We start from the raw sequence: 109,939 nt of genomic DNA on the forward strand, positions 1-109,939 counted from the left end.
TTTATGATTGATTTTTTATTTACGGATATTTTCATTTGTTACAAGATTTCCATATTTAAATTATCTCTACTCACTACTAAAACTAAATGAAGGGGTTAAATGCAAAGCCTCCCCCGTGCATAATTACTGTTTCAGCAGCAAAAATACTATTCCTTTTAAGTTTTATGTGGAACTTGTGTGTGGTATAACAGATAGCGAAAAAACTATTTATTTTAAGTTGATTATGCACGTTGAACTTGAAAAAAATAGTCATTTGGCTACTGGTTTTGTTGATCTTCCCATAAATAGTAATTACGTACCGTGGCAATTTGCATTTAACCCTCTAAAATATGCTGTATAATATAAAAATTCATATATGCTGCCCACCTCAGAACAGGTGTTTACTATAATTTTGTGTGGATATACAGTATCTTATATGTTTGCTTATAATTTGATTTAATTTGACATAATTGTGCAACATCAAATTTTACTTAATTGTTCCCTTTTTCACGATTTTCCAAACAGAACATATTGTATTATTTACTACAATAAAGCCCGGTTTTCGGCACTGACGTGAACTGAATAGTTGAAAATGGGGAGAAGGGAAGAGTATAAATTTACTAGGAACATCGTATAATGGCCTATTTATTTATATAAAATCATTTATTCTAAATTCGATTCTTGAGATTTCCTGGATTTAATCAATATTAACATACCAACACGTAGAACTAGACAATATACTTTTATTTTATTGTCACCCTTCTCAAACCAAGTATCTTTGTCATTCACCTGTACCGCGTATACATGGACCAGAAATCAATGTACCTCTCATATCGACATTTTTGACTCGAGTCTCTGTGAATTCAAATAATCTATTTATAAATATTTTATGATATTCTAAAGTAACGATCATCGATTATTTTTCAAAAGCTAATTATGCTAATGATTTGCTGTAAACTCATTTTATATTTATAATATACCGACTTTTTTATATCTTTTGTATGCTGACATACATTTATGTACCGCGAAACCGTCGAATTTTGCCCGCTTTTTGGCAATCATGTTGATTTTTTCCAAAAAAATGTATATTGTGCTTTACTTTTTAATTACGAAGAATGACCTTGGTAATCATTGAATTGGGTTACACTTGTAAATTCAGTCATATTTACATGCAATTTCAAGCAATTAAAAATTTTGATGGCGGGCAAAATTACCTGCATGTTCCTCCATGTTTGCCCGCAACCATTATTTGTTGAATATTTTCAATTGCTAACTAATAAAATATTCGTCTAAAAACAATTGGGCAAATTTACCCGCCAAACTTTATTTGTTTTCATCCAAGCAATTTATAAGCCCTAGGGTTGTCAAAATCTGGTTTATAACTTGAGAAAAAATTATAAATCTTGTTTATTTTAAGAAAAGTTTTATTTAAGTAGGTACACATGCCAATAATCTTGGTCTTAATTACCTAATTGATACTTTTTAATATTAGGTAGGTTCACACATTTTTCTAAATGGCAAATATTTAAACCTATATTGTGAGAAAAAATAAATGTTTCAGGAATATAGTTAACGAACAACTATAGTCCTTAAAATGTAAAATGATTAGAATGACAGTTGTCAGAAAAAGTGACGACATAACTTTGTAGTAACGTAAAAGGAATTATTTATATTGACACAAAAATAATTATTTGTATCTGGCGTGTTATTTTATTTTTTAATACAATGCTTGAAACATAAATCAACATTAATGTATAAAATGAGCTTAAAAACTAAAATAAACCTAATTAATAACGACGTTCTTACAAGGTTACATCATTTCGCAAAAAAGTTAGAGATGAGACAAATTGATCGAATAAAAAAATAATTAATTTGATGTGAATATTTGAAAAAATGCTTTAGAATTTATTAAAAAGCAATAAAAGGAATTAAGAAAGGCAAAGAAGAGTTAAATTAATTTATCCTTAATAATGATAATATTTATGGAATTCTAAAATACCTAATGTGTGCAAAACCTTCATAATAATTTAAATTTAATTTAAACTGATTATTAAAATCAGAAAGTGTCAACCCTAACACATTTTTTCGTTTGGGCAAAATTGACAACCCAGAGGCTCAACTTATGCCTTTTAATTTGCCCATCGTCATGATTCACGATTTAAGCTACTGAGAGCACATAATATAAACAGAAAATGACCTAAAAATCTTTGTCTATATTATACAACAAGAAAAAATTACCTGTGTCTTTGCTATCGAGCAGTATATTTAAAAACACAGTCGTAATTGGCCCGCAATAAATTACACGCGCACATTGACAGGTTCTGACAAGCCACCGAGTAAAGTTAGTGACTAAAGTTTCTGAGGGAAGTTAGTGACATAAATCTACTTTCGTCCTTAATGTACCAAATTTACCGAAATCAAATGGAAATATATTTTTTCAAAGGTTGAACATAGATTAGACTTTTTGGGCAAAATATCCATCCGGGGCAAAATTGGACGGTTTCGCGGTATATAAAATGTACCGATGGCCAGAGAAGGGACGTCCAAATGAAAAATATAATATTGGGGGGTATCCAAATCACCCCCATTCACACAAATCTCCGTTTCGCGATTTTGCGTAGTTTTCGAGTTATGATTTTTTAACGGGTTTTCGAAAACTTTCAACCGGATCGGTTTTTTATTTAATTCTGGAAAGTAATTTCAGGATTTTTTTTTAAATTGTACTTTCACGCATAAAATAATCAGCTTCGTAACATTTGGAAACTACAAAAGTTTTGACCTATGCAAAATTTAAGCTCGAGTGAGTCAGACTTGAAATTTCAACCTAAAATTCTAAACCTAAAAAGGCAATTCCTTTTTTATATTTCTTTTATTTAAATGTATATATTTTTTTCATTACATCATTTTCTTTATATACTTTTATTTTCTATATTTATATTCTTTTTACTATACGTATTTTACTATGTTTTTTGCTATGCACACATATTTTATTTACTATGTCTATTACTGTGTTTCTTACTTTGTATTTTGTTTTTACTACGTATTTCATTGGGTTTCTTTATATATTATTTTAACTAAATTTTTTCACTATGTTTTTTACTATGTATTTTACAATGATTTTCACTGTACTTTCACTATGTCTTCTACCATTATTTATTTTATCTGGGTATTGATAAGTGTTTTTTTGTATATTTTTTGACTGGCTTAGAACGTGCGGTAAATAACCTTAGTAATATGGTTAAAGCAACTTTGTATAAATGTATAATTTAATGTTTATAATATGATAATAAATCAAAATAATAAAGATAAGAAAAAATAAAACTATCAAATTTTATAAATTCTAAACACAGGTCTTCATTGTCAGATAAGTCACTTATGCACGCACTATCCCTGACAACAACTGATATTAATGTTGATATTGAGAGAATTGTAAAAAAATATTAATGAATAACTAATAAAATTAATTATATTTGAAAAATGACATCCTAGAATTATTATTTTTTCTTGAAAAAATTGTTCTTCAACCCGTTCAAGTTATTTGGATTGGCCCGGGATCGTATCTGGTTTGGATAGCCCTGATCTAGATCTAGATCCGGGATGCCTAGGCAGACATGGCATGTGAGTCATCTCAAGACAGGAGTGGTAACACCGCTTGCTTCTTGAATGCTTGGCTTTGCTGTAGGAACACATCGACAATACTGTTTAGTGATGATGATTTGTTGTGAAGCATTAAACCTAAAAGGTTCGATAAAAGTAGACAGGCGCCGCGCCGTGGCGCAGTTGGTTAGACGGACAACTATGAAACAGGCGACGCAGGTTCGACTCCCGCCAGTTGCGCGAAAAAAATTCAAGAAAGATTTTTTCTCAATTGGTCTGAGTGATATGGTGTATATTTCATTGCCTCCTTCCATATCCCCTTTTTCCTACCTGCTTACAAGCCTCTAAATAAAGGCTTAGCGGGTTATCCCTTTTTAATTATTATTTAAAAAATGGGTAGGTAAGATTCTGCCCAGTATATTGTATTTAAATCCAGGCTAGAAAAAACGATACAAACAAATTTGTAAAAAATCGTGATTTATATAAATACATAGGTAAATTCAAAAAGGCCTGCAAAGGCATGTTCCTACTGATAAAAGTACCTTTTATATCCATTACGCCTTGTACAATTATCATTACGTGTTTTGCGCATCACTGAGTTTTCCAGTTCGTGGCTTTCAATACGAACATTTTTTGCCAAATAAAAAGAATGCAAAAAGTTGACAAACATTCGAATCTGAGTAATCCGCTTATTTTTCTTTAACAAGGAACTAGAAACTAAACACTAAAACGTGGTTAAAATATCAAAAAAAATCTAAACAAAATGACGACAAAATACGATTAGAAAATAAGATTTTGGGTATCAGGTACGTGTAAATTTAAATTCGGAATAGTCAATATTTTCCAGAGACTTTTTCGTTGAGCGAAATTTAGTAACATGAAGATTTTTTGAGTTACGCGTGTTATGGTTATGAATGTCATGATTAAATGTGTATTTTAAATTTGTGTGAGCAGAAACGTTTATGATATTTAAAATAGTTTTGGTAATGTCATGCAGTGGCATCACCTTGAAAGGAAGTATTTTTGTCTGTCGGTAAATTTCCTCAACATTGGAATCTCATTTCAGTCCAAGAATGTTTATCAGGGCTCTGTTCTGAAGAACTTGTATCTCCGAGATCTGATTTTTGCTGGGGAAACCCCATATACATGATAGATAGGATAAGTGGGAATGATCTTTTTTCTTCCATATGTTAATTTTAGCGAAGTAAAAGAGCAGAAACATTTATTGTGAAGATATTTATCTGACTAAATTATATTACATTTTAAGTCAACGCAACGCCTGAATACAATTTTCCATTTTTTATACCCCTTCTTAGAACAGTTGGTTTAAGTTTTAAAGTGGCCACTTAAACCAGTCTATGGCAGGTTGTAAGCCCTGTAAATGCCTAGACTGCCACATTCCTTCTTCAACATGATATCTATCTTTGTTGTCATTTGACAGACTGCAGATATGATGTACTTGGATAACATAATTCACAATATTGTTGATTCAGTGTTTTGTGTTGAAAATGTGTCATTGTACGTTCCCCGTAGGCGTCTGAGATCATCTGATTAATTTTACCTTCCAATTTTTACAAACAATATGGCACGTTTTAACCCTCTTGCAAGAATGTTAAGACTATAACAAAATAATAAAAAAGTTAATATCGGTATTTATTATGATATAGTAAATGATACTACACATTTTTATCGATTATTGCGCGGTATGGTCAATAATCCTGAGATTATGATGAGCATCGGTTTGTATGTCAGCATAGATTGTTTCATATTCCGATCTGCAGAACCAACCTGCCGATGGTTATGCCTGTTGAAAGGGCTTCCGCTATGCGGAACAACATCGCTCTTGATATTGATCTGTTCCATGTATCCAAAGGGGTTTTCCGGAGCAGGATTCTCCTACTACTTAGACATGAGTCTCGTTCATGTATTTTTTTCTTTTTTGTAATATGTTCGTATTGAATGTATGTTTGTAATGTATGAGCACCGAAAAAAAATCTGCTCAACAAGATATTGTGTTTGCTTTTACGTTACATATACAATTTTATTTTATTAAAAGCCTTCAGAATAGAACGACAAGCATTTTCGACATTTTATTCTGTTTACTTTTAATCGAGGGATTTAAGCAGTCAAAGATGCTCGCGATATTTGCGCAGTGTACAGTGAATATGCTATGAACATTATAATTAACATAGACGCGCCCTACAGAGTAAAATACTTTTTTCAAATAGTGACACGAAAAAGTAACGTTTTTTTCAGTTTTGATCGTCTTTTGACTTAGGATTTTTCACCAGTGACCAGGTTTCGTCCTAACTGACATCGTCAGACTATTTGATAATATTATCGACAATGTATAATTAAAATGCAGTTTTACCAAGAAAAGTCATAAAAAACTTATGAATGGTAAATACTACACGGTGTGTAAAGCTATCACAAACCAGGTCACTTTCCCTCGTATGTGAGATGCATTATTTTAAACGTAGACGTGTTATCAATAAAGTCGTTATAAAATAATAATTACTAGCAAATGCATTACGAATTAACAAATAATTATAATTATTGCGATTCACAAGGTTTTTTGTTAATCATCAACTTGGCCTGCAAAATATTTTAATAAAAATGATAAATTGGCACTGATTTGTAAATAAAAACGATGTTTTTTTTTTAAACAATTACCTTGGAGTATACAATATTTTCCAACGAGATAAAGCTGTTGAAAATATGGAAGTCTATGCAATTTATAGAGTAAAGATCTTTCATTGCTTAGATAAAGTGATCACTTCACACCTTGTGTAACGTTCTGCATTTACCATTCTGCCTATTAGTAGTTTACTTACATATTCGCGTACGGCATTTTTTGATTTAATATTTTTTACAATGTTTGCACTTTTGTTTGTTTTTATGTAAAAGACACGTATCTCTTTGTTTTGACCCTATTTCTTTTATTTTAATTTATACGAATAAGATAGTTTCAATCACTTATACAACAACAACCACGAACACGAACCATCACGCCATTTCCCCGTTGGGGTGAGCAGGAGGATAGAACGCCATATCACTCTATCTTTGCATACATACCTCGCTTCCACTACATTCATACATCTTTTCATGCACGCACGGCGATTATTCCTACTCGTGACATGTCCATCTACAAGTATTTGATGGACTTGATCTTGCCATATCTTTCTCGGTCTTCCTCGTTTTCTGCATCCATCAACATTCGCATCGTAGATCATTTTAGCCGTTCTTTCGCTGTCCATTCCCACTACATGTCCAAACCAACGCAGCACCTCTTACTTGATTCTGTCGATAATGCATGTCTCAGCCTTACACAGTTCACGGATCTCGACATTTGTGCACCTATCATACATAGTTTTACCACACATTCGCCCGAGGAATCGCATTTTGACTTTTTCACTTTTATTTTTTTATATTGTTTAAATCGTCATTTTTTAATAGTCTCTATGTATAAACATTTAACCCGGGCATCGGTTTGTATTTTAAATAATTAAATAAAAATAAAAATATTGAATAAATATATATATATATATTATCTTACCGTGGTGGTACTTATGAGAATCTGTTATTGGCCTTTTAAAATTTGTTTTTTTTTTTAATACATAATAATTGTTGCTTTTGGTTATCCGCATAAACTTTTTTTTTTCAAATTAAAAAAGATAATCATCGATGGCCTCCCAGTGGTGGTATTAGTGATCTTCTCAACCCCCTAGAGAGTGATTAATTTAAATATTTTTTAATGCGATGCACTTCGCATCATGATTAAAAGTCAAATGGCGTATAAAACTGTTTCAAAAACGGAAATAAAACTAATACGTTTCGGTCAATTTAACCTAATTAAGTATTTTGGGTAATGCTTAAGGTCGCAATAATGTTCTAAATTAAAATCATCAATGTTTGATTATGTCCAAACATGGGCAGAATGGTGAATGTTACACAGTGTGTAAAGTGGCCACTTAAACCAGCCAATGACAGGTCATAAGCCCTGTAAATGCCTAGACTTCCATATTCCCTTCTCAAAAAATTTTTCCTTCTCTGTTGAAATAAATTTGAAAATTATCATGTTTGATTTCACGTATTCATATATTTCGACGTTTAACCAAAAGAAAACATCAGTTTGGCCATATTATATGAAGCAAAAATTAGTCACATGGAAAAAATAAATATCCCCAAATTAACTACTCTCTAGGGAATAGAGAAGATTCATATTTGCACCCCTGGGATACGATTACAATGGGAAGTTAACATTTATCTTTAATTTTATCTTCAAAGTAAAATTAAGTTTTCTGTATGAAAAGCAGAATATGCATACAATTTTTTCCTCTAAACATGTTTAATTATAGGTTACTGACGAAGATACTTTAAAGCGTTTATGCAAATATACTTATTTTTGTACACAAATACCGGGTTTTCTCCATAGATCGTCTTAGATAACTATGTTAACTACCCATTTTAACCGGGGCCCTTAACATATTATTTATGAAAGCACTCCCTCTAATAATCAAAACCCATTTTAAAAACATTTAAAAATATTTTTTTCATTAAAAAAATCGAGTTACTTTTAAAAATACTAATTTCATAACCCAATATTTTAATTGAATTCAACTTTACTGTTTTTATTGCCCCTTTCACTGTTAGTTCAGCAAATTTGTATGGTAGGCTTAAGTCAGATATTGTAATTCTGACCATATTGCAAAATGACAATTTTGCAATGCCGAACGTAGCAAAAATACGAATTATATTAGATATTATATAGTACAAGATGTTATACTTACGTAGTTCAATTGTATTTTTGTTGCTTCTTTTTTGTCTCTACCTCACTAAGCTATCTTTCTTTGCCACCTTGTACAATATAAAGCATGGTTGCAGGCTCTACCAATATTGTTTAAAGAATTAAAATTGACCAAACCGAAACTGATTTAAATGTTTGTTTTCCAAAAGCATTCACGCTCATACGAAAAATAAAAGAATTAAATAGAGCACAAAAAATGTGATTTAGTCTAAGAAACCAAATCTCCACTACGTACAATTATTGAACGTAGTTATGCAGTAAGTAGCCAGCTATAGAAAAGTGAAACTGAGATAATAGCACTTTTAAAAATATACACAACAATTGTTCCGAGAAGCTAAACTTTTGGAAATAAGACAACTATATTGATTTCAATGTTTAAAACAACATTTATGAACCAAAAATTATTTTCAAGTAATTCAAATACTCGTAGATCAAGTCTAAAAAGGAATCGTGTGCTATAAATCCCACATTGTAAAACGAGGCTAGCACAGAGACATGCATATTTTATTGGCCCAAAATTTTTTAATATTTTTTTACTGATAACATTTCTTTAATCCTAAGCTTTCAAGATTTTCCTTCTTTTAAAAAACACGCTCTATCTTGAATTAAAACTAAAGATTTTTAATCTTTTTTTCTATGATATACTTTGTTACCGTTTAATAATAAGGAATATTTTTATGTTTTTTTATATATTTTATTTCCTTTTTTCATTACTATAAAATAAAAATTACCTAATATTTTTTTACAGAATATTTTCTTCTCTATTTCTTATATTATACAAAAAATATTTTACTTGTCTATTTATTATAGGAGTAAAAAATTCACAAACATTTCTTGAATACCCACGAACAGGCCATGCCTTTGTGGGATTTTTCTTTACTATTTTTACTGTTAATATGTATTTCAGTTATATCTATTTCATTGCTATTTAATTATTTTTTGTTTTTTAAATACTCTTTTTTACCTCCTATGTTTATTGTTGAAAAAAACAATAAATATGTAATAATAATTCAAATAATAAAATGGAATGTATTTTACTTAGACAAATGATGAATAATTTAAAATTGTTTAAAATACAAAAAAGAATTTAATACTGTATTTGACCAGTTTTAATGATTTTTCTAGTCTTGCTGATCACACAACCTAAGATGTGAATTTTGCAGAAAATAGCCAGCTCTATTAAAACTCTGATGTATGTTGTGTTATTATGTATTGAACATTATCATTTTATATTTATATTAGTCTACTTATAAAAAACACTTAACTCATTTGTTATAATAATTTAATTATTTTATAAAGGAATGTCTGACTGACCACACAACCTAAAATATGTATTTTGCAGAAAACGCTCATATCTAATATTAAATGATACATCATTACTTCGAACGTATGAGGTGGCAAAAACTGGATAAATCCAGAAGTACATAATATGCATAACGCACTTCATTGGCTTAAGAAAAGAGGGAAGTGAATTTTTCACTGACTAGGATGAAATTAATTGGACATGATCAATTCGTCGAAATGATTACATAATAAATTCTTGAAATTATTTGTTTAAGCCACCAGATCTGTACATCCAACAGGACCTAAAACAAGGCCTCGAATAGTAGCGAGAAGCTTCATTCGATAATCACAGAGAGGGAGAAAGGGACATGACCACAGGATGTGTTTAAAAGATTGATTAGGATATCCGCAGCAGCACAAAAGGGAATCGACAATATTAAAAACAAATAATTAGTCTTTAAATTTACGACCTGATAAAAACTGCGTACTCCGGTGATCGGGGATAACCCAAGAAGATTTTAAGCGCTGACGGATTGAAGGAAATAAAGAAAGGTAACCCTTCCTGAAGGGGAAGATTCCCATCGCGATTGCCAAGCATCAAGAAGCGCATTTAAATCCTTTTTTTTATCCGATTGCGACATTCTTTCAGTTGGGAAAAGACGGACGCCACCAAAAGCAGAGGAACGTTTTCTTTTTAAGCGGAAATTCGCGAATCTTCGCTGGACATCCAGATCCAAAGGATACAAGCCCGTTAGAACCTGGAGTGCATTCGTAAGTGTGGGTGGCTATGAAAAATAAAATTATCATTTTTTGCAATGAAATGCCACTTTCTTCGCGCTAACAAAGTGTCAATTTAATTATAATTAAGCCATTGCAAATGAAAAGGAAATTCTAAATTGAAAATATTAAAACACCTCTGGATTCCGCATTGACAAAAAATAACTCATTTTACATCAATAAGTTTGAATGTATTTTGACCTTCACGTTGTAGACAGTTTCCTTATAAATGGAAAACCATTTCGATATAAAACAGAAAATATAAATCACTTCTCTCATTCACTAATCGCCTGCGTAAAACAATTGCCAGGAAAAAATAATTAATTACATCATTTGAAAAATGGCCGATTTGAAATTTGAATATGTGACGGATGAATTGGGGAGTATTTTAAATTCGGAATTCATTACGCAATTTCGTTCGGGGTACTTATCGGTTGATGGCACCATAGTGCCGGAATATTTTAAAGAATTCGGTAGTGATATTAAAAGCATGAAAGTTCGCGAAGACGATGTCTGGATTTGTAGTTTTCCTAAATGTGGTAAGTTTGAATTGGTTTTCAACGCAATTTATGTAGCCATCAGAAGGGTGCGGTGAGATTTTAAATTATTGAAGCAGTCACTTGGCACTAGGTTAGTAGGCAAAATACGTACCAACTACTAACACTGTAATTTGAGTTATGTTTGAAATAAGCTATAAAGCAATTGTTTACCATAATTTGACCATAAAAGAGCTATATTTTATTGTTTAATTTTATGATACCAACGGGTCGAGCGATTGAAATGATAAATTTGTTGTTTTAAAACCGTCACAATACATATGAAAAATAAACATGGATTGGTTTGTTAGAACTGCTTCCGCAGAACTTGTAAGATATATTTGCTGTAGTTAATAAAAATAATAGTTAACTTGTAGCTGATTTTATTATACATAAAAAATGTACTGATTGTTTAGAAATCAAATTTTCAGTGAAGCATTGGTTCCTTCCAATCTATGGATGGACCGCGTGCATGGTAACCATGTAGTGCCAGACACACCATAATAATTGCTCCATGGAAAATATGATAAGACATGGTTTTTTAAATGCATATAATATGACAATTATTGTGTGACAAATCACTCTTCAAAAGAGATATTAAAGAATGGATTTTCTATTATTCTTAAAGTTTTAAAATAATTTTACACTATTTTTTTACCTTGACACAAATTTCATCTTCGGGACTGGTCACTGGTTATTACAAATTTGTGAATTTATTTTTTTATTTTTTTTATTTCTGCAGTAAATTACAATGAACATCCCACAATAATTTTCACAAAATATATATTTTTTAAATATGAAATAAGAACTGGTTTGTGTGAGTTCCATATACTCGTATATGACGCAGGACTGCCATTTCTGGGGACCACATATTTAAATATTTCATTTGCGTGAATTTTACATGAAAAGGCTGTGTAAATTTATTAATTTACGTCAAGTATTTATAACGTAATCGTGCCCAAGAAAACATTTTTTAAACACAACTAAAATTTTCTTCTAGTTTATTATTTTTAATTTGAAAATAGTTGGCACATTGACATATTCTTATAATGTGCTCTAATAATAACATACACACAAGTAAAAAAAAAATTTTTCTATTTCAAATATTTTTTTGTAGCCATACATATAAAATTTAATTTTGTGCCGTCGCCTTCTTTCTAAATGAGAGTCTGATATTTTTTTTTTGGTTTTTTCTATTTCAAATTTTCTTATTTTTTTTCCAAAATAATGTGTTTTTTTTCGACAAATAATTTTATAAATAAATATACATGTTATTGTAAAATCATGACGTCGATTTCTGCTCCAAAATCTTCAATTTCTTCCTTTGTTTTTCATACATAGCTTCAATCACAACACGAAGAGTTCCGGATTCGATTTCCACTGATATCACAATAATTTATATTAATTTTTACGTTGGCACTTTTTATCTCGGAGCCGTGTAAACACGTGATAATATAACCACGCGTTGTGCCCCGGTCCCGTGTTTTCCGGACAGCTGGTAAACCACGTTTTTCGAAACGTGGTCTACCAGCTGTTCAAAAAAATGCATTTTATTGACATCTAGTGACCTTTATTAGTACTTTTTCACTGCCGGTAAATTACATGAAAACACAGGACCGGGACACAGTTATTATAATCACGTGTTTATACGACTCCGGGATACAAAGGATAAAAAAGGAGTGAGATCCTGTAGATATATGTGCGAACATTGCAATATGGCTCTCCATAAAGGCCAATGTTGGCAAAACTATCATACAAAAATGACTTATTAATTTTTTTCAAATAAATATGAGAGGTTACGAGAGATTTAACCGAGTATTTTCATAATTATGACACGTTTAAGAAACCCTTCACAAAGCATGAAATTTCACAAAGATGGGCCGGGCACGGTGCTTAAATTTTAAGCCTGATGATGAAATAATAACTACTATTCGTTAAAATAGGGTAATAAATTTGATCAGAAAATACATTCGTTAAAAACGTTTTTTTTATTATAGTGATCTGGTGAGATTCCAATAATTAAAATAGAAACGAAGAAATTATTAAGAGAAATGACATAATTTTAATTCATTGACTTGGAAAATAACCGGCAATCACTATTTACCAATACTAAACAATCAACGTATATATTATGTACAACCGAGGGATAAGCAGTATTCACAATTTTATTTTATTACAATAATCAGGCGTAATATACATATAACATAATATGTGGCCTCCGTGGTATAGTGGTTGAAAACGCTTGACTATGCACGGAAGGTTCCGGGTTCGATTCCCAGTGAGAATATAAAAAATCTGAATGTGATCAAGCTTGGGTAACCATTGTAATTGGGCCTCCTGTAGCTCAATCACAAATAACTATCGATGTGCTTAAAACATGCCAAGCATTTGAGCGATCACAATGAATAAAAATGAACCGCAGTAATCTCTTAGTCAACGCTCGTGTCGATTTGTTTTTTGTTTTCCTCGAAAACAAATACAGTTTATTAGCAAAAAATCGGCGTTTACTATAAACAATAATACAACATATTACATTTGCGAAATAGTAAGGAGTATCTAATACAAAAAAGGGAAAATTAAATTACAATTACTATGGCGACTGCTTTTCTTGACATTTGCCTTGCCAACCGTCGGCTGAATGCAATAAATCGGTAGTCAAATGGCAGAAGGGACCATCTGTAATTTTTAAAAATGTTCAGGAGAGCTGAAATACGGCTCAATTTCAAGACTTAAATCCCCAAACTAAAATATTTTAGTGTTGCTTTTCAATGATGAATTACCATTCTCAATTATTGGGTTTTTTTTCTTTTTTTCTATGTGTATTTACTGAAATATTTCGAAATCTCAAACTGAAATAATTCGAATCGGGATTCGTAGTTTGTGATATTTCTCTATTACCGACAAGTGCGGTCATTGTAATCGAGCTGCAGCGCGAGATCTAATGCATTGTTTGGCGCACCCAGAAGGCGTACGAACGCAAGTCAGATTTCGCCAATTAATATGTCAGTTTGCTGACTTCTACACATAATATGGCCACAGTTTTCTGTACATATCAGCAGCTAAGCAGCTATTTGCTTTGTATTCATAACTTGACATTCGTAATGTTATTTTTTCTGATATTCACAGTCTACATTACGTATTGGGTTAAACAACGCGTAACGTTAGTTCGTTTTTATCCAACAGACCAAAACACAAATCTGCAGAAATAGAGCTTTAAAGTTTTTTTTTTTTACGAAAAAGGCATAAATACTTTCCACAAGTAAGACAAAATTTCTTAAAAAACCTCTTAAATATTTTTGAAAAAATATATTTTTCATTTGAATGTAAATAAAGGCTTTTTCAGAATTCCTGTACACTTAAATCTGATGTGAATCTTTTTTATTTTATTTTATTTAGTTCTATGATTAACATAGTCTAATATATATTTACAACACAATATTTACATATATACTTATTCTAACATTATTTATTTGTATTTTATTTTTATTTTTATTTTATTAGGGAAATCAACAGTTCTACATACATATTTTTAGTAAACAAACAGATATAGTGTATAAACTCAGAACTAATAACAAATTTCCACATAGTATACAAAGTTAGTAAAGAATATATATATTACATATCAAATAAATACATACAATTTATACATATAAAAATGTTATTTTCAAGTACTCAATAATCAAAGATTTTTTAAATATTAATTTTAAGAACATTAAGTTACTGTAAATTGGGCGGGATAAGGACAAAAATGCTTGAAGAGAGGATAAGGAGGGGGGGGGGAGATGTACATATTTATTATTATAATGTCTACTAAGTTACATAATACATTTTTAGTGTAAATTTTAAATCTGACAGAGTGATGTTTGTATAATCTATATTTTTAAATTTTGTATTGTACATTGAAAAAGTCCTACGAAAAAAAGCATTTTTAACATACGATGTTTTACTTATTGGTACATGAAACAGGTGGTACCACTATTATACATTTAATATCCTAATTTATAATATTCACTGTTTCATATGTACATTTTCATTAATTATATTCACTATTTACACTATATATTACCTAATATTTTTCACATGTATACTTTTTACATTTAATTTTAAATATATTTACATTTATTTCATTTTTTATGCTTTCTGGCATTTCCTCAAATAATTGTATTCCCTTGTACATAAGGCAGTTGTGGGACATTGCTTTTGATTTCTTTTCTAGTCTTATATTTTTAAATCCTCTTGTTGCATAGTTATGAAAGAACTCATTATTTTTAGTTTATTTTGAAAATATCTCGGAACTATTCCTTTAAAATTTTTGTTTATTTCATTAGCAACATTGAATTTGATTCTTTGATCAATTGTCATGATATCTAGAAGTTGAATAATTTTCTTAACTTTTGTTCGTCTCCCACATCTTAAATATTATCCTCTTCGCTTTGTTTTGTTTTATTTGGAGTCTCTTTAGATCTCCTTCATTACTTAAATATAAAATACTGGAGCAATGATCAATGTGGGGAACGATAATACTTTTAAATATCAGCAGAGAGGTTTTAATGTCTAATGTATTCCTTATCCTTCCTAACAGGGACACATTCTTTGCGATTTTCTTACTCGTATAGTCTGCATTTTCTGAAAAAGATAATTTAGAGTCAATCCAAACTCCTAGATATTTTATGCTTTCAACATTCTCAAGAACCTCTCCATCTAACTCAACACTGTGATCACTGTTAAAATAGCGTTTCTTACCCATTTTCATACATTTTGTTTTTCCTACATTTAGTTTTAACTTATTTACTTTAAGCCATTTGGAGACTGTTTTCAATTCTGCATTTATTTTCCTTATTACTGAATCATATTCGTAATCAGCTACATAAATTAAAGTATCATCTGCAAAAAGTCGAACTTGGCAATCAGACAATGTTAAAGTCATATCATTTCTGTACAAAATAAACAATAGTGGTCCCAGAACAGATCCTTGTGGAACTCCCAAATCATTTTTTTGTTGTTCCGACGTTTCATTATTAACCTTTGTCATTTGCATGCGATTGTTGAGGTAATTTTCAAACCATTTTATTTCCGTGTTTTGAATACCAATATTTTTTTTATTTTTTAATTATTATATTTCAGTCAATGGTTTTGAACGCTCTTTTGAAATCTAAAAACACTGCAACTACATATTTATTTTTATCGATGTTCTCTTTCCAGTCATCTATAACAATATTAAGGGCCATTTCACATGATTATAAGTTTAAAAAATTGAAACTAATTGAAGCGGGGTGCATCGGACCTTCAAATATAAAAAAAAACGTAAAAATATTAAATTAAAGAAATATAAAAAAATTGTGAATTTAAATACCGATTAGATTCGAAATATATTATATCCAAAATTAAAACTCCGCTAAAAATAAATATCGCATGGTGTCCAATACAATCATCCTTCCCTTTTCACACCTAACGCAAATCGCAGAGTATCTTAATATTTTTTGTTACATGAAGGTAAGACGACCAGTCTCACGCTTCAGACTATGAAATATTTTTCGTGGGAACCTTCTTAAATAAATATTTCATGTCAACCATGTCGGGAATCGAACCCAAAACTTCTTGCATGGTAGGCAAATGCGCTGACCTCTACACCACGAGGCCGACATACAAAGGAAGAATAAAATACTTATGCTGTTAATTTTTATTGTAGGTACAACATGGGCCCAGGAAATGATTTGGTTGATAGCAAATGATTTGGACTTTGAAGGGGCGCAAATTGACCTGCCCCAACGATTTCCCTTTTTAGAGTAAGAATATGTTTGATTATTACATGTTTCAAAAGTTTTTGTAATAATGTTGAATAAATTTTATCCAAGCCAGAGAAAAATTGACACCACTTTTTTTCAACCCAATGATGGCACCAAAAAGAAGTTGACCGAAAATTATGTACATGATTAACTTATTTCTTCTAAATATCATGACAATTGATCAAAGAATCAAGTTCAATGTTGCTAATGATATAAACAAAATTATTAAAGGAATAGTTCCGAGGTAATTTTCAAAATAAACAAAAAAATAATGAGTTCTTTCATAACTATGCAACAAGAGGATCTAAAAATATAAGACTGGAAAAGAAATGTCCCAGAACTGCCTTATGTTCAAGGGAATACAATTATTTGAGGAAATGCCAGAAAGCATAAAAAATGAAATAAATGTAAATATATATAAAATTAAATGTAAAAAGTATATATGTGAAAAATATTAGGTAATATATAGTGTAAATAGTGAATATAATTAATGAAAATGTACATATGAAACAGTGAATATTATAAATTAGGATATTAAGTGTATAATAGTGATAAACAATGTTAGAATAAGTATAGATGTAAATATTGTGTTGTAAATATATATTAGACTTTGTTAATCATAGAACTAAATAAAAAATAAATAAAATAAATAATTTCTGATGTAAAGGCTACCAGATTGCGAAGAGCTTCTTCACGCAGATTTTTTTTTATTTAGCAAAGAGATCAGGGATGCAATTATGAATCTTTTAATCCTCTAGGGAGTAGTTAATTTAGAGATATTTATTTTTTCCATGCGGATAATTTTAGCTTTATATAATGACCACCCTGATGTTTAAACGACAAATGGTGTATAAAACTGCTTCAAAAACGGTAATAAACTAATACGGTTTGGTCAGTTCAACTTAATTATGTGTTTTGGGTAATGCTTAGGGTCGTAATAATGTTTGAAATGAAAATCATCATGTTTTATTTCGCATATTCATAGTTTTAGACGTTTTATCATCAGTGTGGCCACATAAGAAGAAATAATTAGTTGCATGGAAAAAATAAATATCCCCAGATTAACCACTCTCTACGGGATAGATATGATTCATAATTGCACCCTAGATGCGGAGTACGGTTTGTGGTGGACAAGCATCAATTTCTTCTTTCTTTTTCAGGCATACGCCGCTTTTCGACTACAGGGAAATTTCAGCAAGAATACCTGAATTTCAAGTTCCCAAGTTTGTTACTGACTCGGTTGGATTTATTGATAATATGGAATGTCCAAGGTTTATCAAGACTCATTTACCGTATTCGCTTCTTCCTGAACAAATATGGAACAATTCAAAGCACCCTAAGGTAGGGACAAATTCGCTTTAAAATAAACGCGCCGTGAAAAGAAAAAATAAAAAAATTATATAAGAATTAACGCTGTGGTCAAAAAAATCACTAAATTTTATTTAATTTTGTTTATTAAGAAAAACAACAGCAATACAAAAAAATATACACAACATTATAAAAAAAACACAAAATAAAGCCAAATCAGTTTTCCACATAAATACAATTATAAAAATCCAGTTCAGTTATATATAATTCATAGAAGTGCATGTGTGCGAGTTTTTTTTTGTGTGAGGATGCGTGTGTAAAAAAGTGGAGTGTGGTTTAGGTAGGTATGTGAATATGTGTGTGATTGTATATGGGTGTGAGGGTAGGTTTAGGGACAGGGTCAGTGTGTATTTGATATGAGTGAATAGAAACAATTTAAATTTATAATGTAAAAATATTAATTTTTTTTAAAACGAAACATATTTTTTTTCAAATAATAGTTTTTTAATTTTGGTTTTGGTTTTGTGTTATTAAAATTTTGTATCTCTTACCGACTTTTCTATGTCTACCGGTTTCGAGACGTACTCGTCTCTTTGTCAGGACACCAATTAAACCAATATGCAAAACCCACGATACACTTTCATTGTAGTACAAAAATATATAATCAGCACGAAATGCATTTTAATAAGCAACACTTACATGCACTGATTAGGTTTAGTAAATATATTTTATGTTGTGGGAGTATTAGTTGAAAATGGAGAGAGGGAATGAAGGGAGGGGCGTGAATTTAATTGGTATAGGCCCTATACTATAGGGTGATCATTACACTGGAACATCGTGTAATGGGCTATATTGAAAGGTTGGTTGATTGAATTGATCAAAAGAACATTTTTTTTTAAAGCTTTCCGAATGTGAAATATTTCCATATTATTTACTTTTAACCCTTTATGATTTGTATGTAAGATTTTATCTCCTGTATTGTTATTAAAGTAATGTCTAAAATTAATATATATTATTCAGCAAATAATTTTGTACAAAATGCAAAATATGAAGGTTATATAGGGGGTTTTGCGTGTTGGTTTGATTGGTTTCCTGACAAAGAGACGGGTACGTCTTGAAACTGGTAGGCATAGAAAAGTCTGTATGTGGTTTTATTCAAATACTTATTGCCATTTAGTAAAATATTTATAATTTGATTTACATTTAGATTATTTACGTAAGCAGAGATGCTAAGGATTGCCTGATATCATATTTCCACCACTGTAAACTGATGGAGGGGTATAAAGGAAGTTTTGACGATTTCTTCAAGCTGTTTATAGGTGGAAGAGGTAGGTATCTTTTTATTTAATGGAAAATAAATTACTTATGTTTTTTACAGTTTGCTCTGCTTTTTAACCGTGGAAATGACAAATTCAAACATTTTGAATATTTTCACTACGCTTTTATCAATATGTATCTTTTTTGGATAATCCCGTGTACGTTGGATTCGTTCCGACGTTTCAGCTACCATTGCAGGAGCTATCTTAAGGGTAGACTGTGGGTTTTGTAGAAAAAAATGTGTGTTTCTGTATAAGTAATTTGTATTTTATTTTAGAAATAATAGACGAGTGATACTTTGATTGTTGTTGGCCTCGTGGTGTAATGGTCAGCTCGTTTGCCTACCATGCAAGAGGTCTCGGGTTCAATTCCCTGCTTGGTTGATATGAAATATTTATGTAAAAGGGTGTTTTCACACTAAAATATTTCATAGTCCCTGCAATGGTACCTGGAGCGTAAGACTATTTTACCTTTATGTAACAAAATGGATCGAGATATGCTGTGATTGGTGTACCAATCTAGTGCTCTATGCACCATTAGGTGCGGAAAGGGAATTATAATGATGATGATACTTTGATCCACAAATTTGGAATATATCCAGTAACCTGTTTCATTGCTTTCGCGACATCTTCGAGACTGGTCCGGTCCTATTACTGTCGCAGTCAGCAGTAGGCAAATTCCGTGTCATTTTTGTAGCGCGTTTACCCTGAATTTGGCTCCTGCAATGGTTACCAAAACGTCGGAACGAATCAAACTTACACAGGATTACCAAAAAAGATACATATTGATTTTATAATGTTTTTGTGACGGAAAAATACTGTCAATAGGGATAAGTTTTGCCTGAGGATATTATGCCGAATCAAAAGTGGAATGGTTTTTCTATTCATTTTAGGCGAAAGGCGTTTTTAAAATAAATATTTTATGTCAACCATACCAGGAATTGAACTGGAGACCTCTTGCATGGTAGGCAAATGCCCTGACCAATACACCATGAGGCCGACTTCAGGCTTTGCCTATAGTCCTTGAAATGTAACATGATTAGAATGACAGTTGTCAGAAAAAGTGACGACATAACTTTGTAGTAACGTCAAAGGAGTTATTTATATTGACACACGAAAAATCATTTGTATCTGGCGTGTTATTTTATTTTTTTAATACAATGCTTGAAACATAAATCAACATAAATATATAAAATCAGCTTTAAAACTAAAAGAAAACTAAAATAAACCTAATTATTAACGACGTTCTTACAAGGTTACATCATTTTGCAAAAACGTTAGAGATGGGACAAATTGATCGAATAAAAAAAATATTCGTTTGATGTTGTTCATGGGAAAAGTATAAATGTCTCATTGTTAACAATTATGTTAAACACACAATAATAGGCTTGTTTTTTATATCAATTTTCGGAAACAGAGTTTCATGATTGCATGAAATAACTGGCAAAATCGATTTGATCAGTGATCAGTAATTTCCCATCACTGATGAATCTCACCCGTAGCAATAAAAGTTTCAGCTTTTTAACTTCACAAATATCATTGGATTGAAAAATGGAAGAAGTATGTGTAGTGACCACATAATGTGTACTGAAACCAGCCAATGACAGATCAAAAGCACTGTAAATGCTTAGACTTCCATTTTCCCTTCTCCAAAATGTCCTCCATTTTTATTGCAATGTTATTTATTACTAGTATGGGATGATGAAGCTTTTGTTTACTTTTGATATTTTAATATATAAAATATTTTCATTTGTACAGTTTGCTTTGCACCATTTTGGCCGCACATCCTCGGATTCTGGGAAAGAAGAAATCAACCCAACATGCTCTTCTTGAAATATGAAGACATGAAAGCGGATCTTCCGTCAGTCATCAGGACTGTATCCAAGTTCTTGGGGAAGGACTATAAAGACGATCAGATAAAGAAACTGACCGACCACCTCAGCTTCGAAAGCATGAAGAAGAACCCAGCTGTCAATTACGAACCAGTGATTGAGATGAATAAGAAATATGGGCTTATTAATGCTGATGGAAGCTTCATGAGGTCTGGTAAAGTTGGCGATTCGAAAGCCCACATGACAGAAGACCAGTTAAAAGAAACACATCTATGGAGTAAAGAGTTTGTTAAAGGAACAGGGTTCAAAATTTAAAAGTAGTTGTACTAGAGTAGAAATACATCATCATCATTCCATTTCCGCTCCCTAGTTGGAACATATTGTATCCACAAAGAGCCTCTGTGCATTTCTATCGGCTGCCAACTCCTTTGCATCCTCCCAAATCATCTTCTCGTCCCAAAGTTCTGATATAAACTGCCGACAAACAGTCAGCAGTGGACGTCACGGACGTCGATAATCAAATGCTTTGTAAAGTTGGCAAGCGTGGTTAAGGCTCTCAAAAGGCATCCGCAGTATATGGCCTAGCCAACCGTATCACCTCCGCTTGATGACAGTCACCGGAGTTTGCTGCGTCTGTTCTCTTATTACTTCATTCCGCACAAAGTCAAACCACCGTACACCCAAGATTCTTCTGAGACACTTATTCTCAAAACTCAATATTTTGCTATTTTGGGCCAGTAACGTTCCACGATTCGCATCCGTGGAGGAGAATAGGTATTATGCAGGCGTTATACGGCGTCACGTAAATGCTTTGAGATGTTCTTAAAACTAGAATCTTGAATTGCACGATATTTTTGAGAAAATAACATGGTATAATTTATTTTTAATTTATCATACCCAAATAGATTTTTATAAATGGTAGTTTTCTTGATAGTATTCGACCACTATATGATATGGCTAAATCTAATATTAGTACTTGCGCCGAAGTTCTGATGTCGTTTCATCCCAAGTGGTCCCCGTGAGTTTGCGTAATAAATTGTTTCTCGCACATATCTTTTGCTTAGTTTGCACGCAGCGCTCCTTTTACGTTATCGTTCTATCAAGGATAACTCCAAGGTATTTCAGTGTTTTGCAGTGTTCTATTTTATTTTCTATTAATTCTAAGTTCAGCGCAAAATCCTCGGGTGAAATGCAGAAAGTTGTGTTTTTCTCGGGTTTGGCTTCAAATTATTTTCCAAAAAGTAGAACGAATTCTCCTCAACCATCCGAAATGTGTCCTCCTGGGCAGCCACGGCTGTGTCGTCTGCATGAATTAATTGTTCGGTTTTTAAACCAGTGGAAACTTGGTCGTTTGTATAAATATTGTAGAGAATCGATGCAAGAACTCTTCCCTGAGGTAGTCAATTTTTTTTAGTTCAATAAATAGTAAAAATTTAAAAAAATCTCGAATTGATCCATCCAGCATTACTATAATTTAAGTGTACTATTTTAATGTGTAAAAAGAGGTTCCTGTGTTATTGAATCAAATCTTTCACACGATTCTACACATTTTCTGCCCCATGTAATACGAACTTAACTCCTTTAGGGAAGATTTATTATTTGGCATGAAGCTCCCTATAATGTAGATCTTTTTTGCATTGAAACATAATGTTATATCGTTCGTGTGATTAAGCATAGGATGTTATATTATTTAAGATATTTTAAAATATTACATTTTAATCAAGAAGATAACGTACATAATTAAAAAGGTATAATTCGCAGTCATCTGTAATATAAACTTTAAACGTTAGTTAATATTTATGTTTCATCATCATTCCCTTTATGCCACCAATGGTGCATAGGGCACTGTATTAGTACACTAATTGCAGCGTGTCTTAATCGTTTTTGTTACATGAAGGTAAGATGATCAGTATTACACTTCAAGTGCTAGTCCTGGGTCCCGTTTACAATGAGAAGTAAACGAAGTTATATTCAATTATCTAAATAAGGAAATATGTACATTTGTATGAGTAGTTTAAAAAAATCTCCCTCAGTAACCTGTAATTACACACTTTTTTTATACTAGGGTGTTAATAATAATTTTAAAATAAATATCTCATGTAAATCATGCCGGAAATTGAACCCGAGAAATCTTACGTGGTAGACAACCGCGCTGATATTTTACAACGAGGCGAACGGTTTTTAATTTTATTTGTTGGACCTTTATTTATGATTGCATTCTGTTTTTTTTATTTTGTCAGAAATGTCTAAATAAAAAAATCGTTATAACGGTAACAGTGTGATACAACGTAAATATGCAGTTACACGTTTAAAAGGAAAGGCGGTCTGACTTTTCTTCATACAAACGTATTCCCGTATTTTTTCCCTGGATTATGGGACCAGAGCAATGATAAATAATGGCACCATAGACATTTACCATAAGCGTGTATGAATTGTTCTGCTTTTTTAATAAATGATTTCTTTTGGGAGCTAGAACCATCCAAAAATCCAAAAAAGCGTGAAAAAGTTTTATCTGCCATCTTCGGGCGTATGTACACAAATATGATGATCAATTTCTGTAAAACATTTTTTAACTCAGTATTTTTGTCTCTCAGTAAATACATTTATGTTATTTTCTTAAGTAAACCTTTCCTTTTATTTCTTTCTTATTTTATTTTCATTTTTTAATAGGAACATTTAATTTTTTTATTATTTTAGTTTTTTCTGCAGATATTAATTGAAATTTTCGATTTACTTTGTTTTATTTTTATCTTGTTTTGATTACATTTATAAGCACATACTATTTATATATGTATATATATTTTTCCTTTGTTTTAAATATACTCAAGTAAATGGCTATTCTTTCATTTTAATTGTACAATTTTTCTCTATTTTCTTACTTTAAAAAAATACTTTTTTAACCATTTTACCTTTTCTTCGTAGTTTTTTCTTTTCTATCTTTTTAACAACATTTTTCAAAGCATCAAAAACAAAATAATATACGTTCATTATTTTATATGTATACAGTATTATGTCTGTACTCTTTTATTTGATTATTAATTAAAACTAATGTCTGAGCACCCGATGACAAACAATTATTCAAAAGTTTATCAGAACAAAATATGTGTTGATACTTTGTTTTCTTTTTATAATGTATTAAAAAATGTGTGTATTTTATTGAATGAACACTCTAAGAAAAAAAAAACGGAATAGTTAATAATACAAAAAAATATTCTGGTACTTTTTCTTGAAAAAAATATCCAAATCGCTTCAGTTTTGGGGTGCGGAAAACGGGACTGGAAAACATCAATTTTGTCGATTTTAGTTATGCAAATTTAGTCTGACGTGAAGCTCTATTTTTCGCACTGTGTCGGAGAAGCATTAGCGAGAAAGTGTCAGAAAAATAATGATCAAATTAATATTCATCAAAATTGTTTGGCATCGCGTATTCTCTTAAAAGCAAATATTGTATAAGTAATCGTATAGTTGTTTGGCCGGATACCAGATATCCGGTGTTCGAATTTCTCTCATAGTTTAAAACAAGATTTTAAATGGGCATAAAATATTTTTAATGATCACGTATCTATCAATGAGTTTCATATCCATATGGTGTTTAAGTTTATTTATTAAATAATTTAAAATGTTTCGGGTAGTTTCACCCCTTGCCCTTTACTTTTTCACGAAAACATATTTTTAATTAAAAAACTTTTTTGTCAAATAATTTTTCTTGAGTGTATACTGAAAACTGATTATATAGGTATGTCAATAAGCCAATTTTTCAAATAATGAGGATTACTTTCCTTTTTTACAAACATGGTCGATATCAATAAACCAATTTATTTAGTAAGTGGTGTTGATTTTATGAATTTTTCGCAGTTTAATGTATATTAGGTATCCGCGAGCTACTGTTCGGATATTGTATACGGTATCCGTCTGGATAGTAAAATAAGGCCGGATACCGGATCGTTACCAGATATACGGTTCGTTTCTAATTTGTATGTTTTCAGCTTAATCATAGATTGTGAATATTTATATTTGATAGATATTTTTAAAGTGAAAACCTTTCCTAAAAGGTAATAAGTTTAATTTTATATTTTTAAAATGTGTTTTAGTACTACTTATTAATAAGGTGATTTAATATATTATATGATTTTATATAGTTTGTAAATATAACCTGTTTGCAAAACTTTTTTAATATTTGAAATGTACTTAATTGTGAGTTTATGTTTTGATTATGTGATGCAAAAAATAAATAAAATTGAAAATTGTTAAGTGAATATTCATTTACGATACAAGTACCTATACAATCTAGACATCCTTTTTTACTTATCCAAATATAATTATAATCATCATCAAACCATAATTCACACCTATGCATAGGGCTCTGCACCAGTAGAGTACATGGGGTGCAACTCGATCGGAAGGTAAGGTGATCAGTCTTATGATTCAGATGCCAGTCTAGAGACAGTGAAATATTACAACCATTTGATAAATAAATCATCATCATCATCTTTCCCTATCTTCACCTAATGGTGCATAGGGCACTGCACTGTTACACCAATCGCAGCGTATCTTGATCATTTTTGATACATGAAGGTAAGATGATCAGTCTTACGCTTTAGGTACCAATCCAGGGACTATGAAATATTTTAGTGTTAAAACATCCTATTAAGTAAATATTTTATATTAACCCTTTCGGGAATCGAACCCGAGACCTCTTGCATGGTAGGCAAATGCGCTGACCATTACACTACGAGGCCGACAAGTATAAATAATATAATTATAAATAAATACTTCATCCTAACCCTTCTAGGAATCGAACCTAGGACCTGAAGTAAGGTAAGCAAACACGCTACCACTCCACTATGTAGTGGAAGTTTTACCACTCGATTATCTTTTTCAGGATTTTTACTTGAGAGTAGCCATCGAGTCGAAAACACTTGTCAAGGCTTCTGGTTTTATTTCACATACAAAACTGTATTCTACGAGAATGAGAGAATACGTGGTCTGACTTTTCTTCATCCAAACATATTCCTGTATTTTCTCCGTATTTCTGTGGATTACGTGTCTCTATCGTTTTGCTTTTTTGATAAATAATTGTTTCTTGTGGTAGCTAAAACAATGCAAAAACCCTTTAAAAAGCCTAGTTTTATCTGCCATTTCCAGACGTACGGTATACTAATCTGATAAATCATTTTTTAAATAAAGGAAAAGGTATTGAGACCAAAATTTAATTTTGATACTCTTTTCAAAAAAAAAAACCAATAGGCTCAGTATTTGGGGTGCGGAAAACCTGTCAACGAAACCTCGATTTTAATTTGGGGACAATCAGTCCGGCGAATCTGTTAGAGAGTGTCAGAAAAACTATTTTCAAACAACTATTCGTCAAACTTGTCCGCCATTTAAAAAATGATGTAATCATGAATAAGTGATACATCTCCCGGCTTATTACTGCAGTCATGTAAGTGTAGGAACTAACTTGTCTATTGGAAAGTTGTCTAAGTTGAAACGGAAAGTGGAGAGCATAAAAACAGGAAATGCACTCCAGCGAATGCAGTCGCTTGCATGCACTTTCTGTGCCATAATATAATAAATTATTTCTAAGTCATTTGTAATTTGAAGCCAGCGAGGTGAGGTACTCCGTAAAAAAATTAAGTACCTACCCGACTACAAATTTCAAAAATCCGCCCTCAACAGCCATAAATATTTTATCTTTGCACTTATTCGTTTTTCAAAATGAGGCCGCAAACTGTGCTCACGTATTCTGATGTCGTAGGAGAGACGGGGGAAAGATTGGACAGATTGTTTCAAAAGAAAAACTGCCTTATTGAAATAAATCCTGGAAAAGTTTTGCTCCCGCAGCCATTTCAGAAAATTGGCCAAGACATTTTGGACCTCACGGTCTTCGAAAGTGATGTATGGCTCTGTTCGTATCCGAGAACTGGTAAGTAAAATATTAATTTATAAATGTATAAATTATTTTTTAATAATGGGTGCATAGAATAGTTCAAAGGGGGCGTAGAATCATATTTGAGTACATCGGACTGTGTCAAAAATCCCCCCACTCCGCCCCACTTTCACCACGCATATATTTAAAGTCATTGCGTAATGTTGCCAGATAGCGAAAAATATAACCATAACACAAATGTGAGATAATATAATATATTATTTTATATTTAAAAAAAAGCAATTTGTTAATTTTTACAAAATTGTATTGTACACACGGAAACATTGATTGACACAACAGAGTAGATAAGTAAAGGGTCATCTAATTAATGAACTTTGAACTTAAAAAAATAAAGCTAATTTTATTTTACATAAAACGGATATTTTTATGTCATGTTAAATAATATTTGATGTTTTAAAGATAATGTCGGTCAAATGTTCACCGAGGCGTCTAATTAATCCAAGAGATCCAATTTTTTATTAGTTCTCTCATTAGATGAGCAAAGTAGCGTAAAAAATTCGACTACCCTGGTAACACTAACAAAACGTCCATTTTGTTTTCTTTGACAATCTGACAGATGGAGAAATAATTCAATTTTTAAGTAATGCATTTGCTACTTACACATGAAATGTAAACCTATCCTGTTTCTTTAACATCTCAGCAGTATTTCTAAACTTTAAACTCCTTTAAGAGTAGTTTAGTCGCCTTCTGTTTGATGCGCGTATGCGGTTTCTGGACTATTCTTGTTCTATGATTGGATGTTAACATAAATAGTACTGTCCGTTTATTTCCAAATTAAAAAATGAGCACAAAAAGTCATAAACAAAAGTAAAGGTTATACGGCGTTCGAAAGAAAATTCTCTGTTCTACATGATGTTGTTGTTTTTGCGTTGTATGCATAATTTTATTTTATTACAAGCCATCAAAATGCAATGCTACGTTGACAAAAGTGTGAATTTTATTGTAATATAATGGTAATGTAATTATTTAGATAGTTGTACAAATAAAATTTGAACACCTAGTTATACCTTAACTAATAAACGGTATATATACAAAAATAGTTTCAAAAACAAAACATTGTTTTAAAATCCAGACGCTTTGACTAATAATTAGTTAATAATAATTACAATACGTATATGCTTTTATTTATAATTTTTATCAGTGACCGGGTTCTGTCGTGACCGACATCGTCAGACTTGCGGTATTTCCTTCTCAAAGGGGTTATCCTCTCTGTTGCGACAAGTTTAAATTTAAGTTTTGTTTGAATTTACATAATAAAAACAGATGTAAAATACATAGTTTTATAAAGTTTTATAATAAAAATGTATTTGAATTACATGTATTTAAATTTTATGAAAACTATAACAGGAGCTGCTGGTTGGTAGTTCCTTTGAAAGCCATGTCCCCGGGCCCAGGGGTAATTAAGTGATTCTCTGAAAGCAAAATTTCTGGCAGTCAATTCTTATCAAATAGTGTTATTTTACAAACAATCAAATTTACAAAAAAGTTATAACAAGAATAGAAATCTTAATGGGTACAATAATGTGGAATAAACTTGTGTTATAACGGGTATTTACGAGTACAATACCTGGGTTGGTATTTCAAACGCTCTCGCGGCTGTATTATCTCGTGTATTTTCATACAAAACACACGAGAAAAACTGTTTTTTCGTGCCGTGAGAGTGGATCCGCACTCACTCCTGTAGTTCAATCACAAATAACTATCGACGTGCTTAAAAACATGCTAAACATTTGAGCGATCACAATAAACAATAATGAACATGCTTAAGTTATCGCAGTCATAAGTCAACGCGTGTGTAATCTCTAAGGTTTGTTTTCGGTTTTCCTCGTAAATAAATACACTTTGTTGGCGAAAAATCAGCGTTTACTATAAAAAAAATATACAATATATTGCATTTGCAAAATAGTAAGGAGTATCTAATACAAAAAACGAAAATTAAGTTACAATTACTATGGCGACTGCTTTTCTTGACATTTGGCTTGCCAACCGCCGCTCGCCGGCTAAATGCAATAAATAGTATGATAAATAATAAATAACCAAATGAAAATAGCAGTTTTTGAACATTTTACATATTTACACCGGTGAAATTCAAATATGTGATTGCGCAGCAGGATTATACGTCGTGAAACGCAAATATTTTGACATTTAATATTAGGTGTTCACGAGTGTTGTATTATAATCGCGAAAACGATAAACAACCGTGGTGAAAAATTGTTATCACGTCACTAATTAGCACGTCGATAGTTATTTGTGATTGAGCTACTGGGGTGGTATTCAGAACGCAAAAGCGCGCGTAGAAAACGCATTTTAACGCGTATTAACGTACTAAATACACGCTTGCAGAGCGATCTCTTCGCGCGCAATTCTGTTCAGAATACCAGCCGTGATCGTTTAATATTATTTTATCGGGGCAATTCATTAAGCGCTTTATTTCTGAAATTTCACGTTTATTTCATTTTTGACCATTGCTGTGAGTGTGAAGGAATTTAACACATAAATTTGTTGTCTCCAACCATTCTGACGATGCCGGTCACGGCGAAACCCGGTCACTGGTAATAATTATAAATAAAAATTGGAATAAAATTATAAACGTATTTTTATTATTATTATTATTAACTTGCAGTTCTACTAAGAAATGTCGGTAGCAAAACTAAACCGCTATTTTTTTAAAAAGTTTTATTTATTTTAACAAATAAATAATATATATATATATATATATACACACATGTATATATATCTTTTCTCTTGTTACTCTCAACTGGTGGTGATTTTTACAAATTTGTTTATTTGTTTGTTATTTAGGATCGACATGGGCTCAAGAAATGGTTTGGCTTATTGGTCATGACTTAGACTACGAAGGTGCGAAAAGCTTACAACAGGTAATTCACTGTCAGGCTACATAAACAGTCAACAGTTATGATTTTGGTCTGCCCTCCGGGCCTATTTTGGTTTGCCCGTCGGGCTAAAGGCCAACACACAAACTTTTTTTATTTGTTAGGGAAAACAAAGGCATTACAATATTTAAAACATTAACCCTTTTATCCAGTGTATTTTTTAATCATTTATACAACTAAGTACATTTATTTTTTTGCGAATGTTGGTTTATTAAATTACACATAAAAGTTCGTTTTATTTGACAGCAGGCTTCTGGCTGATTAGTCTGTTTTGTAGCTAATTCCTGTTGATCTTTTAGGCCATAAGCCCTTACTGAGAATCGTATTCGTTAAATAATAATTTAAGGGCCTTACAAATGATGTTTTCTTTCTGGTACATAAGATCCGTTGTCCCTTACTGGAACTGACCGGAGTCATGATTGATCACCACGAACAGTGGCACAACGAGTCCATCAAGGGAACTTCCGTGGACCTAGTTCGGTACAACATCCCCCACCCTCGCTATATACGGACTCACCTTCCCTGGGAACTCACCCCTATGGACATCGCCAGGGATGATGACAGCGTGAAAGCTAAGGTAAAAAATACTTCTCTAACTCTCCTAATGTGTATGTACAGGTAACCCCCGTACAATGTGGTAAATAGGTTTTAAGAAAATACCATGTTGTGTGAAACTGTGTTAGGCTCCAAACAAAATCAAATAGTTTTTTGTTAAACTTTATTTATTTATTTGTCCCTATTACTTGGTAACTTGTTTAAAAAAAAAAATTAAACATATACATATTTTCATAAAATATTCCCAAGGAGTTTTTGAGAAAAAAAACTCATTTAGGGACATGCAGATAACAATATTTATTTACAGTCGTATTTATATTTTCAACTATAATATAATTTACAAAACTAGAATAAAAATTATGATATATTATAAATCAACAACTTATCGAAAAATATAATAATTATTGAAAATTTATCTTCTTTATTCAAAGCTATTATGAGTATAAAAAAGTACATATTGTTTATAATATAAAGCAAAAAGCATGAGGTATTAAGTAAAACAATGTTCTTCAATACATATTTTTCTGGAATAGTCGCAAAACATTTTCGAATTTTTCAAACCACCCTTTGCGTGTCACAAAATCTGGACAGACAGAAGATTTTAAATTTTCTTTAAGGTATTATTCAGAGGTTTTCGTTAATTTCCTGTCCAATAGCGTCTTTTATTGACAGCAATCATCAATCCAAATACTGAGTGCCTTTTCCACTTTTTCAGTTATCGGAGTGCGCTCCGAGATACAAAGTTTGTTGATATAGAAGATTCTACACTCACAGAACCTCTAATTTTATATTCATTTTTCTTGACGGTTTGAATCAATTAGAGTTTTTGAAATGTATGACACTTTTTCACCTTTCACAACGCGATCTAAAATGTGTATTTTCACATCAAAAGAAACAATTTTTTTCTTCAACTTTGTTTCAACTATGTTGTGAGAAGTGGTGTTGTAGGAAGGTTTTTGCTATTTTTAAATAGTGTTAAAACAAAACCGAGTTAATCAAGACCGGGTTACAAAAGGGTTACCTGTATTATGCTTTTAAGGTAGGGTGACAAATTAATATGTTTTAGTGTAGACTATGCAAATAAAATATCACATGAAAAATTACAACTGTACCTACCAAATGCGTGCGGTGAGGTTTTCGATTAGGGAAGAAAATATTTGGTACTAGGTACATACATATGTAAAATTTGTGCCTTCTAATATCACAGAAATTCAAATTAAGTGCTTTGAAATAAACTAAAAAGCAATTTTATGACAAAATTTCAGCATTAAAGAGTTATATTTAATAGTTTAATATTTTAATTCCATCGTTTCAACCGATTTATCTGCTAAATTTGCTTTAAAACCGTTACTATACATGGAAGATAAACCTGGATAGGATTTTCCAAATTGGTTCCACACATACTAAAGATCTCTATTTGCGCATGCGCGGACTTGTGAAATTATGTACTGAACTAAAACACTTAAGCAGTTCCATATTCCAGAATCAGACAGAGCGCAGTGTATTTTATACCAGTCCGCGCATAACTGCGCAGTCGAAAGGTTGTGTGTGGGGTTGTTGCAATTATTAATGAATGAACATCGATCCTATCTCAGATCACTACGATTAAAACAATAAACGAATTCAAAATATTTCTTGCAGTTATTTAAAAGATTAGAAGCTGATTTTATTAAATAAAAAAATACATATACTGATTATTTAGAAATCATTTTTTTTGGGAAGCATCGCTTCCATTGAATATATGAACGGCTCGCGCATGGTACCTTCTGCACATCAGCAGGGAAGTTAGTACAAGAATCAAAGAGCCCGTTCATATTTATTTTTATTTTTTTATGCTTTATTAAGTTAGTTCATAACATCTCAATTTTACTTTTTACAACATTATAAAAACACATTTTCAAATATTTATTTATTATATTTTTTATTTGCATTTTAGAATAGACATAACTTATAAATACAAAAAAAAAAATACATTAACACAAAAAAAATCCCCATAGGCATGGCCTGTTTGTGGGTATATATTTTATTTTAAATTGAAATAAAGTCTACTGGAAGAATACGATAGATATCAAAAGGTTGAAAAAAAATCAATGCTAATATTAGAACACAATTTTTTTGTCGCTAAAAATAAGAAAATTATAATAAAAGTATACGCTATTAATTTTAAAAAGTAGCTATTTAAATCTGCTTTTTTATCCAAAATTTCAACAAAAATTTAAATCGAAACAAATTCATATGATCATATTGTCCTTATGAAATGCATTAAACAGTTTTGGAGTCATAAAAAATGAGTGACTTTGCCCGAGACTTAATTTATAGTAACGGATTTCACGTGAACTATTTAATCTTTGTCTAGATCTATTAATTTTTTAGGAAATAAATTTTGGTGCATAAAAACCTGTTTTAGAATAAAAAACTGTCATGTCAACCTGGTCGGGAATGGATCCTGGGACCTTTTGCATAAGAGGCAAATGCGCTGATCATTAGACCATAAGTCGTTCTGCTTCACTTACTTTTTTTACCCGTGGAAATTGTAAAACCTTTGCCTTAATTCGTTTTTTTTCTACGGAAATCACAAATTCCTTTCCTTTCTATATACCAATATTGAATATTATACGAATGGTTGGGCTGGCTACACTTCTTGGATTTTTCAGATCAACGCTACATATTTTTTTTCTTACCTTGATATAGGAAATAAAGAACATTTAGGTACATATTATTGGGTAATCGAGACAATGAAACAAATATGGAGTTTGTTTATTTATTCGGTTTTCAAAGAATGAAGAAATAATTTGTAATATACTGAAATATTGAAAATAAAAAAGAAACGTATTTTTCATCAATAACATGCAAACACTAATAAAATACGTATTTAAATAAAATGAACAACGTTAATGATTGAAATTTAAATAAAATTAACAATGTAAATAAAATTATTGTAAAAAATAACTCATTAATTTAAAATGCATCCTATATATAGAAGTAAACACCAATAAAATACACAAATAAACATTTAAATAAAACTTACAATATAAATTATTAAAATTAATATAAACAATTCATTCATTAATTTAAAACTAATATATAAAATAAATAAAATACTTTGTATTGTTTTCATGATAAATCAAGGATTCCTAAAAAAAAAAAATATAAATAATTTTGACAAACAAAAAACCTACAGACACAGAATATTTTATTCGGATATTCTATTAAAGAGGCTGATATTTTTTGTGACAATGTATGTAAATTTAGGTAAAAAATTATGGAAATTTTAACATATTTTTTCATTTCGTTTCTATTACATTTATTATATTGAACATAATTTAAATTATTGTATTAAGTGTAAACAATTTTTTTGGTGTGTGCGTGAGTTTCTTACACTAATATACAAAGAAATTGGCAATATATGTGTACATACTGTTTGTTTACCTAATAAAATAAATAAAATTTAAAAAATGAACAAAATCGGTTTAGTTCTGAGGTGCGGAAAACGGGACAACGAAATCACGATTTTGTCAATTTTAGTTACGCATAATCAGTCCGCCATACTTCTTTCGCGCAGTGTCAGGGAGGTATTTGCGAGAGGGTGTCAAAAAAAATGTTTAAAAAAAAGAAGTTATATTAATCACAATGCATACTCTCTTAAAGATCAATCGTGTTAATTCAAGCTTTATCATAATTACGTTAACATTAAAAATTTATAATTATTTTTTTTAATTGATATTGTGTGTCAACGGATAAAAATCGGACTGTGTGATAATAAATAATTAAATGGTGTTATTGTCAAAATATTTATTTTTCCAGATTATTTATACGGCAAGGAATCCAAAGGACATGTGTGTATCCTTTTATCATTATTGTACCCTCGTACACAATTTAAAAGGATCATTTGATGAATTTTGCGAACTGTTTTTGGAAGGAAATGTCCCCGTTGGTCCTGTGTGGAATCATATTCTAGGTAATTAATAAATTAACTTTATCTATAGTCTATTTATCAACTCTTTAAAGACTGTGAAAATAAGAAAACTAAATCTTTTGCGCGCGGTGATGTAACATTGTGTTACCACAGAAAAAGGAATATTCTAAAGTTCAGACATTTGAAAAAAAAAACATGGAGACATACAGTTTAATAATTCCTCTTCCATAATTTATTAAAATAAAAGGATAATTTAGCCCTATTATAGCAAAATTAATTTAAAATCATAAATACGCAGGTCATATTATTACCGGTATATTACTGCCGATAACCGACTGAATCCCTTTCACACAAACACCGGCCACAGAACAGCGTCTCTTCCTTTCTTGTTAGGAATTCTATCTGCGTGCTCTCCCTTATACATATTTATAGCTATATTGGCGGACATTCATTCTTCGCACAGCAAGGATTAAATTATTATTTTTTGATTCAGCTAGTTCAACAAATTTTATTTTTCAAATCCGGTGTGAAAATTACAATTTGAAGATTACAAACAATACGTCTTCATCGTTTAAAAAAGTAAGAGAGATATATCAAGTCTTGTATCGTACGTAGACTCATGTGACATCACAGCCACACAAGAGTTAAAAACGTTATACTTACATTAGTTAACTACAGAGACACAGTTTATAGTGACAAAAGCAGGAACGACCCATGTTTATTCCCATGGGCGAATCGTTCAAATAAGCGATTATGTACAGCTTACCATTATATTTGACTATCGATAATATTTTTCATAGTAACTATGTTTATGGGAAAATAAATTAAATAATTGTTATTTATTATAAATTACCACCACCACCACCATTTTTTAGAACTTGTGACGTAGTTCATTTTTATTTGAACCATTTTTTTCATATATTTTCGAGAAACTTCGCGATACAACTAAATGCTCTAATTTTTCCCGCGTGTAAGAAAACATTTTTTATATGTAACTTCCCGTAACGCTAAACCTCATTCAAAGAAAAACAGGGTCCTAAAATTTACTGTACAAAAATATATAATTTTGTACGATGGGTTACCCAAAGAAATGAAAATAATATTAAAATATTTAATGTCAATTTTGAAAAATATGTTCTTGATCAATTATCATTGATGAAAATAAAATCTTTATGTTATTTGTCCTTAATATCTTATGAACTAACGAAATAAAGCATTTTATAAAAATATTTTGTGGAAGGTGTATTTTCGCCCTCTTCCGGACATCTTTTTACTGATAGTTGATACTAATTCATGATGTTTTTAGGATACTGGGCCAGGAGAAACGATCCAAATATGCTATTTCTCAAATTCGAAGAAATGAAGAAAGATCTTCCCGGGGTGGTTCGCAAAACCGCCAATTTCCTTGGAAAAACGATGACGGACGGTCAAGTCGAGACGCTGTGCGACCATCTCTCATTCAAAAACATGAAAAACAACAGGGCCGTCAATCTGGAACCGATTATAGAAAGATCCAACGGAAAAGCATATCTGGAAAATACTAAACTGAGATTTATCAGAAAAGGGGAGATAGGCGATTGGAAAAATTACATGTCAGATGAGGTGGCGCAGAGGTTTGACGAATGGGCTGAAGAAAACTTGAAAGGAACAGGATTATCTTTTGAGTGATTTAAATTGACGTTTTGAAATTACGACTAAGGTGGGAATAATCGAATTAAAATAATCGACATTTTCGATCATTAAAAAGATCGAGACATCTCGAAATGCTTACAATTAATCGAGTTCACTCGTACTAATCAGAAAAATAATCGAGATATGTCGAGTGGATTCATTCGAAATGGTTTTCCGAGACAATCGAGATATGAATTCGGACTTGACGTTTCAAGACAATCGAAATATGATTTCGGACTTGACATTTCGAGACAATCGAAATATGATTTCGGACTTGACATTTCGAGACAATCGAAATATGATTTCGGACTTGACATTTCGGGACAATCGAAACATTAATTCGGAATGAATTTCGAGATAATTGAGATATGAATTCGGACATGACGTTTCAAAAGCAATGATCATTAATTTTAATGATTTTTCGGAAGTGAAAATATCATTCGTGTTCAATAAAATTTAAGTATGTTATGGTAAAAAAAATGTTGCTATGGGTTCATATTTATAATATAAAGGGACTTACCTGAGCTGATTAAGATGTGGGTAAACATTCACCACTTTTAACATTTTTGTGTGTCGTATTATTAGCGCTATGATTTAAATTTTATTTTGAAATTACTATAAGTGTGACATATTAAGTTCACGTCTGTTTGTTTGTTTCCTTGAAATAGAATAACTATCACAACGTTAAATATTATTGGTTGATTTCGGTGAACTAGTGACGTCATTCAAATAAGTTCGTTTTTATCAAAACAATTTATTTCATACGTTTTCAAGAAATTTACAATTTATTGCTCCAATTTTTACTGTGCGTAATAAAATACGTTTTATACCCAATTTCCCGTAGGCCTGAATTTCCTAATTATTATTTTGAGGTACTTTTTTATTACACATGTATATGTTTACCCCCCCCCCCCCCACTCCCTTCAAATGTCAGAATTTTTTTTATGGCCGTTTTATGACATTTCACGGTAAAAAATCGATTAATTCGATGTTTGAATCCGATTATTTGCATGTCTCGAATGCTTGTTTTTCGATTATTTCCACCATTAATTACGACTGTCTTCTTCTTTCTGATACTGTGCCTGGGCTGTTGGTGCCGGCTTTTGGTGAGAGGGAAATAATATGATAGTCTTGATATGTTTTTTGTGGAATCTACAAACATTTGGTCTACAAACATTTGAACATACTCAAAATATTGTTGATTTAACCAAGGGTTATGAGAAGTATAAAAACTGAAAAGTATTTTCAGGCATCGACGAGCAGGTGAAATATTTTTTCCAGATTAATCTTAATCAGACCAAAAAAAGTTTAGCTCTTTAACTTAAAAAGTCGGCACATTGATGGAGAGTTGAGGAAATGTAAATTATAAAACTTTAGCAGAGCTGTAAATGTTACACATCATGAAAAATGGTCAGTTAAACCAGCTAATAACAAGCCATAAGCCTAGACTTTCATATTTCATTCTCAAAATATTTTCCCTCTCTGATGCAAGAAATGTCGACATTTTTAAAAGGATTATATAACTAATATATTTAGTAATGATAATTATAGTAACAGTTAAATAGGTAACACTATTTAGGCAGTACAAAGTAAAATAAAAAACGTTGTTTACCTTATTCAAACCTGAATATTGAAATAAATTAAGTTATTCATTTATTAGTCGTAGGTACCTATCCGATATAATATTATTTATAACCATAATTTGAACATTCCTAAAGTAAGAAATGAATATAATATGTGCCTACCTACCTAAATTAACGAAGTAACCATTATTAAATTAAGAATCTACAATATTATAAAAATAATAAATAAACAAAATAAAATTATTTTGCAAAAATACATGTGTTAGTAGTTATTTCCGTAGGGTAATCCTTTGATTATTGTTAAATTAATTACATCTTCTACCATAGCAACGTCAACAGAATACGAAGAAAATGGACCACGCATATATATATATATATATATAAATTAAATAATGGTATGATTGACATTAATTAAATGTTAAGATTAAGGAACTCGAATCACTGGAAGTGGCACGGTGGGATAAACCTGTTAGAAGTCTGTACCTATAAAATGCCTTTACAAAAAATGGAAAGGTAACTCCTAAAGAAAACCCCTGGAAAAGGCGATGGGAAACCACTCCAGGATATCAACATGATGAGAAAAACAGTTGCCACAGTAATCGCCAACGTCGGAAGGACCTGACACGGCAGACAAATAAAGAAAATGACGAGAAAATGAAACTATTATGTTGGTACATGACGGCGAAAATAACCTATGTGAGTACCACAATCTTAGAGTATATACATCAAGACCACAATAAATACACATAATGATTATCGTTGAATTCGTAATGTTTACGAAAATGTTGAACTCAACAAAAATAATAATTAGTAGGTACCTACATAAAAAAGATACTATACTAATAGAAATAATTTTCAAAACGGCTCGTAAAATATTTGCAATGAATTGTAAAATAATTCAATAATATTGATAAAAAAAAATTTACATCTAAGCGTCATAAAAGGAACTATTCTAAATTGTTTTATTTTTTTTATAAAATTTACAATGCTGGCATAACCCGTAGTCTAAATAAGTTAAAAAATACTATGCATATATTCAATCATATTAGAATGACAATGAAAAATACCAAAAAAACTCAATAGTAAGGCAATACAAAAAAAAAAAAACACAAATGCATTTGGGGTTCTAATAACAAAAAGGAAAATATAATTACATATATTATTCCCAATAAAAAATATTGAACATATCGAACAAAACAATTAAAATATAATGTACTAATATTAAACTTAAACGTGAAAGATTTACTGGAGAAGCATTAAAAAACAGAGTACAGTAATTATGCTGCTCATTAAACTATCGGTCTTTATGATTTTAAAAATAAATTATTCCAATTAATTTATTATTTAAGATAAATTCAAGGTTTAATTTCATTAAAAGCATCCATTATCGGACAAATAAAAAAAAACAAGATTAATAAAAAGAATCATTGTGTGACTATTTTGAATTACGCGCTTTTTCGATGTTCTGTGTGTTACGTCATAAAAAACATGCCGGTAGACGTCGCTAATGTACGACATGCGTACGAGCAGACCATTCATTATTTGACCACAGCACAGCTTACGTATGGCTTCGGTTTTGAATATTGGCTATGGAACGTAGATAATATCCTGGTATTTATCTAAGCTTTCTTTTCTCGTTCGTAAATAATTTGACGAGAAGTCAAGTGAAGTGTCAAACGGGGGTCCGGACAATTTGGTTTGTTTATTGTGTTATTCGTCAATCAGTCGGAGTGGTGTGATCGTCAAAAATGTGGTCCGCAGATGGGACGTTTCATGTTAATATGAAAGAATCTGCGCCTACTGATTCCAGCAAGCTTAAAGATTCAATTTTCTACGAGTTATTACTCGAATGCAAGCACAGCGCTCCTGGAGCTCGACTTAGTGCCAAGCTCCGCACGTCCCTTGAAAGGTAATTATTTTTTCCTATTGCTTTTGTATGAAACATATCTCAAACAAATTTGTTTTCATTTCGAAAGCATTTTGATGCTTAAAAAACATGCATTTAAGGACTTCAAGGCTATTTTAAATTACGTAAAATTAATTTTCCTTCACACTTGACAGAACATGATATTTCATATTTTCGCTTTTAAACGTGTTTTCGTTACATTTAAGGCATTATTTATCACCAATCCTCTCAACATGGCGATATTGCAGGCGTGTTTTCTCGCAATGTTGAAAACTTTCTCGAGTTTTCTCCGAGCGAACTCGTAAAACGAGTGGCAATTTCTCGGAACTGCTTAGGAATAATTTTTTAGGGAATGTTTTCCGAGCTGATAATTATTTTGCAAATAATTTTCAATACGGTAACTTTCACATCACACAAATATGAATTGCCTAAGATGTTAAATAATGACGTTATGGTAGTGATTACTGAGTTGAGTAAAAGTGAAATTCGCATATAATTTACAAACTTAAAACGCATTGTTAGACTGAATTTTGTTGCAACAGAGAGGGAAAACATTTTTGAAAAAAAAATGTAAGTCTGGGCATTTACGGGGGGTTATGACCTGAAACTCAAAATATTTTTTTTCCTATGTTTTTTTTATTTAATAAACGCCCATAGGGCCCTTACAGGGTACAGTCAAAAGTACATAAAGCATTAAAGAAAATAACATAAAATAAAATCATAACTGTATTTATTTATATATACGCCCAATGGGCATTTTTAAGGACATATTTATGCATAGAAAATTATTATAAAGGAAAGTAGAAAAACATAATGGTATACAATAAACTTGGTGGGAGTGGAAGCGGGAGAGAGGTGTTTATAATTGAATTTGATTCAGTGATCGTTTGAAAGAAGACAACTTGTTATCAAAGAAATCAAGACTGGTATGTTTGTTGGCAGACCTAAGAATTCTGGGCATAGGGGAATGAAAACCATAGTTAGTTCTTTAGTTATCGGTATGAAAGAGTAAGTTTTGTCTGAGGTTTTTAGTTTGGATATTTAATTTTATTGCGCTCAGTAGTTCAGGCGCATCAAAGAGTGAGTTGAGAATTTTAAATAGGACTAGAAGGTCGGATTTATTTCGACAGTCTTGAAGAGACGATATATTTAAGCTAGTTTCCAACTTATTATACGTATATTGGTCTCTGGATAAGCTCAACCTCCAGCCTATCTTTCTTAAAAATCGATATTGAACTGATTCAATATCACACTTAACACTACTATTACACTAAAAATGCAATTAATTATATTAAAAAGAAAGAAAGAAGAAAGAAAAAGGAAATAAAGTGAAGATGAGTAGAGAAACACATTAAAAAGAGAAGAATTGAGGGGATGATCATTCGATGGATAGGATATCTGATTTGGTTGCAGCAGGAGTGGTGTGGAGCAAGTCCAACAGCTCAGCATAATTCTTAGTAGTTCTGTGGATGCTCACCAGGGGAGGGGAGAATGGTGGGTGAAGTTTGTCCTATTGTACTCGCACTGGAACATGTGTCGGAGTCTGGTGGTCCTCGTGGGTACACGAAAGTTTATCAGGGACAGTAATTTTGGGCAATCTATTAGGGTGCATATCATTTTGTGCATTAGAGTGAGGTCAGAAATTGTCCTGGTTGAGAGCAATGGTTACCTCAACTCATCAAAGCTGCCAACCAGAAATGGAGCTGGGCTGGTCATATAGCCAGAATCACAGACTCTAGATGGACCAAAAAAGTCCTGGAATGGCGACCCAGAACGGGTAGAAGAAGTGTCGGCAGGCCTCAGACAAGGTGGTCTGATGACATAAGACGAGTTGCAGGAAGTGGTTGGATGCGGTTGGCTTAGGATAGGGAAATATGGAGACTAAAAGGGGGAGGCCTATGTTCAACATTGGACAAGAGACGGCCAATTTAATTTATTTTTTTTTGAAATAGAGAATACGCAAATCTTCTACCACGGTCCGTTGGCTTTGAGGAAACCTTAACGTCCATTAGTTGCCCTTTCGCGATGTGAAATAAACACACCTTTGCATTATAATATTAGTATGGATAGATATGTAAAATGTATTTGTAAGATAATTTTTACATTTATACGATAATGCCTGCATGCTATCGCTGATTCTTTTTTTATTTATTTATTTTAACGCCTTGTAGACTTTTACATATAAAGAACAGACATATATTCTACACTAAAGTAGCAAAAAATTTAAATGCAGTAATAAAAATAAGAAAATAAAAAAATATAAAAACTAATCTTACATATAGTACATACATACATATATTCCAGTAGAGAGAACAGAAGTTCATGAATTGATTATTATTATTATGTGCAATGACTAAGACATTTGACTCATGCATGAAAGGTTCCGGGTTCGATTCCCAGTGAGAACCCAAATGTATTGTGATTTTTCGCAAGCCCGGGTATTCTGTGCTGTAATTCACCACTGTAATTAGGCCTTCTGGCCTGTTGTCGTGCAAATAAAATACAAAAAAATGGTACTCTCGTTGGCTCCAATAAGTTAATTGAAAATCATATTTATGCATGAATTTTTTGTATTGACGTCAGCACTGTAAAATAATTTGGTGTGACAAGTCTGACATGCTTAAAGGGCACAAGGAAATTAGTTAAATTATGTAAATTAGTCTAGTCAGTAATGCCATTTTATACGTTCACTGCCTAATTTGTTTTGGACTATTTCTACTTTATATTTGCGACTTTTATAGTATGGGGATTATGATAAAATTGTGTGTTCAAGCCGGCTTCTTACAAATATGAAATACAAAACGTTTAGTCTATTTATATCATTGAATGATTTAGTGACTAGTGATGAGACCTAACATTTTGTATACATCCTCTGTAATATGCCTGACATGTTCGATGTAAACGAGTTTACTATTTGACAGAACATGGAGGTCCCGAATAATTTGAACATTCTTAATAAATTTAGTACATACCAAGGTTATATATGATGATGAACAATATTGATGTTTTAAGTAAATGTGAGATGAAAGCATTCGGATATGTTGAGATTTAATTTATTGCGAGTACAATATAACGAAAGGTGGTCTAGATTTTTTTTCCTTTATCGATTACCTTGGTAGAAGGCCTTGATTGAATGTCTTGACATGATAATATTGGCCTAAAACAAGTTACATGTTTAGAAATTACAATGTGATAACATAGAAACAACAAAACTAAAGAAGACAATAAAAAACAATATTTATGCAAACATTAAAATAACATTTATTATAAAAAAAAATGTGTCTTTCTGTTGGGAAGCTAACGAAAAATAATTAATAAAATCAAAAATAAATATTAAAAATGCTCCCTCAGAATATGAAAAAAAGCATCAGTATTAATTAAGTTTAGTCTCTTCACAAAGACAATAATTATTTATCATTTAGTAAATTTTCGCAGTATACTAAATAAATTAGGTAATGTCACCTTATTGTATTTTAATTTTTATGAAATTAATTAACCTCACATGTATTTTGTTCTTTAATTTATGTTATGCTAATTTCTTTATTAGACATTTTACAACAGATTAATTTGTCAAATCCGTTGACTTAATGCAAAAATTATTAAGGAGCGTTTATTTAACCGAATAGATTCAAAGTATCGTAAAATATCATAATGATTTTGAAAAAAAAAAGTAAAATTACCGTTTTTATTTTATCATTCTTGTGAATAACCTAATTTATTCAATTTTGTTGTTGTGTTACATATTTTCAGCAAGCTTATCATAATTAGGTTCATAACTGCTTATAGTTATTCGTAATAATGCTGCCAAATGGTCATCTGTCAAATGGGAGCGATGTAGTTTGAATTAATTGTAGATTCACAGGAAAGTAGATCCAAAAAAAGTTGTCAAATACACTGCTCATCTATACAAAAAGGAAAAGCGAAATAAGATGAGTGCAGTTTGCATCGTAGTGTAGTGGTTCACCTACCGTGCTTGAGATCCTAGGCAGAGGCGGTATCTTTATATGTGCATAATTGCAGTGCATGGCCTAGCAAAAATATGTTTAAATTAATAATCGTTCTTACAACTACCGACTTATTTTATTATAATATTATTTAAATAATTATTGTATATATTATTGTAATATATTATCATAATATTATTAAAATTTTATTATAATATTATGTAAGTTGACAAAATGTACAGAAATGCACTGCCAGTGTTTTCGGTCAGGAGCCGCCTGTGGGTCCTAGTTTCGATTCCTGTAATTTTTTAGCAAAAAATATTTTCAATTTATTCTTCGAAACGATTGTTAAAACTAGACTTCTTATCTTTCTTGAAAAAAATGGTTTGTTGTCGGAGAACCAATATGGCTTCCGGGAGGGCAGAGGCACTGCCGACGCTATAGCTGCTGTCACTCTTAAAATCACTCAAAGTCTTGATAGTGGTAAAAGTCATTGCAATATTTTTAGATCTCGCCAAGGCTTTTGATACCATGTCTTATTTATTACTTGTAAAAAAACTCAGACACACTGGTATCAGAGAAAAGGTGCTTATGTGGCTAGACGATTTTGTTACTTATAGGTCACAATCAACAATACTCCAAACACCACAAGGAAGTGTCTTGGGACCTGTTCTCTTCCTTCTATATATTAACTCTTTGTGTGATTTGAGTAATGGCGGAAAAACTATAGCGTTTGCTGATGACACAGTTGTTTTGTTTGAGGCTAGTGACTGGAACTCTGTGTTTCAAAAAGCAAATTGTGGTATGAGAAGTGTCAAAAACTGGCTGGATGACAATCTGCTAACGCTGAATGTGGATAAAACAAAATATCTTACATTTAGTATAAGAGATGGGTCACCACCTGAAGCAAGTTTAAAGCTTCATATAAACTCTAGAAATTCGTGCCAATTATTAAAATCAGTTGATAATATAAAATATCTAGGCATTGTAATTGACAAAAATTTGCGATGGGAGACACAGGTTCAGTCCCTGGTATCTAGATTAAGAAAACTGTGTCATGTCTTTAGCTCACTCGGAAACATCCTGGACGTTAGCACTCTTAAAAATGTCTACTTTGCGCTTTTCCAATCGGTGGCTGCTTATGGCATAATTGGCTGGGGAGGTTGCTCGACTATTGTCATGAACCCCCTAATCAAGACGCAAAAACTTATTCTTAGAGTTATGTTTCGGTGCCCTCGGACCTACCCATCCGAACCATTATTTCAATTGTTAAAAGTTCTTGATATTCGTCAAATCTATATCAAGAATGTATTGACAATTTTCTGGTCAGGCGACTACGGAAGGAGGTCCCAACAGAATGCCCGTACGAGGTTTTCGCGTAACCTAAACTTCTTAATACCGAGAACGCGTACGATGTTTGCCCGGAGACACTTTTCATATATAGCTCCAAGAGTGTTCAACGTCTTGGATGAACATATCAAGTTCTCCAAAACAACGTCTATATTTAAGATGAAGATCCATAATTGGATTATATCAAGGGGTAGAGACCACTGTATGAGATAGCTTAGGGAATAAATGCATAACATCGCTGCTGCTTTCATTATTATCCATATACGTATATCGTATATGTGTATGTCATCACTGTCATACGTATTATCATATAACTTTTGATTCCATTTTCGACATGTCTTATAAATTTTTATTATTTTTATTTTTCTATTATTATTTTGTATATTTTTCTATTATTATTTTGCACATTGTTTTGATTACCTGTAGATTGTTGTAAATAAATATTTTTGATTTATATATCGAAGAGTCCCGACTTAACACAGAATTTTCTAACAAGTCAGAACATAAAAAAAATACATAAATGAAAAATACATATAATTGTGTCTATGTAAAATTGTGTATTTTGTGAATTAAATTAAAAAAAAAAAAAAAAAATTTAATTGTGTACAATTTTTTTTTATAGATAAACATACATAAATACTGATAAAGAGTACATATGTACATTGTATCTGTATATTAAAAAAATAAATATATATGATCATTGCCTGTCTAATTAGGGTCAGTACCCCGCGCTAACACCAGGGAGTGATTTTTTTGTATTCGATTTTTTTTGTACTAGCAGACTGTTACATGCTAGGAAATTCGGCCATTCGGGCCTCGCTTTATCGGCCCTGCGGGCCTTAGTTGATCGGCCCTTCGGGCCTCATTTGAATTATTCGAATCTCAGGCACTGTGAAATTTCACCCTTTTGAGCTTCACATTTTTTTTTTGCTGTTAGGAGCAATCCTTATTTTTTTATTATTTTTAGTCGCTGCTATGTTTTATTATAATACTAATTATTTATTTAGTTTTTTTTTCTTTAAGAGACAGTCATTAAATTAAAATTTTTCCTTTTTTATTATTTTAGTCTGCCAGCGCCACCTATTTTTTATTTAAATTCTTTTTTTTATAAACATAGATGGTGCTCATGCGAGACAGTCGTTATATTAAAACTAAAAGAATTTATGCAATAGTTTTGCTGTTAGGAACAATTCTTTTATTTTTAGTCTGCCAGCGCCTCCCACGTTTTATTGTAATACTAATTATTTATTTAGTTTTTTTATGCAGCACTGGCTTAGACATAAACAGATATATTTTTTGCCACAATTTTCGTCTTCCTTCAACAGTCATTAGTTCCTCTGTTTCCTCTCGACTAATGGCATCAAGAGACGAGGCCAGCACCCTCTTGAACTTGTCAACACCACCACATATAGGTAATGTTAATTGTTTTTTCAGACTTCCTTTGGCAATTAAGAAGGAAGTATGTTGCCGGGTGCGAGATGGTTGCGCTCCTCTCTTCATATCCTGCAAGCGCGGTAACCTGGAGATTGTGGAGTACCTAATCGGAGTATGCGGAGTGGACATCGAACAGAGAGGGCTGTACGAAGTTCCTGATGACAGGTCAATTAAAAAAATATATTTAACTATTTAAATCAACAATGACATTGTCACCTTAACTTGTAAAACTCGTAAGTCCACAAATGGTCAAAAATTCTATTTCGGTATTTTCTTTTATGACTAATAATATAATCTTTATGTCTGTAAAATTAGTATATTCGTACAGTGAATGAAAACAAGAAAAATTCGCTACCGTTCGTTGCTGAAGAATATTTGTATACGTTATATCTTTGATCTTCACAAATTTGAGCACATAACCGAGTATCGCACGCAACTGCACTGGCTCAGTATCAGGCATAGAAGAAACATTCACATTCTATCACTTCTTCACAATATCTTAAATAATCCCACTTTGCCTGTTTATCTGAGAGAGCTCTTCCAACCTCTTTCACAACACGGACTATCTCTTCGTTCTAGTAACGAGGGAACCCTTTTAATACCCTTTCATCGCTCTAATTTTCTTGCCTCTTCTTTCACAGTAGTAGCCGCTTGATTGTGGAAAAATCTACCCACTAATGTTACCACCCTTCTTTATTTACATTTAAGTCAAGATTGAAATGTCACTATCTAAATATTTCAATTGTTCCTTTATCCTTCTTCTTTCCTTCCCATCTTCTCTCCACTTTTCATAGTATAGTGTTAATTTTTTAATATATTTTTATTTTGTTAATCTTTGTTTTTAATTTTTGTATACAATTGAAAGATTCAATATGTCCATGTATTTGTAATTTTCTCAAACTGAACGGTTTGGGTAGGAAGGAAGAAATTTCCTTAGGGCAATATGCTCGCCCTTATATGTATATATATTGTATATGTATATAAAGTGTTAAATAAATTAAATAAATAAGTAGAGTAAATAAAATAAATAAAAATAATAAAAAAAAAAAAAAAAAAAAACAAAATAAATAAAATAAATAAAGTAAATAAAGTAAATAAAATAAATAAAATAAATGAAATAAATGAAATAAATAAAATAAATAAAATAAATAAAATAAATAAAATAAATAAAATAAATAAAGTAAATAAAATAAATAAAATAAATAAAGTAAATAAAATAAATAAAATAAATAAAATAAATAAAATAAATAAAATAAATAAAATAAATAAAATAAATAAAATAAATAAAATAAATAAAATAAATAAAATAAATAAAATAAATAAAATAAATAAAATAAATAAAATAAATAAAATAAAATAAATAAAATAAATAAAATAAATAAAATAAATAAAATAAATAAAATAAATAAAATAAATAAATAAAATCTTTTTTTACTCTTCCCTGAAGAAAGGTAACCGAAGCCAATTGATGCCTGAAATGTCGATGAAATGAGGCCGAAAGTGCCGAATTTTCAGCAAGTTTCAATGAAAATTTATGTTAATGAATATTTGAATTCAACCGACTTTTTATGTCTACCGGTTTCGAGACGTACCCGTCTCCCTCGGTAAGTGGTTATATACAAATATTTACTAACATCAATCAAATTTTTGACCACAAGGCAAATGCTTTGATCATAAATATTATTCAATGAAAATGTTTAATTTCACGATTTACCAGGTGTTTGAATTTTGGAACCATTTTCTGTTAGTGTAAATAGCCGTGTTAAAAGAAGGTAATCCAGATGTGGTCAAGCATTGTTTGAACCTTAGACTTCTTTATCTCTAGTTTAATCCTGAATGAATCAATGCAATGATTGAAAACATTTACCATAAAATTTAACATTATATGCTGATTATTTACATTTACAGTCATTAGTATTGCTTACAATGATCTTTGACTTTTGTGATTGAGAAACCAATTGAATATCTAATTTATACAAAACATTTACGTTATTATTCTTTGTTTTCTTTTTAAAAAAAAACACAGCGAAACATTTCATCAATGGCGGATCTGTTACATTCAATTTTATAACTTTTAATAAACCAAAAAGAAATATGTATTTTAATGTATTCTAATGTATTCCCTTAGATAACATAAATTACACGTATTTATTAGACACTTTAAATTTAATTTTATTAGAAGATCGTAGAAAAATTAATGACCTCCTTTTTTTATTTAAAATTTTAAATTCGGAGCTCGATTGTTGTGAACTCCTGAATCTCATTAACTTCAAAATACCTAATCGAGTCACTAGAAGTACGGAGTTGTTTGCAACTACGAGTACATACGTGGGTACTAACTATGCACGACACTCTCCGATTCCGCGTTTACATTCTAAGGCTAAGGCCAACAAATTTACTTGTGAAATAGACATTTTTAATACGACAATTATCAATTTTAAAACGTTCTTAAATGCACTGTTTGAAACAAATTATTAATGTCGTAATAAAACTTTCTTTTTCATACAATTCTTTCTCTGTTTTTGATGTGTATTATTATTATCTTATCTCTTTCTGATATTAATTTATCAAATATTTTTGTGTACCGTATATTATATTATTTTCACATATATTCTTACTGTTAACTAATTTTCATTATTTGTTTTTAACAATAATTTGTTGATACCATTTTTTTTTTTTTTATACTTATAAGTATATGAAAATGTATTAATTTTTTTGTTTGAATTCTTTACAAGTTATTTACAATTTGCTTTTTAATTCAATTACTTTTATTATATCCATATAAAATTATTTTTTTCTTTTTTACTATGTAAAGTTTCACTTTTTATTTTGCATGGCAGTATGCTTCTTATTGTTTCTAAATGTATACAAAAAAGCATTGTTTATCTTAATTTTTACGCACTATGTTTGTACTTAACTGTATATTTTTTGTAAATGCCCCTTGGGCGTATTGTAAAATTAAATAAATAAATAAAAAAATAAATAAATGTAGAAAGAATGCACAAAGAATTTGTCTTGCTCACAGTAAAGCAGCAAATAAATATAATGTAGCAATTTTTATGCATAAAGGGATGAATATAGTAAAATTTAACCAACATTGTTATACATATGAAACAAGGGATAAAAAAAGATAAGATTACCAATGAGGAGAAAAACAGAATCTCAAAACTCATTGTTCAAGGGATTGAAGCTGTACAATGAGTTACCTGAAGAGATAAAAGAAATAGAAGGAATTGAATTATTTAAAATTAATTTGAAAAAATAAGCAGAGAAATTTTGAAAAAAATAGTAATGGTAATAATAGCTTATATTTTTTTATAATCATTGATCAATAAGTTCACTTATATTCACTACACACTATCGCATACACACAATACCCATACACGTATACACACACCCTCACACACCCTAAATATATATACTCACCCTAACTAACATGTACAATAATAAAATGGATACACTAAATAAGAGTCCGCATTGTTTTTTATTTATTTTATTTTATTGTGACTATTACTAAAATTATTGAAATACATTTAAAAACTTATTACTACCACAAGACTTTATTAATAATCTAGTAAAATTATAATAGATTGTATTAATTGCATCTGTCTTAAATTAAATTTTATTAAAATTAATCTCATATAAATTCTAATAAACTGCTTTAATAGCATATAAAAAAAACTAAATTTTGGTCTATATACAATTTTTAATTTTTCTTTTGTGACTATTGGTGTTCACATATAATTGGTGAAAGATGTTTGGTGTTATTATTTTTTATTTTATAAATTGTATTTATATTGTGATATCTTTTACTGTTTGTGAACTGAAAATAAATAAATATTAGTTCTCAAGATGTATGAACTTACTTAATATAGCATAAATAAATCTTATAACTTTTTCACTTTTAATAAATGATCTTATAACCACTTCGCCTGTTTATCTGAGAGAGGTCTTCCTGCTTCTATCACAGCATGGGTTATCTCTTCGTTTTATAACGAAAGAACCCTTTCAATACCCATTTACCGCTCTAATTATTATCACAGGTCTTCTCTTACTAGGCGTCTCAAAATAATGTAAACCTATATAATTTTTAAAAAATATAATAAAGTAAAATGAAATTTAATTTAGAAAGTCATGTTCGAAAAACTATTTTTTCACAGATGATCTTCAAATAATATATGTAATCTGCATGCTTACTTGAGGAGGAAATGGGAAACTGGGTTTCAAGAACTTAAATACAGCATACATTTTTTCATGAAGAAATAAGCTGAAGTAATCTGATAGTTTATTCGTTCACTGGGAACTGGTTGGGGGCGCTTTATTGATTTTTATATCTATTTTTGGAGGAAGATGTTAACTACTATAAAGCATTATTATCGATGGTCAAATATAATGGTAAGCTGAGAAACAGCTTGATGCTTTGTTTGTTTATATTGACAGAAGTATACATTTTAAAAAGTGAAAGATTTTCTAAAGTTCCATTTAGCAATTAAGTCCCGTACATGAATATAAAACCAAATAAATAATTAAAATGTTAAAAGGATAATAAAAGTTAATTGAATCAAATACACAATACAATGATTTATTGTACAAGTCTTAATATATATGTCATCATTTATATGAGGTAGGAAATGTTTTAATCGTAACAAGATATTTCAAATCTTTTGTCCAAAAGTGCAACTCAAATTACCACTGTTAAACGAAAAGGTTATCTTTGTAAACATTGTTTCATTTCACAGGCTATCCATAGTTATGCCATTGTGAAAATGTAACAATTGGTGTCAAGTTTGAGTTGTTTTAATTAATTAATACCATACATTTTACTGATATGAACACAAGGGTTTATGAATAATAATTAATCATGTAATGTTGATATTTATTGAATAAGGTTAGTTTGTCAGATAACAAGTGAATTGTAAAATTAATGATGAAATATTTAAATTATTAACAACAGGTCTCCGACAAATGTTATCTTTATACAGTGGTGCCTCGCATAACGAACGCCTCGCACAGCGAACGCTGCACACAACGAACTTCCTTTTCGTTCATTTCACGATTCATACAACGAACTTCGCTTCACACAACGAACTTCGCTTCACACAACGAAGTCGCCCACTTCACACGATCACTGCCGATTTATTGCATCCTTCTGCGCAGGCAGTCGTTAGTCACTGAGCAGTACGCTTAACTTACGCAAGTGTCGCAGCAATCGTTGAAGAGGATGTAGAGGAGCTTATTGAGGAACACAAAGAAGAGCTGACAACTGAAGAGCTCCAAACACTTCTGGCCCAACAACAGGACAATGCTCAAAGGGAAGCGTCATCTGATAACGAGGAGCAACAATCAAACAATCAACCAATTCCAACTGCTGACATCAAGAACATCCTGGTCAAATGGAAAGCAGTTCAGGAGTTTACCAATGCCCACTATCCGGATTCCGCTAAAGCAAACAGGATCAACGACCTGTACTCCGATACTCTTGTCCGTTATTTCCGGCAGATGTTGAAGAAAAGAGAGAAACAAACGACTTTGGACAGGTTTTTCACTGCACCATCGGCCAAAAAGCGGAAAATGGATGAAGATGTGCAAGATTCGATTATTTCTTAAAATTAAAAAATGTGTGTTTTTTTCATTATGTTTTTAGATGTATCTAAATAAAAATAATAACAAAAAATTTATCTTTTTTTTATGTCATCTTACCATATTTTATGCTACAGAACGAATTTTTTTTTTTAACATGTATTGTTATGGGAAAACGCGTTTCACATAACGAACTTTTCGCATAACGAACTTGCTCCTGGAACGAATTAAGTTCGTTGTGTGAGGCACCACTGTATATGTAAATACTAATATCAGACATGAAGGAATAAAAATTCATAATATATTTTTAAGGAAAGTCATTTTTTCTTTAGGTTTTCGGCAATCCGCTGTACAATATTGGTATTATTTACATCTTTACTGTAGGAATCATAAAGTCTTAATCTTCGAAACTATTTTCTACATTTAAAAATTATGTCATTCAGAACAGTAAATTTTGAAAAATGTTTGAGGTTCATAGTCCACGATCGATTACATACTCACATGCTAAATCATTTCACCCGAAATATAGTGCGACGACTGATGAAGCAAGTCATAATTTTATATAGAATATTTGCACATAATAAAGAGATCAACATTCTACAGTACGTTAACATTGTTCCTACTAGGGAGACACGTAGAATAAAGGAACATGGTCTGTAAAGATACCACAGGGCGTGGAATGTCCAATCAGTCAGTCACTCAGCCCAGCCAGCCCGAAGACTCAGCTCAACGTAGTCACTCAGTTCCAGTATGTAGTCCGAGTGCAGTTACTTCAACACCTCATCGCCGTAACACTCTCGCAACATAATTCAATTCATTATTTATTCAGCAACCTCGTGTCTTCTGTTAATCTCTAACTGGTGTAGGAGTTCCAACCCCCAGCAATCTAATCCTACAATTACTGCATTTTATTGTTGATTTTTAATACTGGTATTTTTCCTCATAATTACCATTTCTTTTCACAGGTCGGTGCATTATGTGACTCCTCTATGGTGCGCGTCTGTTTCTGGCAAATTGGAAGTGATCAGATGTCTCATACGGAATGGAGCTGACATTAATGCTGGTTCTGATAGTGGCTCCACTCCTGTGAGGAGTGCCTGCTTCATGACACACTTGGATATCGGTAGTTTAATTATTTGTTTTATAAAATAGAACCCTAGATGAACTTTTTCCACTTAATGGCTACTCTCGGGTAAAAATCCTGAAAAGGGGAATTGAGTGGAGATAAGGAAGTGCAGTGGTTGGTGTCTCCACCAACCATGCTTGAGGTCCTGGGCTCGATTCCTTGGTGGGTCAGCGTCAAATATTTATCATGAGGAAGTTCGGTGCTATGGGAAATTGGATATAAAAAATTTAAAAATTAAACCATTTAATAATTGAACTGCGAAGTTTCTCAAAAATGTATGAAAAAATTAACCATTATGACACCTCCTTTATCGCACCGAGAGTGTTTAATATTTTGGAAGAGCATATAAAGCTCTCAAGGACAAAATCTATTTTCAAAAAAGAGTTTTACTTCAATTATAAATGTTGATAAATCGAAAGTGATGGTTTTTGAAAGGGATGAAAATATAACTAAATGTGAGGTCAGTTTGAACGGAGATATTCTGAATCAGGTAGAAGAATTTGTGTATCTGGGAAGTATGTTTACTAGGGATGGATAGACTGAGAAAGATATTGAAAGGAGGGTGAGTACCGGGAACAGGGTGAATGGTGCACTGAAATCTACTTTGGCAAACAAATGTTTATCGCAGGAGGCTAAACTAGCAGTTCGCAATGGAGCTCTAGTGCCAACTTTAATATATGGGAGCGAAGTACGGAATAAGAAAAATGATGATGAAAGTAGGTTGAATGCTGTCGAAATGCGATCAGGCGAATGTGTGGTAAAACAATGTATGATAGGTGCACAGATGTCGAGTGTCTTGTGTTTCTGATCCTGTGTAATATTTGTGATAATATACTCGTCCCAACTTAATACAGGACTTTTAGTCCCATAGAGTTGGGACTTGTCTTAAATAATGTGTTATAAACTACCTATGAGTAAATAAATAAATGCGTACCTTTATTGTACTATAATAGTTCGATGAATTGTTTCAGTAAAATTTCTGGTTGAGAGCGGTGCCGATATTCGCAAAGCGAACTACAACGGAGGGACTTGCCTTATCAACTCCGTCCAATCTGCTAAATTGTGCACTCTCTTGCTGGAAAATGGTGCTCAAGTCAATGCTACCGACATGCAGAACAAAACCGCATTGCACTACGCCATTCAAGAACACAGGTAAAGAAAAGATGTTATGTTCTGTTTATATTATTATATTTTATGTTTATATTATATCTTATATATGAGGGCATTGGAAGCAAAGATAGCAAACTCTCGTTTTGGTGTTTTTGCGAAAAATAACAAAAACTGCTACACTAATGCCAAAGAGTCTTCATGTCACTTTAAGATACTAATAAATTAGCTTTAATAGAAACACGAATTCAAAAAACTTTCTTAATATTTGTATGGCACGGCCAATTTGAAAATTTAAATCTCAAGCCTGTCATTGGTCGAATAAGATGGCTGATGGATATTGTTATGTTTGCTTCCAAACACTATTTTCAAACTATCAGAAGTACGATTTTAAACTAAATTTGCAACTCAACTCATGATTTTTATAAAAATAATGTTGATAAACTACGAATGACATCATAACCAAAAAAAAATTTTTTTTGGAGTTTGCTATCTTTGCTTCCAATGCCCTCATAGATCTTCGGGTAATTACTACAACTAGGTATTATAACGGCGTCGTGGTGTTTTGGTCAGCGCGTTTGCCTACTATGCAAGAGGTCTCGTGTTCGATTCCCGATATGGTTGACATGAAATATTTATTTTAAAAGGTGTTTTCACACTAGAATATTTCATAGTCCCTAAGTCCGTAAGTGGAAGACCGATCATCTTACCTTCGTGTAACAAAAATAATCAAAGTACACTGCAACTGGTGTACCAATGCAGTGCCCTATGCACCATTAGGTATGGAAAGGAATGATGATGAGGTATTATAATAAAAAAATCGCCATTTTTTAGTTAACCAATAAAAACGCATTTTTGTATCCTCCATGAATGCTACAAATAGAGAAGTCGTGACAAAAAGACTTGACTTATTAGCTGCATATGTTTCGATGTATATTTATTCAATAATATTTAGTAGTCGCTGTTAAAATACAATAGGATAAGATTCATTAGTAAAGTATACCTCGATAAAGAAGCTTGTGGTAGCTTTGAAACCAGCCGATAGAAAAAATAAATATCGCACACAAACATTATTCTCTACCTTCCATAACTCATTTCACAAATATTAGAGTTATTAGATACTCCACCCTGATGCTGCAAAAACAATAAACAATCAATACAACCTTTGGTCAAAGAGGATTGGCCTACTACTCGGTTAAAGTGTACAATCTACTTCCATTGTCCATAAGGACAATTAGTAAGTACTCACAGTATAAAAGTGCTAATGGATAGTGGAGGTGGGTTGCGCACGGATCGATGAGAGGATTAAGCCAAATAGGTAAAAATTTGTGTCCTGTTTATGAAATTTGGTCTACAGGTCTATATGAATTTGTTATGTTTGTAGGGTCCATAGTCGATGACACACACATGTTAAATTAGTTCACCTGACCAATGACCGACGGTGCAATGTCATCATTTTCAATCGAATCCTATACATTCGTAAAATGCAACTCTGAGTATTTCACATGAAATCGGAGGGCATCGCCCTGCAGTACATTCACATCGTCCCTACCATGAAGAAATGAACTATAAAGGAATATGGTCTATAAAGAGACCACAGGACGCAGCCAGAGTTAGTCAGTCAGTCAGTCAGTCAGTCAGTTCAGTTCACGTCAGACCAGCTCGACGACATCACACAGTTCCAGCATGTAGTTCAAGTGCAGTCTCTTCAACCCATCATCGCCGTTACGCTCGTGCTACACAACCAAGTGCTGTATCTTATTCGCCATGTAATAAATACGCACTAAACAGCAACCTCGTGTCTTCTCTGTCAATCTCTAACTCGGGTAGGAACTCCAACCAAACCCTCAACTACTAAATCCTACATGTTTTTTATGATTATTTTAGTTTAAATTGCTTATTATGTTTAAGATGATAATTAGGTTAATTAGATTAATTACGTTTTTATTTTCATATTATATTAACTACGTTAAATTACTAATTTAAGGCATGTTTCACTTATTGTTTTTTTATTTATTTATTTATTTTTTATTTTATTTTATTTAGGAAACATACAGTACAGTTACAAAGTTTAATATTTTACACAATCAGACTTAATTCTAATGGGCCAGTGAAGTTTCCATATTATAAAGCAATTATATGTAAGGTTAATTATGAAAGTATAAAAAAGAGAAGGAAAAAGAAAAACATAAATGAAAGTTATTTAAAAATTAAAATTTAAGTGAAAAAAAGATATTTTAAACTTAAATTTATTTTAATTTTATTATTTGTAACATGTTTCCCTCGGCACGGGACACCCCAGTGAAGGAACATTATTCTGTATAAAAAAAAATAAAAAAACCAAGTGCGCTTGTCTACCATTTAAGGGGTCTCAGGTTTGATTCTCGGCGTGGTTGACATGAAATATTTATTTAAAAAGGTGTTTTCATGTCCCTGGACTGGTACTTGATATTTATTTTATCACCATAATATTATTTGAATGCATCACGACTCGTCTATCTGTAGCATTCATGGCGGAATATAAAAATATGTGTTTTAGTGGCTAACTCAAAAATACTGACTTAAGTTACCTAGTTGTAGTAATTATTCAACGATATTTATTTAGTTGTATAATATTTACATGTGCCAAAAAAGTTTTCAAACTTAGTGTGTTCTCTGTGTGCAGGCAGATGAAGAATACAGTTCTGTGTGTGAAATAGAGTCAGAATCTTGAAGAAGTATTTTCAATTTGATTTCATGGCTGCTCTCACTTAAAAATCCTGAAAAAAGTAATCGAGTGGAGAAAAGTCCGCCTCATAGTGTAGTGGTTGGCACATTCGCCTACCATGCTTGGGATCCCGGATTCAATTTCTGGGAAAATCGGCATAATTTTAAAAAAATAAATATTTGCGTTCTTATGATCTACCCAAATATTTATTTTTTATGGCCATTTTTTGACGAGTTGTAAATAGCTCACTATTCGAAAATGGATATCAAGTTGGGGTAGAATGGGATTCGAACCACGGACCTTTGATCCGTGAGTCCAAGACCCTAGAGCCACAAGACCACAACCTGATTTTACACTGACATATTTCATTACGTCACCTTCTTTCAGCACAAAGATGCTAAGGCTACCAGATTACGGAGAGCTCCCTCAGACAGCTTTTCTTGTTTGGCAATGAGCAATTTTTTTTTTGTATGTGGGCACCACCAAGGAGGCTTTAGTCCTCAGATGCGGTGTGCGGTATGTGGTGGGTAAGCTGACGTATTTCACTATCTTACTTCTCTTTCTTTAACAGATGATTGAGACACGCCGAATTTTATTCAACAATGCAGTGCCCTATGGACTAGCATGTGGTTTGATGATGATGGAATGATGCAATTGAACAAATTTTTTTGCAGAGTCGAAACCACGAAGCTATTGTTGGAACACGGTGCTGATCCTTTTGCCCTGTCACGGTCAGGAGATGACGCTTTGCAAACGGCCTGCCTCAAGGGAGCTGCACAAATATTCACGCTGCTGTGTCAGAGAATCAGATACAGCGACGAAAGACTGGCAGACGCCCACGAGCTAATCGGTAAATAAAAATGCTTAAAAACATTTTCAATTAATGCTAGTTGGTGGAGAAAGCTAGGTTCTGTATGCAGACAGAGTGGTATGGCGCTATTTCCTCTCTGCCCAACCCTACGGAGAAACGGCGTAATGGTTTGTTTGTTTGTCATACATATACCCCGAATGTTGCATCCAAATAATATACGATCAATGAATTTTGTAATGTTTTTATATGGGAGTTGAATTCACCAACAAGCTACAAAAAGTGGCTTGGTGGGATTTTAGTTTTAGTAAAAATATAACAAGTGAAATTTTTTTAAATTGTAAAAATGTATAATTATGCTATTAAATCAAATAAATAAATAAAAAAATAAAAAAAAATTATTTTTTACATTGCTTATAATTTACTAGGGTTATCCTCTGGCATCCCTGGTCACACATAAGGGAACTTCTGGTTTTTAATTTTTTTAACACTTTAAATTATTTTTCACTCTGGCAATACTTTTGAACAACTCTCTAGTGTATTATTTAACGGCAAAAGTAGCACATAGCATTATTTTGGCCGATTTGAATGGTTATTGTTTCTATCAAAAATCCCCAAGTGTGACTCGAATTGGTCACAACATTTTTCGCGTTTAATAATGAGCATTTAAGTTTGTAAGTGAAAATTCTTGATGGAAGTTCATTGTAATTTATTATATAAATAAAACACGAGTGATACTTTAATCCACAAATTTGGAATATCCAGTGACCGGTTTCATCGCTTTCGCAGCATCTTCGAGACTGGTATCTTTATTAAAAAGTTAAATGTATTTATACAGAACAGAGGTAAGGATACATAATTCAAAGTTATATGTAAGTAAATTAAATAAAGTTATTTTTATCTTAAGGATCATTATCAACAAATTTTCTATGGGTTAATAATGATTTGTTGATAATGATCCTTAAGATAAAAATAACTTTATTTAATTTACTTACATATAACTTTGAATTATGTATCCTTACCTCTGTTCTGTATGAATACATTTAACTTTTTAATAAAGATACCAGTCTCGAAGATGTCGCGAAAGCGATGAAACCGGTCACTGGATATTCCAAATTTGTGGATTAAAGTATCACTCGTGTTTTATTTATATAATAAATTTAATAATGAGGTTTCTTAAAAAGAATTACATTGTTAGAATGTATTTAAGTAGATAAACTTACGAAAGATAAATCATTATTAAATTGGTATACACACCATATCATATATTACAATTAGTAAGTAATAATGACTTATTTATTTTGTGAAAACAAAATGTTTTTTTTAATGATTTTTTATTATTTTTTACCACCCTTATCTTCTATCTGTCCCAAGAGGTTATGACACATAAAAAAAGAAACGGAAATAGTAATTTCTCTAGCCTGGGTGCTCTGTGCTGTAATTCACCACTGTAATTGGGCCTCCTGACCTGTTGTGGTGCCAAAAATATACAGTTAAGAAAAGAAAGCTAGAACTTTAGACACTTTTTCGGAGAGAGAAGTACAAAATAATCCGTATCATATTACAAGGAAAACGACCTCTGGCTTAAAAAGTAGGGAGATTTTGTTCTGCTATAGCTCCACATCCTGATTCGGAGCGGCTACAGACAAAAAAAATCATAGCCACGCCTACGCCGTGGAGTGGCACCATACGAATAATATTACCACGCACGGACTTTTGAATGCCTACCGGTTTCGTGACGTACTCATCTCTTCTGTACCTGTAGACATTCAAAAGCGTATAGTGTATTATATGTGCTAGATTCTTTCCGATGAAGAATGGGCTACGTAGGCAATTGTTTAAGATTTTTTTATTTTTAACAGGTTCTACTTTACTGGATGATTTTAACGACATAATGTTTGCTATATCCCACTGGAGAATAGCCAACAGAATTAGGCACAATGGAGAGCGCTATATCGGTAAGAATTGTTCAGAATCAAATCAAAACACTGAAAAATATAAATGTTTTACATGTTATTAAAATAACGACGGAGAGTGGGACGCGATAGAGACTTATAAGATACAAAATTATTCATGTGACTGGCCCTCGCATGATTGCCTTTCAAAATTTACTAGGTTTGTGTTAAAGACATCGATGTCATGAGCATATTGGCTGGTTTAGTACGTGCATGAGCATATTGGCTGGTTTAGTACGTGCATCCGTAGTACTGGTGAATTGGCGCTGTAATTAGTTGATTATTGACCGCAGTAGAGTAGTGTATTACTCCGGTTGACTACCAGGCACTCACATACATCAGATGAAAGAATTGAAGGAATATAGATGTTCAAATATGGGCAGAATGGTGAATGTTTTACAGTGTGTAAAGTGGCCACTTAAACCAGCCATTGACAGGTCATAAGCCCTGTAGATGCCTAGACTTCTATATTACCTTATCTTAAATGTTCTTCATCTCTGTTGTAATATGTTAATATAAACAGCTCCCCAGGGAGTTGAATCCAGTCCTTGTCTACGAAAATTTGGACAAACTCAAAATATTGTTGATTATATTAGTTTGTAGGAATGTCAAATAGTTTATTTTTGTTTCTGATACTTAAAAGTCGAACCTTGTACAACCATCATTTGTACCCGTTAAGCGTCAAAAACATGGCTACCCCGGAAATCTCTTGCCGGTTGCCACCAAAACATAACTACGCGATAATTGATTGGTTATTGAAAACATGTGGTCACATGAACCATAATAATACAAGAAAGCATTTTTATATCCATTTTACCGTAGCACTGAAATTGAACATTGATGTTGATATTTAAAAAATCAAATCATTTAATTTTTGCCTATTTTCTGATGGATAGTTTTTTTAAGTAAATGTCATTTGATTGATTAAATTATGTTTTTACAAGATGACAATGTTATTTCTGTTTCAGAAAAACGCCCGAGAATGTTCCCAAGAGCGGCGTACCGCCACGCCGTAGAATTCACAACCGAAAGTGAGTTGGACGCAATATCCACAGATATCGATGCGATGCGAATACAGTCCCTTCTCATATGCGAGAGAGTTCTGGGTATTGCACACAAAGATACAGTATTCAGATTGATGTATAGGTAAGTTGAACTGAATGCTTGCTTTATTTAAATAATCTGATAACAAGGGATGAGCCGCAAAAAATAATGCTTGATTATAAAATAAAATTTCATTTACATTTTTTGTTTTCTCAAGTTTTACCTCGTTTTACACTTTTGTTGCTCCTTTAAACGCAATAAGGGGTTTTACTGTATATAGAATCACTGTACAGTACAGCTATCATGGTAAAGAAATTGATTTAAGACTTTCTCGTTTTCCTTATTGTGGATTTAAATATATATATATATTTTGTCTACAAACATTTGGACAAACTCAAATTTTGTAATTTATCATATGCTGTATGAAACAGTACTTATGATTTTCTTGGTGTATTTCTGTAGAATGTTTTATTATTTAATTTTGTTTTTTACATTTATTCTTGAATTATTTAAACCTTCTACTGAACATGCTGTATAATTTTAAGGTTAATTTTAAAATATAAATTTTGTTTAATTTTTAGGTTTAATTTTTTTTACATAATTCTTGGGTGTAAGGAAATTTATGTTTAAAAAAAAAAAAAAGTTAAATGTTGGTATTATAAATTTTTGTAAAAGGCAGATTTGCCGTTTATGTAAATAAAATAAATAAATAAATATCGTCACTTAAGCGGCAACATGACCTATCTCATTTTTTGCACTTTACAGGAAAGACAAAAAACTGAATAAGATATACGTCATGTTGTCTAGAAAATTTTGATATGTCATGTTAATATGAGTCGATTTGTGGCGCCTCTAGTGGGAGTTTGACAAAACTGAGTATGCAGGTCGATTCAGAAGACTACAAAGCTTTTTACATACTTATCTCAATCTGGCAAAAACATGAGATTGGTCATGTTGCCGCTTATATATATGTTTATTCATGTTTATTCATATATATATATGTTTATTCATTTAACTTTTTGCACATAATGGTAATTGTACATTGGCGGGCTTATTGCTAAATGTCAATTTCTTCCAACCAACCAGTAAATTAAAAGTTTCGTTTTTTGTAATTCAACTAAGATAGAGATATTAAGGAAGAGAAAGGAGATGTTTCCTCAGACGTGATTTCAACAGAGATACTGTAGTGACATCTCTGATAGTGGATGGGAGATGATTCCACAGTCGAGCCGCTTGGACACTATGAGTTAGAGAAGAAAGAGGAGTTGTGGATGGGTATTAAGAGGGTGTTTTGAGAATTAGAACAAAAAGGTAAACCTGATGAACTGATGATCGTTGAAATTTTTCACAGAGGTATATAGGAGCGTTAGGACTGTGAAGTATAGTAAACAGAAAGGGAGTAATGGTCTCTCCGCTGTCTAATTTTGAGCCATTTCAGTTGCCTACAATAATCAGAAATTTTTTCCATGTGATTTTAGAGGAGCATCATACGCTGATGCACTACGCTACCAAAGATGTATTGATCTGTGGATGTGGGCGCTACAAATTAGAATAGAGAGAGATTCAATTCTCTACACTGGTAAGTTTTTTTTTGTTATTTGAATGACCTACAGCTCTTAACACACTCATTATTTATCTCATTATACATACTGTAATTTTATCAGAATCACTGGGAAAATTTTTGAAGCAATGCAACTCCATTTTGGCTAAAGTTTATGACTTTATTTATGTTTTGTTTTAAAAATACAATATATTTTCTGTTTGCTACCGAACAAAATTCATAGATTTTTGAGGTCGAAGTTATTGCAATTAACGGGTAGAATTTAACACCACATACCGGTTGTAAATCTATTAAATTTCTTAAGATTTTAAATAATTCTACCTTATACTAAATCATCATTTTATGAAGAGGGCTCATGTTTTGTTTGTAAGCGATCAAATTCCAGCTTTCCAAAGCTTTCCACAAAGTTGCACACTCGGGCAGAGCCTGGGGGTTGTCTTTTGAAACTTCAACGGTCTATTGTAAAACCATTTACTTAGGCATCGTGCGCTTTGCAGCTGACTGTTGGGCACATCAATGTGAATTGCAACATTTTAGGCGAATTGTTTTTAGTGGATAGAGGCAGCCTCTCTCTGCTCTTGCAAGGCGCCGCGTATCACGCTCGCGCTGCGCCGCACGTTCGCTGCTATGGCCACGCTCTTACAAAGGACGGAAATCCATCAATCTATGATTATTTGTGTGTACACACAATGTGCATAAATTTACATTAGTTTTATGTGCATTTTTTTAGATACCTGCTACTCTGCCCAAGCCATTGTGAAAATAATGATAGATTTAAAAGTCGGCCGATTAGACGTATCTGCCGATGACTTCCCCGATACAAGAAACCTTCCCAGATTCTTCGATGTTGTCTACACATTCGGTATGCTGACTGACAACATAAGAGGTGAGATTTCTCCCGAGCAATCATATAAAGTTATGAAAACTTATGTACCTGTCGTCATATTGGTGTGGAAAGGAAATAAGCCACAATATTAATGTTTTTAGAAAGATTAGTTTTAAGTTGACTTGTTAACAAAAAATACATCTTTCTGCACTGAAATTAAATGTCCAAACTAATTTTGTTCAGCAATGTTAATGAAACCTTAGGGAAATTTTGATTACTGGAAATACAGTGGAATCTGAATATCAGAAAAGCGGATAATGTTATCAATTGGTTATTGTTATCATAATCAGTCAGTCCCGAAACCATCTTCAGTAAAACCCCATTTTTATGTTTTTCAAGGGAGCAAGAAAAAATGGTGTAAAACTGAGGAAATGAAAAATGTATGGAAAAAATAGAAATTACATAAAAATAAAATTAATTTGCTACACTATAGTACCATACATATACTTCCAGAAAAATGGTAAAAACAGTGATAATTGGGGATTGTTAATATGTTTTTTGACTATTTTCAATGATTTCACTAAAAATGTTTTTATATTTTGTATTTTTCAAACAATAGTATGTAATTTTTTTTTATTAGATTTCAAACAGCATGTTAATATTATTTTATGTGTAAATAAAAAAATAAAATTTTGAATTTGCTTAAAGTAACGTAATAATGTATAATTTCATTTATACATCATTACTTTTTTTTTCTATGGCATCACTAAAAACAACTGTCATATAGATCACTGCAAAACTGTTTTACACTTTTGTGTCAACTTTTTAAACCATAATTTTAAATATTTCTATTCTTACATTTTAAACATCTCAATTTATTGATATTAAAACTTTATTTTTCCTAAACGTTTGTCAACTGCGTATCATGATTTGTACAAGTCAATACGACGTTTTTGTTCAAATAAAAAACTAAAACTTACCCTAAAGGAAAACACAAAAAAACACAACAAAAAGGTCAATTACACTGCACCTGCTTTGAATTTAGGTTAAGACAATAATTTATTCTTTATTAGTTGTTTACCTGTTTTTATGCTTCATTCGCGTGGCACACGCGGTGGAGCGTGGACCGCGGCACCATTATTACGATGTAATTTTGGCTTTTTAGACACATCAAATGAATTCCGAAAATTTTTGAACGTAAAACCGGGCTGATGAAATATGTAAAAAAACATTATTTGGGGGAATATTTGTGTGAGAATGTATGAAGAAAAATGGGTCCTGAACATTTCGGTGTAAAAAACGGAAAAACGTAAAAACAAGGTTTTACTGTACATAACTTTTAATATATATGTACATAAAAATAAAAATAAAAAATTATACAAAATGAAGAAAAGAATACAAATAATAAAACAGTAAATTTAATTAAAAATAGGAATGCTGTTTTTACTCGGGTTCAAAAAATTTCTTTAAATTTACTTTGAATTTATTTAGTCATATTATAGTTCATTGGGGAGATTATTATATTTTTTTATTCATTTGAGAACAAAATTTAGGAATGTGGAATTTAGGAATATTGATATTATTTTGGTATCTGATTGACTTATTCATCTCAAATTCGTTTATTTTTTCTTCGCATAAACAATGATTTACTTGATGTTTTGTGTTGATATTTCTTGATAAAACTCCATAGTTAATGATTATGATAAAATTATAAATTATATTTTGAGTCTTGAAGATGCCTACTCAGGCGAAAGCGCTCGTTGGTCAAAATAATAAAAAGTAAAACTAAACCAAGAAGTTTCATTGATGAGTTTATTTATAATTTTAAACAAACAAAACAAACCATCACGCCATTTCCCCGTAAGGGTAGGCAGAGAGGATAGAACGCCACAACACTCTATCTTTGCATACAGATCTTGCTTCCTCTACATTCATACATCTTCTCATGCACGCGCGCCGATTATTCCGACTTTTGACATGTCCATCTTTAAGTATTTGTTGGATTTGGTCATGCCATGTCTTTCTCGGTCTTCCTCTATTTCTGCATCCATCAACATTCGCATTGTAAATATTCTTAGCCGTTCTTTCGCTGTCCATTCGTTCTACATGTCCAAACCAGCGCAGAGCTCCTTTCTTGATTTTGTCGATAATGCTTGTCTCAGCCTTACATAATGTACGGATCTCAACATTTGTGATCTATCGTACATAGTTTTACCACACATTCGCCTGAGAGATCGCATTTCGACAGCATTCAGCCTACTTTCATCCCCGTTTTTCCAAGTCCATACTTCGCTCCCATACATCAGGGACGGGACCAGGACTCCACTGTGAACTGCCAATTATTAATGATTTATTTAATTTATTTTGTGGTCTGTCGAGTTATATGACTCTGCATATTAGTAAAAATAATTACAATTGTATATTTTTATTTGCAGAAACTCGAGCCATTCTGGATGTGCGACCTTTTTATAAGAAGCAATCGGAGATGTTTGATAGAACCCTCAAATGCATAACTCACCTTATATATTTATTGATAGCGACTGCCGAGACTCCGGAACAAAAGGAAAAGGTAACTCTTTGAAACTGTTAATGCCACATACATGATTTACCACGAAATGTGAGATGGCACTACCTCTTCTTAGACCGTTAATTTTTCAGTCATCTCTACCATTTTTGTCTATTTCCAGGGTCGTGATTTGGTCACAAATTTAGTAAAAATGAATATTAGAAGTGCATACACCGGGGACACGTTACTGCACCTTTCTGTGTCCAGATTAAACGTCATAAAGAGCACATACTTTGCCGAGGATATGGATGTACGGGTAAGATATATTTAATAATCGTCAAACTTTATTCATTTTGGGAATCAATGGAATATATTATAAATTTATGTATGACATTATTTGTAACAATATCATACCTACCATTGTCTGCCTGTCCGCATTATTTAGCAAGGCTCATTCTAGAATAGTTTTTCCTGTAGATAATAAACTCAGCTGTCAGTACTCTGAAGCTGTCAGTATCTCAATGTACTTGACCTTTTTAAAGATCAAATTAATAATAATTAACTATTGTTTTTTTTTTGTTTCAATAAATATAGTGATATTGATATGAAAATATACTAAAATTTTAACAAAAAATTGTAAATAAATTAATAATTATTTTTTATGTAATTTTAAACAAGTAGCCTAAAACTGATATGCTTTAAACTATTTAAATGAAAGTTATTTTAACTTTTCTCCATTAAGTCACCTCTATTTCGCCATTCCTGCAGCATTGTGAGACCGATAGTTTCCAGACTCTGCACTACGGAAGCCGTTTTAGGCTTGGCGACAGCTTTGTGGCTCGTCTTTGGGCTCTTTCCCACAAGTTGATATCCTTAACACAATAGGGATGCCATGTGTGAAATCCTGTACGAGAGTTGATCTGATATTATAGGGTTTTCATATTTGGTGTTACATCGCGAATGAAAGCAAGGAGAGGATCCACGAATCAAAATTCCATTGACTTTGCACTTGTAACAAATCTATTTAATTATACATCATTGCCAATATCTCTTTGTCAATTGAATGTTTGCATGTGAGAGAAAACAGTGCCTATTCCTTCTAGAAGCATCCATCTTATATATAAAACCTCGTTTTACGTTCCTCGTTTTTACGTTTTCCCACTTTTTACACCGAAATATTTAGGTTTCTATTTTTTTCCATACATTCTTATTCAATTTTCCCCCCAATCAAGGTTTTTTACGTTTTTCATAACCCCGGTTTTACGTCGAATTTTTTTCATAACTTATTCCATCTGTCAAAAGACGAGCCGCACGCCGCCGCGTGAATGGAGGATAAAATCGAGGTAAAAAAATGTGAAAATGATTGTCTCAAACTAAATTCAAAGTAGGTGCAATGTAATTGACTATTTTGTTTAAGTGTCTAATTTTGACATTTTACTAAATAGTGACATGTAGTTGACACATGTTTAGGAAGAAAAAAGTCTACATCAATAAATTACGATGCAGAATGTTTTTAAAAAATGGCAATATAAATATTATTTGATGTTATACACACAGAATGTGAAAAGGAGATAGTTTAAACAGTTATCATAAATGTGTGAAACAGTCCGCGATGTTAATGACAGTTAAATTTTGTGGTGCCATACTAAAAAAAGTGATACCACCTAAATTAAATTTCCTAATAATTAGGGAAAAAATCGTTATATGCATTTCATGCAAATTTTTATTTTCGTCTTTTTAAGGTTAAGTACCTAGATAAAATTATTTATACATGTATTATTTTTAATTCAATAAAAAGTAACACATAGCAGTTTTATTTGAAAAAATACATAATATTTTTAATTATATCATTGATAAATATGAATAATCCCCAATCATGACAGTTCTTACAATTTTTTTTCAGTAAATTTAGTATAGTCTTGTACAATAATTATATTTTAATGAAATTTAATTTTTTCCATACATTTTTCATTGCCTCACTTGAAAGTTTTCCTCAGTTTTACACTTTTTTTGTTGCTCCCTTGAAAAACGTAAAACAGGGGTTTTACTGTGATTGATTTTTTAGCCTATTTTCCCGGATTACGAAGTAGTGAAGCTTCTACTGGATTGTGGGTCCAATGTAAATGCCAAAAATGAAGCTAAATCTACTCCTCTACATGTTGCTGCTACGCCATATAATTTCTCCATTAAGGTATAATATATATTTTTAATGTTTTTTATTGCCTTTAGAGTAGAATGCTTTTCGGAAGAATCACAGCAGTATTTTTTGAGAAATAAAATCCTGAGAGTTGATGTTTGCTCTTTTTGATTAAGACCCATCCTCTTGTTTGTCTCCTGGTATAGTGGGAGTGTTTCTTTTGGAATTTAGTAGAATTATTATAATTCTTTAAATATAAATCAAATAACTCGACTCTGGGGTACCTGAAGGGCTTTTTAAAAATTATTTTAATGATCAATTATTTATTAAATGTATTTAAAAAAAAAAAAAAATATATGTTTCCGATTCTATATTTGTGGTGATATACTCATGTGTCTGTGTCAACTAATTGCTAGTCCCCTCTCAACACAGGACTTTAAGTCACATGGAGTTGGGACTTATGTCTCAAATTTCAATAAATAAAAAAATTGAGCAGACTTGAGGTTTCAGTATTGATCTCTTAGTGCCTCTCCCCTCCTATTACGCTATAAGTTATAATTGTATTATACAACACATAATATAATTGTTTGAGTTGAATTTAAATAAATTTATTGTAGCTTATTTATTTATTTATTTACATACATAAGTTTATTATACATTATTTGAGACATAAGTCCCAACTCCATGGGACTAAAAGTCCTGTGTTTGTATCTTTGTCATATTATCTGTTCTTTTATTATTATTTTTTTAAGTTTTCAATTTTATTTCTTGAACTGTTATTTTTAATTTGCTATAGTATAAAATGTTTTTATTTAATTCTAATTTACTGTTTATTCTATGTTTATTATAGCTTAACACGGGCACAGCCCAAAAAACCATAAGTTAATGAATATATGTAAAATGTAACTTAATTTGAAATGAATAAAATTATGAATAAGATCTTATGTCTAGTCCCGTATTTTTAAAGAGAATCAATTGAGGATTTAATCAATAATTTAATATTTTTTATGACAAGTCTGCGTACATTTAATTTTATAAACGAGTTCAAAATGGTTTACAACATTTTTGATTTCAGCTAATTCACCTTTTGCTGGAGTACGGAGCTCATGTTGACCAACCTAACAAGTTTGGCGACTCACCCGCGTACCTCATATCCACCAACCCGCTAAACGACGTTCACCTGCTGAAGCACGTCTCGCTCAAGTGCCTGGCCGCCAACGTCATAGTCGCCAATAACATCCCATACGACGATGGACAAATACCCAGGACTTTAGTAGGATACATCAAGTTCCACGAGCCCTGATTGATTCCATCGCAATAACATATCAATTTAATAGATTAATATCTCCACAGACCTAAAAGATTATTTTTCAAAAAGAAATTAGCAGTTTTTGTTTTTTTTTTAGTTCACTTTTTTTTTTTTTACTAAAAAGAAATATTTGCATTCTTGTTGAAGAACTCGTTGGAGTTGCAAATAACTCAGTATTAGAATATGGAAATCAAGTTGGTGGTAGAGTGGGGTTCTAACTTCGGACCTCTGATCCGTGAGTCAGTAACACTATCCACTGGACCACAACCCGACTTTAGCGCCACATAGCTTTCGTGCCCTTTCATAATATGCGAAATAAGATTTTTCCACATTATTGCCGCGTAACCAGAAAGTGGTGCTGATCCACAAAACTGAAATATCTCAGTGAAAGAACAGTTTACAACCATTTCAGCATTTTAAAAATGAAATATGCTAATTTAAAATTATAAAATAATCTTTTATTTTCTCCCGCAAAATTCAGTTCATAGCGTATCAGTCCGTCTATGTTTGCACATTGTAATCTCTTTATATGGTGGACACATACAAAAAAAATAGCAATGCTGAATACTTTTACTAACATGTATAAAAATTTATTCCGTATTTCAAAGGAATGAAATTGTTAACTATTGTATATCAATTTTTCTTAAATACAACATGACATCAAAATATTAAAAATCGTAACAATGTTATTAACTATTATCATATATCAGTGGAAAGATGGTTAAGTATGATAATGTTTATAAATTGTAAACGGGAGCGATTTGCAAGTTTTATGGGCTGAGCCGCTAGTTTTGAATAATTGATATTTTTTCTCTAAATAATCATTTTTCTGTTACACTTGCGGTTTATTAACAGAACGCTCTTTAGGCTCCCTTGTCAAATAAGTCAATTCAAGTCAAGTTACACGGTCTTGCATCACCGATGATATTCTATCCAAAGTAATGTCTCGAGGTTGATGGTAATATAATAGTGCTGTTGAATTTACTGAATATTATCTATATATATATATATGCATATGAGTCTATTAGTTATAATTCTGCCTTTTGTACAACTATATTTTTATCAATCTTAAGGTATTCGATAATTAATTTAACTGAAATAAACGAAATGATTTTCTTTTTACAGAATTTGTCATACAATTTTCAGTATTGTATGGTCACTGTCATTGTAAAGCCCACTTGGTCTCCTCTAACATTCGTCACTCTCTCCCTCTATTCCGACATGTATTCCTCCAGTCCCCGATGCCGATAGCATTCATGTCCCGTTGAACTCCATTAAGCCATCGGAGATTGGGTACGCCCGATGTTACTTCTACCTTGGGGCTTTGTGTGAAGTATCTTGTTAGGCACTCTCTCTTCACTCATTATTTCTACGTGCCCTGCCCACCGCAGCCTCTCTATTTTAAAAAATTGCACTATGTTGGGATCATTGTAGACTTTAGATGTTTCATATTTTTTACTCAATGCCTGGCATTCAGAGTCATACGTGAGTACAGGGCATACTAGTATTTTGTAGATTGTGACTAGATTTTCTGACTACACTCAAGATGCGAGATGTCTTCTCAAACCAAAGAAACATCTATTTGCAACGAATACTCGGCGTTTGATCTCGATGAATGTCCTGTTTCTATTTGTCACTATTGATCCTAGGTAGGGTGAAGTTGTTTACACATGATCCGAGGATGACATGAGGGGCACCAAACGGCCCCAATGCCTGCTTGTATATATTGTCAAGAGAGTAAAAAAGGATGTGTTTATGATCATACAATAGTTTATCTATCGCCTACAGATTTTTTTACTCATTTGTGTATTTTATTCATTTTTATTAGCTCGCCGAATGCGTGAAATCGACCGTTGTAAAATAATCCAGGGCTGGTATTCTGGTATAAAGTTGAGAATGCTTTGCTTGCACGTAATTTACATACTCATTACGCGCTAACTAAGCATTCTCTACACCTGCGAAAGCAGTCAGAATCGCACCCCAGATACTCTGTAATTGGAGTGCAAATAGGGAAATTTTGATAATCAAATAGGTAGATTTATATTTTTGCTATTGGCCAAAAAAATTGAGCGTAAAAATGCTTAAAATTAATTAATTATTGCATTCTTGTCAAAATAAATAAAATAAGTTGCATTAAAAATGTCAGACCAGCAGTTTTGACCATTTTGACAAAAATGCAGCAAGCAGTTTTTTAACTTTTCACTTTTTTCAAAGGCAGCAAATTTTTAATGAGTATCTCTACCCTTTCTTAGTGATGGCCTTTAGCCTTGCGATGTTGTACAGCCTTTTATCTGACCTGATGTATTATACGTCAAGTAAAAGAGCGATATATTACTGAACGCATTATCAAATTAAATTTCAAAAAGCTATTTATTACGTTTTTAGACCGTGTAATTTCAAAACCATGTAAAACGAGGTTCTAGTGTATTAGTAAATCTCTAATGTTCCCACTGTCATGTGGGGCTAAATTTGATATCAATGAATTCCCTGTAATTTTAGTATTAAATCTGTATTTACCCAAAGATAATCAACTATTATATACTGTAATATAAGCCGTTATAAATAATCAAAAATAAATTGTTATCAATAATTTTGATGAACTCTGTTTATATTGTGCTTGTATGCAATGTGATATATTAAAAATGAACAAAAATTCTTCATTTAATAAATAAATTTTATGTTACAATGAATTTTATTCCTGTTCTATTGTATGGATGTGTGTGTGTGTAAATTGATTTGAAGCTAAATGAGAAAGATGGATTACAATTGAAATTAGTATTTATTGAGTATCTACTCATATCTACACACGAGTTACATCCTTACATTTTTGTACAGAAGGAATTTACAATAGCAAACACCGGAAAGAGAGCTGTGGTGCGTGGCACGAAATGTCAAGACGAAATGTACTACGTTCTTCCGGTACACGACGTTCAATATCTTGTCCAATCCGATGTTGCAGTGGATTACACGTTGCGGATTAAAGCGAGGTTCGGCTCTGCCAAACACACGTCTTTTGGTGTTAAAAAAATCTCTTATCAAGACAATGCGCCTGCTTATTCATTATTTTAAAATTGTACCAAATCGAGTCTGAACAGGTTCCTCGGCCACCATATTCGCCAGATCTGGCCCTTAGCGACTTCTACTTGTTTCCAAACCTGAAGACATGGCTGACCGGTAAGCGATTTAACTCAAACGAGGGATTCATAGCTGAAACTGAGGCCTATTTTGGAGAGCTTCTGTGAAGGACTGCTTTTTGGACGAGATAAAAATGTTAGAAAATCATTGGACTCGCTGTATCGACTTAAAAGGAATATATGTTTACAAATAAAACCGAATTTGGGCAAGAATATATTTTCTTGTTTTAATCATTCCAGTCGGCCTCGTGGCGTAGTGGTAAGCGCATTTGCCTGTCACGCAAGAGGCCTCGGGTTCGATTCCCGACATGGTTGACATGAAATATCTATTTAATAAGGTGTTTTTACGCTTGAATATTTCATAGTCCCTGGACTGGCTCCTGAAGCGTAAGACTGGTCATCTTACCTCCATGTAAGAAAAATGATCAAGATACGCTGCGATTGGTGTACCAATGCAGTGCCCTATGCACCATTAGGTGCGGGGAAAGGAGAATGCTGATGAATAAATTATTCCAAACTTTTGATCCACCGTACATATATATATTTTATGATAAAATAAAACAAGATGTAAAATAGAGGGTGTTTTATCATAATTGTCAATCACAATACATTTAATTAAATCTTAGTCTTAGGATAATCACAAGGATAAAAGCGTTTAAGCAAAGCGTAATGTTGGAAAGGTTCCGTCTCGTTCCGCTCTTTCTGTATTGGTCGACGATATGTATTTTCCATCCCATGTTAGAGTGGGTGAAACTATTGTAATACACAATGTCCGGCCATGTTGTGTTTGGAGTTATCTCTAGTATGGCAGGGTCCCCCGCCTCACAAGAGTACTCCAGGGAACGGTTGAACTTCTTGAATGTAGGATAGTCATCATCAAGTCGCCTGTCACGGTTCTTTGCGTGTTTTGAAACGCAAAGGGGGCCAGCTGTAAAAATATAAAAATAATACTGTGAAATATGAAGAGATTGAGGATTTATCAAGAATAATATAAATATACTTTTAAATATATTTATTTATTTATTATAATATTATATTACATACACAAAATTATAATTTATAAAAAGTTGCTTTGACTAGTAAAAAAAAAAAAAAAAAAACAGTAATCAATATATAGAAAGAGTTATAAAGATAGGGGACGAAGTGAAAAACAAATTAAAAAATGGAGTAAAAACATGGTAAAAATGTAGTAAAAACATAGTAAAAAACGAAACAAAAACATAATAAAAACAAAGTAATAAATGTAGTGAAAACATAGTAAAAAACATTAAAAATATATAAATATGTACATACAAATATTTTAAAACTCAGTAAAATGCAAAATAAAAACAGAATACATAGCAAGAAACATATTTAAAGTCATAGTAAAAAATGAATGCATGTGTATAGACATATACGCACAACTTTTAGTACACATTTTTAATATTTGATAATTGTCACATTTTAAAGACAATGGAACGTAGTTATGCAGGCTGCTGCCAGCCATAGAAAAGTGAAACTGAATGTAGTCCACAAATGGATTACAAAAGGACTAGACAGGAAGCTGAGGAATATGTTTCTTATATCAGAATATAATTTTAATTTCATGAAAGTCCTTTCTCATTTTATTCATGTAGGTTTGTTTTAAAATCTTTTTTTTAATGTTTTTTAATTTTTGCACCTATAATAGTTTGACGTGACTTGACAATTGATGTGAAAAAATGCACTATTATGTATAAAATAAATAATACACTGACACTCCGGAACGTACCTGTGGGCCAGTGGAGTGGCTACATCCATTGATAAAAAGGAAATGTTATTAAATGTACCTATTGTACAAACATTTTTTTGTAAACTATGTATTTGTATTATATATTGGATTAAATAAATAGATTATAGCACTTTTGTGAAAAGATATATTATTTTATTCAACAATGTTTGGGTATGTCAAAATGTTTCAGACGAGCTGGATTTCCTATCTAGGGAGTTAGTTGGATCTAAATTTGTTGCAACAGAGAGGGAAAACATTTTTGAGAAGGGAATATGGAAGTCTAGACATTTACAAGTTTTTATTACCCGTCATTGGCTGGTTTTTTATATTTTTATTTTTTACAATATACAGAAGAGGTAAAACAGAGTAATAATACATAAAGGATAATCACATAATAGCAAAGAAATACATATTAACAGTAAAATAGTAAACAAAATATTCCACAAAGGCATGGCCGGTTCGTGGGTATACAAGAAATGTTTATGAATTTTTGCTCCTGTAAAAAATAGACAGGTGTAATATTTTTGTGTAATATAAGAAAGAGATAAGAAAATATTCAGTAAAAGATTAAAAGGTACTTTTCAATTTTATAGTAATTAAAACAAGTAAATAAAAAATATTAAAAAAACATAAAAATATTCCTTATTATTAAAGGGCAACAAAATATATCATACAAAAAAGATTTAATATCTTTAGTTTGAATCCAGGATAGTGAGTGTTTTTTGAAAGAAGGAAAATTTTGAAAGTTTGGGATCAACGAAATATTATCAGTAAAAAAACAATGAAAAATTTTGGGCCTATAAAATATGCATGTCCTGTGCTAGCCTCGTTTTAAAATGTTGTATTTTTTAGCACACGATTCCTGCTTTGACTTGATCTATTTGAATTACTTGTAAATACATTTTGGTTCTTAAATATATAATGTGTAACATTCACCATTATGCTCATGTTTAAACATCAACATTTCCTCAACTCGTCCATCTGTTTACATATACATTTATGCTTTATTAAGTTATTTCATAACATTTTAAGAACTAATTATAAACTTTTAATAATATTACAATTTTTTTTATCAATATTTCTCAATAACATTTTTTCAAATTAATTTGAATAATATTTTTTTTTCTATTTCCTTTATTTCCTCAGGTAAGCTAAACAGCTTCAATCCCTTGTACAATGAGTTTTGAGATTCTGTTTTTCTCCTCATTGGTAATCTTATTTATTTTTTACCCCTTGTTTCATATGTATGACATTGTTGGTTAAATTTTATTATTGTTCTGTAAAGTAAAGGTGCTGAAACCTTTAGTGTGTCATAATCTCTTCTTAAAAATGTTTTTCCTCTCTGTTGCAACAAGTTTAGATCTAAATAACTCCCCATACATACATTGGACATACTCAAAACATTGTTAAGCAAAAATTATTTATGGTTTATGTCAAGTGCATGAAGGGCCTAAATTACGTGTTACCTTGAGATGAGTTTGCCGGCTTGGCGTAAAAAAAGATACAGTATCATCAATAATATCTTACCAGCAATGGGCTTTGGTCTTCCCCTTCTAGTGAATTCCACTCCAGCAAGCACTCTGATGTTCTTTTGCGCGGCGTCACTTAGTCGGTCGAAGCCACCGTGAGGGTCCACTGAGACTATTAGGGGATGGTACCATTCTGCCGAGTGAGGATTATTGCCACCAAACACCTATAAAAATACATTATCATCATCATTATGATTCTATATCACCAAATTGAAAATCACTACTTCTAAACTTTGAAATTATACCACCTGCGACGTCGCGAATTCTAGCCAAAATCAAAATACACATTTGAACAGTTAAACATAACAGACAAGAAAAAAAGAAATTGTGTATTTAACTGACATTTATTGTACTAACTGTCGACTTGCAGGCATTCTATGAAATCGTTTCTTTCGTGACAAACAGCTTCTTCTGTGACATGTAAAAGCTTTTTTGTACAATTATTTGTATGTGTAAAAACATGGCTACCCCTGAACCGGAAATGTGTTGCTGGTTGCCACAACAACATAATAACGCTATCATTAATTGGTTATTTTAAGCACGTGGTCACATGAACCTGTGACGTTGCTAATTAGTTAATTTTTATTAGAACCATTTTTATGATTTTTTTTAATCAATTTTTGAGAAACTTCCCAGTACAATTCAATCCTCTTATTTTTACCGCGTATAAGAAAACATTTTTTAAATTGAATTCCCCATAGCACTGAACATCCACATTATTTGCACTAACCTTAAAAGCGTACGTAAGTCCTCTTCTCAACCAAAGTTCAGGAGATAGCAAGCCATTGATATACCAAGACAAGCCGTTGGATGTTTGTCCCGTCAGTGCTTGATATCCCCGTTTACCTCCTGAAGGACCAACAGTAGCTGTGAATGTCCTGACAGATCTATCGAATATCTCAGATTTCTCCCAAGGCTCTCTTAGAGTCAGATCAGACCTGAAAAATATAAATACTACAGTATTTTTCAAAACCTCTTTATCATTTTGAATTAATAAATCTTGCATTGTACTATCGCGTCCATCGTAAAATGGCGCGGGAAAAAATACTTTGTCAAACTTCGTCAAGAAAGAAATCTGCTGCTTTTTCCATCTTTAGTTTTTTATTTGAGAAAATTTGAGAGTAAATAATCTATGTGTTAACAGTCATAAAAATAATAATCTTTCCATGGTTATTATAAGAATGCCGGGGAGTCCCAGATCATAGGACCTTAGAAGAAACTTTGGCCCGATAAAACATGAAACTTGGTTTGAAACTGTGGTTGTTCATGTGGTGAAACGACGCATCCACTGAGATTAAACGCCAAATATTTATGGCAAATTTATACTTCTTTGGTTTGAGAAAACATCTCACATCTCAAGTGTTGTCAAGAAAACAAATATCACCAAAAAACACTGTCACACCATGTAATGCTGAGTATTGAGTAAAGATGAGACATATCTCCTCATATTTGAGAGGAAACTACTTGCTTTAGCAAGGTATTTGGAACTGTGCAGGAAAACGGAATTTGGAGAATACAGTTCAACGAAGAAGTCTACAATATCTAATAATGAGTCCAAGATATTGCAATTAATTAATATAGGGAGGTTGCTCATGACCAGGGCACACAAAAATAATGAGTGAAGAGAGAGTCCTCAATCACAAAAAGGCCCAAGGTAGACATGGCTGTTTATTGTTTTCAAGCATTTGATCACATTCTTCATTAGGGACCAAAAAACTTTATTTTATCGCTACAAAATGAATGACCAGAATCTGATACGAACGTCTAATGTTAAGAATCTGGGTGTTAGTTTTGTAAGCACCCTGACATTTCAAGAGGCAATTAGTGGAAAAGCATTGAAGACTTAAGGATTTATTCTGCATACTACCAGGGTTTTCGAAAATACCCGTGTGCTGAGAACATTTTACAACTCCTTGGTGCTCGTAGACTCAAGAGTGGCTCGATGATTTGGGGGCCACATAAATTGAAGTACTCTCTTATGATAGAGAAAATCCGAAAGAAGTTTTTGAGATATCTCTACATGAAAGAGTGCGGGTATTATTCTCGGTTCTACTATACCAAGTTTCTCCAGAGTATGCTTGGTTACAACAGTTAAGAGACTAGAAGAAATGTGTAAACATTTTTATCGATTTCTGCGTGATATGATAATTACCTAAGACAGGGTCAGTAAAGATTGATTCGTATTCCAATATACAGGACTAAATTGCCGATGGTTATTCCTGTTGGAAAAGATATGGCTATATTGAGCAACATCGCTGTGGATGTTGATCTGTTCCATGTCTCCGAATGGGTTTTCTGGAGCAGGATTCTCCTGCTACTTTGACAAGAGTCTCTCTTAAATTTAAGTTTTTAATGTAACTATTATTTATGAAATAAATTTAATTGAATTGGATGGTGTTGGTAGACCCAAATTCCGATGGCTGAATGGAGTGCAGCCGGATGTGGATGTTATTTTGGCATCAGGGACTGGAAGAGTATATGCCAGGATATAAGGATATGGTGAAAAACGTTGAAGACGGTCAAGGCCCACAGCAGGCTGTAGAGCCAATGATAATGATGACTATTGCAAACGAAAAAAGGTTATAATATGATGAAAATTATTATTAATTTGTGATTACGCAAGTTAAAAGTTTACTTTATTTATCTCTTTACCTGGTAAAGTCGAAGCAGTTGTTAATTGGTTCTTTAACTCCAAATTCTAGCGTTTTATTTCCCTTGGGATAAATGTCATGGAAGGCTGGTTCTTTGTTGGTGTCCAACCTTCCTATAGCCCATATAATGAAGGTTTTCCCTTCTGTGACGTATTCCTTATCGCCATGATCCGCTATAAAAAGAATTATGGTTATAAAATCCTGATTAAATATTTTTTTTAATTAAAAAAAATATTATATACCGTTTCTACTTTTACTGCCAACTTGAAATTAATTGTTTATTATGATAAAATCTATCTTGTTAATTATGATAAAGTCTATCTTGTTTATTAGTCAACATTGTAGATTTAAAAATAGAGAGGTAATATATAAATCGAACCTGATATGAGGGTCCTTCTGTAGGTAATAACATTGATTCCATTTTCTCTTGAAGCAGTGTGCATCTGGTTGCTATCTATTCCTCCCACCATATCATCTCGGCAGACCCCTTTATACTGTCCCAGGACTTGAATACACTACAATATAAAGCAAGTTTTAGTAAAAATCCTATTTAAACCATAGAAATAAGCCATTCACTCTCAGTTCTCTTATTGTTTGGTACTGACAACTCTGAGTTTTAATAAAATCATCAATTGTAGTGGTGTTCTCTCTTAATAACACTCAATAAAATAAGCCGTTCACTATTACTTTTATTAGACTCATCCATAGAATTACTATGTAATCACCATTATAACAAATTGTTCATTCTTAGTCATATTAAAGTGTTCAATAGAACAAACTTTTCACTCTAAAGTTTATTAAAGCCAGCGATAAATCAGTATACTTATTCTCAGTCCTACTTAAGTCATCTTTAACACTTGCCACTTATCCTAAATCATCAATCTTCTGCAAGTCTTTTTCCTAAGTGGATTAATATTATTCATATGAAAATTGAACATACCGGAGCTAATGCAGTGATATTGTAGTCAGTGGCAAATCCTCTATAGCCATCAATGTAGGCAACTGTTACATCGGATCCAATCATTTGACTTTTCTCAGAGGATCCCGATATTCCAAATGCCATGTATTCTTCTTCATTAACCTAAAAGGAAAGTTATTTATTTATAGATACATATGTCCTAAATTTATTTCCAAAACAACATTATTTTCAATAACACCATGTAATAACAACACATTGAACATCAACATCATGAGTGGAGTGGTGTGTTGCTTTGAACATGTAGAGCAAATCGACAGGAAAAGAATGGCGAAAAGGATTTACAATGCAAATGTTGAGTAATGCAGAAAACGAGGAAGACCGAGAAAGGCCAAGTGTTACCAAATTCAACAAAGTACTTGAAGATGGACATGTTAAAAGTTGGAATAATCGTTGTGCGTCGATGAAAAGATGGATGAATGAAGAGAAAGATAGGTCTGTATGCAAAGACTGTGAAAGTACTTCCTCCATATACCTGAAAACCTTTTAAATACCGTAACCGACTACGGTTACGGTACATAGAATTAAGAATAGTCCAGAAACCACATATGCGCATCAAACAGAAGGTGACTAAACTACTCCTTATGGAGTAGTTTTACGTTTTGACCATTAGTTTCTTTTTAGACTCAGTGCGCAACTCCCGATTTTAATTCAACTATGCTGTATTTTGTTGTTTTAAAGTGTAAAAATACTGCTGGGATCAACAAGAAACAGGATGGAATCACATTTCATGTGTAAGTAGCAAATGCATTACTTACAAATTTAATTATTTTTCCATCTGTCAGATTGTCAAAGAAAACGAAATTGACATTTTGTTGGTGATGTCAGGGTTTTACGCTACTTTGCTCATCTAATAAAAGAACTAACGAAAATTGGACCTCTTGGATTAAACAACACCGTGGTTGACATTTGACCCACATTATCTTTAAAACATAATGGCATCAAATATTATTTAAGATGACATAAAAATATCCATCTTATGTAAAATAAAATGAGTTTCATTTTTTAGGTTAAGAGTTCATTAATTCAATTACTCTTATTAAATGACCCTTTACTTATCTACTCCTTGTGTCAATCATGTTTCCGCGTGTACAATAAAATTTTAGAGAAATTAACAAACTGTTTTTTTTTTTAATGTTATGATTATATTTTGATTGAAAGAGGGACAAAGTGGGGGATTTTTTGGACACAGACCGATGTATTGATGATTCTACGCTCCTTTTGGACTATTCTTAATTCTACGACCGTAGGTTTTCAGTTTCAGTTTGTCAATAAACGAATTAATTTTTAAAATCAAACCATATCAGGATTTTCATTGAATTTAACTCTACCACTTTCACTGTAGTTTAGCAAATTATATGTAGGGCCTTTGTCAGATATTGTCATTCATCCTCATGACCATACTGCAAACACGAATGATAGCAACAACTATATGCCAGACTAAAATGGCGTTCTATCCTCTCTATCTAACCCCACGGGTTAGATTTTTTTTATTACATTTTCCTATCTTCATTAAATTACCTGGCCAGATAGTTCTATCGTGATCTGCGGCCCAAACACTTCCCAGGCGACTTGTAGATCCTTGTGCAGCTGGACACAGTTCGGTAGGCTGTTCTTGCGAGGCTGAACCTTGACAAGTGACGGTGGGACGTTCAGGCCATCTGGGATCAGTATCGACCCAAAGTTCTCCTTTGTCTCTATGTCAAATACACTCAGCCAATCTATGTTGAATATTGTGACATCACCGGGCAGTTCTAGAGTGATTGTTTCTTTGTTGTAAGCGCGCACAGGATCTAAACTGTAAAATACAAAGTATCAACTTGCAAATTTATTTCTGACAAAAAAGATTGGGTACCATCACACACATCACAATAGATCTATTTACTCAGGTCTCAATGAAATCAGGAGCTATCTAGTACCTGAGCTCTCTAGATTTAAACCCAGTTTCGTGAAAAGCAGCCATTAATTAACATTAATGTCTTGTGTGCTGGAGCATTGTCCTGATGAAATAGAACCCCCTCTGTCGTAACTAAATCGTTGCAGGTTTTAACATGTCACTCGGTGCTTTCTACGTGGGCATATTAGGTTACATAATGCATATTCATCAGCTCGACTGGTCAATAAATAAATCAGCCCTCGCATTATACACAGTTCATTAACTTTTAAGAACGAAATCAGATGATGAATCCAGTGCAATGCTCAGGAGTGTATCAACTTCATTCCTGCCATAGCGACGTCCAGAACAAAAGATCACGACCTAAAAAAAGGCCACATGGCATAGTAAAATTGTTCACTGCAGTTTAATTCAGTTATTGCCGTTAGTCGCACGGGATTCAGGTTTTATTTCACACAGAGCTGTTGTATTATTCACCTGGACATATTCGCGTAATTAATTAATGATAATGCACACTTACTATCCATATTCGTCTGGTACTTTTCTTCCGTTTGAAGAAGGCTGAGGACCAACTCCAACCCAGAAATAAGTTTCTTTTCCAAGGCCATCGTAACTGAACTCGGGAATTCTACAAAATAAATTAAGTTAATTCTTAAAATGTTTTATTATTATTTAAAATACAATGAAGTGTACAGGGCCGCATTACCGCTGTAGGCACACTAGGTCCCCCGGCCTAGGGGTCCAAACCTCCGGGGGACCCCGGACAAATAAAAATTAAAAATTATGCAAAAAATTTTAATATTTGCCGGATTTTATATTTAAGTATTTTTTGAGACGCATTTTTTGTCTATGTATTGGTTGTACGGGATAAAAGGATAAATCTATAAAAAATTTTGGCGATTGTAAGCAAAAACCAGCTTTTTGACAAAAAATATTATGTTCTGTAAGAAATTTCAAACCAAAAAGCTAGAATTTTTTTTATCTCAGCAATGCAAACATGATTGTATTTATTCTAAATTGTGAAACGATTGAATTAAAGCAATTCGTACAAACCTTATTGTTTTAGCATCAAGAATTTCAACGCTGAGTGAACCGACTCCGTGGGATCTTCCAATAAAACTACCCCCTTTCTGTGTCGATGGAGGCTCAAATTCTTCAGGGATATAAATGTCGCCAAACGTGTTCTGATTCGATAGATCGTAAATGGCGAACCACTTGATTTCAGTTATTTTCTTGCCATCGGGAAGAGTAAGGGTGAAGTCTTTGTTGAAATAGCGATCCAGTACGTTAGTTCTGAAAGCAAATGGTTTTTCATTAATTAATTTATTTATTTATTTAACTGTTTTTGCGATGTAGGTAGACAATCTTCGTTTCAGGTTCCGAATAGCAAGGAATTTTCTGTGTTTAGACAGGACTTTTTTTTGAAAAGCCGAATAAAAGCAGGATGAGATGGTATGGTCACGTCATGCGTAGAGATTAGGACTATTCAGTAAGAAGAGCGCTCAACATCACAGCTTAACCTAGAGCTGGTAGAGGTTCCCTCAGCAACATGCTGGTCTAATATTGAGAAGTTCGCGGCGCAAGATGTTCCCGTTATGAAAACCCAGGTTGGAAGATCTTGGCGCTTGCGTACAAGGACGCCTGACCTTGAATGAACCGAGATAAAGGAGGATTGTGTAAAACAATAAATAGGGAGTGATTTTTGTATGATGATCTAGTTAGCGCGTCCAATCTTAGCGTTAAAGACCAGTTGCCAGTTGTAAAGATACGCACAAAATATCTTATAGTTTCTATAAATGAATTAATAAATATTTATTTATATAAAATCGATTTAATGTGTAAATGAAAAAAAAAAAACATCGTGATCTTAGAACAATGACGGATGGCGAAAAATGCAACAGCTTGCCTTCATTAGGGTTCTAGCAATTTGAACTTTTTTTAGAACAGGACAGGACAGGACAATTAATTGGTTACAATATTGAAGAAAACAAAAAAAATAATATTATGTAGGACAGTTAGATTAAATTATAATTATTATTTTCAATTAGGGTTCTAGCATTTTAAACTTTTTTTAGAACAGGACAGGACAGGACAGAACAGGACAGGACAGAACAGGACAGGACAGAACAGGACAGGACAGAACAGGACAGGACAGAACAGGACAGGACAGGACAGGACAGGACAGGACAGGACAGGACAGGACAGGACAGGACAGGACAGGACAGAAGAGGAAAGGACGGGAAAGGACAGGACAGGACAAGACAATAAATTCTAGCATTTGGAACTTTTATTGGAACAGGACAGGACATGACAGAACAGGACAGGACAGGACAAATTGGTTACAATATAAACAAAAAAACAAAAAAAAAAGTATTAGGTCGGACAGTTAGATAAAATTATAATTTTTAATTTCAATTAGGGTTCTATCATTTTAAACTTTTTTTAGAACAGGACAGGACAGTACAGAAGAGGACAGGACAAAACAGAGAAGGACAGGACAGGACAGGACAAGACAAAAGGGGACACGACAGGACAGGTCAGTACAAGACAAGATAGTACAGGACAGGACAAAAGAGAACAGGACAGGACAAGACAATTAATTGGTTACAATATAAAAGAAAACAAAAAAAAAATTATGTAAGAGAGTGAGATTAAATTATAATTATTATTTTCAATTAGGGAACCCTAAGAGAACTAGCAATTTAAACTTTTATTAGAACAGGACAGGACAGTACAGAAGAGGACAAGACAGGACAGGACAGGACATGTCAGTACAAGACAGGAGAGGACAGGAAAGGACACGACAGGATAGTACAAGACAGGAGAGGACAGGACAAGACAATTAATTGGTTACAATATTAAAAAGAACAAAAAAAAATATATTAGGTAGGACAGTTAGATTAAATTATAATTATTATTTTCAATTAGAGTTCTAGCATTTTAAACTATTATTAGAACAGGACAGAACAGTACAGAAGAGGACAGAACAGTACAGAAGAGGACAGGACAGGACAGAAGAGGACAGGACAGGACAGGACAGGACAGGACAAGACAAGACAAGCCAGGACAAGACAAAAGGGGACAGGACAGGACAGGTCAGTACAAAACAGGACAGTGCAGGACAGGTCAGGACAGGACAGGACAGGACAGGACAGGACAGGACAGGACAGAAGAGGAAAGGACGGGAAAGGACAGGACAGGACAAGACAATAAATTCTAGCATTTGGAACTTTTATTGGAACAGGACAGGACATGACAGAACAGGACAGGACAGGACAAATTGGTTACAATATAAACAAAAAAACAAAAAAAAAAGTATTAGGTCGGACAGTTAGATAAAATTATAATTTTTAATTTCAATTAGGGTTCTATCATTTTAAACTTTTTTTAGAACAGGACAGGACAGTACAGAAGAGGACAGGACAAAACAGAGAAGGACAGGACAGGACAGGACAAGACAAAAGGGGACACGACAGGACAGGTCAGTACAAGACAATATAGTACAGGACAGGACAAAAGAGAACAGGACAGGACAAGACAATTAATTGGTTACAATATAAAAGAAAACAAAAAAAAAATTATGTAAGAGAGTGAGATTAAACTATAATTATTATTTTCAATTAGGGAACCCTAAGAGAACTAGCAATTTAAACTTTTATTAGAACAGGACAGGACAGTACAGAAGAGGACAAGACAGGACAGGACAGGACATGTCAGTACAAGACAGGAGAGGACAGGAAAGGACACAACAGGATAGTACAAGACAGGAGAGGACAGGACAAGACAATTAATTGGTTACAATATTAAAAAGAACAAAAAAAAAATATATTAGGTAGGACAGTTAGATTAAATTATAATTATTATTTTCAATTAGAGTTCTAGCATTTTAAACTATTATTAGAACAGGACAGAACAGTACAGAAGAGGACAGAACAGTACAGAAGAGGACAGGACAGGACAGAAGAGGACAGGACAGGACAGGACAGGACAGGACAAGACAAGACAAGCCAGGACAAGACAAAAGGGGACAGGACAGGACAGGTCAGTACAAAACAGGACAGTGCAGGACAGGTCAGAAGAGGAAAGGACAGGACAGGACAGAACAACGCACGACATAACAGGACAGGACAGAACAGGGCACGACATAACAGGACAGGACAGGACAGGACGAGACAATTTATTGGTTACAATATTAAAGAAAACAAAAAAAAAAAATAGGTAGGACAGTCAGATTGAATTATAATTATTATTCAAGTAGGGTTCTAGCATTTTTAACTTTTATTAGAACAGGACAGGGCAGGTCTGGACAGGACAGGAAAAGACAGGACAGGACAGGACAGGACACGACATAACAGGACAGGACAGGACAGGACAGAAGAAGACAAGACAAGACAGGACAGGACAGGACAAGACAGGACAGGACAGGACAAGACAATTAATTGGTTACAATATTTTGGAAAACAAAAATAATAAAATATTAGGTAGGACAGTAAGAATATATTATAATTATTATTTTCAATAAAGGTTCTAGCATTTTAAAATTAAAAGTTTGGAATAGGACAGGACAGGACAGAACAGGACAGGACAGGACAGGATAGAACAGGACAGGACAGGACAGAAAAGGAAAGGAAAGGACGGGACAGGACAGGACAGGATAGGACAGGACAGGACAGAAGAGGAAAGGACAGGGCAAGACAGGACAGGACAATACAGGACAGGACAGGACAGGACAGGACAGGACACGACATAACAGGAAAGGTCAGGACAGGACAGGACAAGACAATAAATTATAGTATTTTAAACTTTTATTGGAACAGGACAGGACAGGACAGAACAGGACAGGACAGGACAAATTGGTTACAATATAAACAAAAAAACAAAAAAAAAAGTATTAGGTCGGACAGTTAGATGAAATTATAATTATTATTTTCAATTAGGGTTCTAGCATTTTAAACTTTTATTCGAACAGGACAGGACAGTACAGAAGAGGACAAAACATGACAGGACAGGACATGACAGTACAAGAGAGGTGAGGACAGGAAAGGACATGACAGGACAGTACAAGACAGGAGAGGACAGGATAAGACAATAAATTGGTTACAATATTAAAGAAAACAAAAAAATAAAAATATTAGGTAGGACTCCCTAGGACAACAGCTCCCCAGGGGGTTGAATCCAGTTCTTGTCTACAAAAATTTGGACAAACTCAAAATATTGTTGATAAATTCACCTGGTCCATGAAGAAGAATAGAAATTTTTGAAATGAGATTTTCAGGCGTTGCCCAGTATGTAGGTGAAATAATTCAACTGTATGATTCTTACCCGCATAGATAAAGGTTTCAGCTCTTTAACTTCACAAATATCAACAGATGAAAGAATTGAAGGAATATAAATGTTCAAATATGGGCAGAATGGTGAATGTTACACAGTGTGTAAAGTGGCTACTTAAACCAGCCAATGACAGGTCATAAGCCCTGTAGATGCCTAGACCACTATATTACAAAATATTTTGTTATATTTGTGACCAACATATTTTTATCAAAAAGAGCAAATCAACTTCAGAAGATTGGGTTGAAATAGTTATAATTTGATTGATTAATGTATTTTGTTATTGTATAATTTCTTTAAAATATATATGTATTTCAAGTAGGTAATTTATAATGTGTACAGTACGAGTATATTAATATTTCATATTCGATTTTTTTATATTTTTATTTTTATGCACTCTTTATACTACATATATGTAAATGTCAGAAATGCCGTATATAAATAAATAAAATAAAATAAATAAAAAAAACGTTACCTTCTCTAAACGTTTTTCATCTCTGTTGTAATATAATGGACTATTTTATAATGGACTTTGTCCGTAAATAAATAAATAAATAAATAAATAAATAAATATGTTAAAATAAATAAAGTAAAATGCACGTTGGTGTAAGCTTATAATACTATGTGTTCTATTAGCACGTTACATACAAATATTTACTAACATGTATTTACATGTTTGACGTAATAATTAATTACAAGTACACTATGTTTATTATTTATATCACTACAGAGATGGGTAGAATTTTTGTTTCAAGATTATGGATATTCGAGCGTTTACAGGGCTTATGACCTGTCATAGGTTGGGTTCAAGTGGCCACTTTTATTTAGAATTCTACAACATTCCCCATTCCGCTTATTAGCGAATATCCATATCGGTGACATTTTTGGTTTTAGTATATATGTCATGAAACAGGGAAAGCTTTCGCTAGCGCGTTTGGAGCGCCATCTATGTATTTGATATTGAGGTTAAGTATTAAAGCAAATTACTTTATTTATGTAGCTACACTATGTTTGTACATTGTTATCAATAAATAATTTATTATCATTACAATATTCACAAGAATTCAAGGATACAGGAAAAAGGAAGGTCGCGTTAATCACGTAAATAATTGTTATAATCTATTATCATTCTAATTAGCAGTAAAATGAATGAACAAATAATTTATTTATTTATTTCAAAACGAAAAATATATTTTTATTTATTCATTTTACAGAAACAAACAGTCGACAATGATATAATAACATAAAAAAGATACAGTTTAAAGACAGTCCAGCGAAGTTTCTAAATAAAAATCATACGTATTAAATTGTGGTACAACAAAAGGGTGTGTTTATGTGCATTTGTTGAGAGTAAGTGTAGAGCTGTGTTTGTGTGTATTTGTGTGGGATTGAGTGTTCAGGTGTGTGTAAGTGTGAGCGTCATTAAATAGCAAGTGGGATCGTATCGCAGCCAGAACGAATAAGTCTTAATTTATTTTAAAATAAATTAAGGGGCGTGTTAAATATATCAATAGATTAAAAAAGCATGATAGTTAGAGCAAGAACGATAGAGGAAAGAGTGCTTTGCATAGTTAGTGCTACAGACTGGCAGATGGAATAAATACTTATTTCTTGTCACGCGAAAGGGAACATTCAAATTTATTTTGGAGAGCAGGTTAAAAGAGTCAACTTTATTATTTAATAATTTATACATTTTCAGTTCAGTTTTTTTTCAGTTCAATTTTCAGTTCAATTCAGATATAGTGCGTCCATTTAAAGGGTAAAAAATTAGTTTTGTTTAGCAGATTGGCTGTAATTGCAAAGCGTTTTATTGTTTTTATAATCTAGGTATTTAAAAAAATTGTGTTGAACATTTTCAATCCTTTTTATGTTTTTTATGTATTGTGGGCTCCACACAACGGAAGCAAACTCCAAGTTACTGCCTACAAAAGTTGGTTGGTTTAAATAAATTTCATCTCTTAAGGTTAAGAATTTCAACTCTTGTGTGGCTGTGGTTTAACACGAGTCTACATAGAATAGAAAACTTGAAATATCTCTCTTATTTATTTTAATGATAAAGTTGTATTTTTTGTTTTCTGCAAATGGACATTTTCACATCGGATTTCGAAAGTAAAATTTGCATAGATATGCTGGATTTTAATTTTTAAAATATTTATCTTTACTACGCGAAGAATAATTCTACGAATGAAAGTGATGCCAGTACCACAATAAATCGGTTTTACTGTATAAGAAAGAGCACGAGAATAGAACTTAAAACAAGGAAGACAGAGACGATGTTCTGTGGCCGGTGTCAAAGAAAGTGTGAAAGAGACAAAAACAAAAGAAGAAATTCATTCAGTCGGTTATTGGCAGAAAGCGGAAGTGTGCGCTAGTAATACGACCAGCGTATTTATGATTTTTAATTAATTTTGCTATAAACAGATCTAAATAATTTTTAATCGAAATCAATTCAAACAATTAATCTCTATCATAGTGTCCTTATAAAATGAATTGAAAAGTATTAGAGCTTTGAAAAAAAAGTGCCTGCAAGAGTCTGGATTTACGAGAAGGGATTTCAAGTAAACTATCCAATCTTTGACTAGATCTCTTAAATTTTTAGGAAATAAAAGATAAAATCTCATCTCGACCATATCGGAAATCGAACCCGAGATCTCTCGCATAGTAGACAAACGCGCTAACCACTTCACCACGAGTTCGACAAAGTGTAATTTATTGAGTTTGAACATAAGCTGCTTCTGTTTTTTTTAATGAAGAGAACACGAGAACAACAAAAAAATTTACAACAAATTAGGTTATAATTCAAAGCATCTTCACCGTACACTGCGCAAATATCTCAAGCAGCTTTGGCAGCTTAAGAAACCTTCGATTGAACGCGAATAGAAGTCATCATTCCCTTTCTGAACCTGATCTTGCATAGGGTACTGCATTGGAACACCAATCGAATTGTATCTTGATCATTTTTGTTATATGATGGTAAGATGATCAATCTTACGCTTCAGGTACCAGTCCAGGAACTTTGAAACATTCTGATGTGAAAACACCCCTTTTTTTTTTTTTTTTTTTACATTATATATAAGAATTACATAGAAATTAACAAGAAATATTTATAAATTTTGCTCCTGTAATAAATAGACCGTTTTGATATTTTTGTATAACATTAAGAGAAAAGAAAATATTCTGTAAAAGGTTCTAAGGTAATTTTTTTTGGTAATTAAAAAAGAAAAATATTCATAATTATTAAATATTTTTTTTTTTAACCATGTCGGAAATCGAACCCGAGACCTCCTGCATGGTGGGCAAATACGCTGACCATTACACTACGAGGCCGAATTCAAGTAGGTGTCGAAAATATTTACTTTCGTCGACATGACATTCCATTTTGAAGGCTTGTAATCAAATAAAATAATATGTGTAACGTAAAAGTAAACACAATATCTTGTAGAACACAAAATTTTATTTCGCATTACGTATAACCTTTACCATTTTGTTTTATTTTTGGTGTTCCTTTTTTAATTTGGAAAAAAACGGCCACAACTTATCGTCGCGTTGCGTTGGGAAAAACGGTTTTATAAAAAAAAAAAAATTTTTTTTTTGATTTTGTAAAAGAAATATTTGCGTTCTTATAAGTTACGCAAATATTAAATTTTAAGGGCCATTTTCGACGAGTTGTAAATAACTCGCTATTAGAAAATGGGAATCAAGTTGGGGTAGAGTGGGATTCGAACCACGGACCTTTGATCCGTGAGTCCGAGATACTAGCCACGGTACCACAACCCGATTAAAATTAAAATTTATTTCAACAGAGAGGGAAAACATTTTGATGTTTGAACAACCTATGTTTGAACATCCGGTTTCTCTTGCACCATTCTGCCTATGTTTGAACAACAGATGGAAGAGTTGAGGAAATAAGGATGTTCAAACATCGGCAGAATGGTGAATATTATACAGTGTGTAAAGTCGCCACTTAAACCAGCTAATGACAGGCCATAAGTCCTGTAAATGCCTAGACTTCCATATTCCCTTCTCAAAAATGTTTTCCCTATCTGTTGAAATAAATTTAAAAATGAATAACTCCTTAGGGAGGAAATCCAGCCAGTCTGCAAGCATTTGGACATACTCAAACATTGTTGAAAGAATATTTTTTAACATTTAAGATGTATGGAATTTATATTTAAAAATCAATTCTATCAGCTTCAAAATTTAAAAAAAACGAAATCAATCCTTTATTCTTATTTAGTTTACAAAGACAAAATTATCAAAAAATTTAAAATAAAATAATCTCTTCATTTCAAACTTTCATGTCTCAAAAAATACATGAATCTACATAGAACCTTGTTTCCCCAGTGCGACGTTATGTTAACATCTAATAGGTTCCCTGGTTATAAACATGTACGCGTGGGCAGTAAATTCGTAAATAAATTAAATAAAAAATTTGAAACTAAAATAAACATACTTTCCATATTCATCAGGAACTATGAAGCCTTGAGGACCGGGTCTGTTGGCAGCACCGGCCCAAAAAAATGTATCTGCTCCATTGCCATCGTAACTAAATCCAACTATCAATAAAGTAAATTGATCTACTGCATATACATCTCCAGATACCTAAAAATGATAATAATATAAATAAATAATAAACAAAAAACTAATAAAAATATGTAAGGGTGTGCGTCTGTATTCATAAAGCAGTTTCTTTTTAATAAAAAAATTATCGGTGTGAAGATTTTCACGGTCATTATCAATATCTATTATGAATATGTGTCTTTTTTGGGTGGTCGCGTGTAAGTTGGATTTGTTCTGACGTTCCGGCTACCATTGCAGGCGCCATCTTCAGGGTTAACCTCGTATTTTGTAGATAAACCTGCGATCTTCCAGGCGAATGTGTGGTAAAACGATGTATGACAGGCGCATAAATATCGAGATCCGTGAGCTATGTTAGGCGAAGACATGCACTATCGTCAGAATCAAGAAAGGGGTGCTGCGTTGGTTTGGACATGTAGAGCGAATGGACAGTGAAAGAACGGCTAAAATGATCTAAAATGCGAAGGTTGATGAATGCAGAGAGAGAGGGAGACAGAGGAAGACTTGGCTCGATCTAGACCATCAAATTAAGATGGACATGTCAAGAGTTGGAATAATCGGCGAGCATGCATGAGATGTATGAGAATGTAGGGGAAGCGAGGCCTAGTAAACTGCGTGGTGGTTTGTTTGTTTCGTTTGAACCTAGAAATTACAGTGCGCGAATAATAAAACAGGCAATAAGGAACTTCAGCCCTACGGGAAATTGGATACAATAAATGTTTTTTTCAGCGCGGTAAAAATTGGAGCATTAAATTGTACCGCAAAGTTTCCTGAAAATATACGAAAAAAATAATAATATGAAAACGAGCTCGACGTCACTGTCCATATGAATTAATCAATGATGAGATAGTTATGGAAGATTTCCGGTTGCTTGCCGTGAATATATCAACCGAGAATAAGCGGAAGGGAACATTTGACTTCACATGCGGAGTTATTTCAGAAATACAAACTTTAAAAAATCGTACTGTACGATTTTTAATATTTTTTTGGACTTTTTAAAAAAGTCTATTCACAAATACAACAACAAATTAAAAACCACTGAATTTGCTCATTGAAATACACAAACACCCAAATAACATAAGGAATGACGATGGGCTGAAATTAATCCAACATGGATCCCGTGCATTACGCGCTACAAAAATCACACAGAATGTGCCTACTGCCGACTGCGTCACGGTACAAATTACTAGTACGTAAACACATATTTTTTTTCTACTAATCATACAGTTTCTTGCAATGGTCCTTCAGACTTACACGGGATCACCCGAAAAAGATGCATTAAAAAATAAATAATGATCTCACCTGATGATGATATGAGTTGAGTTTTCCTAAATATTTTCCCTGGTAGGGTCCTTCGTCATCCTGAGCTATTGTTTCTAGAAACAAAGAAAAAAAATATTGAAGATTGGTTTTACGACGATTAAGGCTAATCTGATAAAAAGTACGCAAATCTAAGAACTTTGCCCTTTGAAACACTGTTTTTTCGAAATCGCGCCATTAAAAAAACAAGCAAATAAAACTTTTGTTCGAAGAAAAACAATTTTAAGGTGCTTCTGTTGAAAAAATGTAGATACTTCATAGTTTCATATGACTAAAATATAATTGTCTTTCGACCGGCAGATTATGCGTATGTAATTGGTACCTATTTAAAAAAGTTAATTAAGTCATATTTATTTTTAAAAAATCAACTTTTATAAAATAACCAAAATTATGGGCCAACTATAGTTTCTAGACATAACTAAATACAAAGCAAAAAAAAAACGTACTCGTTTCAAGTCATTTTATTTATTAGTGATATGTCACTTCACGAGTAAAACGAAGAAAAAAAGTAGCATCGAAATAACATATAAATATGAAAAGCAAAAGTTTTTGTTGTTATCTCGGTCTAAAGGAGGTTCTTTTCGTCAACAGATCCGCACAGAGTGACCCCAAACTAGTTTGTTTTAAAACAAGACAAAAAGTATACAAGAAAATAAAAATATCCTTTTTATTTATATGTGTTTATTTTTTGTAAAGTTATTAAAGAAGATAATAAAATGTTGTTTTTTTAAAGAAATACGAACATTTTAAATAACATAATTTTTGTGATATTTAAAGAAACTCTGAGTTGATATGCATTAATATTTTATTACAAGTAATAAATTGTTTACAATAATAAAAAAGTTTTGTTCTAACCATTTTTTATGGAATTTGATTCTTCTAATTACTTAGATTTATTATTTTCTTAACTAAGGTTTAAAAAAACAAAAAATCTCGTCATCCAAAATATAAGTTAAGTCCATGATAAATTACAAATTAATTTAAATAATAATAATGAAAATATTCCGTGTCAGGGTGAATGAAGAACACAGTTCTATGTGTGAAAAAGTGGTGCATAGGGCACTGTACTCCAACTGAATGTCAATCATTTTTGTTACACGGAAGGTTGATGATTACCATTACGCCCTCAGATTAAAATTCAGAAAAAAAATTATTTCTGAATCCATGTTTCACATTCACCTTGGAATATTATAAATATTATTATTATTATTACAAAAAATATTTTAATAATTAATTTTGTATTTTAAAATATTTTTTTTATTTTTTTAACTTATCAAATTAATTTATAAATACGTAATACGAAAATGTATCTTTTGGATGACGAGATTATTATTTGTTAGTATAAATCCTTTATAAATAAAATACTTAATCTTGATAACTTTTACTATCTAGGTCCCTCCGCGTAAGGCTGGGTAGCTGTCAAACTGACGTCACACGACGAGAAGAAAAAAATAAAATTTATTATCTATTTACATGAAAATAATAAACCGACGAGATTCCGATCAGAAACAATTGTAATATAAATATTACCAACGTACATATTGTTAACACAATTTTATTTCTTACAACTAGTTGTCTAACTCATTTTATAATATGAATCTTTAAATTCACTAAAGTGGCTAAATATTACTGTGCCTATTTGTAAGTCACCCATAGATTAATATAAAATTAAGTTGGGTACTAACTCTGTACGCAAAAGTATTTACCTAAAATAACACACATAATTCATCGTTAATTTAATTAAAATAACTGATTAGATACTTGATTTAATAGAATAATCATAATAAAGTAATGAATGCATCATACTTGGTCTTGAAGTCAAAATGTCAACGCCATCAAACGCCATTTTGAGGTTATGTTACCATACGCTCTTTGACTTACTTTGAAGTTTGTTTAAAACTATTTAAAAGTCATTTAAAACTTACTCACCTATTACGAAAAGTACTAAAACACAGAAAAACACTAAGTTTAACACTTTTAAATGGTTTTTAGCGGCAAATGCACCCATTTTAATTGAAAAACTTAACTGTAACTTATGTTTTTTGTCATTTTCTAACACTGTAACGTCAAACGTCGGCTGTATCGCTGACTTTATTGAGGAATTCGGGTGTTATTTGGTGAATCACAGTACGAATGCAGTGCAAATCATACAACGAACCTCATTGTAACGTTGCTACTGCTTTCTGTTAATGGAAGTTTGCGACAGCAATGATTAATAATGTGAATCGTTTGGACTGGCTGGCTGTTATTACAAGGTGAAATGGCGGTGTACTGTTAATTCACAAACGAAAGTGACTCCGAATGAAAAAACTAGTTATTAAGCCTTAAAGCAAAGCAGACATTTCTCTTACACTCTTTGGAGAGTGTTTGCGGTGTATTGTAAACTAGATTGATATTTTTCATTGGTGAAAAGCGTACACTTTAGACTTCAGTAGATATTAGAGAACAAAGCAATTAAGCCAGAAATATTATGATATTTTTTTTATTATAGTTTGTTTCACGGCGAAGGAAGTAATTTATAACTCAGCTTGATTTATATGAGAAGTTTTGATTATATTCAATGGGATTCGTTAACTTTGTTGAAATTAACTCTTAAAAAAACTATTGTAAATAATTTGTTTCCGCTCGGTGATGTAAGATCGTGTTAACACAAGCAAAAAACTGAATATTCTAAAGTTCAGACATTTGAAAACAAAAAAATCATGGAGACACACTGTTTGATAATTTATTTTCCATAATTTATAAAAATACTACCCCCAACAAAAAACACTTGGAATATGCCTACTGCCGATTGCGACACGGGACAAATTACTAATAAATATAGGTACCAATATTTTTTCCTGCAAAATACACAGTTAATCCTGTAGATGGCTCTTGTAATGGGAGCCGAAACGTTTGAACGAATATTACTTACACGGGATCACCCGAAAAACATACATATTGATCATCATTCCTTTTCCGCATCTAATGGTGCATAGAGCATTGGATTGGTACACCGATCGCAGCGTATCTCGATCATTTTTGTCAAACATGATCAGTCTTACGCTTCAGGTGCCAGTCCAGGGATTTTGAAATATTCTAGTATAAAAACAAATTTTAAAATATTTTTTTACATCAACCATGTCGGGAATCAAACCCGTGACCTTTAGCACGGTAGGAACTAGCGCTGACTACTACACCACGAGGCCGACAAATAACATATTGTATGGGTAGTCAATAATGTGAATAATTTAAAATGTATTGCAACTGGGAGGGAAAATATTTTAGAGAAAGGGATATAGAGCTATAGATATTTACAGGGCTCGTTCTGTCGTCGGGTGGTAAGCGGTCACTTTATACACTCTGTAACATTCATAATTCTGCCTTTGTCTAAACATCCACATTTCCTGCACTCTTCCATTTGTTGACTTTTATGAAGTAAAAGAGCTGAAACTTTTATTGATATGGGTGAGATTCATCTGGCTGAATTATATTACTTACTAGGCAACAATTTATTAGTTAGTGTATGTAATCAATAATGTTTTGAGTATGTCCAAATGCTTGTAGGACCAAATAAAAATAGTGTTGAATTATATCGACTTGACAATATTTTGTGTATGTCTAAATATTTGTAGACCAGTAGGTAGGTACCCACCAACTGGTACAAGCAGAAAAACCTTCACCTTTTACCAAAATGCAAATGTAATATATACCTACCTATGCATTTGGGAAAATATCTAGGTATTTTGTTATTTTTGTGTATGCAATTAGATTTTCAAAGCGTTTTCTAGATTTATACTTTTTCCATTAAATAAAAAATTTACTACCAACGTGATGATAAAGGTACTTAAGTAATGGTCATAGTCTGAATTTTTGGACTGAAAATGACAAACTGAAAAAAACTTCAACGCTTGGGCAAGGTAAAAACCTTTTACTAATCTGTTAGAATGTTTGAGTTTACTGTTTACTATATTGATGTGCCATATATGTTTTTTGAATTATTTTTAGTGTTTCTGATCCTGTATTTGTGGTGATATACTCATGTGTATTGCTCGTCTCATCTCAAGGACTTAGTTCCATGGAGTTGGGACTTATGTCTCAAAAATATGTAATAAACTACATGTTTGTAAATAAATAACTTTCGAATGAGGAACTTCAGCCATACGGGAATTGGATGCAATTTTTTTTTCTTGTGCGCTTTAGTATTAAATTATACGGCGATGATGGACGTTGTGTGAGATCCGAAACGTCGGAAAAAAATGCGAAAGACACGGCGTATGGATTTTTGTGCCCTGAAATTATCGTGTAATTGAAAATCAGTGAAAATTTTAGAAATTTAACATAAACCAGGGCTGGTATTCTAAAAGATATAGCGCGCAAAAATATGGCTTTGTTAGCATGTATTTAGTATGTAAAAACGAGTGAAAATGCGTTCTCTAAGCGCGTAATTGCGTTCAGAATACCACCCCAGTAGCTCAATCACAAATAACTATCGACGTGCTAATAAGCAACGTAATAACAATTTCTCACCATGGTTGTTTATCGTATTTGCCATCACAATGGACATCCGTAAACACTTAATATTAAAAGTCTAAAGATTTACGTTTCGCGACGTATAATCCTGCTGTGCAATCACATATTTGAATTTCACCGGTGTAACCATGGAAAATATTCTAAAACTGCTATGTTCAGTTAATATTTATCATGCTATTTATTACATTTTGCCGGCCGGCAAATGTCAAAAAAAGCAGTCGCCATAGTAATTGTAATTTAATTCGAACTTTTTTGTCCTAGATACTCCTTACTATTTTGCAAATGCAATATATTGTATTATTTTTTATTTTAAACGCCAATTTTTCACCAGTGAACTGTATAATAATTTACGAAGAAAACAAAAAACAAACCGACACCAGCGTTGACTTAAAGATTAGACACGTGTTGACTTATGACTGCGATAACTGAAGTATGTTCATTATTGTTCATTGTGATCGCTCAAATGTTTAGCATGTTTTTAAGCGCGTCAATAGTTATTGTGATTGAGATACAGGGCCGTATTATAATGGGAAATTAATTCTTTTCTACTAAAATTGAGTTTGCGGTATGAAAAACAGAAAAAATTTACAATTATTTTTTCTAAACATTTTCAATTTCAGGTTACCGCAGCAAATACTTAAAATTTTCATCCAAATTTACACATTTTCATACATATATATTGATTTCACTTTAAACCAATTTGGAGTTTGCATCCGTTGTGTGGAGCCCACAATACATAACAAACATAGAAAGGATTGAAAATGTTCAACGAAAATTTTTAAAATACCTAGATTATAAAAACAATTAAACTCTTTGTACTTACAGCCAATCTGCCAAACAAAATGGATTTTTTACCCTTGAAAATAGACGCACTGTATCTGAATTATGCTATTTACATAAATTATTAAATAATAAAGTAGACTCTTTTAACCTACTCTCCAAAATTAATTTTATTGTCCCCTTTCACGTGACAAGAAATAAGTATTTATTCCATCTGCCAGTCTGTAGCACTAACTATGCACATCACTCTTTCCTCTATCGTTCTTGCTCTAACTATAATTTTTTTTTTCATCTATTGATATATTTTACATAAATCTTAATTTATTTAAAAACAAATTAAGACTTATTATTTCTGGCTGCGATACGATCCCACTTACTTACTATTTAATGATGCACACACCTGAATACTTACGCACACACTAATACACATAAACATACATCTACACTTACTCTCATACAAATACACATTAAAACATCCTTTTGTTGTAACAAAATTTAATAATATGTATGATTTTTATTTAGAAACTTTGCTGGTTTGTCTTTAAACTGTATTTAAAAAAAAAGTTATTAAATCATTGTCGACTGTTTTTTTCTTTAAAATAAATAAACACCACCTCCATAAACCCCTGAAACACAATTTACAAATAATCATACTATCTATTTTAGTTCAAAGTACTCATTCACTTTTACTAAAAAAATAAGTACTACTGACATTACAGCAATAACCAATAAATAAAAAAAAAATCATATTTGTAAATTCAAAAATACTTTGAGTGTGTCCAAACGTTTGTAGTACATACTCAAAGCATTGTTGATTAAAAATAACTGGTAAAAACAGAAGCATAAATATTTGAAAATTGTTTTCCGGCGTTGCCTAGTAGGTGCATTGGTTTAGCCGGATAAATCTCACCCGCATTATAAAGATCTTGGATCTTTTTCTTCGCAAAAGTCAACAAATGGAAGAGTTGAGGAAATGTAGATGTTTAGATATAGGCAGAATAGTGAATGTTACACAGTGTGTAAAGTGGCTACTTAAACTAGCCAATGACAGGTCATAAGCTCTGTAATACCATACATTGTTTAAACGTTGTTCAAGGTGTAAGCCGTCGAATAAACAAATAAATAAATGCGTAGACTTCCCTTTTTCTTTCTCAAAAATGTTTTCCCTCTCTGTTGCAACAAATTAAGGTGCTTTTAGGCTGACGAAAAGGCTCGAGAAGCAACTCTCAAAAAAACAGTTCCTGATTTTGCTGACTTTCCAATAAGTTTTGCAAAGAGAAAAATAAGAAGCAGAACTTTACAGCTCTGGAATAATCGCTATTTAGCAGAACCCACAGGAAAGGTAACAAAAATGTTTTTTCCATCTATTTACCATGCTTTTGAATTCAGGAAACTGCAGCGTGCAGGATACGAACTGACACAAATCCTGACAGGACATGGCGGACTTATGAGCTATTTACACAAATTCAAAATATCCGAGATCAACACTTGCCCATGCGATGATGTTACTCTCCGAGATGTCTCCCATCTATTGATGCTTTGCCCCTTTTTTAGTCTGCAGAGAATGCAACTGGAGGCGCGATGCAGAGGTCTAAATGAGGATTTACACGATGTGCATGTAGTGATTAGTCATAGGGACTTGTCAAGAGAGGTAACATTATACATGACAGATATAGTGAAGGCAATAAAAGGTATCAATGATAGCAGGACACCAAATGCCGAACACTCTTCAAATGGATCGGACGATCTGTTGACGAATTACAACGGTCCGCCTTCTCCTGACGAGTTTTCTGTGGTTTCCTCGTCACTAGAGCAAATGCGGAGAAGCTCTTGAAACAGGTCACAGCCGAAACATCTCACCGATCCTTACATAAAATAACTAAATAAAGTTTTTCATTGAAGTAAATTTAATACCTATGAATTAAAAAAAATAAAAAAATTAAGTAAACAAATAAATAACTATCGCTTTGAAGTCGTGAATTTTTTCAATTTTTTTACTTCTTCATGGACCATGTGAAATCACAGAAAGTATAGAAATTGAAAAAAAAAAAAAAAACATTTTCAGGCGTTGCCTAGTATGTAGGTAAAACAATTCAATTATACGAATCTCACCCGCATAAATAAAGGTTTCAGCTCTTTCGCTTCACAAACATCAACAGATGAAAGAATTGACGGAATAGAGATGTTCAAATATGGGCAGAATGGTGAATGTTACACAGTGTGTAAAGTGGCCACTTAAACCAGGCATTGACAGGTCATAAGCCCTGTAGATGCCTAGACTTCTATATCACCTTCTCTTAAATGTTCTTCATCTCTGTTGTAACATGTAAATATAAACAGCTCCTCAGGGAGTTGAATCCAGTCCTTGTCTACAAAAATTTGGACAAACTCAAAAAAATGTTGAAAAACAAAGTTGTTTTATTTATTCCATTAATATGTTTTCTTATATTTTTTAACTATTTTATACAATTTGTACAAATTGGCCACGGCCGTTAGTAAATAAATATGTACCGATGATCATAATGCGTTTGTAATGGCGGCCCAGTTTGTAACACAGCCAAGAAATGAATATAATTTTATGTATCTAGGCATAGGTAGGTTTCTACCGTATAGCCGTAACTAGGAGGAAGGAAGTCAATCACCTTTTACCAAGTTCGGGAGTGAGGCGTGAATGGTCTCATTGTACGTACGTGCATAGTATCTACATAACATTGACAATAAATGCTATTTTTATACATTTAATTTAGCATGTTATTTTTTCAGCTCAACGTGTGAAATGCTTTTTTCCATATGTATATGTAACATACGGTTCTGTTTATGAAATAGACCAATAACCCTCGAATCTCAGAGTAATAATTTACTTAAGAAGCCATTTAGCTTTATTTCATAGAATAAAAGCATTTAAACTTTTTGGTTTGATTTTTAGTTTAACAATATACGAAAACATTTAAGTTTGTAAGTGAAAATTCTTGATTTATTTATTTATTAACGGACATTGTCCATGTAAACAATTTATAGGGTTTAAATATTACAATAAAAGAATAGTTCAAAACATAAAAAAAGAAAAGAAGCATTCACAAACATAAGGGACATTAAGACAAGATCTGGACTATTTATTTAGTGCTCGTTTAAATCGTAGTAAACTTAAACCAAAAAAGTCCAGATCTTGTCTTGAGTTAACAATACGGCAAAGACGGGTCATTGGAGATTTAAGGCCATAGCTTGTTCTATGCTGATCGATGAACAGTACTTCATTGTTTCTCAATCTACGAGTCGGAATATTGAATTTTGCTTGTCCCAGTAATGATGGAACATCGATTATACCATTTAGTATGCCGAACATATATATGGAGTCAATATTAGCTCCACGTTTTTGTAGACTATAAATATTTAACATTGACTCACAACATAAATGGAAGTCCATCGTAATTTATTATATAAATAAAAGACGAGTGATACTTTAATCCACAAATTAGATTTTTATTTAATTTACTTTAATATAATTTTGAATCATCTATCCTTACCTTTAGGATGAAATATCTCAAAAACGCACGCTAAAATAAATAAAAAAAATTAAAAATAGTATTAATTTTAAAATCGTAAATAATGACGTCACTCCTTATATCTACGTGTAGTATTTCCGGTTTCCGCTTTAAAGCCCCCGCAACTTGTAAGGAACGTTTTGACCATAGAAAAAAAAGAGTATAATTTGTGATTGGTGATTTGGCGACGAATAATTCGATTACGATCTACGACCTGAAATCCGGCAAATAATACTTTGTTGACATTTCAACCAGAGATTATGTCAACTTTCTAGGTTTTTCTAAATAGAAACGTTCGTAAAAACAACCATAACATAGAAATGAGCAAATTATGATCAACTAAATGAAGTAATCAAAGCAATATTCCATAGATTCTTGTCAGTTTTGTTATTGGCTGGAGAAATACAACTTACCGCGGTCAGTGAAAGTAAGAACGCCAACCGTTTCATGACGTCACTACTGAAAAGTGACACACTGATTACTGGTATTTGATAAATGAAACTTCAAAAAAGTGTATCTTTGTAAATAACGCACATAAAAAATAAAAATTTTGCTTAGTTAAAAATAAATAGTACGCTAATAGAAAAATAAATAAATTAGAAAACAGTGGAATTCCTCATTGAGAAATGCCACTTTTGTGATCGACACTATTTTCAGAAGGTGATTATTACAGTTTTCGTCTGAAAGCGGTCTGGCTGTCTTTAGCAGAACATAGAATTGACCTTCCTGCACTCGATTATACCAATATCAATTTTTTTCCAAATTGTGGTCTGGCTGCTTTCTGCATAACTACGTTCAACTGTCGTATTTTACGTCAAACCCGGGACCTCTAGCATTTGTTATATCTGTTTGTTGGACGTGTCCTATAAAGGATTAATTTGTATGACATAATTTAAATTAGCAGGTTGTTTTAGCTGCAGCTATTGCTGTTGTAAATTGATTGTGAATTCTTTTTCGAATGCAAATTTTTAATGAAAATCTTAAGTTAACTTTTGAAAATCTCAACATTACTGCCATCTAGTGATTTTATCATGTAGTTTTTATGAAATAAAACTTGCACGGTAATTCAAGCTTTGTGTTGTTATAGTGAGAGGATACATGCAATGGTATTATTTGACATTCCGAGTTTTGAGGCACATACTTTTTATACAGATTAAAAAGGGTTTTTTTATGTATTAAAACCTTAAGCAACTTATAAAATAAATTAACTTTCACGGGGTTATTATCTAAAAACAATATATTCTAACCAATAAGCAGACTGGTGAGAATTGTTAATAAATGCATATTTTTTTATTAATAATTTTATAAAAGTGAGATGTTTTTTTAACAATTCTACACAGATCTTCTTTTATACATCTAGTAAATGTTATCACTGTAACTTTCCAAAAAAAGAGACTAACTTTTGTGCTTGGAGAGTGATGTACACTGTTGTAGTTGTTTATTTATAAGAGTTTTATATTAATTTTAAATATACGAGTACATGAGAAAAAAACATATGAAAAATATAGAAAAAAACATGAAATAATAATACATTCATACTTATGAAATTTCATGCAGTTTTTAAACGTGTTCAAAAAATTTCTTTAGATTTACTTAAAATATATTTATTGATTTATTATTTTTAATAGTTTTTAGTTCATTGGGGAGATTATTATAATTTTTTACGCCTTTGAAGACAAGGCTATTTTGACCATGACTTGTGTGGAATTTAGGAATTTTAATATCATTTTGGTACCTTATTCATCTCAAATTCTTTTTTTTATTTATTTTTATTTTATTTTATTTATTTTATTAAAAAAAATAAAGAAATATTTGCGTTCTTATGATTTACCTAAATATTTAATTTTGAGGGCCATTTGTTGGATTATTAATAATTTCTTTACTGAATAAAAATATTAAAATAAATAATTTTTTAAAAGTAAAAATTTACTAAATATCTACACTTTACTATAAAGAGAGGAACATTTGGACATTTTCAAAACATTTTTCATTTATATTATTACTGACTGCTTGTAGTATGGCTTTTATAGTAATCGTGCATATTGCTCCATCTTCTTCCAAGTGGGGAATCGATGTCCTGTTCAATTTCCCCGACTGTCAGCAATTTGACGTCCGTGCTAATTTATCAGTATTTTATATGTTTTGATTATTTGTTATTTACGTACAGGATTCACCCAATGATAGGTCAAGTTAGTGACAGTGGACATTTCCGGATGAGTCTCACATTTGTCCACACAATTTGACAAACTTGACATTTCGTCGCTTTAGTTCGTTTTTGTCGAATATACCATTTCAGGACAGAACAACAGTTCTAAGAAAATCTTTATCTATAAAATTCAAATGAAAAAAAATATGTTTAAAATTGAGTTTTGAGTTTTGGGCATTATTTAGGCCTGTTCCGTAATAAAAACTTTAATGCTGTTTTTCTGCAGATTTGTGTTTTAGTCTGTTGGACAAAAACGAAGTAAAGCCACGATTTGTCAAAATAAAATTAACAGACTATCGAAAATTGGTCTATCGTGCATTATTAGGTGGGAATTATTATAAGTAGCCAAAGAAATGTTACAAGTCTAGTTTCAAACCGCATATTCCCATAGAACAAATCAACTTTGTATGTAAAAAATACGACAAAATTCGTTAAAATAACTCCTGAATCAATTTTTAAATTGTTTTCTAACCGCATATTCCCATAGAACAAATCAACTCTGTATGTAAAAAATATGACAAAATTCGTTTAATAAACCCCTGAATCAATTTTTAAAATATTTTTTTTATTTGAATTTCAAGTCCGGGGACTAAAATATTCCAGTGAGAAAACACCCCTTTAAATAAATATTTCATATCAACCATGTCGGGAATCCAACCCGAGACCTCTTGCATGGCAGGCTAACACGCTGACCATTTCACCACGAGGCTGACACCTCATGATATGTATCGAATGATGCCTCATTCAAACTTTGAATGTGTGAGGTGACATTCTGTATTAAAACATATTTTAATTACAGATATTTGTAAATTAATGAATTTATACAGCTTACCCACCACATACCGTACACCGCATGTAAGGACATAAGTCTCCTTGGCGGTGCCCACATACACGGAGAATTTGCTCGTTGTCAAACGAGAAAAGCTGCCCGAAGGAGCTCTCTGAAATCTGGTAGCCTTACCATCTTTGTGCTGAAAGAAAGTAATCCAGAAGTACATAATATGTACTTTATTGGATTGAGAAGAGAGAGAAGTGAATTCTTCACTGACTGGGATAAATTGATTGGACATGATCAATTCGCCGAAATGATTACAAAACTTTTTAAAAGCCTTGAAATTATTTTTAGAAGCCACCTGATCTGTATATCCGACAGGACCTATAACAGGGCCACGGACAGTAGCGAAAAGCTCCATTCGGTAATCATAGAGAAAGGGAAAGGGACAAGACCACAGGATGTGTTCAGAAGATTGGTTAGGATATCCGCAGCAGCACGAAGGGGAGTCAACAATATTAAAAACAAATATTTTTTGATTAAATAATGAATTTATACAGGTAAAATACTTATGTTTTAATTTAATTTAATTTATTTAAAAGAACTAGATTTCTAAAGACGTTAATCTTTCCATAAGAATCTATACCGTAAAAGAATTTTAGTGCTCTGGGTGTTTTCTGCCAATTGAAAAATGCCGTTTTTGAGATCAAACACTATTTTCTAAAGGAAGTTATTACTTGAATCAGTACACCATATAAAATATTTGGGAATAATTAATGATAAATATTTTAAATGGACAGAATACAAAGAATATATAACACAAAAAATTAGAAAACTTTCCTATTTCTTCAAGTCGATACGTAACATCTTATCCCTAAGTAAACTCAAACAATTATATTTTATTTTATGTAACTCAATTATAACTTATGGTATAATAGGATGGGGAGGCACTAATAAGTCGATATTAAACCTCTCGAATCTGCTCAAAAATCAATCATTAAAATAATTTTAAAAAAGCCCTTTTGGTACCCCAGCGTCATGTTATTTGAGGAATTTGAGATCTTAGATATAAGGAAATAATATATTTTTAGAATAATAATATTTGTGAAAGTAAATTGTTCTATCAAATCTCAAAAGGAACACTCCCACACTACCAGAAGTCAAACTGGAGGATGGGTCATGGGGTCTATCACAAACTCTGAATTCGGTAAAAGAAATTTCAGGTTTCTGGGCCCCAAAATATTTAATATGTTACCCAAAGATTGCAAAACCATGACCCGGATTCAATTTAATCAATTTGTACAAAATTGTATACTGGGTTTAGGTCGAGAAAAATCGGAAAATTTCCTCAAAATACATTCCCAAATAATAAATTAATATTGTATAACTGTATAGTAAATTAACAAGTATGTAGTAATGTTATTGATTATTTTTTGCATAAAAATGTCTGCCTTAAAACAGGTTGTACCTAGTTAGGCAGACTAGACATGACCCAGAGAAATCTATTACCTAAGTGTGTATGTAGTAGATAAAGTAATTGTTATTTTTCTTAATAAACTTTAATTATTATTATTATTGACTACATGTCTTTGTTAAATATTTTGAATTTACCTACTCTGGAGGATCGCAGGAAAATAACTGAACTAATATTTTCATATAAAATCATTCAGTCCAAATTCCATTGTTACGAATTCCTGGATTTCACTAACATTAATATACCAATACGTAGAACTAGACAAAATAGTCTATATTATCGTCACCCTTCTCAAACCATTTATCTTTGTCACTCACCTATACCGCGTAGACACAGACTAGGAAACGAATGTATCTCTCATATCGACATTTTTAACTTGAGTGTTTGTGAATTCAAATCATCCCTTTATAAATATTTTATGATGTTCTATAGTTGATTAACGAATTATTTGCAAAAGATACTTATCTTATTTTACTAACATAAACGGCAAATCTGCCTTTGACGAAAATTTATAATACTAATATATTTGGCTTAATATTTTTATTCTTTTTTTAAACCTAAATTTCCTCTATATTCCCAAAATTTACATTTAAAAAATTAACCTAAAAATTATACAGCATATTCAGTAGAAAGTTTAAATAATTCTAGAATAAATGTAAAAAACAAAATCAAATAATAAATCATTCTACAGTAATACAACAAGGAAATCATAAGTACTGTTTCATACAACTGGGCAAAGTGAACAAAAAACTGTATATATATATTTTAAAATGCATGAATAATAAATAAATATAATGACCATTCACCATTTTTGAAAAAAGTTCAAAAGGTTTGTTCTATAGGAACAATACCCTACACTAAATATATCAGACACAGGAGAAGATCAGGGCAATCCCATATTGAATTTACAATTTTGAATAAATTTAAAAGGTCTATAATGTTTCTTCTATCGTTAAGTTTTAACAAATTTAATGCTTCTAGTAAAGAAATCGTAATTAAAAAATTCATGACTGATTCTTAGTTTAAAATGTATATGCCGTAAGAATTTTTTTGGACTCTTCAAGAGAATTTTGGTGACAGTTGTAGTAAGGAGTCCATATTGTAGAGTTATACTCTAACTGGCTTCTCACTTATAAAGTATACATCAACTTCAAAGTGCTTATGTTTTTGAATTCCTTAGTCACACGTAACATGAACATTATGCTTATGATCTAGTGTTTATTCATTTTATATTTTTTATATCTTTTGTATGCTGACAAACATATATGTACATGTATATATATTTCGTATAATATTTATTTTCCTTTTTATACCCATGTTTTAATATTGTTTAAAAATTGTTGTTTATCTAACTAACTCATTATTTTGTATATTTTATATTGTAAAAAGCACTTGTGCCGTATAATAAATAAATAAATAAAAAATCATTTTATTTATATTCCTCTTTCAATGGAGTTCTCCACCTCTGTTGATAGCATTAGTAAACGTTAAGACTAAAAAATGTAGAAATTTCTTTTTACGTATGTGCAAGATGGTATAAAGTCTATCAATAAAGCGCTTATTCTCAGTAAATGAAATATGATGTCCATTGTATGCAAAATAGTACACATTCACTTTATGAAGTATGTTAATATGAAACTTTGAGCAATGGCAAACAGTTGTGCATGAGAGTTAAAACCTATGGCGTGTGAACCCAATGCGAGAAACAATAATGTTTCAACATTATTTTGAATATATCAAATTTTTGTCAGACAATAATTGGATTCCACCCTCTTTTAGAATTATTAATGTTATTAACATGTAACAAGAGAGATGGAGAACATTTAAGAGAAGGTAATATAGAAGTCTAGGCATCTACAGGGCTTATGACCTGTCAATGGCTGTTTTTTTTGTTGTTGTTTTTTTACAATAAACATGACAATAAAACAGAGTATTAAAAAAATAAAGCATAATTACATATCAATGAAATACATGTTAATAGAAAAATACTAAACAAAAATATCCCATCCAGTCTTTAGTCTACAAACATTTGGACAAACTCAAATATTGTAATTACAATGTGGTTCATTTCAAATAAATTTAAAATGGTTTTCCCCAAAAGAAATGCTGAAATAATAAATCTGTACTAATCTGAACGTTTTAGTTCAGTTTTTATTTACACCTGATGATGGGTAATTCAGAATACCTGAAATTATTAGTCGGCCTCGCGGTGTAATAGTCAGCACGTTGGTACCTGAAGCGTAAGACTGATCATGATTGGTGTGACAATGCAGTGCCCTATATACCATTAGGCGCGGAAAGCGAATGATGATGATGAATCTAGTAGTAGTATAATTATATTACTACCACGTATTGCTAGATTAATGAAAAAAAACTATTTTGTACCGCGTTATTTCAAAACCGCGTAAAATGTATACGAGTATATAAGATATTTTGGAACTAATGGGTTGAAATTTAATACTGGTGGATGCATTTTTAACTTCCACGAATACCTACGAACCAGCTTATTCTTCAGAATATAATAAAAAATACAAAGCAATGTATTAAAGTTGCATAAAAATTTATTATTATTCATAAAATGCTTTTAATGGAATTTTCGTCGGATGTTGCATTGTAACAATTATGCAAGAAATGTCTATCGTAGATATAATATTTTTATTTTTTTATTTGTTAATTTTTCCATACACATATTATTTACCTAGAAATAGAAGAAAAGAAAAAAAAAGAAAAGAAAAGAAAAGAAAAGAAAAGAAAAGAAAAGAAAAGAAAAGAAAAGAAAAGAAAAGAAAAGAAAAGAAAAGAAAAGAAAAGAAAAGAAAAAAAAGGAAAGAAAAGAAAAGAAAAGAAAAGAAAAGAAAAGAAAAGAAAAGAAAAGAAAAGAAAAGAAAAGAAAAGAAAAGAAAAGAAAAGAAAAGAAGAGAAGAGAAGAGAAGAGAAAAAAAAAGAAAAGAAAAGAAAAGAAAAGAAAAGAAAAGAAAAGAAAAGAAAAGAAAAGAAAAGAAAAGAAAAGAAAAGAAAAGAAAAGAAAAGAAAAGAAAAGAAAAGAAAAGAAAAGAAAAGAAAAGAAAAGAAAAGAAAAGAAAAGAAAAGAAAAGAAAAGAAAAGAAAAGAAAAGAAAAGAAAAGAAAAGAAAGGAAAGGAAAGAAAAGAAAAGAAAAGAAAAGAAAAGAAAGGAAAGGAAAAGAAAAGAAAAGAAAAGAAAAGAAAAGAAAAGAAAAGAAAAGAAAAGAAAAGAAAAGAAAAGAAAAGAAAAGAATAGAAAAGAAAAGAAAAGAAAAGAAAAGAAAAGAAAATAAGAAAAAAGAAAAGAAAGGAAAAAAAAAATAAAAATAAAAAATAAAAACCAAATTAATATATGCTGAAATTACGAAAATAAGATTTATTTACAGTATGCATTTATTTAAATTTAATTTAATTTTTTTTTTTTTAAGGAATGTGTCTATCTGCTCCTTCCATGCTAATCCAAAACCTCAAACCTACTTTAAACTGTACCAGTGATTTAATGTTTTGCAGTTCCTTGGTTAGAAGATAGGAGGATCTTGGACCAACATGTAAGGAGTGCCTCTGTGCGAACTCAGTTCTGCATCCTGGAACTGACAGTAAACTAGCAGATCTATTTCTAATATGATTTAAATTATTACTAAACAAATCGCTATTCAAGTACTGAAATAAATATAATTTTATAAAACTAAGGAGTCCACTCTCTACGCATAATTTATTACTAGGAAATATTCTATGTTTACATTGTTAATAAGAAATATTTAAAAAAAATACTCCAATCCTGTTGGTTATTTTATGTACTGCTTTGTTTTAGGTATTCTATAAAGGATAAGAAGAGAAAGCCACAGGTAGTGCATGGTAAAAATTCCGTCCCTTTTCCCAGACTTTCCCAACACTACTCAGATATAGATAGCCAGGGGGGCAATTACAACGCTATCTTCATCGATACATACTAGGACGGTATATTTAACTTCTGTACTATCTGTATCTACCGCGGTATGCTCTACTCCTCTACCGACTTGTCATATGATCGAATTTTACTTATACGTGACACTGAAATTTACTCCGCGTTTTTACTGAATTAAAAATGAAAGTAGTTCTCTTTTCTATTTTAAAAAGGCTCATGTGAAAAACGTGACCACTTCAAAACGATTATAAACTCAAATAATCCCAATTAAATAAAAAACGATCGCTTTGCCTAACTTTCATCCGTATTTTTCTACGGAGGTATTACAAAGCCGGCTCTTTTGACATTTCGATGCGTTAACTGTGGAAGATAGTAAAAAAAGGTGGAAAAATATCATAACAATAACATAAAACAGCTGCGAGAGCGTTTCAAATACCACCCCAGTAGCTCAATCACAATTCACCAAAAATCGGCGTTTACTATAAAAAATAATACAAT

General features: G+C 31.9%; 4 protein-coding genes and 1 non-coding gene across 5 annotated transcripts; 4 read left to right on the forward strand and 1 right to left on the reverse strand.

Moving 5' to 3' along the window:
* Window positions 1-10,786: 10,786 nt before the first annotated feature.
* On the forward strand, window positions 10,787-21,537 carry LOC148274145 (luciferin sulfotransferase-like). Its single transcript, XM_088237571.1, has 5 exons — window positions 10,787-10,983; window positions 16,670-16,766; window positions 17,927-18,107; window positions 19,282-19,402; window positions 21,149-21,537. Exons 1-5 carry the CDS (start codon window positions 10,935-10,937, stop codon window positions 21,535-21,537), a joined length of 837 nt encoding a protein of 278 aa, XP_088093697.1. The 5' UTR covers window positions 10,787-10,934.
* A 5,205-nt stretch (window positions 21,538-26,742) lies between these two features.
* LOC148274146 (luciferin sulfotransferase-like) lies at window positions 26,743-37,845 on the forward strand. The gene is made up of 5 exons (XM_088237566.1): window positions 26,743-27,145; window positions 29,972-30,048; window positions 30,446-30,640; window positions 34,423-34,576; window positions 35,841-37,845. The coding sequence occupies exons 1-5, from the start codon at window positions 26,938-26,940 to the stop codon at window positions 36,200-36,202; spliced, it is 996 nt and encodes a 331-aa protein (XP_088093692.1). The 5' UTR covers window positions 26,743-26,937; the 3' UTR covers window positions 36,203-37,845.
* Window positions 37,846-39,321: 1,476 nt separating this feature from the next.
* On the forward strand, window positions 39,322-70,212 carry m-cup (ankyrin repeat protein mann-cup). Its single transcript, XM_088237567.1, has 13 exons — window positions 39,322-39,697; window positions 46,423-46,587; window positions 52,968-53,125; window positions 54,100-54,280; window positions 57,617-57,792; window positions 59,613-59,708; window positions 60,674-60,851; window positions 62,228-62,328; window positions 63,041-63,196; window positions 65,572-65,705; window positions 65,824-65,958; window positions 67,708-67,833; window positions 68,855-70,212. Exons 1-13 carry the CDS (start codon window positions 39,537-39,539, stop codon window positions 69,080-69,082), a joined length of 1,995 nt encoding a protein of 664 aa, XP_088093693.1. The 5' UTR covers window positions 39,322-39,536; the 3' UTR covers window positions 69,083-70,212.
* A 2,252-nt stretch (window positions 70,213-72,464) lies between these two features.
* On the forward strand, window positions 72,465-72,537 carry TRNAD-GUC (transfer RNA aspartic acid (anticodon GUC)). The gene has a single exon. It is a non-coding gene; the product is annotated as a tRNA-Asp (tRNA).
* Window positions 72,538-72,790: 253 nt separating this feature from the next.
* knk (cytochrome and DOMON domain-containing protein knickkopf) lies at window positions 72,791-94,920 on the reverse strand. The gene is made up of 12 exons (XM_088237568.1): window positions 94,178-94,920; window positions 92,231-92,304; window positions 90,804-90,952; window positions 82,076-82,315; window positions 81,543-81,650; window positions 80,650-80,926; window positions 79,093-79,233; window positions 78,532-78,667; window positions 78,154-78,325; window positions 76,232-76,439; window positions 75,500-75,665; window positions 72,791-73,150 (listed from the first exon to the last, which is right to left on the reverse strand). Exons 1-12 carry the CDS (start codon window positions 94,254-94,256, stop codon window positions 72,834-72,836), a joined length of 2,067 nt encoding a protein of 688 aa, XP_088093694.1. The 5' UTR covers window positions 94,257-94,920; the 3' UTR covers window positions 72,791-72,833.
* Window positions 94,921-109,939: the final 15,019 nt, after the last annotated feature.

This window comes from Micrasema longulum, unplaced genomic scaffold, assembly GCF_059751315.1.
Source record: "Micrasema longulum isolate JH-2025_06_02 unplaced genomic scaffold, ASM5975131v1 h1tg001739l, whole genome shotgun sequence".
Taxonomy (NCBI): Eukaryota; Metazoa; Arthropoda; class Insecta; order Trichoptera; family Brachycentridae; genus Micrasema; species Micrasema longulum.

What these genes read in the sequence shown, in the direction of transcription:
- LOC148274145 (XM_088237571.1), top strand. Translation starts at nt 10,935, where the DNA reads ATGAAAGTTCGCGAAGACGATGTCTGGATTTGTAGTTTTCCTAAATGT. An exon ending in CAACGATTTCCCTTTTTAGA is followed by an intron (nt 16,767 to 17,926) that starts GTAAGAATATGT and finishes TTTCTTTTTCAG; the next exon opens with GCATACGCCGCTTTTCGACT. An exon ending in ACAATTCAAAGCACCCTAAG is followed by an intron (nt 18,108 to 19,281) that starts GTAGGGACAAAT and finishes ATTTACATTTAG; the next exon opens with ATTATTTACGTAAGCAGAGA.
- LOC148274146 (XM_088237566.1), top strand. Translation starts at nt 26,938, where the DNA reads ATGAGGCCGCAAACTGTGCTCACGTATTCTGATGTCGTAGGAGAGACG. An exon ending in CTGTTCGTATCCGAGAACTG is followed by an intron (nt 27,146 to 29,971) that starts GTAAGTAAAATA and finishes TTTGTTATTTAG; the next exon opens with GATCGACATGGGCTCAAGAA. An exon ending in TGTGTGGAATCATATTCTAG is followed by an intron (nt 34,577 to 35,840) that starts GTAATTAATAAA and finishes TGATGTTTTTAG; the next exon opens with GATACTGGGCCAGGAGAAAC.
- m-cup (XM_088237567.1), top strand. Translation starts at nt 39,537, where the DNA reads ATGTGGTCCGCAGATGGGACGTTTCATGTTAATATGAAAGAATCTGCG. An exon ending in TACGAAGTTCCTGATGACAG is followed by an intron (nt 46,588 to 52,967) that starts GTCAATTAAAAA and finishes TTCTTTTCACAG; the next exon opens with GTCGGTGCATTATGTGACTC. An exon ending in CTCCGGAACAAAAGGAAAAG is followed by an intron (nt 65,706 to 65,823) that starts GTAACTCTTTGA and finishes GTCTATTTCCAG; the next exon opens with GGTCGTGATTTGGTCACAAA.
- knk (XM_088237568.1), bottom strand. Translation starts at nt 94,256, where the DNA reads ATGGGTGCATTTGCCGCTAAAAACCATTTAAAAGTGTTAAACTTAGTG. An exon ending in ATATCACTGCATTAGCTCCG is followed by an intron (nt 78,668 to 79,092) that starts GTATGTTCAATT and finishes TTTATATTGTAG; the next exon opens with TGTATTCAAGTCCTGGGACA. An exon ending in AAGACCAAAGCCCATTGCTG is followed by an intron (nt 73,151 to 75,499) that starts GTAAGATATTAT and finishes ATATTTTTACAG; the next exon opens with CTGGCCCCCTTTGCGTTTCA.